This window comes from Delphinapterus leucas, chromosome 5, assembly GCF_059928025.1.
Source record: "Delphinapterus leucas isolate spDelLeu-1000000601 "Yukka" chromosome 5, BTC_Dleu_Yukka2, whole genome shotgun sequence".
Taxonomy (NCBI): Eukaryota; Metazoa; Chordata; class Mammalia; order Artiodactyla; family Monodontidae; genus Delphinapterus; species Delphinapterus leucas.
The window spans coordinates 118,990,025-119,134,203 of NC_143133.1; the positions used below are offsets into that span (position 1 = coordinate 118,990,025).

General features: G+C 37.6%; 1 protein-coding gene and 1 non-coding gene across 2 annotated transcripts; both read left to right on the top strand.

Moving 5' to 3' along the window:
• Positions 1-22,910: 22,910 nt before the first annotated feature.
• On the top strand, positions 22,911-119,401 carry EMCN (endomucin). Its single transcript, XM_022582429.2, has 12 exons — positions 22,911-23,119; positions 58,586-58,711; positions 60,281-60,358; positions 71,829-71,939; positions 84,293-84,331; positions 96,262-96,354; positions 96,786-96,839; positions 98,700-98,795; positions 102,286-102,310; positions 103,797-103,858; positions 109,415-109,488; positions 115,645-119,401. The coding sequence occupies exons 1-11, from the start codon at positions 23,050-23,052 to the stop codon at positions 109,447-109,449; spliced, it is 789 nt and encodes a 262-aa protein (XP_022438137.2). The 5' UTR covers positions 22,911-23,049; the 3' UTR covers positions 109,450-109,488; positions 115,645-119,401.
• On the top strand, positions 79,899-80,061 carry LOC115802556 (U1 spliceosomal RNA). Its single transcript, XR_004023023.1, has one exon. It is a non-coding gene; the product is annotated as a U1 spliceosomal RNA (small nuclear RNA).
• Positions 119,402-144,179: the final 24,778 nt, after the last annotated feature.

A 144,179-nucleotide genomic window follows, 5' to 3' on the forward strand; every position in this document is an offset into this window, starting at 1 on the left:
ATAATAATTCCAAGCATTTCAAATACCAAGAGATGCCAAGACTGATGCACTGTTTCCTATTTCATGAGCTCAGGACAGGATGCTCAGCTCATAAACACATTTAGGGAGCTTCATGGGACACAAAATCACTTACACAGCACTATGAGTCGCCATGTTTAATTCCCCTCCAAATTAATTTTTATGACTTCTCAGGAAGTCTTTTCAATTCCCTACACAGGTCATGAAATTTTGATTAAACATTTAATGAGATTCTTTGCATAGATCTGTCTTATTTCCCAAGCTTCTTCATTCTACCATATCTATTCAATTCAGTGGCCCATCCCTAAAATAAACTATTAAAAGAAACTCATTATCCCTTCATAGTTTTAGAGCATACAATTTTGCAGTCTCGGCCTCCACAGTTATAAGTTTTTTAAAAATATGTTTTTATCTAACGCTCGTTGGGAGCCTACTATGTGCTAGTCACTGTGCTGGAGGGTAAAAAAGACAGAGATAAATAAAAATGGTAATTTGTTTTCTCTCAAATAATTCACAATATATTTGGAGATGTCAAGAAAGGTATTTGCAGTGTGAAGGTGAGATGAACACAAATTGCTATGAAATATCTGGTGCACTGGTACTTTCTGGCACATCATTTTTTTTTTTCAGTATGGTGTGGATATAAATTCACTCAGAAATTAATCTAGATTTATCTGTTCAAGGCAAACAATAAAATTAGTCACTGCATCTTGACTCTTCTACCAATAAACATGCAGCATATCACATATACAAATATTTTAAAAAACCTTTATTTTATATTATTATTATGGTGATAGTTATTAATGTGTGTCTGGTGTCCAATATTTCAAGTGTATACTATAGATTTTGATGTTAAAATAAGGTAAAATAATGATAGAAGAAGAAATTAAAGCGTTGTTGATGTAAGAATAATAAGAACAGAGAGCAGAGAATAATGAGGAAGAAGCTACTAACTCTGCCTGAGGCTGAGGAATTAGGCAAGGCTTGATGAGGGAATCACATTTATATTGAGATTCAAAGAAGAGACATATAGATAGACACATAGCTAGCTCGTTAGCTAGACGACCAGATGGATAGATAGATCGATCGATCGATCGATAGATAAAGAGTTCGTGGTCAGGAAGAGATGGGAGAGAGAACACCTTAGTAAGAAAAGTAAATGTATGATTAAATTTGTTATTAAATATCTTACCATAAAGAAATTCAGATCCAGATGATTTAATTGGTATTTCATACCACACATTTAACGAAGAATTAAAGCAACGTTATCCAAACTCTTTTGGAAAATATAGAAGGGAACATATCCAAACTTGTTTAATGAGGCATGCTTAGCTCTATTACCAAAACTTGACAAATACACTAGAAAAACTAGAATCCATTAAACCTCCATGAACATAGACAAAAATCCTTAACAGTAGCAAAAAATATTCAGCAATATACAAAATAAATAATTCACTATTGAGGGATGCAAGTCAAAAGCAGTCAGTGTAATTCACCATGTTAAAGAGAATAAAGGGAAAAATACCTTAAAAAATGCAGAAAAAGCATTGGACACAATTTAAAACATACTCATCAAAGTTGGAATCAAAGAGAATCTCCTCAATCTGATATAGAGCATCTACAAAAAATACCTGTAACACATATTTAATAGTAAAAAAAAGGACGTTTCCCCATGAAGATTGAAAAAAAGAGAAAAGTGTCTGCTCTCATCGTTTCATTCAACTTTCTATCGGAGGTCCTAATCAATGCAATAAGTTAAGATAAAGAAATAATAGCCATAACGTTTAAAAGAAAGAGTTAAAACTCTCTTTAACAGGTACCAAAATTGTTACATACAAAATGTTTAAAACTTTAAAAAAATAAGATTATAGAACTCAGAAATAATTTTAACAAAGTCACAGGATATAAAGTCAATATACAAAATCAACTGTATTTTTTAAAGCTAGAGGCAATAAATTGGAAAGGAAATTTTAAAAACCCATTTACAGTAATGTAAAAAATATAAAATACTTAGGATTAAATTTAATGAAAGATGATAAACCACTGCACATTGAAAACTATCAAACGTTTATGAGGAAAAGTGGAGAGATGGAACAATGGTCAGGAGTTGAAAAACGGTTAAGAGAGTAATTCTCTCCATTGATCTACAGATGCAACTCAATCCCAATCCACATCCCAATAGACTCTTTTGTAGAAATTTAACAACTGATTTTAAATTTATGAAAACACAAAGGATCTGGGATAACCAAAATAATTTTTAATAAGAACCAAATCTGGCTTCAAACTTTCTATCAGGCCACTTTAATCATGCTAGCATGAAAACAAAGTGACCAGTGGAACAGAGTCATTTGTTTTTTTAAAAAGGTGCCCAGGTAATTCAATTGGGATAGAAAAAATCTTTTTAGCAAATTTTACTGAAACAGGTAGCTAATATATAGAAACACAAACTTAAACACTTGTCTCACACCACACACATACATGTAAATGCAATTCAGATGGATCTTAGACTTAAATGTAAAAGTTAAAACTACTAAGCTTCTTGAAAACAATAAAACGTTATGAACCTGGAGTACGCACAGTTTCTTTCAAGATGACAAAGAAAGCACTACTGGTAAAAGGAAAAAAAATAAATTGTACTACGTTAAAATTAAAACCTTCTGCTTCACCAAACAGCATTAAGAGAAAGAAAAGGGAAGTCCTAGATGGGGAAAAGATATTTTTAGTACATATATCTGATAAAGTCTTGTATCCTGAGTATATAAAAACTTCTATAAACCAACTTGTAAAACAAGTAATTCAATTTAAAAATGAGCAAAATACTTTGTTCCAGTTTTCTATCACTGAGTAATGAGCCACCCCAAGATTAATGACTTGAAACAAAAACTATCATTTATTTTGCTCACAAATCTGCAATTGGAGCAGGACTCAGAAGGGATAGTGTATAACTGCTTTATACGGTGAGAGCTCAAATGGCATGAAGACTGAGGGTAACTCAATGCCTGGCGGTTGGAATGAATTATCCGAAGGCTTACTTATTTGCATATCTGGAAGCTGTTTTTGGATGAAGATTGGTACCTCATCAGGGACTGTTGTGCGTAACACACTGCACATGTCCTGCCCATGTGGCTGCTTGGCTTGTTCGTAGTGGAGCAGTTGGGTTCCAAGGGTAAGCATCCCAAGAGAATGTGGAAGCTTCAGGCTATTAAGGTCTACACAGAAACTGGCACTGTTGAGTAAGTGGCATCTGTTGTCTATTATCAGGAGTAGAAGTCTGAACACTTCTGCCCATCGCATCTTGGTATTGAAGTTGCCAAGGAAAATACGAGACAGTCAAACACGTGTATAGAGAAGAGACAGAGCTTGCTTCAGTAGTGGGTGTCTGTCTCCCATAGCCTGTGGGTTCCGCCTTGCATCCTATGCAGGGCAGTGAGCCTGCACACACCCTTCCTGTGCTGCAGCAGAAGGATCCTATTCCCTTCTTACAGGTGACAGGTATTGCAGTGGGGCTGGTCAGGTGCTGTGTGCCATGTTTAAGCAGAACAGAGGAGCACACGTTGAGTGTCAAACAGGGAAAGATATTTTCACACAAGTTGAGAAGTCCAGCACTGGCTATGAGGAAGAAAGTGTTTGGTGAGGAAGTGTTTTGGTCGCAAGGCCCATTCTTATGTGACTAAGTGGGGGTTGGAAGACTGCAGGCAGAAGACTCTTTCCCAAATGTCACAATGCTTTTTCTGCCATATAAGATTAGTCAAACTGTCACAGAGCCTAGAACAATGAAAGGAGCTATAGAACCTAATGAAAGAAGTGTCAGTGAACCTTGGGACCATGTTTTAAAACTGCCACAGTCTACCTTCTAGCCACAAATTACTAGTATTCCTTTCACAATGGAAATACACTCACCCCCTTCAAAAAAACCCTTAAGTACATATCTCATCCATTACTTCATCGGGCTCAATTTTAAAGTCCAGGATTTTGTCATCTAAATGAGATATTGGTGAAGACAAGGTGAATTTGTTTTAACTTCTAAATGTGGTTCGTTTCAATATGAAGATCTGTGAACTAAAGAAACAAGTTATCCATCCTGTCCCCCGATTCCCCTGCCATCCAACATATACTGGTGAAAGAGGCAAAGAGTAACTGAATAACTGCTACAGACACATTCAAAAGGAGGGAAAATTGGAGACACATATCAGTTACCAGTCAGTAGCAAGTTAGAGATCCAGCCGGGCATACGTCATCACTTTCTTGATTAGGGTCAAGTACTGCTCCCTGACAATGATTTTCTGTAACTCATGGCTTCATACTTTTTTTTCTACTTAAAAGATTTTATGAAGCATCGCCTTAGATCTTCCTGAGCTCTTAACAATGGATCTTAAGGTATCCCCCTACATTGAATTTTTTTCTCTGAAATTTTTTCTTACTTTGAGAATTTTCTGCCATCTGGAAAGGCTGGGAATGAGGAACAGTTTTATTTTCAAATCCAGAAAGTACGGGCTTCTTTATATTTAACCAGTCATTCTTAAACTCATCTCTCTCCTCTTGCATTTTATCACAAACAAGAATACATAAGGTGGACCTTTCAATATTCTACCGGGATATCTCTTTAACTGTATGAGGGCAGACTGTGTCCTGCGATATGATGTCTATTTCTGTAAACAAAGTTTTACTATAACACAGATGTGCACATTCATTTATGTATTTTCTATGCTTGTTTTCACACAACAATGGCATAGTTCAGTAGTTCTGACAGAGATTGTACAGCCAGATAGCCTGAAATATTTACTTTCTGGCCCTTTAAGAAAAAGTTTGCTGACCCCTGATAAACTTATCATGGAGTTCGTTTGATAAATTTGGCAAATTTCCTATTTTCCATGTAACCTCAGATGCCAGTATCACCACATATCTCACCAATAAATTACGAGGGTCCCCTTTCCTCCTGCTTCCAGTATTTTCTTCACATAACTTTAAACCTTCACTGCAGCCTTCTCTTAAGCTTCTGCTTGATGTCTTTAGGATTTTACTAATATCCTTTGGTTTTCTCTCACCATTTAATCACAAAGCCATCGTCACATGTTTTAGTTGCTGTTATAAAGCAACCGAAGTATATTCTAACGTTGTATAGCAAACCATTCTATAGCTAAGTCTCAAAACAAAAACAGTCATTTGTTTTGCTCATCAATCTGCAATCTGAGTAAATCTCAGTGGAGACAGTTTGACTCTGTTCCACTTGGTATCAGCTAAGGCAATTCAAATGGGGCTAGAGGACCCACTTGCAAGATGGTGCACTCACATGATACAAGTTGGTGCTGGCTGTCTCTTCTTATCCACGGGGATCTCTCCACAAGGCGGCATGGGTTTTCAAACTGTGTGATGGCTGGGTTTCAAGAGAGAGCATCCCCAGAAAACCAGGTAAGGTAGGCACTGTCTCACTTGTTTTTAAGATGAAGTGACATACACCCCTAGTGGCAGGAATGTCAAGAAAGCATTGTATGAGAAACATACGTTATGGGCGATATTATTGTGGCTCTTTTTATTATCATTATTTTGGAAAATGTATCTGCAACAGATTTCAACAGATCCTTCACAAAAGAAGATAGATAGCTGAGGGGTGAGCACACACAAAAAGAAGTGCTCAACGTCACTTGTCAACAGGGAAATGCATTTCCAGGGTTTCCAGGGAAACCCCAACAAGGCACCATTTCACAGCTACAACCATTTCATGTGACTAAAATTGAAAAGACTGGTAACACCACACTAAACACTTGCAAAGATGTGGAGCGACTGGAACTTTCATATGTTGCTGGTGAGGACATAATATGGTACAACCACTTTGGAAAACTGGCAGTTCCTTAGAAAGTTAATAGCAATTCCACACCTACGTATTCACTCAATAGAAAGAAAACATTGTCCGCAAAAGCCTTGTATAAGCATTTTTATAGCTGCTTTATTTATAAAAGCCAGAATACAAGATACAACCCAACTGTCCATCAGTAGGAGAATGGATGAGTGAGTGTGGTATGTTTGTACAGGGATGAATAAATAAAAAGTAGTTAAGTATTGATATGTGCAACAAAGTGAGGTGACTCTCAAAAGCATTATGTTGAGGCAAAGTGTCTAGATACAAAAAAGTACATAATAATACTTAATATATACTATGTAATTAAGAACAAGTAAATCTATCTATGGTGATAGAAATTAGAGCAGTAGTTGCCTTTGGGGATGAAAATTAATTTGGTATGATGAATATGATCTATATCCTGGTTAGAGTAGTAATTGCCTGGGTGTATACATTTGTCAAAAGTTATCATGGGTTTTTTTGCATGTAAATACCTCATTAAAATAGTTTTAAAACTCATTGAGTTGTACACATGATTTGTGCATTTTTTCTTTTATGTTCTATTATAGTAAAAAAAACATTTGAAGAAAAATTGAGATAAATCTGTGTGAGTTTTTAGGAAAAATGTGTGAAAGGTATCTGTCCTGCCTGTGACCCTCATCACCTCTGCCCCCTCTTTAAGAGCTATATGGATGTCCCTGAGTTATTCTTGGCAGTTTTATATAATTTGAATTTGCTTTTGAATTCCCAGTCTCTGTGTGATTCCGAACTCTGGACTCTCACACTTTCAACATCAACTACATCTCTTGACATTGAAATCCCAGCTCTCACTAGTGTAGCACTTTTCGAACTTTACTGTGCCCAGGAATCTTGTCAAACTGCAGATTCTGACTCAGGAGGTCTGGAGTGGGATTTGAGAGTCTGTACTTCTAACAAGCTCCCAGGTGATGTTGCAGCTGCTGGTTCAGAGGCTGTCCTTAGAGTGACAAAGCTCTAGTGCACACTGGTGTGGCTTTCCTCTCTGACTCTCACTGCCCTGAGTGGGCTCAGGCAGGAATCCTCCCCAGTTTCTGGCACCATAAATACAAATTATGACACTACCCGCCAGACCACTTCCTAAGCCAGGCTAGCCCCAGGTCCAATACAAGGGAATTATTTAACCACTAACCACATGGAAAGTATGTTAAGTATCTCATTTATCTGGGGATAAATTTTTCCACTTCTGTTAATTTTCCAAATAACTGAAATTTACTCTAATCTACATTAATATTATTTTTGTGCATCTAACTCTTTGTAAGACTCATTACACTTCCCAGAAGTCATATTTGGAGAATACTAAAAATGATTGAATCTTTCATTAGTAACTCAGGGACATTACCAGTCTGAAATTCAGTGATACCGTCTGGAGCTATTGAGATCTGTTTATCCCTACTTGAAAAGGTCCTAGACTGCCATTCTTTCTGGGCTTTTATTTCCAAAAAACTTTTGGAAATAGTTTTTGTTTTCCTCATTCCCCAACCGACTCTCAGCTGTTAGTTCTTAGTATTAGACTTCAGCTTGCCTGCCTCTAGCAGGCATCTTTCTCTCTTCTAATTGCTGTTTTGATTCAATTATAAAAATTAAAATAAATGATCAAGCATTATTCATTTGTTTAAAATAAAATTTTAAAAAGCTCTTAATGAGGCCATAGAATTTCCTCCTGTTGGAAGACGCTGGAGCTTTAGTGTCTAACTTTCACCAATTTGGTAACTTAGAAGCTAATTTTGCCTTCTTTTTATTATGGACTATGTTCTACAACAGTGTTTGTTTATATTTGGTTTATAGACAATGTACAATAGGATCAGCTGTGGCACTGACATAAAATTAAGACTCTAGGGCCCAGCGTTAGAGGTGCTCACACTTAGATCCTGAGTTGGACCCAGGAGTCTGCGTTGAGCAAACACTTTGGAGGCTTCCTGTCTCAAGCAAATTTGAAACCCACCGTTCCTGTGCAAGTGTCACTACTCATCTGAGGATCATTGTGCCTTCTTTAAATTCTCTTTACAGTATCTCTTTTATCTCCCATCTTCTCGATTATAGCTGAGACACTCTTCATGCTGCATTAGAAGACTCGTTTGTCACAATTAGGAAGCTTCTTATCACTTAATGACTCAATCCTTTCCATTTCTTGGGGGTAGAAAATCAGAAGGGAATGTACTAACTTACATATCAGTCCTCCACACCTGATCTGTGACCCTTCAAACTTAAGCACTGACTGGGTAGAGCATCTAAGCTGCAAATTCACAGATCTGCCAACAAATACACGTTTTTCCTAGATGAAAAAAACGGATGTAGAACTTAAGGTTTAAACTGAAGCTCCTCTTGTGGATGTGGAAACAATTTCCTCTATTTTAAATACATATCATGTATCCAACAATTAATAACTCTTGTCTGAATTTTAAGAAGTCCTCCAAAAGTGACTCATCTTTCATTCTTTTCTGTCTAAAGTTGCATGAGACATAAAAGGAAATCCAAGATTTTGTCTAAGGTAGAAAACCAGAGAGAAAGGACATCTCTGAGACCAATTCTCGTGGAAGAAAAGCCCTCTCCTTCTCTGTCTCCCTGTGCCTGTCTCCCAGCAATTGACAGGTGTGGAAGGAAATCACATACTCATGGTCACCACTCTCAACTTTGTTCCTGTGTTACCTTAGCACGTTTTAATAAGCACCTGACTCTCCACTCTCTATAACAATTCATGTATTCCACAAATATTTATTGAGCATCTATGAGGCAGGAACTGTGCTAGTTGCTAGGGATACAGGAGCAAAAAAGGAGATTAAAAAGCTCTGCTTTCCTTGCTTTTACATCCTAGTGGGAAAGGTAGACAATAAACAAGACAAAAAATTAAGTGTGTAGTATGATAGGTAATTATAAGTGCTAAGGAGAAAATAATAAAAAAGGGATGGAGATAAGAAATGTTGGTAGGACAGTTGACATCTTAGTGTGGCCAGGAAAGTCTTCTCTGAGAGGCAAGTTTGGGGTAAATCCTGAAAGATGTGAAGAAACTAGCCACTTGGACATCCGGAGAAAGGGAATCCCAGGCTGAGGAAGTAGTGAGTGCAAAGGTCTTGCACTGAGATCATGGCTGGTGTTTTCATGGAAGGCTGAAGCTGAGTGAACAAGGGAGAGAGGAGGAGGGGAAGATCTCAGACAGGAGACTAGGAGGGACAGAGGCAAATGATATGATGCGCAACAGGTCTTAATTCTTGGCCCGGTTCTTCATCTGAACCAGACAAGTCATTGGTGGGCTTGAACAGAATGATATGATGTGAACTGAGTTTTAACAGGATCATGCTGCTGCTGCGTTGAGAACAGATTGGAGAGAGATGAAGATAGAAGCAGTATGAATGGACTAGAGGTTATTGCAATAACCTAGGCTAGAGATGAAATGATTTCTACTTTTCTATACTGTTATCAAGTTCCCAACATACCCTTTTCCTGCTCACTCTTAGATGATGGTGCCATCCACCGGGAAATGTGGAGCAATCCCACGAGAAGTCCCTCACCTTCCCACCGTGAACTTATTCATATCTGCAACTGTGGCGAACCTCTCTTCCTTTCTTCTAACCACAATGGAGGAAATTATCTTCTTCTAATAAAAGGTACGTAGTAAAATACACTGAGTGAATACTGGCTCTGGAAATAGATGCTTGAAATATAATTTTGTCTCCTCCACTTAAATTCTCTGTGACTTGGGAAAATTCCCTGTAGTTCTACGCCTCAGTTTCTTCATCTGCAATATGAGGACAATCGTGAAAATCACTTCAACACATTGCGTGAGAACTAGAAAACCAATAATAGTATATTCCTATCATTGAGAAGGGAGCCTGGCACATAATTAGAGCTCAGTAAAACTTGGTTTCACTTTGCATGCATGCTCTGGAGCCCCTCTTGCCTCTGTCCTTGAAAACGACACCCCAGTGATGAGTCTCCCTTTCTCCTGCATTTTCAACATTTTCTTGCCAACAAGATCCTTTTCTTCAGTGATTAAATATGCTCAGGTCTCCCCTATCTTTAAAAAAAAAAAAAAGGCTCCCTGGACTCTTTTATTAGCTCAGGTTTGCTATTAACTAGGAAGCCTGTTACAAAAACTGAAGCACGAATGCCATATTTGAAAGGAAAAGAAAAGTGAGGCAGGGAAGGCGTAAAGCAACATAAAATGAGGTGTTATCAAACAGCTACCCCTTCATTATTAGCTCTCAAGTATGCAGAGGGTTATTCAACAGATAGGACTGCTTGACTCTTGCACTTTCTCTGGAAAGGCTGCAAGAAGAAAATGTGCCCCTAGTAGTAGCGGGAGGAAGAAAGGTGAGGGAATCGATTTGCCTAACTCTTGTGTAGCTCTCGTTTTCCAGAGGGCAATGCATGGCCTTCGAGGAGTGAATTTCTCTGCCCTTTGGAGTTTGTGGTCTGAGTCTCTGGGATGCCAGAATCCACACTGGAATATGTCAGTCTGGCTGTGGTTGCGATTCATCCAAGTTTAGAAGTGACAGGAGAAGCCAGAAGATCCTGTGGTGCAACTGGTCAGCTTGGCCACCTAAAGGAGCCAAGAGAGAGCCTATTGCGCTTAGGGGCAAGTGACTGGTCAGGCCCAGACAAGGAACCTGTGTTGGTCAGAGCTGTTTAGCTGCCATTGAGGCTGAGCATCTGAGAGGCGGGTGGTGCCAAAGGAATATGAGTCACAAAGTACGTATGGCTGATGCAGCCTCATAGCAGCTCACATTTACTCCTGTTTCTTCAACTCTTTACCAATTTCTTGAAATAGCAGTCTATACACTCTGTCTCTTCTTTACACCCTATTAGCTCTGAAGTTGCTTTTCACACTAACCCTAACCGTGTATTCAAATGGCTCCCAGTATAGTCATCAGCGACCTCTATGAGCCTAAATCCAAATAACGTTTTTCAATCCTTATCTTATTTGACTTGTCAGCATCATTTCCTGCAAATTGATAATCTTCTTCTCTAGTCATTCTCTGCCCTTGCCTTCCAAGACAAGGACTTCTAGATTTCCTCCTATCTTTCGGCTTGCTGCTTTCCTTCTCCTCTACCGCGATTCCTTTAGGTGGTAGAGTTCCTCAGGGTTGCATTCCAGATTGTCTTCTCTCCTTTCTCTACTTGCTCTCCCTTGATATCGCATCCATTGCATGGCTTTAATTACCACATATAATCCAGAGCTGCCTCCTATGAAACTATACCTTTGACCAAATCTCTTCTGAGGCCCAACCCAACTTCTGTTTATTTTTATTTGGTGTTTTTATAGACACCTCAAACTTAATCCATACTCAAAATTTAATGCTCAACGTGGGAATCATCCTTGACTCCTCTGTCTGTCTGTCTCTCTCTCTGTGTACATATAATCACCATGTCTTGCATATTTTACTTTCAAAATCTTTCTTGAATTCATCTAGCTCAACCCATTTCTTTCCTAGGTCAAGCCGTCTTTTGCCTGTATGAAAACAATGACCTTATCTTTAGTTTCCTCTCATGGGCCACTCCAATCTATTTGCTACACTGCAGTATAAGTGATCTTTCAAAACTATTTCCTAGGCCCTGCACCCACCTCCCAGTAGTAACTTCCCTCTCCTCTCTTCTCAGCTGAGCAGAAAAATCTCTAATATGTACTTGCAATCTACATTTCCTGTTTCCCATCTCCTAATCATAATTGGCCCACTCCAAATGAGTTTCCACCTCCCAGTAATTCCCTCTCTTCTCCAATTCTTCCCAGTTAAACTAAAAAAAATTAAAATTGCTCATATAATTGCAGTCAACATTTTCTCAGGATAGTTCCCAATCTTCTAATCATGCATTAAACCATTCCAAGATGGCTTCCATCCACATTGCCTGCTGAGATGTTGCTAAATCCACAGGGGCATTTTAAAGTCCTCATTTAACCATAGCAGCATTCCAGAGTGTGGGTCTCTCCACTTTTCTTGAGATACTCTTCTTTTTTCTCTGTCAAGAGGTTTTAATCTTATATTTTAGAAGTTCCTTTTGTCTTCATAGACTCCTCATCTTTCATCCAACAATCACGTGTTAGAATTACCATAGACCCTTTCTTCCTTTTCAGTTTTATCCATTGCATTTATTGTAAATGACAGTGTATGTATAACATACACTAAATTCACATTTCTAGCTCATGCTTTTTCTCTTATCTTCAGATAGATATATGCATGTGGCTACTTATATCTCATCTTGAATAGCTCAAGAGAACCTAAAACTCAACATCTTCAAAACCAAACTTATGAGCTCACTCCCGAAACCTTGTGTATTTTTATTGTTCTTTGTCAGTGAACGGCACCACTAGTCTTTGAAGTTTGCAAGTCAGAATCTTAGCAACATTTTACTGTCCTCAATTGTTAATTCAGTCCTGCATCAGGTCAGCTCAATATAACCTTCTGCATATCTCCTTAAATAATATTTTCTTTCGCAAGGCATCAGCAACTCACTCCCCTGCCTAGAATAATTCCCTGAAAACTTTTGACCCTTATGATAAATTTCAATATCCTTATCACGGCAGGCTTTTGCATGACCTGGGTCCTGACGATCTTTCTGATCTCATATTGTATTACCCCCTTCTTGCTCATTTCTCTCTAACCACAATGACCTCTTTTCCTCTGCCTTGAATGCAATAAGGTTTTTCAGTTTCTGGGCTTTCACAATTTCCCAACGAGGTCTCTCTTTGCATATCTAAGACTCACTCATCTTCTAGGTCTTGAGTTAATGTCTAGTCCTCAGAGAATTCTAAACGACTAGAATAGAGTTTCTTTGTTATATATTTTCACTGCATAATTTACATTTCTTTTGTAACTCTCATTACATCTTTAATTAAATGATGATTTTAATAGTTAAATATTTATAATTATGTTTTTATATATTTTATTAAGTGCTATGGACTGAATCCCATTCCCCCCCCCCCCCCCCCCGCCCCGCTCCAATTCATTTGTTGAAGTCTTAAGCCCCAGTGTGATGGTATTTGGAGATAGGGCCTTTGGGAAATAATTAGGTTTAGATAAGGTCATGAGGTTGGGCCCTCATGATGAGATTCATGCCCTTAGAAAAGAGACACCAGAGAGCTGGCTCTTTCTCTCCCACCATGTGAGGACATAGTGAGAAGGAGACCCTCTGCAAGCCAGGAAGAGGGTTCTCACCAGAAACTGAATCAGCAGCATCTTGATTCAATCTCAAGAACTTCCAGCCCCCACAACTGTGAGAAATAAATTTCTATTGTTTAAGCCACCAGTCTGTGGTATTTTATTATGGCCGTTTGAGCAAACTAATACAATAAATCATTAAATATTATTAATTAAAAAATTTTAAAATAAGATTTGCATTCACATCTTAGATATCATGAGAGCAGGGACTATATCTGTCTTATTGTTTTATACCTGTTCCCTACACCAGTGATGAGCTCATAATAGGTACTCAATAGATATTTGCTGAACAAATGATGATTTAATCTTTATAAACTGCTGTATCTTATTTGCTTGATTCCAGTTATTCTGAGAATTCCAAAATTGTCCACAAGTCTTGAACTCTAACTAGTTTTTAAGCCCTGGGTTTATTTTTTATTTGTTATTTTTTTTTGTGGTACGCGGGCCTCTCACTGTTGTGGCCTCTCCCATTGCGGAGCACAGGCTCCGGACGCGCAGGCCCAGCGGCCATGGCTCATGTGCCCAGCCGCTCCGCGGCATGTGGGATCCTCCCGGACCAGGGCACGAACCCGCGTCTCCTGCATCGGCAGGCGGACTCTCAACCACTGCGCCACCAGGGAAGCCCCCTGGGTTTATTTTGTGATGCTGAACCTTAATCCATTGCTATTTTAGACCTACCGTCTCTTGCTGGAGTTCTGGACAGAGAATAGGAGTATAACCAGAAAAGCACTGGACCAAGAGCAGGGATGCTGGTTCAGAGCCTAACACTGACCTAGTTAGCTTCTGAGACTTTAGTATGAGTGTTATACCAAATGAGGACCTCGCAAGTTTATTAGCATAAACTCATCCAGCTAAATGTTTTTCCTTTACTTCAAAGACTTTGTACAAAAAAATAAAAATAAATCCAGTCAGTAGTTTTGTAGATTTAGTTATATATGATCTATTCATCTGATCAAGGAATATCTTCCTTCTGGTTTTCTCAGAGAGAACAGAGCCTTTCTTCCACACGATTTTGAGTTGTGTTCTTAGTTAGCATGTGCAGCATAAGTAATCAAGGACAACTGCTCAGAAACATAAGAGGAGTTTAAAGATTTTCTCTCAGGAACCCAGAGCAGGTAAACATTGTTTAGAGACATAAAGGCTTGAGAAGAGTGATCTTTCCAAGTAGATTTGGAGTCAATAGAGGGGAAGTATTATTTGGTCTTTTGGGGAAACAAGAAAACAAAGTTACTGTAGAATTCCCTCACTGAGGCTTAGTGATTATCTATGCAAATTACAATGTTGAATGTAGAGAATGTCTGTTCTGTTCTCTAAAGTATGAAAAGCCAAGACAGCCTCTGTGTGTGTGTGTGTGTGTGTGTGTGTGCGTGTGTGTGTGTGTGTGTTAGAGAGAAAGAGAGAGAGAGAGAATGAAAATGAAAAACAGAGAACTGCTACAGTTTCATGCTACCTGTACAGATTTAGAGACATTTTTCCAGAACCATATTATTTTTTAGTTGAATATTTTAGACATTTTAACGTCCTCCATTTAGCTCCTCCAGGCAGGACAAGAAAAAGATTTTGTGGGAACTGAAGCTTATAAAAAGTGATAGTTATTTTTAAGGAAAGGATATAAGGTATGAAGGCAATTATTCATTTAGAATGAGAGGGAAAAAGCACAACTGATGATGTATTTTAAAAGCCAACAAGTATCACAAAAGTCACAAAAAACACAGTTCTGTAATACTTATTTTCTACATATTTTGGCTTTGTAATATTTGATCACTTCCTCATATGACAAAAATTTTGTAAAATCATTTTCTACAGGGAGAAGAGAAAGATAATCATTCTTTCTCTAGCTGGGTTGAACAAAATTTGTTCTAGGTTACTTATAGTTTAGACGTCTAAACCTGTGACTGCACACATATATACTTGCTACTTCTGCTACTAATCTAAGAGATACTGGCAACGTGATAAATTCTATTTCTCATGATTCTTATCAAAAAAGAAAAAAATTACATTGCATTTTTATGTGAATATGTGGCATTTGTTGTTTTCCTGACAGAAGGGAACAAAAGGAACCACATGTTCAGCATGTAATTTGGTGCATCTCACGATTAGAATTATTCACAAACTACCATTTGACTCCATACATTTCAAATATTATTTTGCTTCCACAGTCCACAAAATTCCAGTTCCAAGAGCTATCAAATGCATTCATATCACAATCAGACACATGCCTATCCATGTACAGCGCAAGGCCTGTCAGTGCAGTGACCAGTGAAGACATTCCTGAAAGGCAGTAGTGCGTTGAAGCAACTAGCAACTTAATAATACATAGAAGTGACTGTAAACCACAAAAAATACCTGTCACCAAATCCTAACTAAATTCCCAACTCAATTTCCCCTAAGCCATAGCCTCATAATATCCATTCCAATGCTACCCAGCAGAAGAGGAAGGGAGACAAGGGAGAGAGAGACAATAATCCTAACTAATTTCAGCTAAAGCATCTTCCTTTTATAAAGTTTATAGCAAAAACATATAACTACATGAAAACTTTGCTAAGTCCCACCTAGATAACCTTGATATTAGTATATGCATGTGAAAGTCTCTGAAACATAAGTTTCATTAGCTTTGTGATAAATCTGCTTTTGCCCCCAGATCTGTCTCTGGTGGAAGTTTCATTCATCAATGTATGGTGTTTCATGCAGAATGAAGCCTGTGGAAAGGACAGTAGGTGGAGAGGAAGCCTGGCCTCCTGCAGAGTAGAGGTTCCACATGGCCTCTTAAAGGGCCATTAGTCCTGAGCCTCATATTTTGTCTTCTACATCTTTGTCTCTTGGAACATCAAAGGGGAAAATATGTTTAGTATAGCAGGAGCTTCCATTTTTCATTATTTTCATCATGAAGAAAATCAATCAAAGGAATAGACACTGCTTTTCCAGTGATGCCCAGGCAGGGCTGTCATAGAGGGAATACGTGGTCGGGCCACAATGGATCAGTATCTAGCGTTCAGTTTTGTAGCCCCAGAAACTCAAACTTGTTGAATCTGGAGAATTAAACCAAGCTAGTTACACTCAAAGAAGCTGGTTGGAGAAAAACACAAATGCTAATTTAGTAATTTAATAGAACATAATTACTGCTAAGGAGCTGAGACATTTGCCCTATGGGTCAATATGTTTTTTGGTTGTTTTTGGTTTTTGTTTTTTTTCCCAAGAAAACTTGGGTTGCAACTTGGGTTGCAAAGGTGTTATTAGAAGATTATTTGGGCAGCACGAAACAAAACATGGTATTATAAACTGATTAGATAGAATGCCCTTCTAATAGAATCACACCTTGGTCACCATGTCTCAAATTTGAGTGTTCACAAAAACACCTCGGCCAAATAGAAAGGAAAAAATCTAAAACCACTTTGAATATAACCATTACTTCACGAGTTGGCAGTATTTTATTCTTGTTCTATGAATCAGGATGCAAATATAATGAGATTTAAAAGGGGTTCATGAACAATTATTCAAGGCAGTTTGGAATGTTTGGGATTTAAGAGCTCAGAATCATAAAAACTAAATATGTCTTTCCACATGGCCACTTGAAAAGATCATGACAGGCTTAATTAGCTGTGAGGCTGACAATATAAATGGAATTAATGGAATTTATATTTTAATTTAAAGCAATAAAAATTCTGTAAAAGTGAGTTTCTGAGATATTGTTGCTGCTTTTTTATTTTTTATTTTTGCAGTATGCGGGCCTCTCACTGTTGTGGCTTCTCCCGTTACAGAGCACAGGCTCCCGACGCACAGGCTCAGCAACCATGGCTCACGGGCCCAGCCGCTCCGCGGCATGTGGGATCTTCCTGGACCGGGGCACGAACCCGTGTCCCCTGCATCGGCAGGCAGACTCTCAACCACTGCGCCACCAGGGAAGCCCGTCAGCCAGTTTTGACAAGAGTCAGGGTGGGGTGTATGGAACATCATAATCTGGGAGATCTCTCCACAGGTTAGTAAAATGTTGCTCTGGGATACAGCATCCAAGGGGAAACCAAACTGAAACATCAGTAGGTAGAGGCCATTATGAAGGGCATCGACTGGATCCTGGGAGGGAATGACCAAAGAGGATTGGGAACAAAATAGACAAAGAGAGCAAACAGCAGTTTCTTGAATCCCCGGGGGAGTAGCCCAGGAGGCATTAGTAAGGTAACTCTTTCACTGAGTTATGTGTAAAGAGTGGTCTATTAAGAGGAATGAACCAGTACAGACACTCCATTTCTAACTTTAAGTTTATATGTTTCTATGAATACCAGAAAGCTGTGCCTGCAGTTGGCTTTCTTTATTTGGAAAAACAGAGAAAAAACAACCCAGTTTCTAGAGAATTAACTTCAACTTCCATTTGTCTGGAAGTTTGGAAGGGAAAAGTAAATAAATCACCTCATCATGCTTTTAAATTGTTTCAGATCTAGTCCCGTGAAAGATTCCTTTGAGTATTACGAAATGGCCACAGAGATGGACAATGCAAAAAGGGATGTGGGAAACAGAATAAAAACTAAAATGGGTAGAAAAAAGGAGTAAAATCTGAATAGGTAAATTAGTTAAGCTGGATGGAGTATATATGAAGTGAAAGCACTTAGATGCCATTCGGTTATGTCACACTTTTGTATGAACATATCTGTAAAAAATCCCTGGCATATACTACTCATTCAATTTTTATTAGGTATCATTTGACATAAGAAAAGAATATTTCCCTAAGATACTATTTCTAGCACACCAAAAATAAGACATCGGAGCAGAAATCTTGGACATAGGGTATGTGGTAACAGCTGAGCTAAATGGAAAGTTGAGTAAATAATGAAGCACTTTATATTTGCTTATTTATCAATATTTCTGAGTTCATTTACATATTACAGAACTCCAAGGAAGTAATCATACCTGTGCTTCATTAGATATAATTAAATGAATTATATTCTATCTTATTCCCCAAAAGTGCTTATAAAAATCTCATATCCTTATTAATATGATTAATGGAAAAAACCCTTAAGCTCAGTTTTGTACACAAAAAAAACAATTTATGACAATGATTTCCAAAGCTTCTTAAGACAGATAAGGATGAGAAATGGTGATTGAACTTTTTAACAAGAAGCGTGGCCCAACAGGAGAACTGCCTTACAGAGTAATGAGCCCCAGTCATTTCTACTTTTGACATGCAAGCTCATTCACCATTTGTCAAGGGGATTCCTGACAAATGATAATGTTACTAAGAATTGTACTAAAGTAACTTTTTTGAATATCTTATCCATGAGCGACTGTGCTTTTACAATTTTCCCATATTTATGCCCTTATATATCGAGACTTAGAGACTGAACCCTATAAGGTTAGGGAGTTAGTGTGAGGTGAGAGAATTGTCTTTGTATATTGAGGTGTAAAATTATAATGGACCACTGCAGAATGTAAAAGACAAGCTCTTTGGAAACTTCAAAAATCAGCTTACCGTGTCTTCTTTTAACTTGAGCAATAATGAAATAGCACTGGCCCTTGGCCACTGGGAGTTGATTATTAGAAATACAGTAAGTGAGGAAGATATTTTACTGACATAAGTTTGGCCAAATGACTGGGCCCGCCCACTATTGATCCTCATATCCATTTTGGCTTTGCTGGAGGGGGACTTAATATCTCTAGGACCATGAGCCTGTTTGTCTTCAGCTCTGTTCCCAATACCTTCAGGAGATTCCCCAATTGCTGTTTCAGATAGACAAGTAACAAAAGGAATCTGTTAGGTTCTATCTCCACTGAAGAAAGGACCTGATATTTAAAGAAACTTAAAAGTGGAACATGGAATAAATTCCTAAAAATAAGATTTGGGAGTCTGTTTAATCTGCTGTCAACAATATTTTGGGACTCTCATCATTGGAATACTTCTTAGGAAACTGGTCAATCACTTTGGAATAATATGGTTTATTTAAAATCTGAACAACCTGAAAGCATACCATGGAACGAAGACAATCTATTTTAGCCTAAACTACAAGGTTAAGGTTTGTCTGTTTTAATATACAATTTTAGAAGACTTTCTGGAATCTCACTTAATTCTCTAAACACATTTGAAGTTTCCATGGTGATTATCCCCTTTTTTTCATGGGGAGACCAAGGCATAAAGAGGCCAAGTAATTCAGTTGAGCCATGAAGGACCAAAAGAAGGAGCCAGGATTGAACACAGAGCTCATGCTCTTTGCTAGTTCATGATCCCTTTTTTTTGTTTGTTTGTTTTTTTTTTTTTTGCGGTACGCGGGCCTCTCACTGTTGTGGCCTCTCCCGTTGCGGAGCACAGGCTTCGGACGCGCGCAGGCCCAGCGGCCCGCGCGCAGCATGTGGAATCGTCCCGGACCGGGGCACGAACCCGTGTCCCTCGCATCGGCAGGCGGACTCTCAACCACTGCGCCACCAGGGAAGCCCCATGATCACCTTTTGGCCTTCCTACCATTTTAGGTGATTTTATTCAGTGACACGCTAGGAGAGAGGAAGGAGGCAAGGATGGAGAGGAAGTTTAATTTGGGGCTCAGTAATGGTGCCGGCTGAATAATCTTCTCAGCACCACACAAGTTAAAGTATGCCCATCAGTGTTGGAGTCTTCACTATACAATTTCTTCAGTGTCAAAGATGTCAATTGCAAACCTTGAGATGTGCTGGTAAAGAATTCTGAGATTGCTCTTGCACGACCTCACAACAGCTTATCTCTCAGATTCAACAAGAATGCAGAGGACGAATTGTGAAAACAACAAAAGCAAACACATCTTTTCATTTCTCAGATTAGTCTGCAGTGGTTTAGTTCTCTTCACAGGTTTCCTTTTAGTAAAGTGCTCTTAAATCACACACTTCCAAATAATGAAAACATTCAAGTAGGTTAGAATACAGAATGTTTGTGTAAATATTCCCTCAAAATTTAAATTAAACAAAAAGTATCAGGTCCAACAAAAGCTTTGTTTTGTTTTGTTTTATGATAGAGATAATACGTTTTACTCTGAAAATGTTTCTAAGAAAAACAAAAAAATACAAGATAGAAACCATCCACAATTCGCTGCCAGAATATAAGCACTGTTAACATTTTCTATTTTAAATACATGTATGTATTCACACATATGTATATATGTATATGTACATACAAATGCATAGATACATGCAACAAAACATCATGAAGGTGTTTCCACATCCATAAAAAAATTTTTAATACTATTTTGTGGCAGAATATTCCATCTTATTCCCCAATAATTAATGTCCTTGACAAGTGTTTATAATAACATAAACTTTAATGAGCATCTTCCTTTTTAGAATAAGTTCCTAAACATATCATTGCAAGTTCAAAGAGTATGGTTCTTTAACATAGATGTGTATTGTTTTGGTGTATCAATAACCTTGATGTATATTGTCAGGTCACACCCCCCTGAAAGGTCATACCCCAAGAATAAGACAGTAACTTTCCTTGAACATTAATTAAAACTGGGTATTGTCAGAAAATATACCTAATTATATTGGAAAGGCAAAAAAAAAAATCTGTTATCTCAGTTCTTGAATATCCATGTGTTTAATTTCTACTGAGATAAATATACTTTTCCATTTTGTTGGCCTTCTCTTTCTTCTATGATGTTGTTATTTTCAGGTGCAAAGTCATTGTTTTATTATTGATTAGCAAAAGGTCTTTTCATATGAAGGATATCAAATCTGTATTATGTACTATTTTTTCATGAACTTTTACATTTGCCTTTTCATCTTGTGTGTTGGGCCAAAAATCTTTTAATTCCTATGAAAGAAAAAAGATCAAGTCTTTCTTTTATGTATTCTGCTTTTGGAGTTATGCATAAAATGTCCTCTCTACCCCAGTTATATGCAAATAGTCACCCATGTTCTCTTTTAGAATGTTATAATTTTGTTTTTTATGTTTAAATCTTTAACATATAAGAAATTAATTTTGGTATTTGAAGTAGATAGCTAACTTTAATTTTTTTAAGATGGTTAAAAACCTGTCAAAAATCACCTATTAAATAATACATTCTACTCATCACATTTGCTGTATATTAAATTCATCTATATCTAATCTCTCCACACACACATATGGGCAAATATACCTATGTATACATGTAGATAGCTATATATATTTCTGTGTCTGTACTTTCTATTTTATACCATTGATCTGTCTCTTCTTGCAGTCGCCACTGTTTCAATGAATTCTTTTACCTTAAAGATACCCCTGATCTATTAAGATAAAGCTGACCAAATGTATTACTCCTATTTTTCTTTTGCCTCACCATTTAAAAATGCATTTCTCAGATTTTGTTTTTATTTTCTTCATCTACAGGTCTTATCTTTTAAATGGACATAATATTCTATTATCAAGCATTCTTGGAATAGGCATCTAATGTTTTTCACGGAAATGCCTAGCGGTCAGGCATCAGAATCAAAGAAATCAAAATGCTATTGAATTCCTGCAACAATGATTGTGACCAACATCAGGACTGACCATGTGTGCTGAAAACTCCCTAGTTAAAGCAGAGCAAGGAGCAGGAAGTGAGGTAATGTGAGTGGCTCCACTGTGAGTTCATGGCCACACCCCAATTTATTTCTGGAAAGTACATGTGACATCTATTCACATACATTGCTATCTTTATACTCTCCAGGATATGACAAATAAAGTAACAGCTCCAAAGGCAGTCTGTTTTAGAAAATTACTTAGAAGAGAGGGTAAAATTAGGTTTTATACACAAAATAGACACTTAGAGGCTCTTCTGAGACTTGGTATAACTTAGGATAAAACAACCTAGTTTTTGGGGTGTTTTGATCAATCAACTTGCTCTATCCACTCTCGGAATAAGTCCTTCCTTGCACCGTGCAGCAGTGAAATGTATGTCCTCCTTATAAACAGATAAAGGTGTACTTTTGGAATAGTTTTCTTGGCGGAACAGATGAATTAATATTGACCCACTGACACTCTTTTGTCCAGGGACTTCATGCCTAAAGGTATATAAAGGACGATTGGCTGAGTTTAGACGTGTAGCCCGTGGCTGGGGAGAAGTGTAGAATTACTTGGCACACACACACAGGGATTTTAGTCAGGGCTGAGGCTGCATTAGCACCATGTTTTAATCAATTGCTATTAACATCAAAGAGATCCTTAATACACAGTGTATCTTGCCTGATTGGCATTCTGGTCCAAAGACTCCATCTCTCCCTACTTCATTGACTTGTTACAAGGGCATTCCATCCCAGTGCCATTCCCATCACATTTCCTAGAGAAGAGTATCCACAGGGTATTATAAGTATTTTTTCCTTTTCCTTCATTGAATTCCAACAATAAGACCAGGAATGAGCCATGAGCACTCACGTGTCTTTACTTAATTCTATTAGAAATATCCTGAAAAACCTCCCTGGCCATCAGATAAGAAGTCTTTTCACTTACTCAAGTCAGAGCATGATCTACTTAATAAAGTTTTGCACTTATCTCCAGAAGGTGGTCTTTACTAATCTGGCTTTCTAGTTGGAAAGAGAGAAGAAAAGTTGATTCTTTGTGGATTCTGCTCTCAAATTTAACCCTCAGGCAATTAAAGCCTCTTTATCCAAACCAAGTCGTTGTTTAATAAGGCCCCTTTATAAACACTCCAAAACATACTTTCAAAACAAAAGTTAGAAAGCCTGTAAGATCCATTCCCAAGAAAGATCTCTTTCTGTTCAAAACCCGTCCTGACCTTTTTGTTGAAGAAGAACAAAATAATGTAGTAACAAAAACACAAGTGGCTGCCAAAGGAAGAGAAAAAAAAAAGTTCCTGTAAGGGACTGAAACAATAAATCTCCTCTCTGCTGAACTCCCAAAGGGAGTGTGTGCATTTCCTCCTGTTCTTTATCAGAGCCCCCGAAATAAGTAGGCATGGGCAGTGGCTGTTCAAATCCAGCACACCTTTTCCATTTGCTAAGAAGGCCCTGCCAGGCTGGGAGGGAGTTGTCCCTGCCTGACTCTGGAGAGAAGAGCCACTGTGACGATCCACAGGCACCATGAAGCTGCTTCAAGGGGCCATACTTTGTCTTCTTCTGTCCAGTCTTTGTAGCGGTTTGGACGACGCAGGTACCCTTTTCTCTTATTGTTCTGACGGTGTGGATCAGAAATCACTAGTGGGCGGCTCTGAGCCTCAGTTTACCTTCAGGGAGCCTCCCCTGAGAAGTAGACGCAGCAGTGCATTTGCTGAGTTGAGTGTGTGTGCGTGGACGGGGGGATGCGTGGAGAAGGCTCCGCAGAGAGGATGTTTGTTTTCACGGAAGGAAAGTGCTTGCTGCTGCAGCGGCCTTGAAGTGTGTTCCATGGCATCGTAAAGGTACCGGGAATATACAATAGCCTTTTCAGAGAGTAACAATCTGGGGATCAAATGCTGGCTAAAAATGGACTATTTCTCAAAAACGTGCTCTTTTCAGACGTAAGTCTAGAAATAACAAGATTGTCAGGTACCGGTGAAAGGCTGTAATCAGAAACACTGCTCAGCAGACGCTGGCCTATATTTGTCCCAACTATCTTTTGGCTCTGATAAATTGAGAGGTTGGATAAAACTGCCTGGGCAAGTGAATCTTAATATCTTGAGGGGTGAGGGTGAGAATGGAGGAGAGTCACTTGATTAAAGTTTATGGATGCTTGCTCTAGAAATTAACACAGATCTACACACATACGTACAATACTTTGCATAACGTTTCAGGGAATTTATAGACATAAAAACCTTACCCATTGACTGCAGGTTCTGAAACTTAGATAAAGGATATATATGCACCTACATAAGCCCTGACTATATTAATGACCAGTTGCAAGAAATTATTACATTTGACTTTTAACCCTTCCGGAGGGATTTACTGTAAGCAATTAGATTTAATCAATATTTATTAGGCTCTCACCATGTATTCAGCAGTGCAAGGAATACAAAAATGAGTTAAGACTTGTCCTTGCCCACAGTGGCAAATGCACTATCGGGAGAAATAAGCATGTAAATCTAACATAAGACAGATTTAATAGGTGCGAAAACTAAAGTACAAACTATCATAAAAGAACACGGTTGGGACACATTGATTCTGGCTCTGAGGAGCCCTGGAAAAAACTCAATTCTAATTTTATTGTGCATGTGTTCTTTTCAAACTTCACTGCTTACAAAATTCCACTTGCAGTGATTAGGTAGGAAAAAATAAACACAGTCCTTCTTGAACAATATTTATCATTAATTTCTCAAAATATGTATATAAATTTAGTACAAATGCCCAAACACTGCAAAATCACATACGATTGATTACAATCCATCTGGGACTTTCCAGGGTTAAGCTGAAGTGGGTATAAGACCAGAAAATTTAACTTAGATGAGTTACAAAGTTCTGATTTTTTAAAAATAAAGAATGTTTATGAGATGACACAGAAATCAATGCACTAGCTTATAAGTAACTCTTCAGTTTGCATGGGAGAAATAGATAGGAATGGATTACATGTACTTCAGAAAGCAAAGTGGAATAGAATCAATAGAAGTAGCCTACAAAACCTGACCGTAAGGAAGCTGGAAAGGTGAAGGATAACCCAGAGATGACCTGGCAGATTTTTCTATTATGATCATTGTAGGAATAAAACCAGCGTCCTTTAGCTCATTGGTAATGAGCGCAACCTCTCTATTAATAGTGTCTTCTTTCTAATGAACTATTAACCAAAGTAAGATAATTTCTTTTCTTTTAATTTATTTTTTTATACAGCAGGTTCTTATTAGTTACCCATTTTATACATATTAGTGTATATATGTCAATAGTAAGATAATTTCTTATTTGAGCAGAGACAGCGGTTACATAATGACTATCTCCTTCAACCTCTGCCAGGGAGCCTTTGTTAATTTAAGGCAAGTGTCTGTAAAATCTACCCCATTTATCCTAGAAAAAGAAGTGCTGGCTCAGGAGCATAAATTGACCATCGGAGTGAGGCCTACAAGGAACTGGAAGAGATTTTCCCATCCACGTGTATGATTTTTTTTGCACCTGGTTCTGCCTGCTTTATGTTTTCCTTCCCAGATACGGTTCAGGAAATGAAGCATTTCCTAAGCTGATTTATTATGTTCTTTTCCTAACCCCCTGTACCGGAAACACATTGATTTCAAAGCTTTATATGTTCCCCAAGCTTAGAATGCTTATCATATCTCATCAGCAGAGTTGATTATAGGAGTACAGAAGGAGGCATTTCATCTGCCTTAACTTCACAAGTTGTCAAGAAGATCCATGCTTTTTTGCATAGTAATTTATTCCTAAATAATGATCTTTTAACTACTTTTCTTTCTCTTTCTGTCTTTTTTGTCAGTTTCAGATTTAAATAAATACAATATAGTTTTTTGTGCTCTTCGTGAAAACCAAGGAAATCTTTCTGCATGGCAGTGAGTGACTTTATTACTTGGTGAGCGGTACAATATTTTACAGTTTCCAATTTGGAAAGCTGTTCTATTGAAATACGTATGGGAGGTTCTTGAAAAGGAACTGTCATTCTTTCCCAAGGTTTTCTAAATTGTATTTAAAACTGAACAGACCCCTGCGTGGCTTTTAAGCTCCTTTGGCTTTTAAGTCTAGACTGATGAGCTTTAGACTGTCAGGACTGAGAAAAGTTAAACGAAGAAGGATTCCAAGAAAAAGGAGGCCCTGGAAGCAATTTACTTTTCAAGTGCCATTTGCTTTTTGAACTTTACATTAATTTAGGAAAGATTAAAATGTTTTAGCCATCTGCAAGCAGGAACACACGTCACTTTATTGGTGTCTGAAGAAGAATTTAATTGCTTGTTGAAATTCATTTGTTAGGGATTGAACATTCAGTGTCATGGAAAAAAAAATGGATTGAACACCCTCTAAGACAAACACTATGCTAGACGCTGTAGGTTTATAGTGATCACTGTGACTCAGCCCTTGTCCTAGAAGTGGTGGGGAGAGAGGAGCGCCAAATAATTACAAGTTTGATTCTATCGTAAGTCTTAAGTGGTAAATAAAGAATGCTGTGGAGAGTTCACAACTAGCTTAGTTTGGGGTGTAGGAACATCAGAAAAGCCTTCATATAAAAGTGGAAATTATGATAAACTTTGAAACTTGAGAAACAGGTTGGATGGATGGAATTTCTTGAATAGGAACTTTAAAACATCAGTATGTTCCAGTCTAGAAATGTAAGGAGGTCACAGATTGGACAGAGGTTAAGTGTTGGAAATACAGCCTCAGGATATGTTGAGTACCAGGATGAGTAATATTGACTCAGGTAGTTAATTATATTGGATTCTCTAAATGTGTTTGAGCATGGGAATTATCTGATTGGGACCATAAACTGAGAAGATTAATCTGTCAACAGGGTATACATTAGACTATTGCAGTCAGGAGAGAGAAAAGCTAAAGAAAATGGTTCAAATGTTATTCCAAGTCTGAAAGTCTGTCAATAAAATGAAAAGAAGGGTCTAGGGAAGAGCTTTAAAGAAATAGAAAGTTTGTGACGCCATATTACTGACTGGCTATGAGAGAGATAGTGACTGAGATATAGAGTGTTATTTGAATAATAGAAGTAGGGAAATGGATTGGGACCAGACGTATGGAAAGATAGGAGGAGATGGTTTCGGGAGAAAGTGATGAACTTGATTTTGGACATGGTGAGTTCGAAGTCTTAATAAGATATTCAAATAGAGATGTCCAATGGTAGGTTAAAATTGTCTGGTTGGTAGATGGAATGCCCCTGGAGGTGATGGTGGGGGATGAGTGTTCTTTACACTTCTCTGCCAAGAGATTTTAGTCCTGTCCTACTCACTGGAAGATTAATAACATAGCGAAGCAATTTATTTCTCTGCTGGACGCCCATATTTGTAACTCTCTTATGGCACTTATTTTCCAACTTTATCTTAGTTATTTGTGTGCATATCTTATCTCCTGTACCAGACTATAAGCACCATGAAAGTAAGGGTCATATTTATTATAGTCTGTATAGTAACAGTTCTAAACACATAATAAGGATATAATAAGCTGAATGAATGCATAAATGAATGATATAGTTGCCTATCCATTTTTAATTTCTTCCTCTGATAATCACTTTTTGTTTACTACCTTATCCTTGTGAAAGAGTTGTGGACAGGTATGAATCACAGAACATAACATGAAAACAAGTGGAGTTTTTTGATTCCTGGCTATGAAAGCGCGAGCCAAATATATGGAAAGGGGCTTCTTATCAAAGTAAGTCAATTCCCAAACTCCAGCAGAAGAGAAGATGTTAGGGGTAGGTGGACAACCTAGTACCAGGTGACAGTAATTTACAGCAAACCTGGACGAATAAACTACTCTGACTATAATCATTGGGAGGAAGAATATCTAAATACAATTGATTCTACTTCTCCTTTTTTGGGTATCAAATACTTTATGTAATATCTTCTATGGTTATAAATATTCAAGGAGAAACCTTATTACCAACCAATTTCTCAAAAATACAAAATGGCTTTTTTTCTAAAAGCAAAGTTCACATAAGAGAAGTTGGAAAAAAATTAAATAAATATCGTACATCATTAATTCATGTGTTATTTTAGGTAACATATGTGTTGCTTCAGAGCAGATTAACTTACTTGTTACTTCCTCTTAGCTTAGTCAGTATCAATAGACCTTACCTGAAGTGGGTGATCTACTATAGAAAGAGTGAATCAGTGTGGAAACAAATTCAGTGGGAAAAGTTTCCAAGCCTTTTATTTAGCATACTTTCCTTACTACTCTTTTTTTCTTCAATGATCTTTAAAAGTAGAAGTGATCATTCTAGAATTCTTATTTTTAAGAGATTCGTAACAGTTGTCACTGGCAAATTGGCAATTTTGTCTTGCTGATTGTAATTATTCAGATATTGAGAAAAAACGATGAACGTCTGAACGTTTCAAAAAGCTTCTAATTTACTGGATAGTTGCCCATCCTTTCCTTTTCATTGATGACGTTATATTTCAAGCTTCAGGTAAATATTTTAACTTGTGAATAATTATCTAGTCCAAGTTCCTTATATTCTCTTTTTCTTAGTCATCACTTTCCAACTTCCTCTTTACCTCTGAGAACAATTTGAGATGTGTTTTTCTCAACCTTGAATGTCAAAGCAGGAATTTACTCTAAACGACATTCCATTCAATTCCTGTGTGGTAAATGTCTCCATTCCTGTTACTGAATTCCTGTGGGTCGTTATAGCTCTGTCAGGTTAGGATAATAATGCCTGTTGAGTGTTCAAAGAAGCTCTTTTGGTTAACAAGTAAGATCCTTTTTCCTTTTCTGCTGTTGCACACAATATCAACAGTAGCATGGGAAACATTAGTGGTGTCAATCACATCTAGAAGGGCCACTATATGATTCCCAAATTTCGGCAACCATAAAAAAAATAGTTTTCTAAACTTGAATAGAGGTTTTGTGTCTTGTAGAATGACATATCAGTAGAGATAATCATAACTAGTCTCTAAATAGAAGCAGCCACCTACATCCTCTCTGGATGCCTTTAATCTAACCATCGCTATGGCAACCTCTCAGGTGTAGCTTGACAGTATCTTGTCTCACGTGAATGAGTATCTCTTGCTTTCCTGTCTCCTGTTGTTCTCACACTAGGGCACGCTTCACCTACAGAAACCCACCTGGCACTGTTGTGTATCTGAGCTGGAAGTGCAGGAGCCTTAGCCCTCTGTGAGACAGGCTTTGCCCAAAAGAAGAATGGGGCCAGTGAATAAATGCTTTCCTCTTCTATTGCTGCTCCATTTTCACTACTTTAGTTGTCTACTCCTTTTCTTGAGATCACTTTCCTTTACAAACTGCATACAAACCCTTGTCTCAGGCTCTGCTTTTTGGAGAAATTCAGGATGGATTATTTTCTGATGGGAACATCTTCGTTTGGATGATAATATATACATTATACCAGAGCTTCTCTGATATTCTAATTGATATTCACTACCTTTCTTCCTCTTCATTTCAAGAAAAAATTCGATAAAGCTTTTGTTGAATAAGTTAAACAATATTCTAAGCAGGTCCTTTCCTAAGGCAATCATTTGTCTGTATAGAGTCAATAAGGAACTATATTGTGAGGTTGGCAGTCAAAAATGTCAATGTCATTGATTTTTTTCTTAGTGTGCTGCTCATCTGAAATGTAAACTGATTTTTATTCTGTTTAATCAGTCATATTCTGGCCTAAACCTAAATTAGTTGTGTCAAAAAACAGAGAATGGAGACTTCCCTGGTGGTCCAGTGGTTAAGACTCCACACTTCCACTGCAGGGAGTGTGTGTTCCATCCCCAGCTGGGGAACTAAGATCCTGCAAGCTGCAGGGTGTGGCCAAAAAAAAAAAAAGAAAAGAAAAGAAAAGAAAAATGGAGATCACAACTAGGTCTGGTCCAAGTTAACCAAGATATGTATTGTTACAACATCTACTGACATCTACCATGTGTTGTACCTGGCACTTTACACACATTACTTCCATCACAACATTTCAAGGCCAGCTTTGTCATTCCCATTTTACTGATTGATTAGGACACCGAGGCTTGGAGATAGTGTAAAGTTATCCTAGAGTGATAGTGCTTAAAATCAAATCAGAGAATATTCTTCTTCAAAATCTTCCCTTCTAGCTTGCTATCTTCCAATGCAGTACAACTTCAATAAGTTGAGTTTTTCTGATCAAAAGAATAAGGGTAGAGACGTTCCACTTGAGTCGTTTGGAAGCACTGCTGCCTCTCATAGCCCCTTCAGCACCTCTAAACTGCAAACTAAGACCACAGTGCTATGAATGAATTTCTACTCAGTGCTAATTAGCCACTTAATATCCTGGATTCAATTAATTATTAGGGGATGGGTTAAAGGAGTTGTAGTCATTTCCCTACCTACTCACTGTTATGTTGGTTGGAAAAAAATAATGTTCTTGGCTCTGATACAAATGTCAGTGTAGCTAATATGGGACTTAGAAGAGAAGGAAAGAAGCAAAGAGGAAATAACTATTAGCGAAATAATTACTTAGTGTCACATCTATAATTCTCCTGGAGCCAGACTGTCTGGGTTCAAATTCTAGCTCTGCCACTTACTATCTGTGTGAACTCGGGCAAGTTACTTAACCTTCAGCTTTCTCAGCTATAAAATAGGGATGAGCACAGTCTTACCTCATAGGGATATTGGGAGGATCGTGTGAGGTAATACACAAAAACACTGAGAACAGTGTCCAGCATATAATGACTCTATTATGTTTTGCTGAGTTTGGGAACTCAGAATCCTACAGATTATAATACCCCATTCCTTAGACAAACTACTTTACTGCCAAGTTGATTCCAATCTAGAATCAGCAAATATTTAAATAATTACAATGTTCATTCTCACAAAGAGAAAAACCAGCACATAATTTTTCACAATAGAGTTGAAGTAGGAATGAAATACGATTGCCAGTTATGTTCTTAATCATAATATATACATTCACAATTTGACATATACAGACTGGTATATTATCTAAGATGCTTTTCAGATTTGTAAGTTATTTAACTCACCGTATAAACTAATCACTCAAATTAATAAGCAAAATTGTACTTGTGTTTAATGAAAATTCTAACTTTTTAGTCTGAGAATGGTCAACATCCTCAAATATTATTTCTCATCTTAAAGTATTGAGCATTGCTTACTCTTAGAGGTGGGATAGGTTAGTGGAAGGAACTTTGTTCTTAATGTGAGAACCAACCAACTTTGGATCCAGCTTCTTCGTATGCTGAAGCCGGCCAAGACACTAAATGCTTGTTACCCTCAGTTTCTTTATCTTAAAATGAGAAAAATGATAATTGTTGACACAATATTGGTGTTAAATGATCATTGGAAAACCTATTTTAGATGCTCTGTAAGTCATAAATCACTATTAAAATTTAGTTATTAATATGCAACCTAACATTTAACTCACGGAATCAATAGATGAAGAGGAATGTACTTCATAATTTGAGAATTTTTCTTTACTGTCTGGGCCTTTAACTGCCAATCCATCATTGCTCTTTTAGCCATATACCTTTACATATTTTTTTATGGCTGCTACACACTCAAATTGCCATGTGTTGAAATTATGCCCAAGTTAAAAAAAACACACACACAAAACACAGAAAATCATTTGTATCACACATTGAACTCATTTTTTTTCCCCACATCTTTATTGGAGTATAAGTGCTTTACAATGTTGTATTAGTTTCTGCTGTACAACAAAGTGAATCAGCTGTATGTATATATATATCCCCATATCCCCTCCCTCTTGAGCCTCCCTCCCACCCTCCCTATCCCACCCCCCTAGGTCTTCACAAAGCATCGAGTTGATCTCCTTGTGTTACGCAGCTGCTTCCCACTAGCTATCTATTTTACGTTTGGTAGTGTATATATGTCCATGCCACTCTCTCACTTCATCCCAGCTTCCCCTTCCCCCCCGAACTTATTTTTAACTGAAGTGGGAAAAGGAACGATTTGTGTGTGTGTGTGTGTGTGTGTGGTATGAACTGTGAAATCGTCCTCCTAGGGCATTCAGCAAGTATGAGGACATAAATTCTGAACTCTCACACACTTTCCCTAGGGAAGAGAGGCCACTCCTGCATTTGTCAGCTCAAGGCTATTCTGACAACTCCTCTGTCCAACAGTGAGACATCCCCCAGTTATCTCTCCCCTGCAAATCCAATTTTAAAAAGTGAGAATCACCTTTTTAAATGCACATAATTAACTAATTTAAAGGTTTATTAATGGTAATTGCATTATTGGGATTAAGATAATTAAATTATGTGAATCTATAAACTTTTTTTTTTCTTTTTCATTTTCTGAAGGCCTCATTTGTTGGGTGCAAGTTTTATATCAATTAATGTTTAAAACTCTATAGATTTGCAAAGTAGAAGAAAAATGACAATGTTGTCAATCATTTAAAAAACCCTTATTAGAGTCCATTACAACCTAACTAAACATAAATCTCTTGGAAGCAAGGACAATGTCTAATTGATCATTGTTTTCCCCATGACCTATCTTTGAACACATAGGTGATGCTTACCAACTGGCTCTTGCTTTAATTTGGAGAACTGTATTTCTTCAAAAGTCAGCAGAGTTGAAAATACCCCAAGGCATTCCTGGCTTTGTTTTCAGTGACTTGAGGACAATATTTATTTATTTATTTATTTTGCGGTGGTACACGGGCCTTTCACTGTTGTGGCCTCTCCCATTGCGGAGCACAGGCTCCGGACGCGCAGGCTCAGCGGCCATGGCTCACGGGCACAGCTGCTCTGCGGCATGTGGGATCTTCCCAGACCGGGGCACGAACCCGTGTCCCCTGCATCGGCAGGCGGACTCTCAACCACTGCGCCACCAGGGAAGCCCACAATATTTATTTTTATCCTTGGCCTGGGTTGTGGAGAAGCTGTGAGTGTCATTTTAGGATACTCTCTTCATTGGTTGAACTTATTTGATTTGCTTTATGAAGTTGAGCTGTCTTATATTTGTATGAATAGCAGAAACATTGTTTACATCAACTGTCCAAATCACACAAGAATGGCGTGATTATCTGAAGGCAAGTGTTGAATCATTCCTGTGTCTCGCTCACAAGAAAAAATTGGTATCCTTTTATTCTAGGCACCGAACGTTCATCAGGTAATCCTGAATCATTTAGCTCAGAATAATCCTTACCCCCACTAGAACAAAATGTAAAATGATGGAAATTCAAGACACGCTGATTACAGAAGTCACCTCTCTGTTTCTGAAGTCTTGGTTCAGAAGGTCGAATAAATAACTTTACCCTATCTAATCCTGTTCAGAAGTAAAGGTATCCAATAATTCAATTATTCCCAGGTTTTAAAATTGTCACTGATCAACAAATAATCAAAATGCCATCTGGGCAGTTGACATGGGACTAACAGCTTTTTCCTTTGTCAAATAAAAACACAAAAGTCCTACAACGCATGTACCATTTTACGATCGTATTACATAAAAGAAAACCTGCTGTAGCTCCTTCCATATATTTGGAATATAAGATGCTCTCTTCCCTTCTTTTCTCATTGAGCTCTGGCTGGTGTCACAGACCAACGCTGTGCACCTGTGCGGGGTGCGCCGTCCTCTGAGCCAAGACCCTTTGGCTTTCGTCACCAGCAGCCGCAAGCTTGCTGTGTGACTGAGCTAAGCAATTTTTTTTTTTAACCTCTCAAGACTTTCATTTCTCCATCTATAACATGATGTGGTTTGACTAATCGATACTGAAGTTTTCTCCTGGATCTACAATTGTATGATCTTCCTGTAGCGAGCAATTTCTGTACATTTCGCCTCAAGTTATCTTGCTTCATTTTCATTCTGTGATTCCTAAATATGTTCATTCTGGAGCAAGATGTTCAATTCTGTTCCCTAAGGTTTACCTCCTTTGGGAATTTTCAGATAGGGCTGTTAGAACGGATCTTCTTTGCATGTGAAAAAGCCAATTCTCTGCCGTGAGCAACATTTCTCAGAGTACGTACCAATGAAAGATATTTTTTCCATTTTTCTACATGGCATTATTTGTATTTGGCTTGGCTGAGGGAGGGGTAGAAAAAAGGACTGAGAGAGAGAGAAGGAAATTTTCTGACATCAGAAAAAGATTGAGAGGAAAAATGAGGTTAAAAGAGATGGAGAAAGTGATGGAGGCTGATAGAGAGACAGAGGCTCTCTGAAGGGGCTGGGATGGAGAAAGGTCAAGAATGAGAAGTGGAGGAAGGCTGATAGAGAGATGGGGAGACATTCTTTTTTTTTTTTAACATCTTTATTGGAGTATAACTGCTTTACAATGGTGTGTTATTTTCTGCTGTATAACAAAGTGAATGAGCTATACATATACATATGTTCCCATATCTCCTCCCTCTTGCGTCTCCCTCCCACCCTCCCTATCCCACCCCTCTAGGTGGTCTCAAAGCACCAAGCTGATCTCCCTGTGCTATGTGGCTGCTTCCCACTAGCTATCTATTTTACATTTGGTAGTGTATATATGTCCATGCCACTCTCTCACTTCATCCCAGCTTACCCTTCCCCCTCCTGTGTCCTCAAGTCCATTCTCTACTTCTGGGTCTTTATTACTGTCCTGCCCCTAGGTTCTTCAGAGCCTTTTTTTTTTTTTTTTTTAGATTCCATATATATGTGTTAGCATATGATATTTGTCTTTCTCTTTCTGACTTACTGCAGTCTGTATGACAGACTCTAGGTCCATCCACCTCACTACAAATAGATGGGGAGACATTCTAAATGCTCTAATGATTTGGGAGGAGCTTTCCCCATCGGCCCTCTAGCCACTTTTACAGATCCAATACCTTGTAGATTTCTTTCTTATCATTAAATCTCTTGCCAGTTCATTCCTCCATCCATTGCTTTGGCTGAATGCTGAATTTTTCAAAGCACTTTCACTGGTCAAATATCTCATTTAATCCTTGACATTAGCCAGGGGATTGGCCAAACTGGTGTTATCTGTGCTCATTATCAGAGGAGAAAAGCCCAAGGACTCGCACTTAGTGACTCAAAGCAGTAGCCCTCAGTGTTAAAATATCTATTAAAATATTTTTTCCCAGTGATCTCCAGGCCACTCCCTTTCAGTAAAACCCAGAAAACTATTTTTCCAGCAGTTACTGCAGATAATTTTTATACACTTGTACATTGAAATACCCTCTGAGAAATCCTAGACTAGACTCAAGTTTGTGACTAGTCATCTGAGCTCTTTTCAGTGTCCCATACCTGCAAGATAACCAGAGGTGTCTGGAGGTGTTTATCTTTCAGAAAAGTGCTAGGGTGTAGTGCCTTCAGGGAAAATTTTGGTATTAATTCAGTATAACCTAATTTCTTCTTTTCTTTTTTACTTATACTAGTTTAGGATAATAGGAAACTTGATTTGGCCAAGACAAATATTAGTGGAAACGTTGAAATCTTCCTAGTCACATAGGCTTAAATTCCAGCTTTTTTTGACCATCTCTTTATAAGGAGAGAGTCTTTACTCCCTATTCATTGTAAGATCTTATTGATTGCTTTCCATTCTGCTATTAATCTCCCTTCTGTTTTCATTAATACCAAAAGACCATGAGCCTCTGCTGTATAGGCTGCTCAAGAAAATTAGCCACCTTGAATAATGGATTGATTAGGGAAATAGCTATAGTAGTCCTGTCAAAGTTTCAAGTGGGGTCAGGATGTGTTTGATAATCCAAACACAAGTATTTCTGGTTCCCAGAGAACTGTTAAGAGCCAGAGGAATTTGAGAAGGTAGGGAGGATTAAATGATTAGCATTTGAGCATGAAGAGAAATGGAGAAGTGGTGAGGTTATGAATCTGGGCAATATATACAGGAAAACCTCCAGTATTAGAAAATGACAAACAAATCTGTAACCTGGTCATTACCCTGCTATTTCTTAATAAACCAGGATAAGATAAGTTTTAGAAAGAAGTCAACAGCCTCTCTTCCAGAGTTTTACAAACTAGAAACCTCTGATATCTAACTGGCAGAAGTGTGTTGTTTGGCCACACAATGTTTTATGACTACAAGCTACTATTTAAAAATCAGCAAGTTTCACAAAACAACAACAGCGACAGAGAAAGAAAGAGAAAATCTTATTTTCAGCTCTTTTGGCAACTCTGGGTTTCATATTTCCTCACAGCAGCACTCGCTTAAACCTGAGTAATAAGTGCCCCCTTTAAATTGGGGAATGCTCTCATTCCTACAAAAGTATGTGCACTTCCACCCAATCTGACTCTCTCATTTGCTGCTTTGCACATGTGGGCATAGGGTTAATCCCTTCACCTGTAGGATTTCATCTAAGCATTACGTGTGCAATTTGCAAAGCTATCACCATGTGCATGGTGGTTCAATAGATTTTTGAAAGGACAGGGTTCTGGGACAATTTTCTACAACTAACTAGGCTTGCCAGCTCAATCTCAGAATTTTACAGACATTCCAGTCACCATTTTCTTTTTTATTTTTCTTAAAAATTAATGTTTTTATTACAATATGCTATAAATAATTAACTTAGCCCTGATTAGTACTCTTGTTCCACAGTCTTGAGAAAGCATAAAATTTAGAAAATAATTTAAAGAATTTAGAAACAACAAATCATAGCATACAATTAAAATGTTACTTTATTTTTCTTTCCCATCACCTCTTTAGAATTTATTTGGTGAACATAAACTTCCTGCCCTTAATAAAAATATTGAAGCTCCATGACTTTTTTGCTTGCTCTTAAGAAATGGACAGTTCTGTGGACAAACAAAATTTGCAGAGGCTATCAATTTAAAATTAGAATATATGATACAAAATCGTAACTGAAAATTCTCTCCTGTAGCTCATGCCTGTGTCAGATGGAATTCTACAAGTGGCTTCTTTACAAGCTCTCTATTTTCTGGTTCCCTATTCCCTCTCCAGCCCCTTTCTGACCACTCCACATTGGGAGCAGGGTAAGAGAGGAATGAGACAGTTGAATGAAACTTATTACTTGACCTGGCACCATACGTAGTGCCCAGAGCCTGGAAGATGGTTAAAACCAATAACCAAATGGTGCATTTTCATGGGTTCCACAAAGGTGTGCTTTTGGACCTGTCTCCCCATGCAGCAGCTTGGTTCATGAGGATGGATCCTAGTCTGGGAGTTCAGTGGTTTTTCCTTCCAAAGCACTGGTAATCCTGTGTTACCTCAGAGCTTCTTGATGCTAAAGTGTCCGACTCTCCACACAGTCCCAAGGAACAGGACTCAAAACAGCCCACTCTTTCATTCTCGCTCTTCATTTGGTCCACAGGAAACAGTCTTATATCTCTTTCTCTAACACTTGCTCAGGTAGCCTTATTCTCAACATAGTAATAACCTTCCTGGTCCTACACCAAAGCAGCTAGGCAGCAATCCTTCATTCTCTTGATTTTCCTGGGGTAAATCAGATCCAAGGCCACTATGCCTTTCAGCTGTAGGGACCACATAGTAAGGTAGGTTTGAATTGCAGGGGGACAGACGAGCCTGGCTCCTTAGGGGTGAAGGAAGTTGGAATGGGATTCAAAAGAAGTATTCGGCAAAGATGACCTCTACTCAAATAATATCTATATATCTCTCCACACTTTTATTCTTTTTATGTTATACAGTGGGTAAAGAGATTCAAGGGTCCACAGACAGGTTTCGGATATTTTATTTGAACTTCTGCATACAATGATTTATCCCACCCCTTTGTAATTTTACCTATTTTGGTACCTGATTAAAACTTTAATGTTCACATATTGTGCCAGATGTCTTACACCAACATTTCCTTTGAAACAGCTAAAGACCTGGATGTGTATTTTCTCTGAGTTTATTGTAATCATGCTATAAACCAATATTATAATTAGAACAGTGAAATTTCTGTATGCTTAGAAATGAAGATATTCATTTATTAAAAACCTATGGATATAGAGAAAAGAATCATGATAGAAATTAGAACAATATTTTGAATATGAAGGGAAATAAAATATTTTATAAGAGTATATGTATGATACAGCTAAACCAGTAATTAGAAGAAACTTTATAGTCTTAAATGCACACATTAGAAAGAAAATAATTTTTAAAAGGCTAAAGTAAACCCACATAAAGTATAAGGGAGAAAATAATAATAAAAGCAAAGTTAATGAAATAGAAAAGAAATATATAATGCAAAGAATTCATGTGTATATTAATAAGATTGCTAAACCTCTGCCAATACTAATCAAGCAAAAGGAGAAAAGAAGCAAATCAATAAAAATGAAAAATACAGGATCATCTGAACACATGCAGGGAACACACTTTTAAGAATTCAACATTTCTTCTTGATAAAAACGTTTAGGAAACAAGACTATAGGGGATTTTCTTAATCTGATAGGGTACCTTCAAAAACTACAGCAATCATTATACATAATGGAGAAATGTTAGCTTTCGCTTGAGAATGAGAATGAAACAATCTTGCCCAGCAATGCTACTTTTATAAAACACTATACTAAATATGCTAGCTAGTTCAGTAAAACAAGAAAAATAGATAAAAAGTAATTAGAAAGGAAAAATAAAAGCTGCTTATATCTGAATCACTTTGCTGTATACCTGAAACTAATATAATATTGTAAATCAACTGTATTTCAATAAATAAATAAATAACTATCTTTTGTAAATCATCCTTTCAAGTAAAAATGGTATTCTGCAGAAAAAAACAGGAAGTTCACTGTGTAACTCAAGCTGCATAGGTGCTTTTCCTCGAGACACCATTGTACTTGTTATGCTGCAGAAGTGTTTTATGAATACTTCTTGTTTTGTCACAGATAACAATTAAAAAGTGCATTCAAATAATATTTAATAACTTTTACTGTCATTAAAGAGATCCTAAGAGAAAACCTTAAGAAATACCACGAAAAGTTATGGAGAGAAATGTCAGCAGCCTTCAGAAGAATTTTGTGACAAGAACAATCTTGTTTTAGCAAATCAATCTCTATTGTCATTAATCATACACTATTTGCAAGTTCCCCATTTCCCTCACATCTCTGGAACAAATCCCTTATGAATAGGGAAGATACTGTGTACTTTTTAAAGTTTTAATTTAGCTATTATTGATTTCCTCCCAGTCTCATTCTGTTATTCTCTTACTGCAGGTTGCCATTCACCTTTACTTACTTAGGGTCAGAAGCCTTTCACCTAAGACTTGCCTTTGCTCAGGTTTGTCCTCTTGCATTGAGGTAGCCTTTTGTAAGATGTTTCTACCTGGGATTATCTAGTAGTCAGAGGCATTCATCATATTTAATTTGAGTAGTTGATTTGTAAATCTGCCCCACTAGACTGCAGCCTGACCCTTATGTTAGTGTACCTCAAGATCTCTGGTCTCCACCAGGTCCTTACTGTGAGGCTAGGACCTGTCTTCTGAAGTCTAGATTGAAGCTTGCTTTGTATGCTTCTTGGTGTTTCAGATAGGCTGTCATGAGAAGGAGCAGTGTTTAATCCTCCTTAGGACTTTAATTTCATTCAGATTCGACTTTCTCCTATCTCCATCTAACTCAGGGTAAGAGAAGTACTTTAAAAATTTTTTACCATTTTTAAAAACTGTTAAAACATTTATTAAAAGTACTTATAAGCAAAGCCATGTGCTTTGTTTTCTATAAAATCGTTTCAACAAAGTGGCACATCTGACTTTATAATTTAACAATAATGCCATATTTGCTTATTAATTGAGATTTTACAAAGTACTTTTACATACATTATCTCTACAAAACCCTAAAATGCAGGCAAACTGGTATATGTTAACTATTTTCAATTTATAAATAGAGTTTTAAATACTTAAGGGAGTTTAATTAACCAAATATATAAATGGGATTAAATGTTAAAGAGACCCTAAGTGATTGCTAAACTTTCTATATTAATAAGTAGAATAATAACATTTGTAAATTGAACTTAAAAACTTGAGAGAAATAGACTTTTTATTATATGAATTAAAAAAACCCCTGAATATTAACTTCAAAACTAAATTAATCTCTACAAAACCTTTTCTGCACACAAAATATATACTTGGGGACATTAAAAAAAAAAGTAAAAACACACATTTAACAACTTGAAGAATATACTTGCAAAACATATATTAAATATCAGTATCATAAATATAAGATATGTAAGTGAATTATTTGGACTCGTAAGGGAAATAAGTAATTAATTGTATGCCATCACCTAGCACAGTCCTAGAACATAGTAGGCATTCAGTTATCATCTGTGTTAGATGAATGAAAAGGGACTCATTAAATGTTCAATTGTGTGATTTAAGAATTGCATATTTAGAAATTCTGAGGAGAGGATAGTCGCTGTAGATGCAACTAATAAATAAGGATTCATGCAGATACTACAGCTTCAGTTGAACTTTAAAGAAAAAAATTATCCATGTTCTATAAAAGTTTTATTAAATAAAGAAGAGGGAGGAACAACACGAACAAAGCTACAGAGTAGGAAATAAAAACGCCATGCTTAAGGGATAGAAAACCAGATTATCTATTGGGGAGCAATGGGAAATTTGAGTGGGTAGATTCAGATTTTAAACAAAACTTTGAAGTTTCTTCCAGAATACAAAAATTTATTTTTTAAAATGGAATAATCTTTGTACTTGAAAGTAATCTAACAAATTGTAAGTAATGTGGTAGCCAGTCTCCAAGATGGCCTCCAATGATCCTTTCCTCTTGGTATTTCAGCACTTGGGTGGGCCATTCTCACACTTACTTAGGACTGAATTGTGTGAGTCCTGGAAGTCAGTGGAAGTGATGTGTGATTTCCAAAGCTAGGCAGTAAAAGACACATGGCTTCTACCGAGGTCTCTCAGATTACTCTCTCTGAGGGAAGCCAGCCATCGTGTTATGTTGTGAGAACAGAGAGACCCAGTGGAAAATAACTGAGACCTTCCACTGACAGCCAGCACCAACTTGCCAGCAAGGGGAGTGAGCCACCTTGTAAATGGATTTTCCAGACCCATCAAGCCCTGAGCTGACTGCAGAAACTGTGAGAGACAATAAATGATTATTGTTTTAAGACACATGCTTAGGAATAATTTGTTGTGCAGCAATAGATAGCTAATGCAAGTGTCATCACATAAAATTTGAAATACATTTGAGTTTTTGACACTCAGATGAACAGAACGAACATCCTGTATCAAGAGAATTTTTCTAGATTGCAAGGTAAATTCTTTTCTCTTAAACTATATCCACAGTAAATATTCGATTAATATTGGCAACATCCTTGCCTATTAAATTCATAAAGTTGAGAGCCTTAATTTACCATTGAAGAACTGGTGTAGATAGAACTAGAATGATGCTTTATTACCTTTTTTGTGATACTATATTACTACTACCAACAGTAATAAATTTTATAAGCATATAGTTTTTTCTGTTCTTCCAACATAGATAATTAAAAAGTTACACATTCTAATTATGGAAGTTATCATATGGCAGATATATTTTACTAATTAATTTGGTTTATAGTTATCATTTGCATTTCATGATATGCTTACATGAGAATTAATTTGTTAGTGAACTGTATTTGTCCATTTATTTTCTCTGCACATTAGTAAAATAATTACCAAATTTTTTCATCTAATGAAACAAAAAGGTGAAATTTTAGGGTGAAATTTTTAACTTTCATTCACGTATTGGGAAATTAAGTTAAGGAGACAAATAATATTAAAGAAACAAATTTAGAAAGGATTAAATTAGTTTCAGATATTATTCCCTCAGATTAAAGAGTAAGTCATTCCAACTCCTTTTTCTTCTCCTCCTGGAATTCAGTTTACCTCTTTACTCACATAAGTTTCTGTTCTTTGACAATTTTGCTCCTATTTGTTTAAACTGCAGAGATGTAAATTGAATTCATGTTATAATAAAAATCTAACCACTACTGAGCAAAATAGCAATAGTTACTTCTTAGTTGTATAGCACGATCTCGTCACACAGTTCCATTTGCAAGTATAATTTTATAAAATATATTTTATAATATGGTAAGTATCATATTAATTATTCATTTCTTGCTTAGAGTTTCCTTTGCCTTTACACCTTTTTCTGATGTACTTATTTTTACCCTGTTTTACTAAATTTGCACATTTTTTGCATTTGCTCTTTTGTTGTTTACTTTATATTTATTCCTACTAAACTTCGTCCTGTAAATGAATAATAATTTAATTATTTTTATATTGCAAATTTCCTTACTATTATCCAAGATATTAAAAATGCAGCTCAACACACTCTCCTTTAAAAACCTGATTTAGATTCTAACTGGATTATTGTAGGTCATATGGCCCCTTTTTTTTATACAGTTGATCCTTGAACAACATGGGTTTGAACTGTGTGGGTCCACTTATATGTGGATTTTTTTAAATAGTAAATACTACAGTACTATGCAATTGGAGGTTGGTTGAATCCATGGATGCAAAACCTCAAATACAGAGGATAAGGAAGAATTGTGGAGAAGGAGGGCAGACTATAAATTATGTGTAGACTGCACAGAGGGTCAGCACCCCTAGCCCCCATGTTGTTCAAGGATCAACTGTATAACATTTTCTCCACATAGGTATTTGAGACATTAGATAATTATTGATCACCTATTCAGCCCTTAGTTTCTACCTGTATTATCAGTCCCTTAAACAATACTAAGCTTTGGGCTGCTTTGACCCTGATTGTTAAAGAAAGATGGGAATAACGCATAGTGGTATGAGATAAAAAGGGAAGGATAAAAACAGAGTTTGGGCTGACGTTCTGTCATATGGAGAAGCTAAAATTTAGGATATTACAAGGTACTTTAAAACTTACTGAGTGGGGACTTCCCTGGTGGTGTAGTGGTTAAGAATCCGCCGGCCAATGCAGGGGACACGGGTTCAAGCCCTGGTCCAGGAAGATCCCACATGCCACGGAGTAACTAAACCCATGTGCCACAACTACCTAGCCTGTGCCCTAGAGCCTGTGAGCCACAACTACTGAGCCCACAAGCCACAACAACTGAAGTCCATGCACCTAGAGCTCCATGAGAAGAGAAGCCACTGCAACAAGAAAAGCCACTGCAATGAGAAGCCCGCAGACTGCAATGAAGAGTAGCCCCTGCTCACCACAACTAGAGAAAGCCCATGCGCAGCAACGAAGACCCAACACAGCCAAAAATAAATAAATAAATAAAAAAAAGACTTACTGAGTGGCCTTAAAAGGCTCTCACCTAAAGCAGTATTTCCAGGGTGTGTAATGGGTACAACTGGTTGTACTTGAGATAATTTTAGGCATAAATGGAATTAAACAACATTGACTCAAATCTCTATGATACTTACAGTTATACAAGTGTATGTTTGGTGTTATGTCTTACTCTGCTGTAACACTCATTAATTTCACTTTTCAACATAGGGAGAGCAGGACTCAAGCATGGAACCATCATAGTCAATGATATCTTTATAGAATATGAATTTTGTCATAGTATTTATTTATTTATTTATTTGCGGTACGCGGGCCTCTCACTGTTGTGGCCTCTCTCGTTGCGGAGCACAGGCTCTCGACAGGCAGGCTCAGCAGCCATGGCTCACGGGCCCAGCCGCTCCGCGGCATGTGGGATCCTCCCGGACCGGGGCACGAACCCGTGTCCCCTGCATCGGCAGGCGGACTCTCAACCACTGCACCACCAGGGAAGCCCCCATAGTATTTATTTTTATAGTTAATTTTTTAAGTGAGTTGATTTTAAGAAAAAGAGTAAGGAACCAATAGCAGATAGAGTAGAGAATATGAATAAACTCATAAAACTTGTACAGGAGTGAATGAAATTTTGGACACACTTTACTAGAGATTAAACCTTAGGAGGCTGCTATAACCAAATATGGCGTTTCCTTTTGCCAGCTTTTCTTTGCTCACTAGGAAGTTGCTAAAATGCACAAGAGTTTTAAAGACACTTTTATAGTTGGTAAGTGACTCTTCTGAATTTTAACAAACATATTTCACTTCAACCTTTATCACCCAGGAGAATAGGAAGTGTAATGCTTTCAAATGTTACAGAAGTCTCACTAGAAATAAGAAAAATGCCCAAAACATAGAAAATTCCCCATAAATTCTTCCCAGATTTTAAAGTGACCCATATATCAGAAAAAAATCATAAATCCAAGTTTATGCAGCATTCAACACTGTTGAGTTCACAAAAAAAGCAGAGAAATGTTTACAAATAGTAATAAAGCATAAAGGAATAATGATTCAGCAACAAATTTAAACTCAGAAATTTTATTTCAGTATGAAGTTTCAATAGTAGATCATACGTTCAATATAAATTCAACCCAAGTTTGTATTTTCTATTTTTAGTTTAAAGTGATAGATTAATTAAAATAGTTTGAAGATTCTGGCTATTCTGGTAAAACTTATATTTAGCATATAATAAACAGTTAATAAACACCTATTATCAAGCACTAGTAATGGGAGATACACAGATAAATGTTAATGCTATTAGAATTGCTTGAAAATTGATTATTCTGGTATATTTTACATAATGATTCTAAACTAATAAAAATGTTTAGTTATCACTAATCAGTAGAGAAATGCAAACCAAAACTGCAATGAGTTATCACCTCACACCGGTCAGAATGGCCATCATAAAAAATCTACAAACAATAAATGCTGGAGAGGGTGTGGAGAAAAGGGAACCCTCTTGCACTGTTGGTAGGAATGTAAATTGATACAGCCACTATGGAGAACAGTATGGAGGTTCCTTAAAAAACTAAAAATAGGGGCTTCCCTGGTGGCGCAGTGGTTGAGAGTCCGCCTGCCGATGCAAGGGACACGGGTTTGTGCCCCGGTCTGGGAAGATCCCACATGCCGCGGAGCGGCTGGACCCCTGAGCCATGGCCGCTGAGCCTGCGCGTCCGGACCCTGTGTTCCGCAACGGGAGAGGCCACAACAGTGAGAGGCCCGCATACCGCAAACAACAACAACAACAACAACAAAAAACTAAAAATAGAACTACCATACGACCCAGAAATCCCACTATTGGGCATATACCCTGAGAAAACCATAATTCAAAAAGAGTCATGTACCACAATGATCATTGAAGCACTATTTACAATAGCCAGGACATGGAAGCAGCCTAAGTGTCCATCGACAGATGAATGGATAAAGAAGATGTGGCACATACATACAATGGAATATTACTCATCCATAAAAAGATGAAATTGAGTTATTTGTAGTGAGGTGGATGGACCTAGAGTCTGTCCTACAGAGTGAAGTAAGTCAGAAAGAGAAAAACAAATACCCTATGCTAACACATATATATGGAATCTAAAAAAAAAAAAAAAAGGTCCTCATGAACCTAGGGGCAGGAAAGGAATAAAGACCCAGACACAGAGAATGGACTTGAGGCCATGGAAAGGGGGAAGGGTAAGCTGGGATGAAATGAGAGAGTAGCATTGACATATATACACTACCAAATGTAAAATAGATAGCTAGTGGGAAGCAGCCGCATAGCACAGGGAGGTCAGCTCAGTGCTTTGTGACCACCTAGAGGGGTGGGATAGGGAGAGTGGGAGGGAGGGAGACGCAAGAGGGAGGAGATATGGGGATATATGTATATGTATAGCTCATTCACTTTGTTATAAAGCAGAAACTAACACACCATTGTAAAGCAATTATACTATAATAAAGACGTTAAAAAATGTTTAGTTATACAGAGCACCATGCTTCTTAGGCATACTGGATAAAAGAAACTAAGTATGTATCAATAATAATGCGAGATTACATCTATTGGTTTTCTCTCATTAATATTGCTGTTAGGAAAGTAAATTTAATTGTTCTGGCATGAATTCATCTTCAAAACCAGAAAAATCAGTTTACAGATAAATGTCAACTGCGATCTAATGGTAACCTTCACACTTAGAAAACACTTTATTACTTAATAATGGTGGTATCTCAGATTTAAGTAATTATCGCTGCTGCATTGAAGTGCTTGTCCTATAGCTCCGTAGTCTATTTGTTCTGATTACCCATCCTGCCATATTTGTGAAGCAAACAATTTATAGCCAACTCTGGAATAATTTGCTATAGAGCAAATTTACAATTATCTTCTGCAGCAAGCACGTAACTGTGACTCAGCCAATTTGATTCTGAGTCTGGTAAACAGCGTTTAATAAAATAAAAATAATTTTATATAATTCAGATAGCTCCTGGATATCTCCACCTTTAATGTAAAAACATGTTCAGATTATAGACTTACTTGCTGCTCTGGGAAAAAGCCCAATGCAGCCCATTTCTTCAAATCTTTCGTGGTGGAGGGAGGATTGAGTTCTCATGTTCACCTTTCTTTCCACCTTCTTGCATCCTTCAAATTCTGTACTCCACTTGGCTTCTTGTGACATTTTCTTTAACTTTGCACTGGCAACAACCAAAATGTAGTTCTCCTTTCTTTCCTGCATGCCCAGAAAGATCCACTTAACTAAAGTCTTGCTGGGTATTTGCGGACTGCATGTGGAATAGGTGACTTTACCGAAGGAAGGGAGGTTTTACAACAGAGTGGTGCAAAGTTAAGAATGTGTTTTAGGTATCTCCGTTCTTGAAAGTCTTTTGGATGCTTTACCTTCTTTCTTGGTCTATTCTCTCTCCTCCTCCCCCATATCTTCTGCTCTCTTACCCTCAAGGGTAAAAAATAACAGATCATTTCCATTTTCTTGGGCAGAACAATTCAGTTCTCTCGAGCTCTTTATCTTACATTTCTTATAGTTTTGGACATCCTTTTGAATTTCCAAAATCACTCTGACAAGTGTACACCTGACTGTTTGCTCTTAGATAAGAACAAATTTTCCATCCTAGTCGTCATCTTGGCATTTGGGAAGGGATTTTGGAATGGTTCTTTCTTCTAGTTAAATTTGAATGATATTATGCGAGAGGGCACTACTTTTAAATGATGAGGCAAATTTGAGTTGATTGAGAAATAAAAGTATACAGTCATCTTTCTCTTTAAATATGGATTTCCTGATTTCTTCCATTGTCAGCAGAGCTGAATGTATCAGAAAGATACTTTCCAACCAGGTTTGAAAACATATTCTGTAAACATGTCTGTTGCCTACTATTAAATAACAAAAATCTGTTGCAATGTTCAGTGTAAGCTCTTTCTTTTTCCAAAGGCTGCATCTGTCCCACAACACGCAGAGTTATTTTTAAATGTGTTAGATTTAATTAACCCATCACAAGTGACTCTTTGATGGCATCCTAAAGGTATGTTCAAAATATTTTTAATTTGGAAAATATACTATATAAAAGCTAGTCTCCAAAATCAGAAAGTAGACACCATGACTTCTTCTCTGTTCTTATTTAAATACATGATAGGCTTCTACTGGGCATGTGGTTCCATCTGAGCAAAACTGAGCAGTTTTTCCATCTCCAGTGTGGAGAAACCGATTCACAGAAAGAAAAAGTATGCTTTTATTCTAGCACTTAGAGCCGGCACATATTGGAAACAAAGAGCTATAAATCCCCTTCTCTGTAAGTCGCTGCTTGTTTGTTTCTAATTAAAAAGTATGAGTCATGGGTGTTTAAAGACTGACCCTAATTATTTGCAGGGAATGGATAAGACAAGATATCAAATTCCGGCTCAGTTTGTGATGCTATATAAAGTCATCAGTCAAATAAACAAAATTGTACTGTTATTGACATACTAAGATCCACAAAGGAGTGGTCCCCCAATGTTTTGAAGATAAGTACCTCATTTACATGGAAATTGTGAACCCCTTCCCAGTAAGATAATAATTGCACCCACTAATTGAGAAGACAATGCTGCTAAATATTTAGCAATTTTTAAACATTTGTATTTCATTAATCACAATAGAAACTATATAAATTTTAAAATGGTAGCATATATGTGTGAATCATTTTTTTTCAATATGCAGACAATATTTACTTTGAATATAGATTCAGCGATCCCTGGTTGAAACTCTGTAGATCCCAATAGTACTATGCCCACCACATGGTAGCAACCATGGACCTATGGAACAGCAACATGGAAAGCCTCTTTCTTCTACTACATGAAACTGACTTTCATGTTTTCTTTATTCTATCCTGGAATCTTTCTGTTCCATTATTATAATCACAGTTTCTTAAAAGAAATGGTATAAGGATATCAGAAAAAGATAATACTAAAAATAATTTATAAAATCTGGCAAAGTTGTTGTCCAAGTTAGGATGTAATTGGGAGAATCAGGTTATGATTTAGGGAGGAGCTTACGTTTTATTTAGAAAGACTTTACTAGCTTGAACTTACTGTGTTGGACATGGCACTGTAAATAGTTAATCAAGTATTTAGGGACAGTATAAGCAAGAAACATCAATTTGTCTGACCTATTGGTAGAGCTCTAAAATGTATCTCATGTCATTGACTTTTTTTTTTTTTTTTTTGGTACGCGGGACTCTCACTGTTGTGGCCTCTCCCGTTGCGGAGCACAGGCTCCGGACGCGCAGGCTCAGCGGCCATGGCTCACGGGCCCAGCCGCTCTGCGGCACGTGGGATCTTCCCGGACTGGGGCCCAAACCCATGTCCCCTGCATCGGCAGGCGGACTCTCAACCACTGCGCCACCAGGGAAGCCCGTCATCGACTTTTTAATCAGGATAAATTCAAGTGTAACCTAGATGTTAGCTGCATCTCTCAAGCTTTTATATATATTAATGTTTTGCTCTGCACAGAAACCCTATGTTTCTATAATTTTAAAAACAGAGGCTAAAGAGATTAAGTAATTTGCATAAGGTCACATAGCTGGTAAATTGTGGAGACCTGCGGTCACCTACTTCCTACACTACACTGCCCCTTGTTTTATTCTGTGCTAAGATATTTTTTTCATTTATTTAGTGTCTTTTCTTGCATTCACAGAAGACCCTGAATATATATGCTAAAAATAATTTGATGCAAATGAAATAAAGAAGGCAAAATAGTTATTTGATGGATCAATGTAAATTAATTGGTGATTTTGCTGTAAAAGTGAGACTGAACAATAATATATTCACTATATCACTGTTGCTTTACCCCAAAACAAGAAAGGAAAAAAAAATTTTTTTATCATTTCCCTAAATCCAGAACTAACAAATAAAGGACACTGAAAAAAATCATGTCTTAGAAAGCCCTTCATAAATTTTCTGAGTCATATGATATTACAATAAAAGTTGACTTTCTTACTTTAAAATTTTTTAATAAAGTTGTTTCACACTAATATTCTATTGATGAACAAGATAAGATATAACTCTGAGTGAAGAGATTTTCCTCTGTTTTATTTAATAATCCCTGATGGATGATGTGACTGGTCCACAAAAACAAAAAAGGTGGAGGTACTACTGATGACAAATGCTTTCTACTTTCAGTAATTTACCTTAATTAGTTTCATTTGTTTTCATAATTATTAGCAACAATATGAGAAAAACAGTTGTGCTCTAAAGTACTCTAAATAATACCGAATAGTAGCACAGAAATACTGCAACCACAAACGTGACATTGCAGTTCTAAGACTAGCCAATGTGGAGGAAAAGCACATGAAAGATGGGATTAGAACATCTGAGTGTAAACAAGGCTCTAACATCTTCCGCTGCTGCAGAAGGTAATTGTAACTGTGACTCTTGGCAAGTCACAATCAGACCTCAGTTTCTTCATCTATGAAATGAAGATAACAGTATTGTCTGTTCTACTGTTCTATGAAATTGTTAAAATCAAATGATGTCAGTGAAAGCAATTATTGTTACACATGTTTGCATTCTTGGAATGTCTGTCATTTATAAAGTTTTTTGTCACTTCAAAGAATTCTTTTTAGGGCAAGAAAAGATTGTCTTTGACTTTTCAGAAGATAGAAATAACATTTTGTCCTTTTATTTTACCCCTTAATAACTGAAATTACCATCTTTCAACAGATACAAATTAAAAAGCATTTAAAATCAGAGAGTTCTTCTTTACACTTAGGGAAGACAAAAATAGAGTAGATGAGGTGATAAATATGACATCTCAAAGTCAGCCAAATATCATTTTCTAGCTTCAAATGCAATACTGTAGACTTTTTTACAAACTCAGCTGTCACTCATTAAGTGTAGACATGAACACACACACACACACAGACCTACACATACACATTGCTGAGAAGGAGCTGTCTAGCTTATTGTATATGAGCTCTATTCATTCACGTAGATGCTAGTTTACCTATATAAAATATTTCATCATTTGTTCTGCTATGTAAAAGAAAAGTTTCAGGCCTCCCTGGTGGCGCAGTGGTTGAGAGTCCACCTGCCGATGCAAGGGACACGGGTTCGTGCCCCGGTCCAGGAGGATCCCACATGCCGCAGAGCGGCTGGGTCCGTGAGCCATGGCCGCTGAGCCTGCGCGTCCGGAGCCTGTGCTCCGCAGCGGGAGAGGCCACAACAGTGAGAGGCCCGCATACCACACACACACACAAAAAAGTTTCAACACAAAGTATTCCAAATACCTATTCCAAACTTTGTCTTTCACATTTTCTCTATTTCTCGGTAGACTAACACCCTAAAGGGAAATACATTTTGTCCAGGTAACATTATCAGATTGCAAATAAACATAATCATTTTCTCCCTTGTAATACAGAATGCCTTTTGGGGCTTAGATTTCTCCCAGGTGATGAGTTTATAACTCTATAAAGTCTTTGTATATATCTGCTAAAGTACAAGCCTCCTTCTTGGTATGTAGAAATGCAACTTATGCTCAATTATTTGCCATAATGGATATTTACATTGTAATTTAATCTTACAGGTAATATAATTTTACAGTTGAAGAGATTTTGTTCAACAGACACTTTTCATAGAGAGGAAACTGAGGCCCCAAGTGGTGAAGTGGCTCACACAGCTACATAATTAGTTGATGTCACAATTGCCAAGGCTGTGTGTCCTTCCACCTCCCGTGGTGTCATTTCGTGTGTGTCAATCACTCTTCTAATGTCACTGCTAGTGGAAAGTGTCTAGTGAGACCTTCCCTGTTCCTGAAGAAATGCCAGGAGAGCCTGTAGTGAAGACCCAGGATTTCAAGTGGCGACATTCTAAGCTCAGAGGAAAGCTGGGGGCGCCATTAGAGAGAGAAGAGGACCACCTTCTCCTCCGTTATCACTGCCCCTGTGTGGAGCCCAGACAAGGGACAGAGCAGTGCTGTTCCTCCCAGGACTGAGAGGGCCCTTGATTGATCCCCTTCCTGAGACAAGCCCAAGAGACTTGCTTGTAAGGTTTGCTGGTGCCGACAAGAACCTGCAAAGCCTAAGCATCTTGTTTCCTGGGAAGATGCTTTTTGAGCCACAGAATCACAGCTCCTCTCTGGGGTCAGAGCAGAGCATGGTAGGAGGGATCTGGGGATGGTTGATCTAAGAGCCCAGGAGTATGGCCAGGTCACTCCTTTCCCCTAATACTCCCACTCCTATAAATATTAAATATAACCTTTGCTTTTTTATACCTCAAAGAGCTGAAACTTTCCAAACCTGATACAGTATACAAAAAGTCCCCTTATAATAGAGTCCACAATCTCAAATATCTTGTTATTATGCAACCTGAGTTTTAAAGAATCACAATTATTTTGTGAAGGAAAAATACCTGCATTGCCCCATAATTCCAAACCTGACACGTGGGTGAGTGGAGGAAACTTGCCTTGGGAGGCTCCACCTGTGTGTCAGCCAGAACACCCTGGATTCTCAGGTCCATTTTGCAGATATTGCTTTCTGTTTAAGAAACTCGCCAATGTACTGCTGCCTTCCCGTTCTCCCCAGAGGGGCCAGGTGGCTGAGACACCTGTCCATGCTCGAGCCTGCCAGGCCTGGCACTCCTTCCCCACCTCACAGATGGCTGGCAACCCGAGGAGATTCGTCTTTAAGGCATAGCTCTCTCCCACTTACCTGCATATTTTCCTCTCTGTGAGAGATGAGATCTTCTTCTTTTTCTTTTTATTTTTTTAACATCTTTATTGGAGTATAATTGCTTTACAATGTTGCATTAGTTTCTGCTGTATAACAAAGTGAATCAGCTATACGTATACATATATCCCCATATCCCCTCCCTCTTGCGTCTCCCTCCCACCCTCCCTATCACACCCCTCTAGGTGGTCACAAAACACCAAGCTGATCTCCCTGTGCTATGCGGCTGCTTCCCACTAGCTATCTATTTTACATTTGGTAGTGTATATATATGTACATGCCACTCTCTCACTTCGTCCCAGCTTACCCTTCCCCCTCCCCGTGTCCTCAAGTCCATTCTCTACATCTTCGTCTTTATTCTAACTTATCCCCCAAATTCATTCCACCTAGGAAAGGTAAGCATTCTAAAACCTTTTGTGCTCACTACAGTATTTTGTCAGCCTTAATCAAAAAAGTAAACTTCAAATCCTTTTTTTTTTTTTGAGTTGCCACTAGCTCTGATGTTTTCATTGAAAATTAAATTTTTCTGTTTTCCTCTCCCCAAAGATTCTATTTTTAAGTGTCTAATATCCCCAAGGCCCCATTTCAGGCCTTATGTTATATAGCCTCTGTTTTATTTGGCACTATTGTCTTTGCCCTTCTCTTTGAATATCCTTTCTTCTTTTTCTACCATGAAGCATGATTTTTCTTTCCTTCTTGTGCTCATTTATCTGATTCCTTTTGAAATCTGTTCCACGGAGAAAATGATTCTCATTATCCTAGACACATAGACATCACCTTACTTTGATTTCATTTGTATAGAATGAGCTATGCATAGCATTAATTATACAGCACCATTTTTATATGGCACCTTAGCATAACCTTATAGGTGTTTCATGCATGTATAGCTTGAGTATCAAAATAAAGTCTAAGATCCTCTAGGAAAAACATATTTTTAATTTTTGCTTAGGTCTTATTGAAATAGATGCTTAGTAAATGTTTATTGAGGTATGTTACTCATTGGCTAGTAGTTTACTTATACATTTCATATAAGATATCATGAAATTTTTAGATCAATGCAAGTAGAAGTCATCAGGAATACATCATCACGTAATAATTGTTGTTTTATTTTAATTGAGGAAAAAAATTAACTTCATTTAATGTGGTTGGCAATGAACCAAAGTGACCTGTGCTGTATAAAAGAGCAAGGATCACCATTAATGGAAAAACGTGTTGCTATGACGCTGATAATCAAGAGGAGTTGGTGCCTTGTCTTTCACAAAGGCTCTCTTTTGATGGGAATATAGAAAGTGGTATCATATTTCATTTATTTATTTTTATTATATTACTATAGAAATATATTTTACTTATATATAAAATTTGTATATTATACTATGTAATTAACATTTTAATATATTTTTAATGGGTGAGGAAAAATTGAAATTTTCCACTTAAACTCTGCTAATTCTTTGCTACTTCTTTTCTGACAAAGAAGATATAGGGTATATGTTGAACAAAAATTATAATTCTAGCAACTACTGACAAAGTACTACGAAAAAGGACCTTCTCACTATTTATAATACCCCAATTTGTGCATTGCCATCACATACAAACGTTAAGAAGTGGATCTCTATTCACTATAAGCCATGATACATAGGGGAGAAGCAACCACAAATGACAACTGAAAATTGACAATTACTTTATTTCAAGATAAAATCTGTATAAAGCTCCTAAAAGCCTAAGGGGTGGCATATATGGGAGATGGCATTGCATGAAGACAATATGAAATAGTAGAAATAGTATGTTGTAAGCTATTGAAACATAAAATTAGCTACTTTACCATCAATTCCATAGAGCAGCTGATCTAGGTGATGAGATTATTACCTAATAATGGTACTTTGAAGGTTTATAAGACCATTTAGTAGTTAGCATTTTGAATTTACTGTAATTATATATTTCTAAAGAAACCGTTCTTCTGTTTCCTTAAAGAACTTAAAACCTTCTTCTGAAATTGTGTTTATGGTTAAAACTAGCAAAGTAAATATTTTCAAAGGGAAACTTCAGCACTGTCTCTGCCACAGTTGCATTCCATGTACCCAAATGGTAGAATTAGAAAAAAAATCAACTTTTTACTAATTGGTGCTATGATCTTTTGAAACTACCTTAAACTCATACATTTTCTAAGCTATAAAATGTAGGACTTCTATTACATTAAGATCTTTTTGAAAAGTTCTTTCCAGATCTCAAGTTCTAGAATTCTAAGTTACTGTCACACAGTGTTTGTGTTGATCTAGAAGAAGCAAGATCAATCTTCTTTAGTAGTGGATTTTCAGTGGACTTTAGAAACAGAATTGGTAGGGAAAAAGAAAGCTGGAGAAGCAATTGCTCCTTATGAGGATGGATGAAATTCTAACTCTTAGAGACTATTCATGAGTTACCTCTAAATGTAATTAAAAAGCATGTCTGAGAAGACTGGAGTCGATGACTTGATCATTTGAAAACAGGAGAAAGTATGAATCTTGGTTTCTAGCCATAAACTGAATTCTCAAAGTTCTTATGATTTTTATAATTAAAATAGTTATTTTATTAAAATCCCAATAATGCTTCATCCTTTCATAGCGTAGGAAACTGGTGCTATGGCATCCCTTGTGCTCTCTCAGTTGGAGTGTATGGATATAGGGTAGAGTCAGGATGAAATGCCATCTGTTTCTCCCAAAAGCAGCACTATCTGGTTTGGCACAAGCAAAGCTGGGAAGCACAGGTCTCCTTGTTAAATTATTATTTAATCACTTTGGAGATAAAGAGAGGGGAAATGCTACCTCACAGTGTCCTATGAAAACACTTCAGAATTAACCATTTTCCTCAATGGTTTATTATGACATCAAATCAGACCTAGAAGAGATTTACAGATAATACAGTAAAAGCATAATTGATGGTTACTTGAATCCTGGTCAATAAAACGTTCAACAGTGGTAGTTACAGGGAATAATTCTTTTCCACCGTATGAGGAGAGAAAGTTTCTATTTGCAGAATTTTTTTAAACTCACTAAATCTCTATTTTTATTTTTCAATTATAAATAGTTTTAAAAGATTGGAAATATTTTAAAGCTTTCAGTCTACTATGGAAACATTTTATATGTGTGTTTATGTATAGGTACACGACAGTATGAATGCTTGTTATTAAAAAAGAAAAAAAACAGTGAGGTGTTTTGTCTGTTTCCTCATCCTAGGCACGTAGAGGTAAAACATCGGTGCATCTAGTCACTTCCACATTTTTAATATCACACTCCGTCAAAGGCAGAAAGCAGGTGGGGCGGGGGTATGTGGCTTGGCATGGAGCCACCTTCCCATGGCCAGATGTGTGATGCTTCAGGGTATCTTCTCCGGAGTCAAAGGTGTCTGGATTCAAATTCCAACTGTATTACTTCCTATAATATGGACAAGTTGCTTACCATTTTTGATCCTCTTCTGTAAAATGGTGATCTAAGCGTATAAACATTGTAGGGTCTTAGAATTAAATGATATAATCCATGGAAACTATTCACATACTACCTGGCGCATAGTGACGCTCAGTATTCTTAGGGGTTGTTTGTCAGTCCTTGCCAAAAGAGGGAATACTCTCTGTTGAACAATCTGAAGAACTAGTAATGGAGACATTGATGAGTGCTAATGGATTAAGGTTTTACTCAGGGAAATCCGTGGCCAAATGTGTAGAAGGGCGGTAAGGAGGAGAAGCCTTACAGCACATTTCAACCTTACCACATAAGTAGCTAGAAATGTGTCTTGTTGTAGTTTGCCTCAAGTCATTGTATGGATGAGAACTCACTGATCTCACATGATGACATCAAGAGGGCCGACCACATTGGTAAACATAAAAATGGCGGCTTTCAATTCTGTTCCACTGGTATCTTCTCATTCTCTGCCCCACTTATTTCCCCATTGTGTTTCCTACGGTTGAATTTCCATTTGGTCACTTCATATGTCTCCCCACAGACTCGTAGATAAAGTCCCAAGTCTCTGGCTTGGTGTTCAAAGTCCTTTACAATCTGGTCTCCAGAATTTTACCAGACACATCCACCATGTCCTGTCGTAGTACACAGCAATACAGCCAAACAGAGCTCTTTGCAGTGCCCTCAAATATGTCTCACTCTCCCACTTCAGACCTTTACTCATGCTCTTTCCTCTTCCTGTGTCACCATATTACTCACTCTTCAAGCTCCAGCTCCTATGTCAACTCTCTCATGAAGTATTCCTTGCTCATGCCAGCAGGGTGGTCATTTTTTTTTTTTTTTTTTTAAATTTTGCGGTACGTGGGCCTCTCACTGTTGTGGCCTCTCCCACTGCGGAGCACAGGCTCCGGACGCGCAGGCTCAGCGGCCATGGCTCACGGGCCCAGCTGCTCCGCGACATGTGGGATCTTTCTGGACCGGGGCATGAACCCATGTCCCCTGCATCGGCAGGCGGACTCTCAACCACTGTGCCACCAGGGAAGCCCAGGGTGATCATTTTTTATCTTATAAATTCTTGCCCCAACTTTTTCTTGTCCCACAGTTTTCACATTTTTAGCTGGAATCACAGTAAGAGATACATTTTGCATTAACACACATTTCATTCTCAAACACACACACACACAATGCTAAACAAAAGCTTCATGAAACAATACTTACCCTCATTATTTGCAGTATTAATCTAATATTGCCTCTTTTCTCTTTCATTTGGAAAAAAAAAGCTCTGGCTGCAATGTATTAAATAGACTTAAATTACTCTTTAATTGTATCATAATCTGAAGTTTGAAAAACACTGGTCTACACAACTCATACAGAATATTCTTTATTATTTATTGTGTATAGGCATTATGTTCCCTACCAGATTAAAAGCTACTCAAGGGTGATACTATGTGGTGCAACATAGAGTCTTTTGCAGTATCTAATCATGCTTTTCATATTAGTTCCCCAATAAGTATGTGTGGAAGCAAAAAAGGAAAGAAAAAAGTAAGGGAGGGAGGAAAGAAATATGAAAAATATCTCTGGAGTTGTTGATTATACTCAGAAATTAAGGTTGTTGCTATTTAGCAAGTCAACAGAGAGAGATCATTCAAGTTATTTACTGATGAAATTTCCAGTCCATGGGGGTATATGCCTCTTCAAATAACTTCTTCTTCAATCTCAGTTTAAACTTAGAAATTAATGTTACCTCATGGACTCTAGGACAGAAAGAAAAATAGTGAGAACAAAATGACTAATAGAGAAAAGGTAACCTCATACACGCTGTGTTCCTTTTCTCTGCTGAGTATTGAGGGGAAGGAGAGGATGGGAGTAAGACCAAGGGTGTGAAGTGTTTCTCCAGAGGTGAAAAAAGCTTTTGACTTGATTTCGGTAAAGCCCTTGAAAAAGCAGTTCTGTCATTCCTGTATGTGCGGAACACATCGGTATGTGCTGCATACATCAAGCAATTTCTGTGAGCTGTCTGTAAACAAAGTCAGCGCTAAGCACAAACACTCCCAAGGCCCTCAAGTCTATCAAATAAAACAGGAAGTACACTCTATCTCATGACATCTCAAATATTGCTTTTCAATGACTTGAAAGATTTTTGGTTTTTTTTCCTCAGATTCAAAGAGGAAAATTTTGGATGAAATTTAAATTTGAGAAGTCATACAAATGACATACAATTACTGTAATGACATACTCAGTTTGACTGGGATTTGAACATGAGTCTTTGTTATTCAAAGTCCATCCTCTCAACTACCTGCTGTACTGACTCTGTATACAACTGACCCTTAAATAGCATGAGTTTGTACTGCGTGGGTCCACTTATACACAGATTTTTTTCAATAGTAAATACTACAGTGCTAAAATCTGAAGTTGTTTGAATCTTTGGATGCAGAGAAACCTCGGATAGGAAGGGCCACATATAAGTTATACTTGGATTTTCTATCGCATGGAAGGTAGACGCCCCTAACCCCCAAGTTGTTAAAGGGTCAACTGTTCTGTATACAAAGTAACAACATAAAAATAGTGCCTTCCATGAACAGGAATATTTTTTCCACATCCTTTGTAAACATCTGTTTGCTGTTTTTTGATCTGCAACATAACAGTAAGTATACAGAGACAAGTCCAACAAATGCAGGATTAAAAAAGTATATAAATGCCAATAAGTTACAATAATATTATATGAAACAAATCTTTCCATAGATCACTGAGAATTAAATCCTACATACTTTACTTTTAAAAAATAACATTGCAATGGAAGTTTTAAGAATTATTGTAAGATATTGGCTTTCTATTGCCAAAAAATAATTATTAAAAATAAATATAGGGCTTCCCAGGTGGCGCAGTGGTTGAGAGCCCGCCTGCCGATGCAGGGGACACGGGTTTGTACCCCGGTCCGGGAAGATCCCACATGCCGCAGAGCGGCTGGGCCCGTGAGCCATGGCCGCTGAGCCTGCGCGTCCGGAGCCTGTGCTCCGCAACGGGAGACGCCACAACAGTGAGAGGCCCGCGTACTGAAAAAAAAAAAAAATATATATATATATATATACATATATATATATATATACACATATATATATATGTATATAAAATATACATAACAACGTATTGTCTTCACTTCTGTGCCTTTGAGAGAAATAAGTCATTTGAAAAGGCAGATTTATGGTGGCTCTATTCCCAAGAATGTAGGCTTGTTGCAATTGTTGAATTTCTTTAAAATTTATTGTCTCTTTAGAATATATATGTAGTATATGGAGAGAGAGAGAGAAATGCTATGTACCAAAAAAGAGATGCACTAATACTGAGATTTTAGTATTTAGTAACTTTAACATGCTCTAAAACATTCAGTAAAATATCACTGCCCAGAGAATGCCTATTTAATGATTTCATCGGACAATGTTAGTTTAGTTGGATTAAAAATATTGTTCAGCTTCAAACTCATACATTTATTCCTCACTAGTTTTGTCAGATATTATTTTGTTTCAGAACCACAGACTGATTCTGCCAACCATCTTAAAAATTCACGCCATTGGTGAGAAGCAGATGGAGTTAGTGAATGAATACAGAAATCAAGGCTGAATTCATTACAATTAGAAAATTAATTCCAAAACCATACCCGATGCAGTAGTATACATACAGTTTACTTTGTTTAAATATACTAGGCTGTTGATTGGCAAAATAAATGTAAATTTTAATGCAACTGTTTTAACACAATTTACTTTTTTCAGAAGTCAAAGATACAGCCACTCCTGTATTATCATCAACTTCTGCAACAAAAACGTCTGTGCCAACATCAAACACAACGTCATCACCAAATGTTGCAGAGAAATCAACAGTTGAAATATCTGCTAAAGGTAGGATTAACTCTTCATGACACTTACTTTAACAAATTAAATTAGTAGCACCCATATAAATTAATCATAGGAAAATAATTTGGGAATCTCATATCTGTGTTATGAAGGTCTAGGTTATTTCACTATTTTGAAACTCATGTGTTATTTTGGGTTGAATACAGAACCGTGAGATCACAGTGGGCTTCTTCGATGATATCGCTTTGGGTCACTTCCTGTTTGGGAATGATCCTATTGTGATGGTTACATATACAAAGTTTATTTTTAGAGAAGAAAAATTGTCATTTCTCAGTCATAAAAATATCTTTCTAAATATTCCGGTTCCCTACTTAAGCAGCACAGCTCACAAGGTGAAACTGTATTAATAACAGAGCTGCTTGTATATTTTGGAGATTAATCCTTTGTCAGTTGCTTCCTTTGTCAGTTGCTTTGCTTGCATAGCACAGGGAGATCAGCTGGATGCTTTGTGACAATTTAGAGGGGTGGGATAGCGAGGGTGGGAGGGAGGCTCACGAGGGAGAGGATATGGGGATGTCTGTATACATATAGCTGATTCACTTTGTTGTACAGCAGAAACTAAACACAACATTGTAAATCAATTATACTCCAATAAAGATATAAAAAAATAAAGTACTAGGTAAACTGTGCAGAGCCAAATATCTCCTCCCTCAAACACAGCATGTGTATATATAAGAACCAAGATGTTATGAATGTCACATAGTAAAAATAGAACCCTTGCCCTAATCACAAAAGGACATTCTAACATGTTTTAAGAGAAAAGGGAATGCTACCATGAGTAGCAAATCAGTAAGTTGTGTTCACTACTTAAAGCAGATCTTTATCCTTTTGTTGGTCCCCCTGTCCTGTATGAGTGCCATCTTATCTGAAACAACATTTACTACATGCTCACTCTATGCCAGGAATTATTCTTCATACGACGAAGATTAAAAAGATGACTAAGGGCCAGTCGGAGCATGCGGCAACTGCGGGGAGCGGGGGGAGGGGCATGGGAAAAAAGAGGTGACTAAGGGTTAGGTACCTCAGACGCCTAGGAGAGGGCTTTGTACAGAGTGGGAAATCAATGAATTGTTTCATAAATGAAAAAAATTAATTAATTACAGGAGTTTGCAAGTTCCTTTATTATTTATGTTTATTGGAAGTTTCAAAGCCACAACTAAATCAACAAAATGAAATCTTATTTTGGGAAAAAAAGGCACATTACTCCTAGGTCCTATTGACCAGGTAATTTTTCCCACTGGGAAAAATAAAATGATTTTAAATAATTCACTTTTAAAGAGACCTAAGTAACAATCTGCAGTAGAAATTTGCTTTTGGGACCTCTCATACAAAAGTGTGTGTGTGTGTGTGTGTGTTTATCGGGCCACCCAAGCATTCAGTACTTACATTCCTCACCTTGGACAAAAGAAGCTGGAAAATGGAAAAATAAAGATAGACAAAGGTTTACCCAGTACCTATAGAAGGCTTTTAATTCACCTTCAGATTTGACTTACTTTTCTTTACTCCATGACAGGTGAGATGAAATTGTAATTAATAATAATGTCATCTCTCTAGGAGCTACCAGCAAGGAACCCTTAGAAACATCTCTGCTGTCAACACTGTCTTCAGTAACCACAGCAGTTAATGGTGAAGGTGAGTAATGTATCTGCTTTGTCACCATTTTTCTTTTATGTATATCATCACATACCATACCATAATAGTCACCCTTTTAAAGTATTCAATTAAGTGGGTTTTAGCATATTCACAAGCTTCTGCACACATCTGGGACATCTTCATCACCCCCAAAAGAAACCCTACATCTATTACCAATCACTCCCCCACCCTTCCTCTAACCCCTGGCAACCACTACTTTCTGTTTCTATAAATTTACCTATTCTAGAAATTTCATATAAATGGAATCATATGATATATGATCTTTTGTGTCTGGCTTCTTTCACTTAGCATAATGTTCTTAGATTCATCCATGCTATAACATGTATCTGTAGTTTATTTTTTTCTATTACTGAATGATATTTCATTGTGTAGCTAGACCACGTTTTGTTTATCTGTTTATTAGTTGATGGACATTTGGGTTGTTTCTACTTTTTGCCTATTGTAAATAATGATGCTAAGAACAATTATGTACATGTGTTTGTGTGGCCATGTGTTTTCATTTCTCTTGGGTATTCTCAAAAATTAATGAACAGAAACCTCAGTATTTTAAATAGAGTTGATGGGCCAGAAGAGGGAGCTCTCACACCCTGAGACAATAGCAGAGCCCGACAGGAAGCAGAGACTCTCTTCTTTCCTGGCAAGGACTCAATCAATGAAAAGTCAGGGACTCTTTGTTTACTATCGCCCTCCCCTATCGCCCTCCCCACTTCCTTTTCCCCTCTATAAAAATTTCTTCTTCCCTTGCCATGTGGGAACTTACACATGACTTGCCATGGTTGCAGACCCTGAATTGCAATTCTCTTCTGATCTCAAGTAAGTGCATCTTGGCTGGAGAAATATCTGTCAGTCCATTGGCTTCAGGTCAACAGTGAATAGGAATTGTGGAGTCACATGGTAACTCTATGTTTAACTTTTTGAGGAACTGATTTCCAAAGCAGCTTCACTATATTACATTCCCACCAGAAAGGTATAAGGGTACCTTCTCTGCACTGATGAGTCTGTCTCCAGTAAAAGGAAAATTTATATCCTGCCTTTAGGCAGAAAAGGGAGGTATTTTTATGCATTTGCTACTTCTTAATTGCATTCAGTTTAAAATAATTTTATATCAAAGATGCATATTTTGGGGTGACATATTCTGGTTTCCTTTAGTAGTTTATGCAGTGGATCAAATCAGAGAAATACTTGTTCAACTCAAGATCACAAAGATTTAGACCAACGTTTTCTTCTAAGAAGTTGATACTTTCAGCTTTTAAAGTCTTTGATATAGTGTGAGTTAGATGTCCAGCTTCATTCTTTTGCATGTAGTCATCCAGTTGTCCTAACACCATTTGTTGAAAAGACTATTCTTTTCCCACTTGAATTATGGTAGAACCCTTGATAAAAGTCAGTTGGCCATAAAGGTATGTTTTTACTCCTGGACTTTCAATTCTAATCCATTTATCTATATATCTATTCTTATGCCAGAATCATACAGTCTTGGTTATCATAGTTTTGCATTAAGTTTTGAAATTGGGAAATGTGAATCCTCCAACTTTTTCTTCTTCTTCTAGATTGTTTTGACTATTCTGGGTCACTTGAATTTCCATATGAATTTTAGGATAAACTTGTCCTAACTTTCTGCAAAAAGTCAGCTGGGATTGTGATAGGGATTGCATTGAATCTATAGATCAATTTGGGAAGTACTGCCATCTTCACAGCTGTAAGTCTTCCAAATCATGAATACAGGATGCCTTTATTTAGGTCTTCTTTAATATCCTTTGATAATGTTTATAGTTTTCAGTGCAGAAGACATTCACTTCTTTTGTTCAATTTATTCCTAATATTTTATTCATTTTATTGCTACTGTAAATTGAATCATTTTCCTCAATTTTGTTTTTGGATTGTTCATTGCTACTGTGTAGAAATACAATTTATTTTCATATACTGATATTATATCCTTCCACCTTGCTGAACTCATTTCTTGGTTCAAGTTGTGTGTGTGTGTGGCGTGTGTATTCCTTAGTATTTTCTATATATAAGATTTATCTGCAAGTGGAGATAGTTTTACTTTCTCCTTTCTAATATGGATGTCTTTTATTTTCTTGCCTATTTGCCCTGACTAGAACTTCCAGTTCAATACTGAATAGAAGTGGTGAGAGAGGGCTCCTTTTCTTGTTCCCAATCTTAGGGGAATGCTTTCAGTATGTCACCATTAAGTATGATATTATAGTAGGTTTTTCAGAGATGCCCTTAATCAGGTTGAGGAAGTCGTCTTACATTACTAGTTTGCTGAGTGTTTTCATCATGCAAAAGTGTTAGATTTTGTTAAATGCCGTTCTTAGTGTATTAAGATTATTATGTGGTTTTTAATCCCTTATTTTATTAATATGGTATATGACATTGATTTTCATATGTGGGACCAATCTTGCATTCCTGTGGTAAATCCCACCTGGTGATGGTATATCATGCCTTTTATATGTTGCTAGATTTGTTATCAATTATTTTGTTAAGAATTTTCATGTCTGTATTCATAAGAGATATAAGTTTGTAGTTTTCTTCTGTTGTCTTTGTCTGATTTTGGTATCGGGTTAATAATAGCCCCATAGGATACACTGTGAAGTGTTTTCGTCTCTACTAATTTTTGGAAAAATTTGTAAACAGTTGATGGTAAATATTCTTTAAATGTTTGGTAGAAGGTACCAGTGAAAATCTGGGATTTTCTTTGTGGAAAGCTTTTGATTACTAATTCAATCTCTTTACTTGGTATAGGCCTTTTCAGATTTTCTATTTCTTCTTGACTCAGTTTTGGTAGTTGATGCAACTGGGGTGTTAAAGTCTTCTATTATTATTGTGTTATTGTCAATTCTCCCTTTATTTTTGTTAATATTTGCCTTATATATGTAGGTGCTGCTATGTTGGATGCATGTATATTTACAATTATTTGATCTTGTGGGTTGATCCCTTGATCATTATATAATGTCTTTCTTCATCTCTTGTTGCGGTCTTATTTTAAAGTCTATTTTGAGTAACTCAAAGTGGAGTAAATACTGCCAGAAGTTTACATTCAAGAGTTCAGAATGCTACTCCCACTGGAAGGGCTGTGTCCTGGCAAGCAGCCCTCTGCCTGACTTCCTAGAATGCCCTGGACGGTGCATTTTTCTGACCAACAGTCAGAATTAATTACTTTTTCAATTGCTAAAATGTGGGGGCCAGAGTTGTGTAGACTTAGATGAAAGGGAGGAAAATATTTCGATTTTGCAACTCCAGCCTGAATGGGCAATATTGCACATTGTTCAGCTTGATTTGTTTGTTAATTCAATTAAGCTCAACAGCCCACCTACAGGGGTTTGGTTAAATAAATTATAATACATGGATTTAAAAAGAAGTAAGTAGCTCTAAAATATACCATCATAAAAATGTGTCTAAGGTATGAAGCGTTTAATGCACTTTGAGCAATCATACCCCAGTAAAGTGGTTTTTTAAAAATAAATTTAAAAAAAAAGTCTAAATTGTCTGTTATGAGTACTGCTACCCCAGCTTTCTTTTCATTTTCATTTGCATGGAATACCTTTTTCCATCCTCTCACATTCAGTCTATGTGTGTCTTTATATCTGAAGTGAGTCTTCTGTAGGCAGTGTATATATGGGTCTTGTTTTTCGTTTTGTTTTGTTTTTTTAATCCGTTCAGCCACTCTATGTCTTTTGACTGGAACAGTTAATTCACTTACATTTAAGGTAGTTATTGATAGGTATGTATTTACTTTCATTTTGTTAATTGTTTTCTGGTTGTTTTGTACTTCTTTTCTGTTCCTTTCTTCTTTTGCTCTATTCCCTTATGATTTGATGACAATCTTTAGTGTTATGTTTGGACTTCTTTCTCTTTTTTGTGTGTCTCTATTATAGATTTTTGGTTTGTGATTATCATGAGATTTATATATAATTCTCTCTCCCTTTCTCTCTCTCTCTCTATATGTTTAATGTTTTTGACATCAACTTTTACATCTTTTTGTTTTAGGTATCCCTTAAATACTTATTGTTGATCTAGATGATTTTACTGCCTTGTCTTTTAACCTTCCTACTAGCTTTATGTGGTTGATCTACTACATTTACTGTATGTTTGCTTTTACCAATGAGATTTCTACTTCCATAATTTTCATATTTCTAGTTGTGGTCTTTTCTACTTCACTTAGGGAAATCCCTTTAACATTTCTTGTAGAGCTGGTTTAGTGGTGCTGAACTCTTTTAGCCTTTGCTTGCCTGTAAAACTCTTTATCTCTTCTTCAAATCTGAATGATATGTTTTCCAGTTAGATTATTCTTGGTTGTAGGTTTTTTCCTTTCATTACCTTGAATATATCATGCCACTCCCTTCCGGCTTACAAAGATTCTGCTGAAAAGTCAGCTTATGGTCTTATGGGAGTTCTCTTGTACGTCACTAGTTGCTTTTCTCTTGGTGCTTTTAAGATTCTCTTCTTATCTTTAATATTTGTCATCTTAATTGTGTTTCTTGCTGTAAACCACTTTAGGTTCATCTTGTCTGGAACTCTCTGGACCTTCCAGAAATAGATGCATGTTTCCTTTCCCAGCTTAGGGGAGTTTTCAGCTATTATTTCTTCAAATATGTTCTCTGCTTCTTTCTCTCTTTCTTCTCCTTCTGGGACCCCTCATAATGTGAATGTTAGTATGCTTGATCTTATCCCAGAGTTCTCTTACACTGTCCCCATCTTTTAAAATTCTTTTTTTCTTTTTTGTTCAGCTTGGGTGATTTTTCACTACTCAGTCTCCAGTTCACTGATCGTTCCTCTGTATCATCTAATCTCCTTGATTCCTTCTACTGTATTTTTTATTTCAGTTATTGTATTCTTCAGCTCCGTTTGATTCTTTTTTATATTTTCTAACTCTTTATTAACTTCTCAACGTGATCGTTCTTTCTTCTCCCAAGTTCACTGAGCATTTTCATGATCATTACCTTGACCTCTTTATCATGTAGATTACTTATCTCCACTTCACTTAGTTCTTCTTCTTGGGTTTTGTCTTGTTCCTTCATCTGGAACATATTATTTTGTCTCTTCATTTTGCCTATCTCTATACATTTATTTCTATGTATTATGTAGGTTGGTTATGTTTTCCAATCTTTGAGAAGTGGCCTTATGTAGGAGACATCCTACGGAGCTCAGCAGCCCACATCCTTCTGGTCACCAGAGCTGTATGCTCTAGGGGTGCCCCCTGTGTTGACTGTGTGGGCCCTTCTGTTGTGGTGGAACCAACTACTGTGGGCACACTGGTAGGCAGAGCTGGCCCCAGGCCAGTTGGCTGCCAAGCTGTAACTCATATGGTGACTGCCAGCCCACTGGTAGGTAGGGCCAGGATCTGGTATGGCTGGCTGTGTGACCCAGCAGGTCCCGGAGCTGGTGCCTTCCTGCTGGTAGATAGGACCAGGTCCCAGTGTGGCTGCTGTGCAACCTGGGGAGTCCTAGGGCTGGTGACAGCGTGTTGGCAGGTGGGGCTGGGACCCAGAGCAGCTGGTGGCAGAGCCCCAGATCTCTAGGGACTGGTGCCTGCCTGCTGGTGGGTGGGTAAGCCCCTGGCACTTCAAGGCTGGAGGGAGGTTTCCAAAATTGTGCTTGTCATCGCCAGCATCCTCATGGTAGAACAAGCTCCCCAGAATGTTTGCTGCCAGCATCTATGTTCCCAAGGGGAATCCACGTTGCTTCCTCTCTCTCTGTGAGGCTCTCCAAGATCAGCAAATGAATCTGACGCAGGCTCCTTTCAAATTACTGCCTCTGTACTGGAACTCGGAGCATGTGAAACTTTGCGTGAGCCCTTTAAGAGTGGGGTCTCTGTTTCCTATAGCCCTCTGGCTCTCCCGTTACACAAGCCCTGCAGGCCTTCAAAGCCAGGTGTTCTGGGCACTCATTTTCCTGGGAGTGTAGGACATGCAGGTAGCGGGTCCCAATGTAGAATTCAGACCCCTCGCTCCTTGGGGAGAACCTCTGGAATTGTGATAATCCTCCCGTTTGTGTGTCACCTATCTGTGGGTGTGGGTCTTGACTATACTACATCTCTACCCCTCCTACCTGTCCTGTTGTGGTTCCTTCTTTGTATCTTTAGTTGTGGAAAATCTTTTCTGCTAGTCTTCAGGTGACTTTCATAGACAGTTTTCCTGTAAATAGTTGTAATTTTGCTGTACCTGTGGGCAGAGTTAGCTCAGCGTCTTCCTACCCCATCATCTTGCCCACACCTCAGGATATATATTATCATTTTTTAAAGATTATTTTAAAATTGTTTAAAAACCGAAAAACTGAGTTTCAGAGAGCTTAAATGACTTAACAAAAAAGCACAAAATTCATAATAACAATTTGGAATTTGAAAGCTGGCTCTTTAATTTAAAATTTTTCTCTCTATTGAACTAATTCATAATCAACTATTACTTAATGAGTATTACTATTTTAATCTCAACTATTTAGACTTCACCATTTAATAGTGAGCCCCTCAGGTTTTAACAGTGCTTATATAGCACTTTTCCTTCCTACACAAAATAGTCACAGAATTCTATAACTTTTTGCCTTTCTTTTCCCTTTTTGGTGCATGTTCTGGTTCTTTCCCTGCTTTTAGGCTATATTTTGGGTGAGATTGCCAGACTGCTATGAATGGTTATTTCTTTCAGGTTGCTCCTTTAAGTGGAAAACACATACACACATACATAAACACACACAACCAACTTGTTAGCATTGTGTTTTAAAAAGAGTAAATAAGTCCAAGTGAAAGGTGATATTCTTGAGCATAGTATAGAAACATTATTAGCACATGAATTTCACAATAACACAAGATCTTGTTATTTCTGCCTACTCTGTTGTTCATCTTACTTTCAGTGTGGTCAGACAATGTCTGATTTTAGGACCCTCATAATTAATGCAATTAGTTGTTGTCTAAAATTGTTTGTAATTAGCAGAAACGTTTCTCATAAAATCTTTTGCGAAAGTCCAAAATGTGAATATATCAGATAAATAGAAGTTGAACCTCCCAGTTTGAAGCAGTGTGGTGGTATGTGCAGGGTGGACTGCTAGCCATTTCTCTCTCTTACCACCAAGCCTGTGAGGCTTCCCTACTGAACCCTCAGGACTTTAGCAGTACAGTTAAAATTTACTGAAATAAGTCATTATTCTGTTTAGTTAAATTCTATTCATAGTAAAATAAGTAATGAATGTGTTCTACAACTGGAAAACAAACAAAGCAATTCTTTTGCACCCTCCATCTAAGCTGGGAATAACCTCATCTGTAATTGTTAATTACAGTTTTTCCAAAGGGGCAGCTCAAATGTTTGAGAAGCTTTTAATGTCCCCATAAGCACTGTTGCTGATTTTTCCTATGTAAGAATTTATAGGGTAAATAGGATCAATTGATATGAGAAAATAAAGAAGAAGCTCCTACCAATATTTGCTCTGGCTCCAAGAAACACTGTTAAAATAGATTTAAAGGAAATAGAAAGTCAACATCTATTTGTTAGTGACGTCTCTAAGAAAGAACGAAGGGATTAAAAAATTACTACATTGCTCCGAGGGCACCAAATACCTCAACCCACTTGATTTGGGGGATATATAATGCAAAAAGCCACTCTAAGTACAGATATAAGTTTATTCATGACCTAGGATCAGTCCCAAGTTCCTATATGAGCTTACCTTGGTAAATTGGGTTAGAGAATTGATAAATCTGGAGACACCTAAACACCTTATTAGGCCAGGCCTAAACAGCAGGGAGCTCTCAGCAGTCTGCTGGGGCCTACTTTCCTGGGGTCATACTACACGGTACTTGATGGTTTTGCAAGAGGTAGGACATTGCTAAACACCCAATTCCAAGGGACCCTTAATGCCTACCTTAATCTACCCTCTAAATAATATGGAAAAGAAAAAGGAAATTTAAATCTATATAGAAATAAAACTTTCCCCTCTTCTTGTCTCCCACTGAAAGCTATAGTCCTACTTTACGTACATTCCTTCACCAGCACCATTTTGTGCTTCTCCAGAGTCTCTGGGGACACCGGGATAGTCTGGTTGCATGATCTGAGCTCCTCTTCCTCAGGAGTGAGTACTGGAGAGAACGACGTCTTACGTTCTCTTTGAATTGTTCAGGTATTTGGCCAACATTCCTTCACATCTTTTTCCCTTGGGTTTAGCATTTTAACTTATTTACATTCTGAGGTATTGCTTTTCACTCCAATGGAGGCGTTCAGAAGAATCTGAGCAAAACCTCAAGCAGCTTCTTTTCCATTCTTTGCCACTGCTTTGACACATCTTCCTAGGATCATTGGTATAAACATTTAGGCCCTTCACAGTCTTTCTATGGGCTCTTTAATATTACCTCAGAAGTCACTTAAATGAATCAGGATATTAAATAATTTTACCCCAGACTACCCTCATTGCTATGGGTACATAATTTCTATGAAGCACTAGCCCATAAAATGATGCCTGAAAATGGAGCTACTTGGGCAATTGTTTTAGAAAATACTACCCTCAGAGGGTTTTACAATGCACAATAACATCTGTAAAAATTCTCAGTAATCCTAACACAAAGACATTCATTTGATGTTTTTTCAGAAACTATGCAGCTACAAATAATTTGACTATAAAAGTGTTTTTTAACATAAACAAAGTAACATACCAAAGTACTGGTATTCTATAGCATATGTTTTAGTAAATGTTGATTTCGTCAAAAAGTCACTTATCCCATATTCTATTTCTGAAGACAAAGTGACCACACAAGAAGCTTTTGTTACGCATATCGGACAAAACAAATACTGTAAGTCAAATTATGTAATTTCAAAGGAATAAAGCTGCTTAATCCCCTTTGCTTCACAATTTAACTCCATAAATCCCCCCTTTCAAGTCAGTCCGTTGTAAACACGCCTTAAATTCCTAATATAATTAAAGTTCACATTTGTTGCTTACTCCCAAAAATTTAACCTCCCAAAACATACAACATGAATCTCACATTGATAATACCAAGACAAATGATAAAACAGCCCATATTCCTCATTCTGCTTAGTTCTAGCCAATGGTTCTAATTTAGGGCTCTGGTTGGAGTCAAAGTCTCTTCTCTGCATTTACACTCTGGTATCGATGAGACTTTCTCAAGCATCTCTTGTGTTTGATTCTTTATTTCAAGTTCAATATGGTTTAAAAATTCCTCATGTTTTGTCTTTCATACATTCCACCTTCTTCTAAGACTTAAAAGAACATAAATTTCAAAAACACAAGTCCTAAAGGTAAAGCCACTATTATCTTGATGCTGTGATTTAAATTAGTATTGCTCAAGCAAAATAATGTTTGTCAAATCTAATACATATATTATTACCGAGACTTAACAGTGTGAGTCACACCTGTAGACCACTGCTGGTATATAGTGTTTTCTGGGGGAAAATGGCCAGACAGAAAAACTGAAAGAGAGCAAACCGTATAAGTTTAAAGAACAGCTTTGAGATTGGTTTCCTTTGGCTCTGAGGTGTCAATCACTTCTTGGCAGAAGTCCAGAATCTACTACCTGTGAACCTGCAGTGCAATTGGGAACATTTTCCCAAGAAGATGTTAATATAAGACTATGATTCTCATATTTTAATAAATGTAGGTTTTACCCATTTTCTTTTCTTCTGAGATTAGGATTTGAAATATTTAGCACACCAGTAAAGTTTGAAAGTTTATGCCTGTGGCAGCATTAGTCTCCACATTTTTCATCCTTTTCACTTTTCATTCAATACATCTTTCATTCTATTCTATTTTCATAGTCCACCATGAATATTTCTAAATATTCGGATCACTTTCAAAACATTCCTGTCTCCTTCCATGGCCTAATTGACATGTGTAATTGACAACCTGTCCTGAATTGAGTGTGGGCTCTAATTCTATTCTCATTTGTGAAGTATATTCCACATTAATAATAAGCAATTCTCTAAATAAAATTTTGGGGGTTGTGCCCCCAGCTACTCCATTATTCTCCTTTTCTCTTTGTATTTTCGTAAACTGGCAGCTCCTCGCATCTTCCTTAGCTATACATTCTATTTTTTCCCATCACCGAGACTGTTGAGTCTGCTTTATACAAGGGAATTCTTTAGCCCATCAGGATAGCTTTTTCATGCTTTCCAATTTTAGCTCAGCAGAAGAATTCTTCTCTGAAGATTTCTGAAGAAGAACTCCTGTTCTGATGTTTTCAAAGCATATGTTCTTGGAGTTCCAGTGAGAAGCAAGATCTTTATCCCCACGTTCCTTCATCCTCAAGTGTTGAGTTTCTGTAACTTTCCCACTTCCATACTATTACAAAGATCAATTTCTGCTTTCCTTACATAATAAGACATTTCTTTTCTTCCTCAAGTATTTCCCTCTCAATTTAATCAAGATTCCTCTGAAGTTGGTGACCATTTTCACTCATTCTTTCTCATATGCAGTGTCAATCCTGTAGCCTCTATTCAAATTTATTCACTTTCTTTAGCATATCAATTTCTAAAGGCTTTTTGCCTGAAGACATATTTACCCACTGTCTATGAGGTCTTCCTGCAAACTATAAACTTCTCCAGCATGAATCTCTCAAGTGCACTAAGAATTTGCATTGCACTATAGATGCTTATTGCCATAGAATGAAAGCTCATTGGCACTTCTGGAAGGCACCAGCAGTTCAGGCTTCCAGACCTCTTTGTGGTAGGAGTCTATTAAACTGTCTTCCCCCCATCTCCAGCCAACATCGTATCTAGCTAACACTAAGCGTGCACTAACCAGCATGCCTATCTTTTCTTTACTAACTCAATGTTCCCCATGCTAGACTTTGAAAAGACTGAAGGTCATCAATCATTTTGTTTTATAATATTTCTGCAAATATAGATTATTTAAAGTAATCTTATTCCAATGCTATTTTTGAAAACTCAGCTTATTTTTTCTTTGTTGCTGAATTTCCTTTTTGCCCCCCCAAAATGAACTAAATACAATTAAAAGTTTATTCTGTTTACTTCTTGTTATCTCTCTCCTCCCTGCTATTCCACCTACCTGAAAATTCTCTCCTAGACAGCATGGGAATCATACTACCACTTTCAACTACTACCACTGCCTTACCACCCCCTTTCTAGGGTAGCTGCTATGTTTTACATCAGAAAGGTTTGGCTCTCTGTGACTGTGGGAAAATTATATAACTTTTCAGAATCATACGTAAAATTATGATAATTACTACTTAATTCATAGAATTACTGTTATGATCAAGTGAAATAACCTATATCAGACATGTAGGAGAGTCTAATGTCCCTCCACTTTTAAAAATGTAGTTAAATGACTCACCAAAAGACAGACATCAAAACACTGGATTTCTGTATCTTGATCAGAGGACTTTAAGTACCTAACCTTCAAGTTGTAACTGGATGTTTATATTAATATTAATGATATGATCTAGTGATTGTTTACACCCCTGATGGCTACTCATTCTTTTTTACATAATTAGGATCTACAGCCAAAGGTGTCACGAAGACTGAGTTCATCACTACAAGAACAACAGTGATAAATCTTCCACTTCCAAATGCTATCTCAACATTACAAAGTCCCCAATCCAAGAGTAAGTACAAGAATTTGTGCTGAAATGTTAAACTAGTATATTGGATAGAACTAAACTCAGAATGTTTTCCAGCCCACAGCTACCAAAGAACAATGCCTTACTTATATTCTCTCCTAGTCTCTACCAAATGGGACAACCATTTAGCGACATTGCTTTGTACAGTGATACTCTATCCCTCCATAGCCACAAATGAGTGGATGCCAAGGAGGATCAGTCCAAGCCTGAGCAATAATCCATGATATCACCTGGCACAAAAAGGTGAGCTTGGCCAAAAGATTAGACAACTTTGATGAAATGGAAAAATTCTTAGAAACAAATTGCTAAAACTGCCTCAAGAAGATAGGAAGACTGAAAAGACCTAAAGCAATTTAAGATTCTGCATTAGAAATTTAAAATGGGCCCATGGAGAAAACTCCAAGCAGGATGGCATCAAGTGTGGATTCTATCAAAATATTCACAAAAGAAGTAATACTAATTCTTCTCAAACTCTTTCATTATGTAGAGGAAACATCGCACAGATAATTATGTGAGACCAGTATTACCCTAACACCAAAGATAGAAAAGAATGAAAAGAAAACACAAATAAAGAAAGCTACAGACCAATATCCATCATGAACACAGATACAAATATCCTTAATAAAATATTACCAAAAAATCTGTAACATATGAAAAGTGATATAAAGAATGAACAAATGGAATTTATCCAGGAATGCAAGGTTGGTTTAACATATGAAAATCAAGTAATGTAATACACCATATTAGTAGACTCAGTAAATGCAGAAAAAGTATTTGACAAAATATAACACCCACTCATAATTAAAACTCAATTAAATATAAATAAAATGGAACTTCTTCAAACTGGTAAAGGATATCTATGAAAAATATACAGCAAACATCATACTTAACAGTGAAAGACTTAATACTTTACTCTTAAGATCTGGAACAAAACAAAGATTCCACTCTCCCCAATTCTATTCAAAATTATAACTAGAGGTTCTAGATAGTACAATAAGCTGATAGATAGATAGGTAGATAGATAGAAAGGGACAGATAGAATCATTCATCCAGATTGGAAAGGAGGAAATAAATGTGTTTCTCTCAGTAGACTGCATCATTATCTATGTAGAAAACCCAAAGATCTCACAGTAAAGCTACTAGAACTAATAAAGAGTATTCTATACCAGAGGATACAAGATATGCACAAATAAATCATATTTCTTTATGTTAGCAATGGCAATCCAAAAAATAAGGAAACAATTCCATTCATAATAGCATCAGAAAGAATAAAGTATTTAAGAGTAAATTTAACAACAGAAATGCAAGATTTGTACACTGAACTATAAAACACTTCTGTGAGAAATTAAATATATAAATGGAAATTTCTGAGTTGGTGAACATGTGAAGATTTGAGGAGAGTGGTGCACTAGGAGAGGACATGGAAGCTCCACGTCCTTTCTCCATACCTTGTCCTGTGCATCTCTTCCATCTGGCTGCCCCTGAGTTATATCCTTTTATCATAAGCCAGTGATCTAATGAGGCAACGGAGTGAATTATCAAGAAAGATTTGTCCCCATCAGTAGGGCTAGTGAGTACCAGAATTAACACCTGGGCATATCTGATTCCTTGCCCTGTGTTCTCTTCTTTATTGCATGCTGCCACCTCCCTGAGTTTTTTGTCTTAAGGCAGACAGTCATATGAGTATAACTGAACTAAGTAAGACTAGTCAGTGATACCTGGCACATCACCTGGAGGGGCTCTAGTGGGTGTCTGGGACCCTAAAAAGGACACATCATGGGGTCAGTTTCCAGGCAAGAGGAGCAAAAGAACTAAGGGACCCCCAAAGCCAAAGCAGAGCTGAGCCTATTCTGATCACATGCTCTGGACATTCACAATGTGGAGCCTGGTATCAGAGCACATCTGGGAGATGTGGCAGGTGTGAGCCAACAGGCCAGACACAGCAGAGCAGGGAGCGAAAGGCAATATATGCATTTTTAATGTAATGCACACACAATTTAAATAATACATTTATTTTAGTATTATGTGAAAAGACCACTTGTTAGTTTTAGTGATTCAGACAAGCCCACTAAGGATCAAAAATGAAAATTTTTCATTAGTACAATTACCTCTGGTACTTGAGCAAAGAAATCAGACTTTAAAACATTACTGCCGGTGGGAAAGTGCTAGTGAGATGCAAAAATGACATCATTTTGATTCTGACTTTAGCCACATGAAGCCATTTCAAGGGTTCACAAGAAAGATGGAATCACGGGGGAAAGAAAAGTAGAATATGAGTGTGTTGCTTCTGTATGTTTAAACAATTTTAAAAGCCAATGATGAATGTTTTGAACATTTGCTTCCTTAGGTTTTATACTGTAATAATCTACCACCAGTTTTCATAACAAATATATTTGTTTCTAAGTATATAACCATCAACAAAGACAGAAATAGAAAAAGTTAAATGCAAACAGAAACACTTTACCTAACCATATATAAAATTGTTAAAAAAGCACACAAAAAGAATCCAAGTACTTTAAACAACATAGTCTTAACTGCATACCCTCCTCAGTAGAACAGATAAAAAGGGGGAGAGAAAAGGAAAACACTGCAGAGAAATCCTGAAATTCACTTGATGAGTTTGTTTTATTGAAATGAATATAGCGAATCTAAATACTTGGTACTACAAGATTGAAAAAACATATAGATGTGTTCTCAATGTGAAAAGGGGAGATACAAATACAGAATGGGGGAAGGAAAAAAACACTGCATTATCATATTGAAACCAAAGGCATCAGCATAACCTCACGATTAAAATTCAAATACGTATTTAACATTGCAAAGAATAAATAAATAAATAGACAAACATTACATGTTTATGGATTGGAAGACTTGATATTTTAAGACGGCGGTTGCTTCCAAGTTGATCAATAATTGATAAAATAGTCAGTGCAATCCCTATTAGAATACCAGCAGGTTTTTTGCATAGAAATTGATAAACCAATCCTAAAATATATATGGAAATGAAAAGGACCTTGAATAGTCAAAACACTTTTGAAAAAGAACAACAAGATTGGAAGACTCGAACACAGCCAATTTCAAAACTTACTCTAAAGCTATAGTAATCAAAACAGGGTGTGGTTAATGTGTTAAGAATAGAATGATTCATAATAGTCAAACACTGAAAATAATCCAAATGTCCATTAACTGGCGAAATAGAATATCTCATTTGATTTTCCATTTGGAATTCATCTGTAATATTCCAAAACATGGGATATCTGTATAATAGAATACTATTCAGCAATTTAAAGGAACAAAATACTGATACATTCTGTAATAGCATGAATCTGAAAAACATCATACAGTGAAAGAAGTCTTTCTCAAAATACAACGTATATGATTCCATTTCTGTGAAATATCCAGAAAGGATATTTTTATAGGGACAGAAAGCAGATAAGTGGCTGCCTACACCTGGAGATGGGCCTGGGGATTGACTGCAGAAAGACCCAAGGAAGTTTTTTGTGTTGAAGAAAAGGTTCTAAAATTGTAGTATAGTGATGGCCACACAACCCTATACATTTACTAAATATTATTGGGTTGTGTACTTAAAATGAGTGCATTAAGTGGTGAGTTTCCAAATAAAGATTTGTTTAAAAACAAAAAGAAAGAGAATGTTGATCTAGGCCAATAAATTCCCTTCTGGGTAATCTGAACTAGAAAACCCAAAGAAACCAAGGTAGCAAGGTTTTAGTAGAGTGAGTCTGAGACAGCCACGGTGATTGGTGTGTATACCTGCGGCATAAGGAAGCAGGTATTATGAGTAAGCAGAGTTGGTAGAAGAAGAATGGAGAGAGACTATGTGCGGAAATAGAGAGACCCCGCGAGCAAGATGAAGTTGTTCAGGCGAGACAGAGAGAGTAGCAGTTCTGAGAGGTCCCCTGATTCCTGACAGATTTCCAGTTCCAGTCCACATGTATCTTCACAACAAGGACTTTCCTTACTCTGGCCTCTGTGACTGGAAGTAATCAGTACTTTTAGTCAAACTATCCTGAGTAGAAAAGCTAGCAATCTTCTGTAAGAGCCTTATCAGATCCCGTTCACTATAAATACAGGATGTACTGTTGGCATACCCACAGTCCTTAAGAAAAAGCAGCTGCAGGTGACTCACAGTCTCCGAGTCTCTTCTTGGGAGACCTCTAGGGTAGAATGACACAGCAAGTGGGGACTGTGGACGCCCAAGGCCCACTGTTGTCTAGAAACACATCGAGAACCTCCATTTCCCCCCTTTTTTATTGTAATCATCTTAGGCACGACATAAAAAAGGTTATCTAGAAAAAGTTGAATTTCACACCATAATTGTAAACTAATCATTTTATTTAATTAGTCACCACATAAAGGAACTTAAAGAAGAGGGTAATTTTTCCTTCATAAGAAGAACATTTTTTTGTGGTAGTGTTTTGGGCTCTGATGAGTAGAACCTATTTTGTAGGCAATATATGTCTGAAAAGTACCTTTGGCAAACCAAAACCTCATCCATCTCATAATATGACTGCACCCAAGACAAACAAGAATAAAAGTGAGTACGCATCTGCAAAATGTGTAGTAGTTGAGGATTAAAGTCAAATAATTTGTACTTTGCCCTGACACCCACCCAGGCAGTGCCTGATGTGGAAAATGTCATTCAAGAACCATGGTTTATTAAAATTAGCACTTAGAAGTCTGTGGTCAATCCCATGGGTCACTTGAGGTTCCTAATTCTGCCTTGATTCATGCAATAAAATGCCCTCTGCATCTCAGTTCTGGAGACTCCTGTATTTATTTATCTTCTAAACACAGTCTGAAGTGGCTTTCTTCCAAGTAGTTTAAAAAATACACCCACAAAATCATTTCTTGAAAAATGAAACACCCTGGAAAGCAAGGTAATGAAAGAAGGGTACTTACTGCTTCCCTTTGCATTTGCCATTTGATTAACCAGTTCTACGCTAAGTCCTTTAGAAATTTTATTATAAAACTCATTCTTTGGGCAGCCATCCTCCCTAGATCTCTCTCATTCCTCAAGGTGCTTCCTGCTAAGCATGGACTCCACTTGATATAATGAGTTTGCACACATTTCCATCGGTGCCTGATGAGGCCAGGAGTCTGCCCAGATTCCTGGTTAGCAGGGCAATGCTCCCTTTCCATCTCCACCCCTCACACACACAAGCATTCAAAATTAGTGGAACCAAGACAGAGAAACAGAAGGAGAACAAAACAATCTATAGGCAGGGGAAGGTTGAACACCTCTTAAACATATGGGCAATGGGTCCTCGCAGAGTGACTCTCAGATAAAGGCACTGTGGGTACATTATCTCAAATGCAGGCTTGTTTTAGAGTAGAGCTATTGAGGTCTGTTGCTTTACCCCCTAGAAAGGTGGAATGTAGATCAAAAAAGCATGTTCTCCAAACATTTCTAATTGTTTCCCATTCTCTTAAAGTTGTGTGTATTTCTCCTGTTTTATTCTTTTATTCTGCCTGTAGAAGACAAATTTCTACAATACTAGGATTTTTAAGATAGAAATCCTCATTAATTCAGTGATCTGACTTTATAAAGAAACGTGGGCCCTTTGGATTAATTAGTAAATTAATTTATTCACTAAAAATCTTTTGGAGAGCATCGGTGACCTGACATGCCCCCTAGCTTCTGGAAATTGCCAGTAATTCTCTGCATTCCTTGGCTTAGAGATACATCACTCTAATCTCTGCCTCTGTCTTCACATTGTCTCTTTCCCTGTGTGTCTACATACGGCCTTCCCTTCTGTGTCTCCTCTTCTGTCTGTGTCTTCTTTTTTTATAGAGACAATTTCTTGGGATTTGGGGCCCACCCCAATCTGGAATGATTTCATCTCAAGATCCATAATTACACTGGCAAAGATCCTTTTTCTAATAAGGCTGTATTCACCAGTTCTAGGTACACATATCTTTCCAAGGAAGTCAGGGGGAGGGGGATGTCACCATTTAACCCACCCCAGACCATGTCATGTCCTGAATTTACCCTTGTTACGCCTAGATTTCAACATCCATGCATTTGTCACTGTCCATTGGTAGGGCTACCTCACTGGGCACTGAGGAGTGATTCAAAGAAATGTCAATCACAGGAGTCCCCATCCTCCAGTATCTAAACTGTGGGAAAATTGGACGTAAAACTCTGTTGTAAAATTACAAATCTTCTCTTTCTGAGTTCCCTGTTTCTGCCAGTGGCTTAAAAATGTGGCATCCTCTCTGACTCTTTTCATTTCCTTTGCATACCTGATGGTTTCTGAAGAGAGAATAGAGAAGTAAAAGGAAGATGGAAGGGAGAAAGCAAAATAGATGCTTTTCTTGCTGGAAACTTAGTCATTCAGATATCTATAACCAGATTTGAAAGCAGGTATAGTTCACACTGTAAGAGATTGACAGGGAAGGAGAGACCCTTTGGTGGATTTTATCTTAGCTGAGGAGAGAATGTGGAATAAGGTTATAGGTAGAACACAAATTGAGATGGGCAAATGCCAGGACATAACTCTACTAAGGCAAGTGCGTGGATAAAAATACTTCTCAGGTTTTTGCCACTTAGAGCTTCTGCTACCACAGCATATACAATATTACAGACTGGAAATCTGAAGGGAAAACTCTGACTTTTGTTAAGTAAAAACGAGTAACATTTATAAGTAATCAGTAGGTTATTTAGTCAGAGTTCATAACATTTATATGTAACAAATAGTTTATCGTATATGTTTCCTTTTTGCATAATTTATCCTAGTTTAGTATGGAGTTTGTTTAACACAAAAATCATATATAATTGTAGTAATCAAGTAGCCACTTCAGATATACTACTGGTTGAACATGAGGATGGCCTCTGCCCAAGCCTGTGCTTTTCAAGACACCACAACCTTCCTAAAATAAAAAAAAAAAGGGACCTACAATCATGCCAAGAGGAAGTTAGCTTATTGGTTACAAACAATGATTCTGAAATCAGATAGCTTAGGTTCAAATAATAGCACAACCATTTATTTGGACTGGGACCTTTGGTAAGCTCCTTAACTTCTCAGTTTCCTCATCTGTAACGTGGTTGTAATAAGACGACACCCTTACAGGATTCATGTGACGATTAAAAGAGGTAAAAATATATAAAGCTTAAAACAGTGTCTGGAAAGTAAATAACACATTTTAGCTATTCTTTTATTAATGACAGTCCTTATAAAAGCCAGGCAAAGTTGGTATTTATGATACCAGTTTCACAAATAAGGAAACAGGTTCAGAAAGACTAAGTGACTTGGCCAAGGTTAAATTAAAAGATGAAATTCAGACCCTGTTTTTCTCGCCTCAAATCCCATAAAAGTCACTATACCACACTTGTTCTCATTACAACTGTTTTACATAAGGTATCTGAAGGAATTAGACAACAACTAGCTTTTAATTGGGTGCATCATATGCTTGACGAGTAGGAGTTCAATCAATATGAGAGACTGACGGACTGACAGGCTGGTTGAATATAAACCTGTGATTCTCACCAGGGTGGTTCTCTTGCTGTTACCAGATTTATTCCTGACTGCAGTATTTGTTCATGCTGCCCTCCTCATCTGTATGGTCCTTCTTTCAACCCCTTGTCCTTCCTCCACTTACTTATTCAAATTCTACACAACTATCAAGAGCCTCTGCAAGATGCTACCTCAGTATTTCCCACAACTTAATGAGTGTTGCCAGATACGCGCACCATCTGCACTATTATTTATTTAGTACTTTCTTTCAATTGATGCACTTTTTATTCTTAAATTTGTTTGAAAAGTAAACCATCATAAATGAAAAACCAGTTTGACTTGGCATAAACAGAAGCTAGAAAGTCACTATGATGTAAGCAAAATAAAACAAAATTCTAGTTAGATTTTGTTGCTTGCCAAAGGCTCTGAGTTTGAGGCTTGCTTGTCCTTGTTTAAGAAAATAAATCAAATACTTACCTGGAAGGGGAGATACCAGGATCATGAAGGTGGTTTTCCCCCGTCGAGGCTTATCCATAGCACTCTGGATGTGCTGTGCTGACCCCTGTGATTTTCCCAAATGTGGAAAACTCCACTGAATAATTTGTGATTGTTGGGGACTGCATTCTTCCCGCTGTGGGATGAAAAAAAAATGATAAGCACATGCTACGTATTAATGACATATTTGCATCAAATTGAAATTTTGAAACTTCGTCATTGAAACAAACAAAAAAGCTGAAAAGAAAATAACTTTCTCATTTAGTGTTTCAATCTTATTTAATGCCACTTTCCAGTACTGCCTCATAGAATCTCTCTTACAATGCTATGCATCTTATACTTTGGGAAACACTAATTTATCTGATCACCTATCCTCATTAGTTCTCTTGTGAATGTCACCATTTATCTATGACATTTATTTGGGAACTTAATTACAATGTTTCTTACATGATATTTAATTAGTTTGTATCATTTCATGTGGGCTGATAAAGGAGGAATACTCAGGATAACAAGGTCTTAGTCACAAGTCACAGTTTAGCCAAACCAGAACTCATCTCATGTACAGTGGCTCAGTCAATGCTTTGTTTGGAAGGGGGTGGGGGGTGGAAATAAGAAGGAAAATCTGAATTGGTCCTAGTAAATTATTTTTAAGCAAATCAGAAAAGAATTATATATGGGAATGGCTGTATATATTTTTTCTCCTGGGCCTGTTAATGATAAATCATGTTCTGTGTGTAATTACATACAGCTATATATAGCTGTAAATATAATGGCCTTCATAAGATAAGAATATTTAGCAAAGTTACTTGTTGTATTATTGCTTATTATTTCTGTTTTAAAAGCTGACAGTTTAAGCAAAGTTTAGCTTTGGATTAAACTGTGGATTAAAGTTTAGCATTTCAAAATTCATTTGCATTTCATAAGACTTCAGTTTCATATTAGAGACAAACTCAACCAAGAAATTTTAAGTTGCCAGCCACCCTGATTAAGGATTTTGTTTTTACTAAACATCTAAGTTTGAGACTAGGTTACACACTTATTTGCTATTTGACTTCACCTACTTCCTTTTCTTGAAAACACATTTGCATTATGAAATTTATAAATAAAAAAAAAACAAGAATAATACTTTAGCCATATTCCATAGCATTCCTCTCTATTAAGATTTTATATCCACAGAACTGATTCCAAATTTGAAAATAGTATGCCATATGAAAACACTTTATTATCTTCAGAATAATACATCCTTGATTTTAGGATAAAAAGGTATATGTATTCCAGTATTGATTAAATATTTAAGATTTACAGAATTTTGTCCTCAGAATAATAATATATTCATTCATATATAAAAGTCTGGACCTCTTAAGATTCAATAAAAGGATTTTGAATTTTTTTTAATAAATTTATTTATTTTTTCTTTGGCCACGTTTGGGTCTTTGTTGCTGCGCGCGGGCTTTTCTCTGTTTGCAGCGAGCAGGGGCTACTCTTCGTTGCTGGGAGTGGGCTTCTCTTGTTGCGGAGCACCGGCTCTAGGTGTGTGGGCTTCAGTAGTTGTGGCACACAGGCTCAGTAGTTGTGGCTCGCAGGCTCTAGAGCGCAGGCTCAGTAGTTGTGGTGCACCGGCTTAGTTACTCTGCAGCATGTGGGATCTTCCTGGACCAGGGTTTGAACCCGTGTCCCCTGCATTGGCAGGCAGATTCTTAACCACTGCGCCACCAGGGAAGGCCGGATTTTGAATTGTTATATGTTATTTTTTTAATATTCAGCTACATCTTTAAGGCACAGTTATTTTTCTTTTGCGTGATATGTCCCTCTAAAATCATTATGCATTTTTAAAAACATCTTTCTTGGAGTATAACTGCTTTACAACGGTGAGTTAGTTTCTGCTGTATAAAAAGTGAATCAGCTATACGTATACATACATCCCCATATCCCCTCCCTCTTGCGTCTCCCTCCCAGCCTCCCTATCCCACCCCTCTAGGTGGTCACAAAGCACCGAGCTGATCTCCCTGTGCTATGCGGTTGCTTCCCACTAGCTATCTATTTTACAACTGGTACTGTATATATGTCCATGCCACTCTCTCACTTGGTCCCAGCTTACCATTCCCCCTCCCTGTGTCCCCAAGTCCATTCTCTCATTATGCATTTTTGAAGGATGAAAAAAATGCAAAAAAGGCTAGTCAGAAGGTTTTGTCTGATATGAGTTTAAAAATTTTTCATTCTCTGTAAAGTCTATCAGCAAGAAGGTTATGACCTGATATTAAAAGCAGGAGGAACAAAAGGTTTGGATTTCATTTGTATTCTAATCCTCTGGCAGCTGATAAATATTTTAACTGCAACTTTCAAATACAACATTATGCCGTGTCCAAAAGTATTTTAACTAGTTATCAAAAGTAGGAATTAATTACATAAGCTTTCCACTCAGAACAGTTTAGTGGAAGGAAAAGCTGTCTCTTTGAGTAAAAGAGAATGGACCTTAGAACCAACAGACCTGAATTATAATCACGGTCCTCCCTTTGAGAAAGCAGTTTCACTGCTTTCAACTAATATTTGCAGATCTGCAAAATGGAAATAATAATGTCTTTCTCGTAGACATCAGCAATTAATATATGGAACTGATCATAAGAGTTGCTTGAAAAATAGTAGCTGTAATTATCCAAGCAGGAATATTAAGTAAGGCATTCATTTTCTCTTAAAAATTGAATTCAAAGAGGTAGAATTAGGTTTATTATTATTACTTTCTACTGTTATTCGTTCATTCCTTATATTTTTACCAGAGACCTGGTAGTAGGCTCTGCGATTACAGCTCTGAGTAAAACAAGAAATCTTTGTCCTCCTGGAGTTACATTCTAACTAACAACAAGCATATTTTTAAAGAATCAATGTCCCTGGAGTGATAAAAGTACTGTTGAGCAGATGAGGCAGAGTGGTGGACTAGAGTGGAGGGAAATGAGGCTTGTGCACCTGGGAGACAATTGTACCATGCTTTGATCTAAGATGGTGAGGGCGGAGGTGGGTTTGAGGATGCTAGTCAAGAGTTATGAATGGGTAAAGAAGATGTGGTATATAGATACAATGGAATATTACTCAGCCATAAAAAAGAATGAAATAATGCCATTTGCAGCAACATGGATGGACCCAGAGATTATCATGCTAAGTGAAGTAAGTGAGACAGGGAAAGTCTAATATTATACTATTGCTTATATGTGGAATCTAAAACAAAAAGATACAGATGAACTTATTTACAGGAATAGACCCACAGGAATAGACCCACAGACATAGAGAACAAACTTGTGGCTACCAAAGATAAATTAGGAGTTTGGGATTAACATATACATATTACTGTATGTAAAATAGACAACCAACAGGGACTTACTATATAGCACAGGGAATTATACTCAATATTTTGTAATAACATATAAGGGGAAAAAATCTGAAAAAGAATAAAAAGAATATATATAAAATATATATATATATAAACTGAATTACTATCACTGTGCTGTACACCTGATATTAACACAACATTATAAATCAACTATACTTCAATAAAAAAGAGTTCTGTTTCAGGCATGTTAAATTTGAGATGCTGGTGAGACAGTCAAGTGAAAATACACAGGAAGCAAGTGAATATTTTTAAACTATCATTATTGGGCTTCTATTTGTTTCAATTTTTTTCTATACTTTTTCATTTGGCAAATCTTGGTTCATGTTGCAAACACTCCAAGTTGTTGAAGTGATCTTTGATTATAATTCTCTCAGGTGATTTTATATGTAGAAGCTCTTCTGAGCTATATTTACTTTAGAGGAATTCCCTAAGTTTCAGAGGAATCTGTATGAACAATTCTGAATCTTCCTCAGGTCAGGAGATGCACAATATCTTAGTAGGAATATGACACATGGCAGTGCCACTCATGAAGTACCTACCAAAGTTTCGTAGTTGTCTGTGTTATCTAGGCGTATTCAAGATGTGGGGTTGTACTAGGTGCTCCAAAAGAGGATTCAGCAAAATACAGCTCACAGGCCAATCCAGACCCACACCTGTTTTTGTAAATAAAGTTTAATGGGAATACAGCCATACATATTCTTTAGGTATTACGTATAGCTGCATTCACACTACAATGGCAAAGCTGAATAGTCACTAGAGACTTATGACCCACAAAGCTTAAAATACTATTTGGCCCTTTAAGAAAAAGTTGGCTGACCCCTGCTCTGAAGTTTCTTCTAATCAGGAAGCCTCTTGATTTTATGATTTGATGAAAGTAAATCAGAAATGAGCTAAGATCTATATCTATTTACCACCTGAAATAATTGTGAGAGTCCATTTGATATTCAACATTTAATTTTAGCAATTTTCTTTTCTTTCCTCTAAAGCTGAGATTCAGAGTTCAATCAAAGCCACAGAAACACCAGGTAAGTTAATTTTCTTTCTCTGAAAATATTCCCGGGTAAAATCCCAAGAAAGAGACAAAGTAGATCAATCGGTCTGAGGACAGAGTGAAATAGCACAAAGGAAAACATTACATGGCAACTAAAATATTTAGGAAATCTTGTGTTAAAAAAATGCAGTCCCGGAGAATATACAATGATGTGCCTCAGTGCTCTGGGGCTGGGATGAGTGGAACCAGTTCTGGTAAATGCATAAAGCCTGCGGAATTTTCCTCTGCTCAGAACCTACTGTTCCTGGTCTGTTCTGTTTCTGTGGTCAGCTTGCCCTCTCTCAGAAGTATAGAGTGTGTGTTTGCTGTCTTCTCTACTTTCTAACAAAGCCTGGTCCTGGCATCCAAAGAGATGATGTTATAAACCACAGTTAACAGCCTAAAATGTTATCACTTAAAGAAGTGCTCATGCTTTGCCATCCTTAGTTTTAAACTGAATAAATTTTGGATGATGGAGCAACAGAAATTGAAAAAGATTATTGGGCAGAGGAAAATGATAATGTTGAATCTTCCTATTGTTTTGAAATTATAATTGTTTGGGGGATTTTTACCTTCCTACATCCTACCTGGTACTTATATACATGACAAATCTCTTAGGTTCTCAATAATAACCACCTTTGGTATATATAAAATGAGAAATACATGAAGTAAACTTGTAAGATCATGTAACTTTTTAAAAAATTGGAAAAATAAAGCCTTGAAAATTATGAGTGACTCTGATAACATTTTCACAGCAAATGTCCTGAATAATCATCATAGTTTACCTTCAAAGAATTAGAAATGAAAATTATTATGCTTTTAACTTTTCATCATTTATCTTCTACATAATAGATCAAATGAATAAAGAAGTTATTTTTATATTGTTAACTCTATTTCACCTTATCGCCATATTTTTTATTCTTATTTCCATCTACATAGTCTAGAAATGCAACAGAAAAAACATTGGGAAAAACAAAGCAAAACAAAGCATAAATATAGTACATCCAGGCAAAGAGGGTAGCTTTACATTGGCTGGTGCTTTGCACTGTTCTGGAGAAGTCCCGTCCCCCCGCTTCATGGATTGGTTATCAAGGAGAAGTTACAGATGAAAGACAATTGGGAAGCTGACAAAGTGTCAGCTCATTTTAAGGGGAGACTGAAGCATCTTTTATTTTGTTTAAAATAATGGTATTAACATAATGCCAACTTTAGCTATAATTGATTTTTAAATGTAATAAAAAGCCCATTTAGACTTTAATTTTGAATTATAGAAACTAATGCTCCTAAAACAAATAATAGGCAAACCACTGATTTGAATAGCAGACTAGAAGGAAATGAGGTTGATTCTATCAGCTGTAGAAAAGTCAGTCTCAAACTTCAGATGTATGTTTTGGCTGAAGACTAAATCCAGATACACTCAAAAAAATTCACAAATATTCACCCATATGATCAAGGAGAGGCATCTTCCTTAAAATAATTAGCATTTTTCTTTTAGGTAAAGTTGAGGTAGACTTCTTGACCACAGAATTATTAGTATTGCTTCCTTCCATAAATATGAGTTAAATATACATTTAATTTTTGACTAGAACATACTGAGTTCTCATGTTTGATACCTTCTTTCAGATTATGCATCTGACTTCAATTTTCTTGAAAAATTATGTTTTTACCACTCTCTTCAAAAACTATTTTTAAGGATCTAGAAATTGTTGATTGTTTTATGTAGGATCTTTTTTTGGAATTCAGGATAAGTAAGGCAACTATATATAAAATGTGAATTATAAGCAACTATACATAGATATGACATTCAATTTTATGTAATAAAGATAAAAGAAAGATAGTCATAGTTAGATGGAAATGATCAGTCAAAGTCAGAAGACATGTCCATTCATCCCATTCAACAGAGCAAAGGTAGTATGAATGGACAACTGAGTTTAACAATGCTAAGCATGAGGAATTCATGGTCAATATCTAAAGCATGTGGGAAAGTCTAACTTCACCTGACCACTGTAACATACCTGGTGAGACTCCAAATTTTGTATAATCCCCTGCCAAATATACAGAATGGTATATTCAACCAATCACCACTAACTGAGGCATTCAATAAATATTTGTTCTGTTCCATCACACATAGCATTAGCTAAGAGTTTGAGTGTTACATGGAGCCTGCCATTAGGGGTTACTAAAGACTAGTCAATATTATAAATAACTATAATCACTCCAGCAGTCATGTAGGTATAAAGTGATGTGTCATAGATGAGCCTCAGATAACCTTATGCTAAGATCAGAGGAGGAAGAGAGTTTTTTCCCTTTAGCTGCTGTTGTGGTATACATTGGGTGGGAAAAAGCAGGTTAAGAAAGATGAGGAAGGGGTTCATGAAAAAAGCGACCTTCTAGCTGCCAGATTTTTCTACCTACTCATTTTTTTAGCTCTGAATTCAGAGCTAATGAGGAGATAGAAAGACCCACTAAAAAGTGATGAAAAACTGTTTATTCCCCAGAGATATATGCAGCCATCATGCGGCCATTACAACAATTTAAAGCAATGACAGAATTCACTTTTCTTTAGCCTTATCATTTTCTCACAGACAGGCAGAGCTAATAATTTGTCCTTGAAAATGAACCTCTTGATTTCTTTGATAAGAGACCTCAGCTCCAGAGAAAAATGGAACAATATGTCTCAGAGTATTGGGAAAGGAATAAACCATCTGCCCTTAACTTTCTGAAAAGACAACTATATTTGTCAGGGTTTTCCAGAGAAACAGAACAAAAAGAATATATATATATATATAGTATATATATATACTATATATATATATATATATATATATAGTATATATATATATAGTATATATAGTATATACTATATATATATACTATATATATACTATATATATATATAGTATTTGTATATATGCATATATATGTATATATGCATGGGAATCTCTAAAGAGATTGATTATGAAGAATTGGCTCATGCATTACAGAGTCTGAGAAGTCCTAAGATCTCAGTTGGCAAACTAGAGGCCTGGAAAGGTAGGAGAATGGATGGTATAGTTCTAGTCCGTCCAAAGGGCTGAGGGCCAGGAGAGCAAATGGTGTAAGTTCCAGTCTGAAAGCTGGCAAGCTCAAGACCCAAGAAGAGTCGATATCTCAGTTCAAAGGCAAAGGAAACACTGATATCCCAGCTCAAGGCAATCTGGCAGAAAGAGTTCTTCTTACTCCAGGGAGCCTTTCTGTTCTATACAGACCTTCAACTGATTGGATAAGAGCCATCCTAATGGAGGGTAATCTATTTCACTCAGTCTACTGATCTGAATGTTAATCTCATCCAAAAACACATTCACAGGCACACCCAGAATAATGCTTGACCAAATATCTGAGAACCCCATGGCCACGTCTAGTTGACACAAAAAATATCTCACCACAACAACATTCTCATAGTCACCAGCACAGCTTGTGAAAGTTCTCATTGTACCCATCTTCTTGACTTTCTCAACTGTGTTTCAGGACCTCAATTGTATTGTAGACATTAATTTTGATGGAAAATCAGAAGCCAGTACAGACAAAAGTCCCATCAAAACTGACTCCTGGCCTTTGGAAAGGAGGATGCTCTGTCTTGGTTCATTCATTATGCTTGACATCTTACATAATGCCTGGGATTGGTTACTCATCTCTCAGAATCCATATAATGTGAAGCATGAATTATTTTTATACAGAGGATTACTTACCTGAATGTTTGAACTTTGAATGACAGAATCTTTGTTCAGGTAGAACTTTGTTCGGGTAGAACTATTGACAGATACGATTGTTCAGGTAGAACGTACTCAAACTAGAAATATACCCATAGCGAAGTGATATCCAGAGTTGTTTTTATTATCTTGGAAATTTTATGCTGTTTGAAAATTAGTTGAGAATAAAATAACTCAGTTATGGAATGAAAAATATATCAATATTTATGTGATAGGGTCTGGCATAAACTTCCACTTAGGAAATTGTATGAATGTATAAATCTAGGTATGGCTATGTGGGTTCTTCTCTAGTTCAGGGATCTGATAACTCTCTAAGAAGTGCTCGGCCCTGTTCTTGTGGCTCTCTAGTCTACACTGAAAGGTCATAAAAACTCACAGTCTCAACTGATTAGCTAGCCAACACTCACTTTAAGAACCAACACATTTCAATGATATTGCTAAGGGTGTGAGCTCTTCCAATGAGCTCTACAATGTGCTTTATTTAATACACTAGGAATAATTCTGTCTGCTTGTATGTATATGCAGAGTCTGGTTTGGCCTATTGAAGGAAGGAGGTGTTTAGTTTACCTTGGTAGGAAGAATACCTTCTCAATTGGAGCCGAAATTGAAATAGATAATATTTCGTGTAACAAAAATAAGAGGCATGCACTTATAACTCATTCCGACTGAGGAGCAGAGGCTTAGGCAGCACAGAATTGTGGTTGACAGAACAGAGTCTAGAGTTTGCATTCGAACCCCAGCTCTGTGTGACTTTGAGCAAATTATTTATACTCTCTGGGCTTCAGTTTCCACTTTATGAAATGAAAATATTATTAATACAATAGTGAGTGTAAAACACTTAGAACGATGCCTGGCACACAGTGTCCCATAACTTGAAAATAAAGTCCTTTTTAACATTTTCATGTCCGTGTTTTGGATCGCTTACGCTCACATTCTCAGAAAGCATACGGCACAGGAAGAGTTACACGTTGAAAAGCTTCTCAGTGTTTTCAGGTCGTACTATCCAAATTGTGAATTTCAGGTAAGATGATGTATATATTTTGGGAGAGAGATGAGAACATTCTAAAACTTTCAGAATGCTGAGAAAAAAATTTCACTGGTCTCATTGATAATGATACCATTAACAAGTAAGATGAACTCAACTCACTTGAAACCTGTTGGTTGCACGGCATAATGGAAAGGAAACAGATAGGGTTTTGAGTCATACTTGGCTTATGTCTTAGCCCTTCTACTTATTGCCAGACATGTTACCTTATCTCTCTGAGCCACAGTATCTCTCATCTTTAAAGCACATAATAAAAATGTTTAAGAATAAGGTGAGTTAGCACATATGGAAGTAATTAGCAGTGCCCCATTCATTCTTTGTGCATTGTATATAATTTTCTGGAAATTAATAACTATTTATATTAAGTCACAAAAGAAAAATATGCCCTCCTTCTTCAACGTATATTTCTACAGAGTTACCTAAAGTAAACAAATCTCTAGTCACAGTTATTACTGGGTTAGAGGATGCTATTACTTCTGGTTAGTTATGCTGATGGCCCAAAGCAAAGTGAAAGAACTTTGAGATAAAAATTGTTTTTGCATAGCTTGAAGTGTACAATTAGGTCAGAAAGTTCAGGTCTGATGAGAGCAGAAATTAATTTTTATCATGTGAAGGCAGAAAAGTTTCCTTTTGTCATTTTGCTCATTAAGTAGATGAGGGGATCCCGTTAAAAGTGAAAATGCAGACTAGCTATAACAAAATCTGAATTGAAAGGAACCCTGACAAGAATCTAAATCTTAAAGCTAGAAGAGACCTCAGGGATCATACCAGCATATTCCCCTCCCAAAACAGAGAATGGGACCAACCATACTCATAGCATTTATTGACTGGGCCACTGATGTGCCACTTACTTATATAATAGATCATTTTCCACTCTGATAATGAAAGCCTAGAGTAAACCATGCTCCCTTTCCCTGAGTGTCAGGATGCTCAGAACCAATTCTTATGGCCAACACTAGCAACCGTATTGATGCTTGGTATTAACTCTTAGAAGGAGCTTATTTGTTTCTTCCAGTTTCCTTTGTTCTGATTTCTCATTTTTATTTTATTCATCTTATGGCCTATATCATTGCTTAAGCACCTCTAATTCTTTCTGTTAAGAATTAATTTATAAGTAAAATTCAATTAACAATAACATGGTATCTCTTATTTTAATCCTTGACGTACTGTTTGTTTTTTTCACATCAATCAACTTTGTGCTGTTCACCTTCCCTGTGAGAGCTCCTTAAATGAAATAACTATCTCATGTACTCTGTTGTATTTCCTTCAGCATCTACTGTTGGACCCAGAGTAGGTGTCTATTTTTTTCTATTACTTCAGAATGAATGAAAAAAATTAATGAGAATGATTTTAAATAAGTACCCATCCTAATATTAAGGCAAAAAAGGAAAACACATGAATTCACTTCCTCCTCAACAATAGTTGCGTCTGCTGCCAAAAAATTTGTTTGTCCATTCAGCAAAACTTATGGTCGCTACTTGTACACACTCTCTAGCGTTTGGGAAATATCAGTGAGCAAAATAAAGATTCTTGCCCTTGAGGATCTTATATTCTAGTATAAGTATAGACAAACTATAATCAATACACATATTAATTAACCAAATTATAAAGCAAGGTGGGAGGTGATAAGTGCTATGAGAAAGAGAAGATGTAGAACAGTGTAGAAGGGAGGGATTATGAGTGCCAGAGAGGTGGGGACCATTTTCAGTATTGAAAAAGTGGTCAAGATAAGTCATAAAAAAGGTTTGAGAAAATACAAGAAGGAAGTGAGCCACCTAATATGTGGGGGAAGAGCATCTAAACAGAGCTACAACTTGAGGAGAGGACTGGTGTGTTAAATAAACAGGGCAGGGAGAAAGGCAGGGGATATACCAGGCAGATTACCTAAGATTTGGTGGGTTATTTCAAGGACTGTGATTTTTTTCTGTAAATGGAATGGAAAAACACTGAGGATTTTAAACAGAGGGGTGACATGATCTGACTCATGTTTTATAAGTATAACTCTGATTGCTGAGGAGAGACTGTCAAATGAAGCAAGACTATCTTTTGCAAATTTTCGAGGAGAGAAATGATGGTAGCTTGGACCAGTGTGGTCATAGGGTCATAGGGTGGCATGCAATCTCCAAATTCCAAATATATTTTGGGGGTGGAGCCTATACATATTCTTGATGATTGCATTTGGAATAGTATAGAAAGAGATGAATCAAAAATAACTCTGAGGCTTTTGGCAACTGGAAGGAATATCTGCCATCAGCTAAGATAGAAAGGCTGCAGATAGAGCAGAAATTCAAGTTTCGACATGTTGAGTTTCAGATTTCTATTATTTGCCATGATTATGAATCTGAAATTTAGGAAAGAGGTCTAGGCTGGAAGTATAAATTAGGAGATTATTTGCACTGATATTCTATTTAAACCTTGAAATTGACTGAAATCACCAATGAAATTAGTGTAGTTAGACATGAGGACAAAGGACTGCATTCTGGGGCCCTCCAAGACTGTGTCAGAAAGAAGAGACGAAACCAGCCAAGGAGACTGAGAAGAATAAGACATAAGGTAGGAGAAAAACCAGCAGTGTGTACTCTACTGGAGCCACATGAAGAAAATGTGTTAAGGAGGAGTGAATGAGTTATTGTGACAAGTGCTGGAAAGTTCTTTTTAAAAGTGAGACATGAATCCATCAAATTGCAGTTAGAGACCAGTTCCAATTATTTATAAATAATGAGAAAAATGAATAAGCATTCCGTTCAATTGAATTTAGTCCCTCAAACACATATCAAATGCGTACATATCAAAAAGAAGAATAGGAAACATGGTGAAATGAAAATAGAACACACAGTTTTATTTTCTTTCTCACACTAGAATATTTTATCCTCTACGGCCTCTCACACTTTTTCTCCTGTTAATATCTGTGTATGGTATGCCTTCCTTTAAGGAAGGTTTGAGAAGGCCATCAGGGACTCCTCCAGCTCAAGTCCCTCCTCAGGGAAACCCACGGTTCCCAGGAGCAGACCTGCTTTCATATACTTGCCAGGCTCAATCACTGGCTGGGAGCAGCCCGCAGAAGGTATGGCATCAGCACAAACACAGTGATGGAATTCAGAGAGCTGGTGGGGAACCTCGGTCAATTACACTGTAGTTCGCCTTCCATGAGGTGCATTCTCATAACCACCAGAGGTACCCTGGGACATCAATAAGGTCTTCTGTCTTTAAAACTTCCAATGATTTACCTAGTAATTGGTTTACAGCAAGAGCCAAATGTGTTCCACTGTCAGATGGCAATAGGGTAAATTTGTTTTTTTTTTAACTTTTTACTTTATATTGGAGTATAGCCAATTAACAATGTTGTGATAGTTTCAGGTGCACAGCAAAGGGACTCAGCCATACATATACATGTATCCATTCTCTCCCAAACTCCCCTCCCATCCAGGCTGCCACATAACATTGAGCAGAGTTCCCTGTGCCATACAGTAGGCCCTTGCTGGTTATCCATTTTAAATATAGCAGTGTGTACATGTCAATCCCAAACTCACCGACTATCCCTTTCCCCCATTTTCCCCCCGGTAACCATAAGTTCGTTCTCTAAGTCTGTGAGTCTGTTTCTGTTTTGTAAATAAGTTCATTTGTATCATTTCTTTTTAGATTCCGCATATAAGGGATATCACGATATTTCTCTTTCTCTGTCTGACTTACTTCACTCAGTATGAGAATCTCTAGGTCCCTCCATGTTGCTGTGAATGGCGTTGTTTTCATTCTTTTTAATGGCTGAGTAATATTCTTTTGTGTGTGTGTGTGTGTGTGTGTGTGTGTGTGTGTGTGTGTGTATATATATATACCACATCTTCTTTATGTATTCCTCTGTCGAGGGGGATTTAGGTTGCTTCCATGTCTTGGCTATTGTAAACAGTGCTGCAATGAACATTGGGGTGCATGTATCCTTTTGGACCATGTTTTTCCCCAGATATATGCCCAAGAGTGGGATTGCATGGTCACATAGTAGCTCTATTTTTAGCTTTTTAAGAAACCTCCATACTGTTCTCCATAGTGGCTGTACCAATTTACATTCCCACCATCAGTGTAGGAGGGTTCCCTTCTCTCCACACCCTCTCCAGCATTTACTGTTTGTGGATTTTTTGATGATAGTCATTCCAACTGGTGTGAAGTGATACCTCATTGTAGTTTTGATTTGCATTTCTCTAATAATTAGTGGTGTTGACCATCTTTTCATGTGCCTTTTGGCCATCTGTATGTCTTCTTTGGAGAATTGTCTGTTTAGGTCTTTCCACTTTTTGATTGGGTTGTTTGTTTTGAGGATATTAAGCCTCATGAGCTGTTTGTAAATTTTGGAGACTAATCCATCAGGTAAATTTGGGTATACATTATTACAATAGACTTGGTTCTTCAAGTCTCTTTATTACAACAGACTTTATTCTGAGGTCTCTGCCTCAAACAGCCTACTCCAATTTCTGGCCTGAAGTTTGCAAACTAAATTTAAGTCATAACATACCATATCTGCAATTCAATAATCATTACAATCACCAAAAGTCAAGGTCTAAGAGCAAACTGATGTCATCTAAGAACACCATATACTCCAGTTTCTCCAGTTCCTGACTAGATCAAGGAAGCTTCTGAAAACATGTAAGTGTCTGAAGAGTCATATAGCTTTACACTTAGAATACCTGAGAAAATTAGATAAACTGACTTTGGTGAAAGACACAACTCTGTAGGTGCCTAATCACAATATAACAATAGGATATTATTATAAAATAATATATTAATATAATATAAATTAACATAATTTTATAGTAATTATATATATTATATCCATATCAGTATCAACACTTCTAAGCAATTTAAATTTATTTTTACTCATTTAATTTTCACAACGCTATGATGTAGAAAAATTATAATCACCATTTGTAGATGTGGAAACTCAGACACAAAGAGTTTAAGTGCCTTGCCTAAGATTCCACAGCAAATAAGCGCTAGAGTCAGATTTGAGCCTGCGTACTCAGTCTTCAGAATCATGCTCTCAACCATCCACTGCACCTCTCCTGTACCTCCTCTGCCGATGCCGCTTTAGTAGAACGTGGCATAATACAGTCTCAGTGAAATCCACAGAAATCATAAGCTCTGAACACACCCTGGCTCCATCTTAATTGCAGGAAGAAGTACATTAAACTCACAATTTATGAATTCAGCCAAGACCTTTAATTTCATCAATATGATCATGCTAATGGACAGGGTTTCTCAAACTGTAAGTTAATTCCCATTAGTGGGTCATGACTAGTATTTTTTAAAATGAAGTAAAAGAGACTAGAAAACACCAGAAATCATTCAATGTAATAGAGGTGAAGTGTGTGTATGTGTGTGTGTGTGTGCTGGTTTCAGAAATGATTTATTAACTAAAGTTTGCGGTTAAAAGAAAAAGAAATAAGTCTTTGTTCAAGGAGCCAACAAATCCTCTTTTAAGAAGGGTTAATTCTATTGCCTCCCTGTGGATCATTAGCAATAATGGCACTGGACAGTCAACACGTTTTAACCTTTTAAGGAGGAAAGCTTGGAGTTTCATCTGAACCAGATAGATTATACTCAGAACTGTAGCCGCCACTTAGCCTGTCTATGAGAAGGTAATAAGGTAGAATGTGGAGTCTTGAAAATTAACCCTTGGGAAATCCCAGGGGAATTAATGCCATTGGTTATTTAATCAGCCATCTCATTCTCTACCAACACAACCAAAAGACCATTCATCCTCACTAGAACACTTGACACTGGAAAAAGCAACTAAGTACCGAGGTTTGAGCTAGTTCCCACTCTTGTATTTAAGATTCCTTTTTCTGCCTGCTCAGTGCACGAGCCTGACATTTTTCTTTGTTCTTACGGGCATATATCTAGCTTCCTCCCACAGATCTCTTGCCTGGCAAGAACAGAGTCTTAACATTATTCTCCCCCCACAAATGTCAAAAATGCATAAGCATGCAGTGCGTGCTGGGCTGTGGGTGACAAAGAGAGAAAGATACAAGGCAGTCATAGGCAATATCAATTTCTTTCATGCAATTATGCATGGCCTTCACACTCCTAAGGGGGCCATAATTGTAAGAGGTGCCTCTTAGTTTATCCAAGCAGTCAGCTACATCTTACTGCATACCCACTGTGGTCAGAGCTTCGTGTGGTGGATGGTGGGAATTACAGCCCTCACACTCCAGGAGCTTGCAATTCAGTGTAGAGACAAGGCAAACAGGTGTGATTAAAAGATATTACTTCATATTTCAAGAAAAAGAGAATTATTTTTCCAAAAATGTTCAAAATACAAATTACATTTTATTACAGATTCACAAGAATAAACGTTGTACACTTAGAAAACATATAATTATCTATGTTTCCTTGAAATTTATTGAGATTTATGAGTTTTGAATAAATTTTTATTTATTATTTTTTTGTTTTAGTCCTTCTGACTAAAGATGGCAAATGTTGACTTATGCAAACAAATAATAATAATCAATTTAAAATTAACGTTTGCCATGGTAAAAAGAGCATGGACAGTGGTCGAAATGCATCCAAGCAGCAGTTACTCTAGAAAAGGCATACAACTGTAAACCACTGCTGAGATAAAAATGAAGGGATCTTCTATTATTGTTTTCCCCAGTTCTTCCAACCAAAGTCTCGATTGCAATCTTTCTCTTTGACCACTAAGAAACGTTATAAAATCTGAAGTCCTGGGTATTTATGTCCATTTTAAGTATTTATAGTGAAAAGAATCGCTATCACTCAAAGTTGTAATATCTAAACTGTGATTAGTGCTTCTGCATGGGTTTGCATTCTTATGGGAGGCAGAACTTCATGCAGTAGGTGATACAGTCTGTAGCCTAAGATGAGAAACTTGCTCACGTTTCTTTGGCCGGTTTTTGAAGGTATACTACTAACACCCAAGTTTTCTCATTCCAAATTTAATCATCTCTACAGGAGGAGATAGAGTGAACTCATGATTTAATGTATAATTGTATGTATCCCATTATTCAACAATAAGCAGTTTTTTACAGATCATCAGAAATGCAAATTGTTTGAATCTGCAAAGAAATCCAGTAAGAAGAGCAAATACTATAATCTGACGCTACATTTATCATTTTCCTACAGTTAACACTCTCCAACCAGATGCGTCACCTTCCAGAATCCCTACATTATCCTCAATATCAGTAACAATTCTGGAAAACATCTCCCAGTCTCAAGGTATGACTTCTGTGTGTATGAGTGGAAGCTTGCTTCGCCTGACCCCTCCTCACCAAGAAAACCTCACCCATTTAAAAAACAGCTTATTGAGGTATAATTTATACACAACAAAACTACACATCCTCAAACAAGGGAGGGGACACGAGGAAACTTTTGGAGGTGATGACTCTGTCTAGTGCCTTGATTGTGGGGATGGTTTCATGGGTATATGCATGTGTCCAAACTCATCAGATTGTATACATTAACTCCCTACCAATCTTGAGTCATGAAACAGAACTCTTTCAGAGTGAGATAAAATGTTTTCACTCCAAGACTCATACCTATAAATCACAGAGGCTTACCCAAACGGGGAGTGGGGGAGGTGGGGGGAGGAGTGTGAGAATTGGCACACATTAACCAAAGGTGACTTTTTTTCTTTCTTAAAATAATAGGCACTGAGAACGCAAAAAATGCAAGCTCTTCTTCAACCAGCCCCTCTTATTCCAGTGAGTAATATGTGCGTCTTCATTCAAGGCAGTAGAACTGCAAAAAGTTTGAATGTTACCAATAAGGGAAGGGATTCAACTACAGACAGCCTTTTCTCAACTTTACTGAACCTGCAATCCCATTATAATCCTATATAATTGCCACCTACTTTGAAAGTTCCCTCCCATTGAGTCTGGTTTTAATAAATACACTTTGGGGAGTTTTTTTTTTCTTACCTTAGTGCTAAGCAGCTACCACCGGGGTCAAGGTGAATTGATGGGACTAATCTCTGATAAGCCAAAGTGCATGGGCAGAGATTCCATAAAAATGAATTTTCACCTTTACAAAACTTTATCTTAATGTTAAAAATGGCCTTTTAAGCAAAGTTCCATTTTAGCAAAAACATATATATGTCAGCCACTGTTTATGCTAGGACTGAATAGAGAATATTCATTAATTGCCCTGAAAATTAAGAATAAGATGAATATATATGAAGCTGTGATAATAAAAGATTATCTTAGGTTTAGGTAAAGTCATTCCATTCAATAAGTCAGTATTGCATTTACTGAGCTGCTGATTCATGCCATCTTCATTTTGGGAGGCACTAATGATCTCATGTAAGGTCTAATACGAACCCAGCAGAACTTACTTAAAACAAATATTTAACCATAACAGTGAAGTGTAACCCACCCTACAAATGAATCTCCTAGCTGTTCTCAATCCCCCGGTAAATATAAGGAGTACGTATGCCCACAGATGAGAACACCTAACTAAATAGTAACTATAACATCTATATCTCCACTTATATCCCTATGACAGCTTTTTCCTTTCTTCACTCTTGTTTTAACCTGGGAAATGACTGTCAGAAAAGAAGGCAGATGCTAAAACACACAAACAAACAGCAAAACCCTTCTTTTGATGAGAACAGCAAAAACTCACCCTAGTTTACTGTAGCAACGCCACTCCCCCAAGCAGACATTCACAAATACACACATGCTTATCTTTCTTGGACCACATTGTTCCACCATGATATCCATCTATATCCACTTATGTTATTGTATGCCTTTTTAGTCCTAAGATATTTTTACAGAAAGATATTAGTGATTTTTTTTTTAAGAAGCCAGCTTTATGACTAGAGCATTTCCACTAGAACCAGTAGAGGATATATATTTCTTTTTCTTCCAGTTTTATTGAGATATAATTGACATACAGCACTGCATAAGTTTTAGGTGTACAGCATAATGATTTGACTTACATACATCATGAAACTTATCACAATAAGTTAGTGAACATCCATCACCTCATATGGATACAAAATTAAAGAAATAGAAAAATGTTTTTTCTTGTGATGAGAACTCTGGGGACTTGCTCTCTTAACAACTTTCATATGTAACATACAACAGAGTTAATTCTATTTATCATGTTATACATTAAAACCCTAGTTTTATTTATCTTATAATTGGAAGTTTGTGCCTTCTGAATGCCTTCATCCAAGCTATGTATTAGTAACTTCACTATAAACTAGTAAAGAATATAAAGTGTGAATATGGTTCTGACCATAGGGGACAGCTTCTTCCCGGCCGGTCTCCCACCTCCTCATTCCTTCAGTCACCAGGAAAGTGGGAACTGTCTTCCTTAGGTTTGGAGTTTTATTTCAGAAAGGCTACAAGACTGACATCAAGTGGATACATCAGAAATGACAACTAGGGCAAAACCCAGGAATCAGATAATTATCTTCTTTGCTTAAAAAAAAAATCTTCTTTTAAATAAAATGATGTTTAAAGAAGAAAGGAAGCATACATGCTTTTCCTCAGTTCATGAATGATTTGTTGTGAAATTCAATAGCCACTCTAACTGACAATGTCTCCAATACTTTTTAGGTATCATTTTGCCTGTGGTTATTGCTTTGATTGCAATAACACTTTCAGTCTTTGCTTTGGTGGGTTTGTATCGAATGTGCTGGAAGACAGACCCAGGTAGGTAACAGTGTTTTGTTTCATTTTGTTTTCCTAAAAGGAGAATAAACATGCTCAGTCTAAACTTGAATTTAAACTCTTAAGAGGAGAGAGGCATTATACACAGAAACGAACTGCTGTATTGCTTGATCACAGAGGTAGAGGGAAAGGGGCAGAGAAATCCATTGAATGCCGGTGAAGGTAAGGAGTAGAAATTAGCTACTAATGGCAGATAATATCAAATATGGACACATTTTTTTAAAATGAAAAAGTCCTGGTTTTGTGGGTGGTCAGGGGAATACGGTAGTAAAGAAGGCATAAAGTGACATGCGTTAACTATAGCGAAGATTTGTTCCATTTCCGTGTAACAGAGAATAAAGGGAAGTATCGCTAAGAATTTCCCTTTGGGACCCATAATTTCAAGAAGAGTGTTTTGTGACTTACTTCCCTCCTGGGAGGCACAGCTTCCTTCCTATGAAGGTGTCTTCCACAACTGTGTGTTCTGCTAATTGAATCAGTTCCTCAGGATTGAACGCTATTGCAATTTTTAGAGGGATTCTAGCCCAACAATTCTTTATTATCCTCCTTAATCTCTCCATTGGCTTTGGAAAGTCTTTCTTCTTTCATTTAAAATGACACTGCCTTGTTTTACAACCTCACTCTTTTTCTTCTTTTTGCTGCTTCATCTTCTTCCCCCTGCCTCTTGAATATTTATGATTCCCATAATGGCATTACATTTTAAAGTCTTTTTTTAAATAAACTTTTAAACCTTAGGATAGATTTAGATTTACAGAAAAGTTGTGAAGATAGGTAGAGAGTTCCCATCTACCCTTATGATTAATATCTTACGTTAGTATGGTATATTTGTCACAATTAATTGACCAAAATTGATACATTATTAACTAAAGTCCCGATTTTATTGAGATTTCTTTTGGTCTTTATTCAGTCTTTTTTCTGTTCCAGGAACTTGAGGTCTCTTTTTATTTCATGCTTCCTCTGAATCTCCCTCCAGTTCCTGGGAACTCGCCTATGTTATCTTAAACTTCAATCTATCTTTCCATTTCAGACACCTTCCTGGTTGTATAATGTAGTGCCATGTATTCTGCTTCATCCATGTTATTCCTTCCCTTGGAATGTTCAGCCCACTGCTTAACTTTTATAACACACCTTAACTTTTATAACACACCTAATCTCCATCTTATCCATTAGGATCTAGCTTAAAAACAAACAATCCATATTTTTTTGACACCCCATCTCTTTAAGCAGAGTGGAGTGTTCTATTACTTCTAATTCCACAGAATTTAATGATAGTATTCATCACACTATAATATAGTTACTTCTCTATAAGCCTGCTTCCCCTGAAAGTCAAACATCTTATTCTGTCTAGGCTGCTGTAACAAAAATGCCATAGATTGGGTGGCTTAAACAACAAACATTTATTTCTCACAGTTCCCGAGGCTGACAAGTTCAACCAACACACCATCAGATTTGACGTCTGAGGAGCGCACTCTTCCTGGTTTTCAGATCTGCCTGTGTCTTCTTGTGGCAGAGGGGACAAGAGAATTCTCTGGGGTCTCTTTTATAAGGGCACTAAGCCATTCCTAAGGACTCTGCCCTCATGACCTAATCACTTTCCAAAGGCCCAGCATCCTAATACCATCACATTGGGCATTAAGATTTAACATATGAATTTTGAGGGAACACAAACATTCAGTCCATAACTTCAGGCAACCCCTCCAAGTCACAAACTACGTATGACTCACATGGCATTGTGCATAATAAATAGCAGAGAGAGCCTTATGATACGCTTGTTGAGTTAAATTTTGTAATTTTCGGTAAAATAGAACCTTTCCTTTCCTCACTTTAATTCTAAACAGTTCACTAACAGAACTCTACCTAAGTCTCATATACTGTTAAAAAATAAAAATGAATCATTTTTATGAGCCACGCTCTTCTTTGTTTACCCCATGGACAATGTGCCCCCAGGACACTAATGGATGCTGTTCCTGAGGCCAATCCCTGACTGTGCAGGGCACGGACAGTTTGGCGCCTGAGCAAGACAGTGCAAGGGAAAGTAATGATATGAAAACAGCAGTGTTCATTTTAGCTCTTGCTGTAAAATAAGAAGAAAACAAATCAACGTCTTTCCCTCTGGGAGTTAGTGAATAAACTTCTTAATAAAGTCTGAAATATGTTTCCTCACTCAGTTTCCAGAGGGGAAATAGCATTTTTATAAATCAGTTTAATTTCTCTAAGTTTCTAAACCACCAATCCTATCTTTTATGGGAACTCAACCAATCTAGTTGAAGCCAGTGGGTGTTGAGTATACAGGATAGGGAAAAAAACTGTGGGCTAAATCCATCAGTAAAAATACCCTGTAGTGAAAAACTGCTTTGCATAGGAAGATTTGCAAATAAGTTATTTGAAAAGTTGACACTTTCTATTAAAGGGGACTTTATAGGTGAACTGGATTGTTGTTAAAACCCTACTGATGGTAGGGAAGATGAAGTTAGATCTAGTTGGTGAACAGCATACCGTGCCATGAATTAAATTCTAGGGATTAAGATTCATGTTGGAGTAACTTAGCCAAGGTGACAGAAATAGCAGTAGCCAAAATTTTCGTGGAAATCAACGTCTTTATAAAACAATGATGGTCAAAGTCAAGAGAATGATATTCAAAAGGCATATCCTGATACGAGCTACCTTAGAGATGAAAAGAAATCCAAGAGATGGGAGCCGAGCCATGGAATAAAATCACAGCAAAATCCGGAATAAAGCAAGGCCCTTAAGTGATTACATTAAATATTTTGCCTAACAGGCCACAGGTCAGTGCATGGTTTGACCAGCATGATCTGCTCCCGAGAGGCCATGCTCTTGTGCAGAATGAATCACTCTGTGTTCTCACGAGCCGGCTTGCTTTCTACCGACCCTTGTGGAACAGCCTGGCAAAGCGGACAGAAGATTAGTTACAGTTAGTAGGCTCAGTGACATTTTGTAGGGCACTTCTGAGAAGCTGAAGCCGTGGACTTCAGATGCAATTAGAAGCAATATCAGCATCGTGGCTCACCACAGATACAGAGATTTAGGTCCCCAGAGAGAGCAACATATAAAGAAAAGCCAAAAATTCAATTCTTTGTTTTAAGAAGGTAATTCAATACTCTGAGAAGAATTTGTTTCCAGAGATACTGAAACCTTTTTTGGTGTCTGTGGGATGTACAATAATGGATAATAGTTCCACACAGTGATACGAAACTATAAGATTAAAATTAGTCCAGAGCTAAGTTCAGTGGAGTTGGCCTAGTTGAGACTATACCATGAATGTATTAGCTGTGACTGAGGAATGAGTAGTCACCACGTCTGAGGAAATGGTCAGTGGGGCGGGGAATGGGGCGAGAGACTGAAAAGTTAAAAATTGGCTTTAGAGACATCTTTGAGCAGAAAGTGGCAGGGGTCTCAGGTTTTTTGCAGCTAAGCTCCTCACAGCTCTAATAACAATTCCCTCCTCTCCTAGGCACACCTGAAAATGGAAATGACCAGTAAGTAATGCTGCATCATTGTTTTCTTCTAGAAGCTCTGACCCTGTCATTTATATAGAGGAAAGTATTGATCCTCTACTCATACTTCTTCGGGTTTTTCAAGCATTTTGCAGAAGGCATAGTATATGGGGTTTGGCTACCTATTTGTCAGAGAGCTCTCAAGTATGAGAAATTCAACTGAGAAATTCCAACAACTGGCTCTTAAGCTTGGGTAAAGTGGTAAAATCAGAAATCAAAAGTTGCCAAAAAAATCATAGAAAAACATAGCTAGAGTTTTAAAATAGTTTTCCCATTGAAATTTTCAATATGCTTCTCACAATTAGGGAAAAATCATGCCTGCACCTTGAGACAGCTCTGAGTGGCTTTACTTTAACAACAGATGGTTATTTTGCTTCAACTTTACTAAAACAAACAAAGCAGTTGTTAGCAATCCTACCAACTGTTACAATCAAGGTGCTGCAAAGAGACAAACTTTTTTAATGTCAAAACCAAATTCTGTGGTTAAGTTTTCTGTGTTGACCTTACTTTGTAGCCTGCCTTTTTGTGGGTGTTTTTGTATATTCATTGGGATGTGAACTTTAAGAATAATGTCCCAGGCTTCCCTGGTGGCCCAGCGGTTGAGAGTCCACCTGCCGATGGGGACACGGGTTCGTGCCCTGGTCCGGGAAGATCCCACATGCCGCGGAGTGGCTGGGCCCATGAGCCACGGCCGCTGAGCCTGCGCGTCCGGAGCCTGTGCTCCGCAACGGGAGAGGCCACAACAGTGAGAGGCCCGCGTACTGAAAAAAAAAAAAAAAAAAAAAAAAAAAAGAATAATATCCCTACACCACCTACCATTCTTAATTAAAAGTAGAGGTTCTTGAGATGTCCAAGGAGAGGAATTGGGGTTTGAAACTATTTTGAGTCTGAGAAGGGATAGGTGGGAACTCTTGTTGAAATAGTTCAGACACTATACTGCAGTATCCACGACCTCATGAAAAGGAATCACCCAGAACTCAGATCAGTCCAAAAGGTTTGGAAACATTTCTATGTCTTCCCCTCACAATTAAGAAGTGGAAGCATGTGCAACATGGACCTCATGACTGGTGGGTTTTGTTTTTTTTTTTTTTCGGCTGTGCCGCTCGGCATGAGGGATGTTAGTTCTCCCACCAGGGATCGAACCCTTGCCCCCTGCATTGGGAGCGCGTAGTCTTAACCACTGGACTGCCAGGGAAGTCCCTACGTGACCCATCTTGATGTTTAATTTAGCTGATGATCATCACCATAACAGAATAACAGAGATTTATTGGCTTGATTCCAGAAATGAAAGTGCTATAAAAGTATATGTGTCTGTACATGAAGAAACACAAGTTTTGCCATAGAAACACTTAAAAATATATATGCACGTGTATCTTCTTCTTTCTGTTTGTATCATGTTTACTTTCCTTCACAGATATGTAATGCTAATTACTGTGGCGCTAACTTCATGTTTTCTGTTCCCAAATAGACCTCAGTCCGATAAAGAGAGTGTGAAGCTTCTCACTGTTAAGACAATTTCTCATGAGTCTGGTAAGCTCCCAGATTGTCGATTAGATGAAAAATGGTTATTTCAAAATCTAACTTGGATTTTGTTCATGTGAACATAACCAAAAAGCATAACTTCTCTAGAAAAACTCAATCTAACTCCCAAGAAATACAAAATTCTCCTATGAAGGAAAGATGAGCCCTAGAAATATCATTTTTGGTAAGATTATTAGACCATCTGGCTTTTGGAGGTTGCATGCAGATGTGTTCTAAAGAATGGGTGGTGACTAGAGGCATTTTCTATTCTGCAGTAGTGGCAGAAAAAACACTAAGTATGCCGCAGGGTTTTTTTTAAAGTATTGCTGTTGTTTTGTTTCATTTTTGGTAATGGCTGTGTACAGTCAACTGGAACTAGGATTCATCAGTTAAAATGTATATCATATTTTATATCACTTCAAATACTTTAATTGAGCTTCTCAGTAAGGACAAAACACAATTTCCTACTGATAAGATTTACATTTCTTTTTTCTAGTTTCTTAGGTTTTGATTTTGTTTGGTTTGCAATCTAAAAAGATTTTCAAAATACAGATATGATTTGTATGAATTATATTTGTATCGAAAGCAATGAAAAATGAGATGCTAGTTTTTAAAAATTAAAAAAACACAGATTACGTTTTTGTTTTGAGTAAACAAAATATTTAAAACATCAATATGACAAAAAAATAAAAAGTAAATAAATAAAAAGTAATTATGAGTTTTATGAAACAATCTATGTGGCTCTAATTTAAATATCAAGTTACATCAAGACATTTACTATATTCAGTCCCCCCAATTTTACCTATACAAAATACTCCCACAATACATATGTTATGTGAAGTGAGAGCTATCAGATGATATACATTATAAATATGTTGCAAAAACCGATTTTGTAAAACAAAAGGCTATAAATATAGTCCCAATTGAAGAGCAAGATATCAAAGGCTGAATAAGGTCCCCATTTCAGGTAGGAGATTCTAACTAGAACAAACTACAACAGATAAACAAAAGAGGTTGAAAAGCAAGGGCACCCAAAATCTGCAGCGACATGGCCAGATCCCTCATGGGAGCCATTTTCTTTTAAGAGAGACTTTCATTCTTGTATCTCTTACACATTTCTTTATTCCCACACTGTTCTATTGAAGGTAACCATATGAATGAATGAAAGAGTAAAATTCCTCCACAGGATAATTGGAAACCACTCACCAGTTTCTCCTGGCTGTTTACCAGCCTTGACTAAGTAGCTGAGCCTATTCTACTTGGTCAAGGAAAACCTCCAGGCAAGGAGACTAAACGTGAACCAGTCCTGAGTAAGGTTATGAAGGACCCGGAGTGCGACTACACCATTTATCAAGAAAAGTTCTCAGAATCTGCCTGTGACTTGTGAGCAGCATGACAAGCTGTAATTTCATGCACACTCCTTTATCCCCTCGGGATTTAAACCGAACACTCGGCAGCTTCTAGGGGTCTCCAAGCTGTGGACCAGAAGCCTCCGTATAGGAGCCCTTGGCTCTCCTGGTAAGGAGGGGCCTGAGATCAGGATCACCTGCTCTGCTACCTGTTTCTACCAGGGAAATGACAATTGACACCAGAATCGCGGCTTTCAGGAGGGGAAATCCACAGAGAAACCTTGTGTTTCTTGGTTGCAAATTTGCTTTCTGATTCTTCTTCAAGGCCCAAGGATAATTCTGTGTAAGCTACTATCTCCCACCCTCATACTAACTGCAATAATAAGTGGGTAGATCACGGTGGGATAGTTAAGAAGACCCTTAACTACCCAAAGTTCCTTTTCTTCATAAGTAGCTTTTCAGGTCATAGGTCTAAGGAGGAAATATTACTATGGAAATAATAAGATCTAGTCTCTGGTACTTTTATTTCTGCCAACCTCAAGTTAGGAAGCACACTTCTTTTAATAAAATAATCTCTCAAAAGTCAACCTAGCTGATTATAGAAAATATTTGGTAATAGGGGAAAACTAAAATGGGTGACTCTGAGTTGATTTCAATAGCCTAGAACTGATAATCTAAAACAATGCCCTCCAAATTCTCTTTGTACTACCACAGTTTTTATTAAAGTCTGTCCACCATTAACAGGATTTGATGGTTCCTGAAACACCTGCAAACAAATCTCTTTCTACCTTCTTTCAAAACTTATTCAAATATGCTTTCGTTATAAAATTATGCTCACCACACTCAATAGAAATTACATTATTATAATTATTTTCACTTAAATATCTCTTCCCTAATAGTGACATCATTCTAAAATATAACTAGAATAGTCTGAAATGATTAGGTTTTATATAAGTTCACAGGTTTAGCCTAAATTTCCACTATCTCCTATATAAAAATTTTTAAATAGTTAAAAAATACAGAAAAAGAATTTGATAGAATATGTGACTCTTCACCACTCGGAACTGATGATTGTTACATATTTCATATTATGTGCTACATGGCCTAAGGGACATAGCATTAATTAATGCACCAGTGTGGGTAACAACATGAAATTTGAGATTCAATGGTCTTAAGAATTCATTGGATTGGTCAGTATGTCAATTTATAAACTCTGGTCTTATATCTCAAAATCAATTTTGCCATTTTAGAGGTCAATATATCATGTTTCCAAGGAAACAGAGCTCTGCAGCAACTCACCTTCAGGGGAATGCCAGTGGATGCTAAATTTTCTGGGTTTCTACAAGCCTCTATGTGTAATGGCTATTGTTCTGAGTATTTTCTCTGGATAAGACAGTTCCTTGCCTCAAGTCCTCCTCCTCTAATTGGCCATGGTGTTCATCCATCCACACTTCTTGCTTCTTCTAAATACGTTCTTTCTCAAGCAGGGTTCTTCCGTTGAAAATGTGGCCCATAACATTTAAAATTTGATTATTTCAATTGGGAGCTTTCTTTAATGTAAAAGAGAAAGCCTACTAGGGCATACACAAGAACGTGCTTTTGGAAAAAAATGAGCACCAAACATAGCAGATCACGGAGTCCTTTATGGGAACATATAAGATGCCACTCAGGTTTAGTAAGAAGTCTTCCAAGTTAAACATCCTCATGATTTACTACAAAATATACATGTGACATGATGCATTTTAAAGATGATTCCCACTTACACCACTCCTCAGAAAGTTAATGTACATTATCTCATTTTTAACATGTAAGGCTATACAAATATGAAGAAAATTGCCTAAATTAAGGAAAACATGATTCCACAAAAGAAAGAAAATACTGTATCACTGAATTTAATTTCAAAGCATCACTTGGTTTTGAACTATTTGGAGGAAGAAAAAGCAGATCTGAATCCATTTATAATTTTCCTTTGCTTAGAAAACTCTGATAAGTTTTAATTACTTAAGATTAAGTTCCAACACTTTAGCACGTCTACAAGGCCTTTCATGATGTGCCAGATTTCACTTGCTCAAATTTTGAACCACTTAATAACATGTACTTCCCAGATGTCACTCATCTCCTATCCTCTGTGTTCCTCACTGAGCTCAAGCTCTTTTGAAGGAGGAGACAGCACCTCGGTCTCCTTTGTCACTCCCACCTCCCCTCCTACGCATTGTGGTAATTACATATTATTCATATATTATTAGTATACTAACACTAATTAGTATGTTATGGTAATTACTCATTAAATGTACAGTTACTTTTCTGTTTATTTATGTTTTACAAACGTTCATTAACAACTGGAAATGAACAACTGTAAAGATGAGGGAAAGATTCATAGATGTATAAAACCATACAGAGATTCGGCATCTGTCTTCACAGCCCTTCAATAGTTGTTGCGTCAATCTCTGCATTTACACCAAGACTTCCTTGACTGTCCCAGCTGTACGTGGTCCTTCTCTCCTCTAACTGTTGATTGGCAAGCATGCACTACTGCCTTGAATATCTCTTCGTGGCTTAAACTGCCATTTTAATATTTGACCACGTTATGCATAATGGAGAATGGGGGAAAATGGAGAATAGAAAAGAATTAAAAATTACTTATGAGAGAAAACCTTGATATGATCAGTATTGGCATTTGGTGTATTTCTTTCCAGTTGTTTTTTTCTAGGTGTATATGTACTTTGTTTGCTTTTACCGTATATATCATTATTGTAACTGTTATTTGAATCATATGGTTATTGAATCTTTCCACACTTTCTATTCCCAGTTAGACAGACTTTGGGAGGTATTAAGAATTGAAGTTTTTCATATGATTTGTTTTACATGACTCTGGCAGACAGTAGGGGTTCAATAAATGTTTCTTTTGTTTACTTCTTATTCCTGTACTTTATAGCCATGGATTCCAGGACATGCCGTGCTTTTTGTTAAATAAACAGTAGTGAGCAAAAGGTTGTAGTGGGGCAGGGGCTGTGAGGGCTGTTGCTCTGAGCCTGACATTTTTTGAAGGAGAAGACTTGAGGAACTCTTGAAGAGGAGCCCCAGGTTTGTTCTTCTTAGGTCTCTGGTACTATTTACTATCGCCATGACAGTGCAGGTAACGGGTGACATCAATGGAGTCCCCAGAAGACTGGTTTCCTAGCTGGCAGATAAAAGCCGGAGCAAAACAATGACATTTGTTCTCAAAGGTGGACACTTGGACCCATACTGCTTTTATATAATGTGACTGCTGTTGTTACTTGAATCTACATGAAAGACACAGGTAATGTGAAATGCTTTGAACACAAATCCAAGAGCAAGTAAAAATGCTTGGGGGCTTCCCTGCTGGCGCAGTGGTTAAGAATCCACCTGCCAATGCAGGGGACACGGGTTCGAGCCCTGGGCCGGGAAGATCCCACATGCCACGGAGCAACTAAGCCCATGTGCCACAACTCCTGAGCCCGCGTGCCTAGAGCTCGTGCTCTGCAACAAGAGAAGCCACCGCAATGAGAAGCCTGAGTGAGCACCTCAATGAAGAGCAGCCCCTGCTCGCCGCAACTAAAGAAAGCCCCCGTGCAGCAACGACGACCCAATGCAGCCAAAATTAAATAAATAAATAAATTTTTTTAAAAAGTGCTTGGGGCCTCTCAGCTCCCCATCATCCTAAGTTAATATTTATCTTTATATTGATGATGGAATAACATGGTTATTTTGAGCAATGTTCCCTGTGCTGCTTTGTACGTCACCACAGTATTCATGTTGGCCTATAAATTCATTGTCACAAAACTCTCACTGAATTATCTAAACAAAGGACCCTAGAACGTTTTCCTGATAAAATGGCATTTTAAATATATGATGTAGTTTTGCTCAGGCAGAGCCAGCTTATGGAACAAGCAAAATTCAATAACTTATTCCCTAGGGCGCCTCTCTTGCTATCACCTCCCAACTCACACCCCCTATCTGCAGGGAGTGAGTTAGCATTGCTCCTCTAGGGTAAAAATAAACAATGGCCGAATAAAGCTCATAAATCTTGGTGAACAATTTCCAGGCAATACCAAGAGGTAAGTTGTGGCTCTAATGACGTTCTTGAAGGGAAATTGGACTTTCCTTGAAAAACAGAAAACAAGCCAAGAAACTTTTATTTTCATCGTTATTCACTCTCTGAGCTTATAGATCAAAGCATATCTTCTGCTTTTAGGTGAGCACTCTGCACAAGGAAAAACCAAGAACTGACAGCTTGATGAATCCTCTCCACACCTGGGCAATAAATATGTAAGTTCCCTAATTCCACTCACTGAGATACTCATTAATATCTGCTTTGTTAGCCTGAGGCAGCTCAGATTATTTTTAAAGACTTTTATAACCTGAAAAGTTAATAGCTTGTGTCAGTTAAACCATCATTTTCTATTTGTCTAAAAACAAACTCTAAGAACACTTGCCAGAGAAATAAATGTCTTGGGGGCTGTAGAAGATTCTTCCAGTTGCCCTGCCTACCTCAGGAATGATACACTTCCTCCTTTCTGCCTGTTGGTAATGCTTCCTCATAGATGCAGTTTGCCTCTGCCTGGGTCAGCATATATATACTTAACAGTGGCAGTTAGACAGCGTTCTATTGCTAAGGAAGATTTGCAGGACCCAAAATGACAGTAAAAAAAATATATAGTATATGACATAGGAGCTGCATTAAGGTAAGAATGCGCATCACAGCCAAAGGCTGGCTCAGGGAGAGGGGTCCAGAGATTCCAGGTGGGAGGTCCAATTGTCCTCTCTCAGTAAGAACCGTACCCAGATGTACTTTCTCTCTGGAGCCAGGAACCATGGATGTGTGCACAAAGTACCTCAAACAAGGTGATCCAAAATGCACTCTCAGCTGGGGTTTCTTATACAGTAAGTCCCCTACATATGAACCTTCAAGTTGCGAACTTTCAAAGATGCGAACATGCGTTCCATCAACGTCAGGCATGAGTGAAACTGCACTCTGTCTCCTATTGCTGACGATCCTTCAGCTCTACCATCTCCCACCTCCTCTCCCTCCTCCAGTCAGTAACTCCTCTTGCCTGTTCACTCGATGCCAGCCCCTGTAGGCCAGCTGTGGTACTGGACTACTGTACTTTTCAAGGTACTGTAAGAGTAAAAATGTTTCCTTCATTTTTTGTTTTTTTTAATGTATTATTTGTGTGAAAAGTATTATAAACCTATGACAGTACAGTACTATACAGCTGATTGTGTTAGTTGGGTACCTAGGCTAACTTTGTTGGACTTACGAACAAACTGGACTTACGAACACACTCTTGGAACAGAACTCATTAGTATATAGGGAACTTACAGTACCCAGATGGTCATGTAGGCACATTCTTGCTGTATAACTAGATGAGCGACAGAGCCCTCCAGGTGTCTCAATGAGACCAGATGCAAGGTGATCAATCTCATTACATTAATTGTTAATCAATGAATAATTGAAGCCTCTCAAAACTATGATTACAAGCAACTGCTATTCTGTGTGTTCCATTCTTTGACCAGGAGTCAGTGCAATGCAGGTACATGTCTTATTTCAGTAAAACAACTCAGCCCGATTTCAGGCCTGCTGGAATTAACCTTTCCAGCTTAGCATGGGACCGTCTCTTGCTTTTCTAGAATTGGGTAAGAAAAGTTTCTTTTGACTTATTTTTCACAAGCAGCATTGATTAAGTGCCCTCACAATTAGGGTTTGATAATTTTTAGAACCTGCAGAGAAATTTACCCTTTAGCAACTAATAGTAAAAAAGCAAAAGAACAGATAAATAGGTGTATGCCCAGAATTGGCCTACACACGATGGTAGTCACTCTGGGTAGCGTCCGGGGGGAATATCATTGTTATGCCCACTACCTGTGTCTACTTCCCAGCACAAAGACAGTGCTGTTATGGATACTCAGCCAGTGTTTATTGAATAAATGATGCCAGCCATGCTTCTCCGGCCAGGAGCAGGAGACGTAAACAAAGGAGTGTCATCCAGACATGCATCAGTGTCAGAATTTCATCCTTGTCTAGCCAGCAAGGGGTGGGTTAGGATGAGAGGAATCTGGGCCTTTGCCTATCCTTTTGCAATGCACTCTTTCAGATGCAAGATTCAAGAACCTGAGAAGTGTGAGAAATTTGTGGAGACGTGGTCCAGCCCTCTCTAGTATATGGCAAGCTTCCTTCCGTACAAGCTATGGTTTCTTTGCAATCCTGTGGCTAGTAAAAGGATGCTTTCCAGATTGTTAAAATGCTCAAATCTTAGTGACTAATTGTCCAGTTTGGAGGAAGAAGAAGTCTTCTGTTCAGTTGGAAAGAGAAAGAAAGAAAAGTCTCTATGCGGGAGACAGTCTCTATACAGAAGAAAAGGAAGAGTACTGACCCAAACAAGCTCAGCAAAATGAATTATTATCCAACTCCCATTCCTTTCAATTTTTGTACTTGAAAAAATATTCCTAGCCTCTAATCTCATGTCTTTTGATTTGCAGAGGTAAATAGCTTCTGTTGCCTTTCTGAGTAATTGTGGAATTACATAACAATGTTCTGAAGAGTAAAGATGAAAGTAATGGGAAGAAACATATTTGAAATTGGTCAGTTCTATTGTCTATTTGTCTTACTCTTTTTCAATATATTTCTATTAGCAACCATTGTACTTTAAATGTAGTAACCGCTGAGTACTTGCTTTCTCCTAGAAATCAGATATCACCTAGAAATAAGATATCAACTCAGAAATTCAGGATAAATAGGAATGCATTTATCAGAACTAGAAGTTGAGAAAGGAAGTTGAGAAGTCTTTGGATTAGTATGCAACCGCAAACACTGATACGGAAACATTCACTCATGTTAAAATTTTTCACCTCAGGATACATTTCTAGATGTATTTAATGCTGCTGCTTCGTATAATGATCATCTATTTTGTGCTGAATGTTATATTTAATGGAATTCCAAAATACCTTTAATCTATGACCCTTGCCCTCTCTGCAAAGCTTTGTCTAGTGAGAACATGAAATCGCACATAAGAAATAAGAAAATAGAGAAAACAATTAAAAAGCTATATGGGCATGATTGATACAATTGATCAATTCAGTTCTAAAATCTCTTAAGACTTTTATGTCAACAAGAGGAAGGTTGATAGGAGTTTCAAAAACTATTATCTTTCACTGCAGATTTATTGCTATATTTAGGGACCATAATTTATTTAGAATAAGCAAATGATTATTTTAGTTTAAACTTTCCCTGTATAATTCATTTTCCTCCCAGCTATTAGCTGATCCCTCCCTCAAAATGGCTATTAGTACAAAAGTAACTTGTGGTAAGTTTTGAAGGCCGCTGGAATCAAAGATTAGAGATACATTAGCTGTATGTACTTCTATACATATTTGTGCTCACTTGTAATGCAAATATGCTCTGTGATCTTCTTCTGAGATTAATTCTTTTATGACAAGAGATTAATTATTTTATGACAAAGTGACAAGGAATTGATTTGCTGTTACATAGGACTTCTGCTAAGGCCAGAATTTTTATGCCAAAATGTAGAGCAGGAAAGCACATCCTTTTCTTACTGATGCCAACAAATGGTCTGAACAAATTGGTTAATAACGAGTGTGAAGGGACATTAGCTAATAATATCTATATGGGGAAAATATATTAAAAAACTAAATGTAAAAAAAAGTAGAAGAAAAATTTGTTAGGTTGTGTTATGTGTCTGATTAAGAATTTTCAGACCAGGAAACAATATAACACAATGGAAATAATAGGAATTCTACTACATCATGACTTAAAATTTCCAAACATAAAAATTATCATAAAGAAAACTATAAATTATAAATCGGGAATATGTTTGTCATAAATATGAGACCAATTCATTAGTATTTTAAATATACAAAGACAGTTATACACATCAGAAATTTTTTAAATGAGCAAAGGCCAGGAACAGGCAATTCACAGAGGAGGAAATAAAAATGGTAATATAAAATTATAGAAGAGTTCCTGTACTATTACTAATCAAAAATGGAATTAAGACCAAAAAAATTATAACCTTCAATTACTTGAGTTTTTCTTCTTCTAATTTTTAAAAATCATACTGGTGAAGCAAATAGTATATGCTACATTTGACAGTATAAATTGGATTAACTGGATTAATCTTTCCAAAGAGCAGTTTGGTAATATTCACTAAGAGACTTAAAATATTCACATTTGTCACCTAGTAACTTCACTTTTAGGAAATTTTCAAAAGGAAATTATTTGAAATGTGATTAAAGATTAATATACAAAGAATGGTAGCAAACATTTAGAAACAGCATGGCCAGTGGTATGGAAATTTCAGATAAATTAGGTATGATCCAATCAATGACATTATACAACTAGTAAAAGTGACTATCAAGACAATTTTTAAATTGCATGTAGACATGTCCAAGATATATCTTAAATGAGGGGAAAAACCATTTTAGAACTGAAAAGAAAGTCTTTTGATTGTTCTGAGAGCAATCCTGTGCTTTAGAAGAGTGGAGACCTACTGCCACCTGGCCGCTCCCTCTCCAGTAGGTCTCCTGTCCGTTCTGTTCCAAGCCACCTGCCAGTTTAAGAAGTGAGGGGAGTTTCAGATCAACGAAGAACCAAGGGGCAGCAAGACCAATAACTTGTATGAAAGTCTCATCCCACAGATCCTCAACAAAGTGGAATGTTACCCATTTCTATTTTTCTTGCAGATACAATTCACTGTACTTCTGTACTTTTCTAAATGATACCCTTGATAATCTAAAAGCATCTTTGTGAACTTCCAGAAAAGCTTAAGATGTTCTTCAATTATTTTTCTTACATTTTAAAATGAAGAATGAGGGCTAAAAGGAAAACATCACAAGTAAAGCAAGATTTATTTTCTGATCCTAGTCTATGGCCTTCAACAAATTTCTTTATAATGCTTTGCAGTAGGTTCCACATCTATAAAACCAGGATAGAATGACCTTTTCTCCTAGAACCATTGTGCTTCTTTGCTTATAAAGTGTTGTCAATATGATTAAAGAATCTATCATGGGGGCTTCCCTGGTGGCGCAGTGGTTGAGAGCCAGCCTGCCGATGCAGGGGACACGGGTTCGTGCCCCGGTCCGGGAGGATCCCATATGCCGCGGAGCGGCTGGGCCCGTGAGCCATGGCCGCTGAGCCTGCGCGTCCGGAGGCTGTGCTCCACAACGGGAGAGGCCACAACAGTGAGAGGCCCGCGTACCGCAAAAAAAAAAAAAAAAAAAAGAAAGAAAGAAAAAAGAAATGCCCTGCTTTACAGTCCTTTCCACAGACTAAGGCTTGACCTGGATCCTGTGTCCACTCTCTGTTCTTCCAACTGTCCCGCAAGACACAGTAACCAGTGTCCGGCTCCCGCACTGCAAGGCAGCAACACAACCATCCCTAGCAAAGGTCCTGCCTCACCGACCATGCCATGAGGGAGCAAGATGCAGGTCTCCACGCTGGTCCACTGCCCACCCTCACTCCCACCATATCATCCTCCTCCCAGACTCCAGCAAACCACCAGCACTGCCATCAGCAGCACGACAGCACCTACCCCGCCATGCCGGGCATGTGCCCCTTTCCCAGTTAAAGCACAGAAGCTTCCATCTCCTGCTGTTTTGGGGCGCCAATACAGAAAGTTCTTTCTGTACCGCAAACAAGAAAACCCAAAGTAATAAACCAAAGCCCTGACTCTCCTTTCTGTGAAGGAGAAGTGCAGAGTTGCCTGTTCACTCTTCTCCCTGATAAGTACACGGAAGCAGAGCATGAAAGTTGCCAATCAATTTCTTAATTACTCACATTGTTACCCCAAGCAACAGACCTTGAACGATGTCGGGTTAGTGATAGGGTGCGGTGAAGTGCTTTAATCAGAAGAGGAATACGATGAGATTTGTGCTTGAGACACATCACTGAGTGTTCAGTGTGGAAGATTAATTCAACAGGAGTAAGACTGGAAGCGGAGAGGTCAGAGGGCTATTTCAGTATTCCCCGGGAAAAGAACAAGGGCTTCACCAGGTCTGCAGATACAGTAGGGATACAGAGGAAGAGGCAGAATAGAATAAAGAACTGTCTGGAAGGTGACATTCTCCAGAGGTAGGGATTGTGTGAATGTAGGCATTGGGGAAGGAGAACTATTAGGGGTATAGATTATGCCCACACATCTAGCATGAGTGCCTGGATGGATCATGAAGGTAAGAGCAAAGATTGGAATTACGGAGCGAGAGGGAATAGGTTTGGGAGGCAGTCTAGTGGGTTTCCTTTCAGACTTGTTGAGGTTGAAGTGCTTATGAGACATTCCAGTGACTCTACTGGGTGGAAAAATTCAGCTGGTCGCTAACATTTCTTACCAAGAGATGGTGTCCCCAGCATCTCTACGTTCTTCACTTTCTTGGAATCTGACCTTTTTTGTTTCCCCCTTTCCCACCCCACAGGCTTACTCTTCAGCTTCTGTGCTCCACGGTTAGAAAGGGAGAAAGCCCTGTGGATTCAATCCTGACCTCCAATCCTGCTCGCCAGTGTGCACCTGTCCCAATAAAGTGATGTCCAGATGACACGCAATAATCTAAGAGAATTGGAAACCGTCCTGGGCCTCTCCTGTCCTTTAAGATGTGAAAAAACACATTACCACATTTTGTAGGAACATTCCTAGGGGAGGGAGTTTTAGGAGGGGCATCTGTGAGCAGGTAACCTGACAGCCCAGGCAGGTGCCTTCACTGATGAAATGACTGTCCCTTGAGTTTAAAGTTTTCACAACTAACATTTCTTATCCACGGAGACTTTCCTACTTTCTCAGTGTTCTTTTATTACCTAACGTTTGTATTTATTGTTTTCTACTATGTTAATGCAGGGAAACTTTGCAAGTGTATTATTAAATATTGGGTCAAAATCCTGCCATGCCACTTTGTACATAAAGATATTTTATTCATACTTACATGTGTTACTTTTCATGAATAATAGCTGTGCTCAACACACTAAAATATGATAATATGACTGTGAAAATGGCAATGATATTGTCTTCCCATAATTATGAGTATTTTTGGATTACTAGACTATGAGAGCTCACTAATGAAAGGCATCTAATAAGTGAGAAAGGGACAAAGGATTCACGTATCAGACCCTGTTCAAGGGAAGTCAATTTACCATTTCTTTGGTCTTTCTCTTTGTAATTCACACTATGTGACAAGGATGTAAGGGCATTTATGACACTGTACTGCATTCATTATGAAGATAACAGGACTGTGATTTTTCATAATCGATTTGATTGACACTATCTCTGTGCATTTTTATTTTCTTTTAGAAATGTATTGATTTGTTCTAGCAATCATTCTTAAATCTCCAGTTTGTAGAAACCAACATTTCATAAATACATAATTGTGATATTATTTTTCAGTGTATCACTTTCCTAAAAATACCATATGATTATAGCTGCCGCTCCATCAGGGTCAAATTCTTCTGTTGAAGGCTGAATGATAAACCTTGACCACTCCTTGGACACAAGGGATCAAGACATCATGATGGCTGAAGTTCTGTGGAAAGTTTTGGAACGAAAACGCTGCCTGGGGCAGCTCTTTAACTTTTATGATTGCCTAAGCTGATTTCAGTACTAAATTATCCTAGTGATACGAGGACAATGTAGTAGAGACAGAGGGTACATTTAAAACTACCTTTTACAATTTATTTTGTTGCAGTGTATTTTAAAATGTTCAGCGTTGAGGATTATGTGAATAATCACTTTGGTTTTTGCTCCCTGATGTCTGCACGACTTCTAATCAAGGACACCAAACAAGCATACTTATATTTTTTTTACTGGTGCCTCTTTATGTTTCTTTGAGAAGAAAAATGGGGAATAAAAAAGAAAAAGAACAACAATAGGGTATAGAAAAAGGCTAGGATCTCCAGTACCTACACTTTCCCTTGAGAGATGCTTTGCCCATGCTTAACTCTAACCTAGAAGTCTTTAAATGGGTGCAGCAGTGGCTAGAGCATGCCAACCATGGAGCATTTGTCTTCGAAAGAAAAATATTCCAACACCCCCAGAATGCTTTACAGAGCAAAAGCATTGTTACACAGAATGTAGTAAAGATACAAACTCTTCTGCAATTTAAATTACTACAAGTGATATGCTATTTTGACTTCTAGAAAAACCATTTTCTTGACCTTTAATAAATATTGTTCGAAGGGAGTTTATAAGGATCAGGAAGAAGGAAAGCTTTTTAAACATAATGAAAGAATGAAATTCACTCTAGTTCAAGAATTATACATAAGGAATATGCTTTATACTTACAACTATAGCATTAAATCTTTAAAAAGTCAAAGTGATAAGAGGATTGAGATATTTGCAGAGATATTCATGGCATTTTGTAAAGTCAATCTCAAAGGTAATGTCTGCATTTTTATAAGTCAACTTGAATGTCTGTTGAAATAAGGCACTTGGTTTTCAAGCCAAAATTATCATTAATCAGATTTTTTTAAATTATCTGATTTAGATGATTTACTTTTTTTTTGCAGCCCCCCCCACCCCACCCCCGCCCCTACTATTTTTATGCCTGATTTCTTATAAGTTTTTTATTCTGATATACAGTTCAAATGTCACTGCAGCCAAGGAAAAAATGTATTTAGATCAAAGGCAAACCTTTCTGTGTGTTTGTTCTGCATGACAATATGAATATAATTTAAGTCTATCAATAGTCAAAACATAAACAAGAGCTAATTAACTGTTGTCATCTAAGAATAAGCGGATGTTGTTGTCTGACACACTGGCTGTGATGAGTCAGCAGAGAAAGACTTCTAAATTCCCCTTGCTGAGCTGAAATATTCCCTTTACATATCTGACAAATCTGTATCTTATTTCTTGTCTACCTGCCAAACTTAAGTTCTTGAGGATCAACTTAGGACACCGACAAACCTTCAACAATGAGCAGGCTAGCTCTTCCGCCTGATTTTTCTCCATCGAGAATTTATGGGGTTCTAAAAAGTCCTTTAAAAGCTGTTTTTTGAGTGGTAGTCTCAAGACTGTGAATTTGTTAATGATTGCCTAATATTGAAGATATCCGTCATTGTGATTAATTAACTAATAAGTACCTTGAACTGAGAATATGTCATGGATTATCTACAGAACTTCTGGTCAAAATTTCCCCACAAACGCAAACAAGACTTCTCATGTTCCTTTAAATGAGTATACTTTGTCTTTTCTTCAAGGGGATTTATCCTATGGGCCTGAACACCTTTTTCTTGTTCTGGATACTTTTTAAAGGAAAAACAGTTTTGATAATTAATGAAAAAACCTCTATCTTGTTCATCAATATTACATTCCTGAACTTAAAGTCAGAATTCTACCAAAGTGATTACGGATAATATCATTGGTTAGTGACACTGTGTCTGAGGCACTGTTTCCAGGCACTGTGCTAAAACCTTCACATCTGTCATCTCAGTTAATAAGAAAACAATGATAAGATACAACTTCTAATATTACATTATATTTGTTTTATTATTTTTCTCAGCAGCAGCATATTCATTTTAGATATATGGAAACCAAGACAGAAAATTAAATAACTTACCCAAGGTGGTACAACTAGTAAGCAGTAAAAATTTGGATTCCAACCTAAACCCCAAATCCCTGCTCTTCATCACTTTATTACTTAGTCCTTCTAATCTCAGTTTACCTATATATAAAAATGGGTTAACAATTATGCTCCTGGCTATAGTTAGTGGTAAAAGGACCACTTTACCATCCCATTATAAACAAAGGTGACAAAGTCATGCATTAATCCTATGAAATCTCCAAAAAACCTACCAAAATTAATAAATTAATTTGTAATAGTTGAAGAATATAAGATCAATATACAGAATCAACTGATTTCTTTTATTTAGTAACCAAAAAATGAAAATTAAAAATATATATATACCATTTACAATTATGCCAGTATATATAAAATTCTGAGGGATAAATTTTACAAGGTATGTTCACTCCCTGTACACTTAAAAACTGTCAAACTTCTAAGAGAAATTAAAGAATACTAAATCATGCATTAAAAGACTCAGTATTATTAAGATGTCAGTTCTATTCGAATTGATCTACAGATTTATTACAGTTTCAGGCCAAATTTAATTTTCTTCTTTGTAGAAATTGTTAAGATGATTCCAATGTTTATATGGAAATAAAATGGACTTAGAATAGCTAAAACATTTTCTTAAAAGCCTAAATTTGGAGGACTCACAATACTGGATTTAAAAACTTACTTTAGGGGGGACCTTGAAGATGGCGGAAGAGTAAGACGCGGAGATCGCCTTCCTCCCCACGGATACACCAGAAGTACATCTACACGTGGAACAACTCCTACAGAACACCTACTGAAGGCTGGCAGAAGACCTCAGACCTCCCAAAAGGCAAGAAACTCCCCACGTACCTGGGTAGGGCAAAAGAAAAAAAGAAAAAACAGAGACAAAAGAATAAGGACGGCACCTGCGCCAGTGGGAGGGAGCTGTGAAGGAGGAAAAGTTTCCACACACTAGGAAGCCCCTCCGCGGGCGGAGACTGCGGGAGGCGGAGGGGGGGGCTTCGGGACCGAGGAGTAGTGCACAGCGACGGGTGCGGAGGGCAAAGCGGGGAGATTCCCGCACAGAGGATCGGTGCCGACCGGCACTCACCAGCCCGAGAGGCTTGTCTGCTCACCCGCCCGGGCGGGCGGGGCTGCGAGCTGAAGCTCGGGTTTCGGTTTTGGACGGAGCGCAGGGAGAGGACTGGGGTTGGCGGCTTGAACATAGCCTGAAGGGGTTAGTGCACCACGACTAGCCGGGAGGGAGTTCGGGGAAAAGCCTGCACCTGCCGAAGAGGCAAGAGACTTTTTCTTCCCTCTTTGTTTCCTGGTGCGCGAGGAGAGGGGTTTAAGAGCGCTGCTTAAAGGAACTCCAGAGACGGGCGCGAGCCGCGGCTAAAAGCGCGAACCCCAGAGACGGGCGCGAGCCGCGGTTAAAAGCGCGAATCCCAGAGACGGGCGCGAGCCGCGGCTAAAAGCGCGGACCCCAGAGACGGGCGGGAGACGCTAAGGCTGCTGCTGCCGCCACCAAGGGGCCTGTGTGCGAGCACAGGTCACTCTCCACACCCCTCTTCCGCGGAGCCTGTGCAGCCCGCCACTGCCAGGTTCCCGGGAACCAGGGACAACTTCCCCGGGAGAACGCACGGCGGGCCTCAGGCTGGTGCAACGTCACGCCGGCCTCTGCCGCAACGTCACGCCGCCTCTGACGCCGCAGGCCCGCCCCGCACGCAGTGCCCCTCCTTCCCCCCCCTCACCCCCGGCCTCAGTGAGCCTGAGCCCCCGAATCAGCGGCCCCTTTAACCCTTTCCTGTCTGAGCAAAAAACAGACGCCCTCCAGCGACCTACACGCAGAGGCAGGGCCAAATCCAAAGCTGAGCTCCTGTGAGCTGTGAGAACAAAGAAGAGAAAGGGAAATCTTTCCCAGCAGCCTCAGAAGCAGCGGATTAAAGCTCCACAATCAATTTGATATACCCTGCATCTGTGGAATACCTGAATAGACAAGGAATGATCCCAAATTGAAGAGGTGGAATTTAGGAGCGAGATCTATGATTTTTTTTCCCTTTTCCTCTTTTTGTGAATGTGTACGTGTATGCTTATGTGTGAGATCTTGTCTGTATACTCTTGCTTCCACCATTTGTCCTAGGGCTCTATCCGTCCATGGTTTTTAAAAAAAAATTTTTTTACTCAATAATTAATTTTAATTGTAATAACTTTATTATACTTTACCGTCGTTCCTTCTTTCTTTCTTTCTTTCTTTCCGTCCTTCCCTCCTTTAGACAACGAATCACCCCAAATTGAGGAGGTGGTCTCTGAGAGCAAGATTTATGATTTTTCCCCCTTTACCTCTTTTTGTGAAGGTGTATGTGTATGCTTCTGTGTAAGATTTTCTCTGTATAGCTTTGCTTCCAACATTTGTCCTAAGGTTCTATCCGTCCCTCTTTTTTTTTTTCTAAATATTTTTTAATTCAATAACTATATTATACTTTATTTTATTTTTACTGTATCTTCTTTCTTTCTGTCTTTTTTCCTTCTTTCCCTCCTTCCTTCCTTCCTTCCTCCCTCCCTCCTTTCTTTCCTTCTTTGCTTCTTTCTTCCTTCCTTCCTTTCCTCCTTTCCTTCTTTCTTTCCTCATACTTCTACTAATTCTCTCTACTTTTTCTCCCTTTTATTCTGAGCCGTGTGGATGAAAGGCTCTTGGTGCTCCAGCCAGGAGTCAGGGCTCTGCCTCTGAAGTAGGAGAGCCAACTTCAGGACACTGGTCAACAAGAGACCTCCCAGCTCCACATAATATTAAACGGTGGAAATCTCCCAGTGACCTCCATCTTAACACCAGCACCCAGCTTCACTCAACGACCAGCAAGCCACAGTGCTAGACAACCTATGCCAAACAACTAGCAAAACAGGAACACAACCCCACCCATTAGCAGAGAGGCTGCCTAAAATCATAATAAGGCCACAGACACCCCAAAACACACCACCAGACGTGAACCTGCCCACTAGAGAGACAAGATCCAGCCTCATCCACCACAACACAGGCACTAGTCCCCTCCACCAGGAAGCCTACACAACCCACTGAAACAACCTTAGCCACTGGAGACAGACATCAAAAACAACGGGAACTACGAACGTGCAGCCTGCAAAAAGGAGACCCCCAAACACAGTAAGATAAGCAAAATGAGAAGGCAGAAAAACACACAGCAGATGAAGGAGCAAGATAAAAATGCACCAGACCTAACAAATGAAGAGGAAATAGGCAGTCTACCTGAAAAAGAATTCAGAATAATGATAGTAAGGATGATCCGAAATCTTGGAAGTAGAATGGACAAAATGCAAGAAGCAGTTAACAAGGACCTAGAAGAAATAAAGATGAAACAAGCAATGATGAACAACGCAATAAATGAAATTAAAAGTACTCTAGATGGGATCAATAACAGAATAACTGAGGCAGAAGAACGGATAAGTGACCTGGAAGATAAAATAGTGGAAATAACTACTGCAGAGCAAAATAAAGAAAAAAGAATGAAAAGAACTGAGGACAGTCTCAGAGACCTCTGGGACAACATTAAACGCACCAACATTCGAATTATAGGGGTTCCAGAAGAAGAAGAGAAAAAGAAAGGGACTGAGAAAATATTTGAAGAGATTATAGTTGAAAACTTCCCTAATATGGGAAAGGAAATAGTTAATCAAGTCCAGGAAGCACAGAGAGTCCCATACAGGATAAATACAAGGAGAAATACGCCAAGACACATATTAATCAAACTGTCAAAAATTAAATACAAAGAAAGCATATTAAAGGCAGCAAGGGAAAAACAGCAAATAACACACAAGGGAATCCCCATAAGGTTAACAGCTGACCTCTCAGCAGAAACCCTACAAGCCAGAAGGGAGTGGCAGGACATACTGAAAGTGATGAAGGAGAAAAACCTGCAACCAAGGCTACTCTACCCAGCAAGGATCTCATTCAGATTTGATGGAGAAATTAAAACCTTTACAGACAAGCAAAAGCTGAGAGAGTTTAGCACCACCAAACCAGCTTTACACCAAATGCTAAAGGAACTTCTCTAGACAAGGAACACAAGAGAAGGAAAACACCTATAATAACGAACCCAAAACAATATAGAAAATGGGAATAGGAACATACATATCGATAATTACCTTAAATGTAAATGGACTAAATGCTCCCACCAAAAGACACAGATTGGCTGAATGGATACAAAAACAAGACCCTTATATATGCTGTCTACAAGAGACCCACTTCAGACCTAGAGACACATACAGACTGAAAATAAGGGGATGGAAAAAGATATTCCATGCAAATGGAAACCAAAAGAAAGCTGGAGTAGCAATTCTCATATCAGACAAAATAGACTTTAAAATAAGGACTATTACAAGAGACAAAGAAGGACACTACATAATGATCAAGGGATCAATCCAAGAAGAAGATATAACAATTGTAAATATTTATGCACCCAACATAGGAGCACCTCAATACATAAGGCAAATACTAACAGCCATAAAACAGGAGATTGACAGTAACACATTCATAGTAGGGGACTTTAACACCCCACTTTCACCCATGGACAGATCATCCAAAATGAAAATAAATAAGGAAACACAAGCTTTAAATGATACATTAAACAAGATGGACTTAATTGATATTTATAGGACACTCCATCCAAAAACAACAGAATACACATTTTTCTCAAGTGCTCATGGAACATTCTCCAGGATAGATCATATCTTGGGTCACAAATCAAGCCTTGGTAAATTTAAGAAAATTGAAATTGTATCAAGTATCTTTTCTGACCACAACGCCATGAGACTAGATATCAATTACAGGAAAAGATCTGTAAAAAATACAAACACATGGAAGCTAAACAATACACTACTTAATAATGAAGTGATCACTGAAGAAATCAAAGAGGAAATAAAAAAATACCTAGAAACAAATGACAATGGAGACACAACGACCCAAAACCTATGGGATGCAGCAAAAGCAGTTCTAAGGGGGAAGTTTATAGCAATACAAGCCCACCTTAAGAAGCAGGAAACATCTCGAATAAACAACCTAACCTTGCACCTCAAGCAATTAGAGAAAGAAGAACAAAAAAACCCCAAAGCTAGCAGAAGGAAAGAAATCATAAAAATCAGATCAGAAATAAATGAAAAAGAAATGAAGGAAACGATAGCAAAGATCAATAAAACTAAAAGCTGGTTCTTTGAGAAGATAAACAAAATAGATAAACCACTAGCCAGACTCATCAAGAAAAAAAGGGAGAAGACTCAAATCAATAGAATTAGAAATGAAAAAGGAGAAGTAACAACTGACACTGCAGAAATAAAAAAAATCATAAGAGATTACTACAAGCAACTCTATGCCAATAAAATGGACAATCTGGAAGAAATGGACAAATTCTTAGAAATGCACAACCTGCCAAGACTGAATCAGGAAGAAATAGAAAATATGAACAGACCAATCACAAGCACTGAAATTGAAACTGTGATTAAAAATCTTCCAACAAACAAAAGCCCAGGACCAGATGGCTTCACAGGTGAATTCTATCAAACGTTTAGAGAAGAGCTAACACCTATCCTTCTCAAACTCTTCCAAAATATAGCAGAGGGAGGAACACTCCCAAATTCCTTCTACGAGGCCACCATCACCTTGATACCAAAACCAGACAAGGATGTCACAAAGAAAGAAAACTACAGGCCAATATCACTGATGAACATAGATGCAAAAATCCTCAACAAAATACTAGCAAACAGAATCCAACAGCACATTAAAAGGATCATACACCATGATCAAGTGGGGTTTATACCAGGAATGCAAGGATTCTTCAATATACGCAAATCTATCAATGTGATAAACCATATTAACAAATTGAAGGAGAAAAACCATATGATTATCTCAATAGATGCAGAGAAAGCTTTCGACAAAATTCAACACCCATTTATGCTAAAAACCCTGCAGAAAATAGGCCTAGAGGGAACTTTCCTCAACATAATAAAGGCCATATATGACAAGCCCACAGCAAACATCATCCTCAATGGTGAAAAACTGAAAGCATTTCCACTAAGATCAGGAACAAGACAAGGTTGCCCACTCTCACCACTCTTATTCAACATAGTTTTGGAAGTTTTAGCCACAGCAATCAGAGAAGAAAAGGAAATAAAAGGAATCCAAATCGGAAAAGAAGAAGTAAAGCTGTCACTGTTTGCAGATGACATGATACTATACATAGAGAATCCTAAAGATGCTACCAGAAAACTACTAGAGCTAATCAATGAATTTGGTAAAGTAGCAGGATACAAAGTTAATGCACAGAAATCTCTGGCATTCCTATATACTAATGATGAAAAATCTGAAAGTGAAATCAAGAAAACACTCCCATTTACCATTGCAACAAAAAGAATAAAATATCTAGGAATAAACCTACCTAAGGAGACGAAAGACCTGTATGCAGAAAATTATAAGACACTGATGAAAGAAATTAAAGATGATACAAATAGATGGAGAGATATACCATGTTCTTGGATGGGAAGAATCAACATTGTGAAAATGACTCTACTACCCAAAGCAATCTACAGATTCAATGCAATCCCTATCAAACTACCACTGGCATTTTTCACAGAACTAGAACAAAAACTTTCACAATTTGTATGGAAACACAAAAGACCCCGAATAGCCAAAGCAATCTTGAGAACGAAAAAAGGAGCTGGAGGAATCAGGCTCCCTGACTTCAGACTATACTACAAAGCTACAGTAATCAAGACAGTATGGTACTGGCACAAAAACAGAAAGATAGATCAATGGAACAGGATAGAAAGCCCAGCGATAAACCCACGCACATATGGACACCTTATCTTTGATAAAGGTGGCAGGAATGTACAGTGGAGAAAGGACAGCCTCTTCAATAAATGGTGCTGGGAAAACTGGACAGGTACATGTAAAAGTATGAGATTAGATCACTCCCTAACACCATACACAAAAATAAGCTCAAAATGGATTAAAGAGCTAAATGTAAGGCCAGAAACTATCAAACTCTTAGAGGAAAACATAGGCAGAACACTCTATGACATAAATCACAGCAAGATCCTTTCTGACCCACCTCCTAGAGTAATGGAAATAAAAACAAAAATAAACAAATGGGACCTAATGAAACTTCAAAGCTTTTGCACAGCAAAGGAAACCATAATCAAGACCAAAAGACAACCCTCAGAATGGGAGAAAATATTTGCAAATGAAGCAACTGACAAAGGATTAATCTCCAAAATTTACAAGCAGCTCATGCAGCTCAATAACAAAAAAACAAACAACCCAATCCAAAAATGGGCAGAAGACCTAAATAGACATTTCTCCAAAGAAGATATACAGAATGCCAACAAACACATGAAAGAATGCTCAACATCATTAATCATTAGAGAAATGCAAATCAAAACTACAATGAGATATCATCTCACACCAGTCAGAATGGCCATCATCAAAAAATCTAGAAACAATAAATGCTGGAGAGGGTGTGGAGAAAAGGGAACACTCTTGCACTGCTGGTGGGAATGTGAATTGGTTCAGCCACTATGGAGAACAGTATGGAGGTTCCTTAAAAAACTACAAATAGAATTACCATATGACCCAGCAATCCCACTACTGGGCATATACCCTGAGAAAACCAAAATTCAAAAAGAGTCATGTACCAAAATGTTCATTGCAGCTCTATTTACAATTGCCCGGAGATGGAAACAACCTAAGCGCCCATCATCGGATGAATGGATAAAGAAGATGTGGCACATATATACAATGGAATATTACTCAGCCTTAAAAAGAAATGAAATTGAGCTATTTGTAATGAGATGGATAGACCTAGAGTCTGTCATACAGAGTGAAGTAAGTCAGAAAGAAAAAGACAAATACCGTATGCTAACGCATATATATGGAATTTAAGGGGAAAAAAAATGTCATGAAGAACCTAGGGGTAAGACAGGAATAAAGACGCAGACCTACTGGAGAACGGACTTGAGGATATGGGGAGGGGGAAGGGTGAGCTTTGACAGGGCGAGAGAGAGTCATGGACATATACACACTAACAAACGTAGTAAGGTAGATAGCTAGGGGGAAGCAGCCGCAAGGCACAGGGATATTAGCTCGGTGCTTTGTGACAGCCTGGAGGGGTGGGATAGGGAGAGTGGGAGGGGGGGAGACGCAAGAGGGAAGACATATGGGAACATATGTATATGTATAACTGATTCACTTTGTTATAAAGCAGAAACTAACACACAATTGTAAAGCAATTATACCCCAATAAAGATGTTTAAAAAAAAAAAAAAAAAAAAAAAAAAAATAAAAACTTACTTTAAATCAAGACAGTTCAGAACTGACCTAAGAATAGAAGTTAATCAATGAAATAAAATAGAGATTACAGAAAGAATCAAATGTATGCTTTTCTCCTATATACACATGAATATATGGTCAACTGATTTTTGACAAGGGTGCCACAATAATTCAATGGGGAAAGGACAGTCCTCTCAACAAACTGTTCTGGAACTCACGTGATGAAAAAGCAAAGCTCAACACTTACCTCATGCCACACACAAAACTGACTCTAAAGTATCATAACCTTAAATGTTAAATCCAGATCTATAATATTTGCCTTCTTTAACGTCAGTAAAGATTTCCTAGATAAGGCCCAAAAGGCCAAAATTAAAGACAACATCAGTCGAACTTTAAACTAAAAATTCTGCTCTCCAAATGAGCGTTAATAAACTGAAAATGCAAAGCCAAAGGATAGGAGAAAATATTTACATTATATATATCTGACATGGCTTAGATCTAGGACATATAAGGAGCTCAAAAAGCTTAAAAATAAGAAGTCAACCCACTGAAAAACAGAAAAAAATTAGAAAAGACAATTCACTAAAGGGGATATATGATTTTCTGATAAGCACATGAAAAGACACTCAATATCAGTTATTCATCAGGAAAATGCAAATTTAAAACTACAGTGAGATACCACTACATATCCACAGGAGTGGCTAAAATTATAAAGGCCAACAATGTCAAGTGTTGATGGAAATATGGAGAAACTAGAACTCTCATACATCGCTAGTGGGAACGTAAAATCATTCAACAATTTGAAAAACAATTTAGCAGATTCTTCCTGGGATAAAATTTAAAAAGGTAAATATATACTTCTTATATGACACACCATCTCCACTCATATGTATTTACCCAAGACAAATGAAAACACATGTCATGGCTATACAAAGACCTGTAACCAAAGGTTCATATTAGCTTTATTCATAATAGCCAAATGTTACTAAACAAATTGTGGTATAGTCACACAATGGAATACCACTCAGAAATAAAATAGAAAAAACTACTAATACACCCAACAAAATGAATCTAAAAAACATTATGCTGCAAAAAAGAAGCCAGACATAGTGGAATGCATATTTTATGACTTCATTTATATGAAGCACTAGGAAAGAAATCAGCCCAGTGGCTGTCTTGAGCCAGGATATAAGGGGAATGCCAAGGGAGAGGGAATTTTTTGAGTTGATAGAAATTTCTGTAGTTTGATTATGGCATTGATTACAGAGGTGTACATATTTGCCAAAACTCATGCTGTAGACTTAAAATGGGTATATCTTTATATGTAAAATATACCTTAATAAAATTGACTTTAAAGGTATTTTTAATAATTAGTGATGTTGAGCATCTTTTCATGTGCTTTTTGGCCATGTGTATGTCTTCTTTGTAGAAATGTCTGTTTAGATCTTCTGCCCATTTATAGATTGGGTTGTTTTTGTTTTTTTTGATATTGAGCTGCATGACCTGTTTGTATATTTTAGAGATTAGCCCATTGTCAGTTGCATCGTTTGCAAATATTTTCTCCCATTCTGTGGGTTGTTTATGATTTCCTTTGCTGTGCAAAAGCTTTTACATTTGATTAGATTTTGAGCACCCTTCTCTAGTATCAGGTGTTTGTGATATCTGTGTACGCCGTTGCTCACAAACATAAACCAAGCCTCTGTGTGTGTGTGTGTGTGTGTGTGTGTGTGTGTGTGTGTGTTAAACTCTGATAAAGGACAGAGTGTCTTTGGCATGCTGGCAATATATTATTAGAGAGCTTCTCCTGCTGCTGTTACAGTACAGTATAATAATGCTGTGTGCATTTAAATTATAAATGTAAGTACAGTACATTATTTATAGCATTTTGCTTGGAACTAAAACTAAAGCAAATGAAAGCATTTAAAACAAAAACTGTCAGCCACTACATTGCTGTTCCCATTGGATTGCCATTTAATGATCTCAAAGAGCTTAGATGAGTTGATAGATTGGAGGAGGCACAGATGAGGTTTTCGCGGGATTTGCAGTGAAACCCACTTATTTGCTGAGTGCGGTACCACTGTTTGTGATATGTGTGCTACAAGAGGCAGGTTTTAACTAATTAGTTTTAATAATTAGTTCTATTAGTTAAGAACCATGATTCAGAAAAGTATTGAACTTCACTTTGACATCCGCGACAGATGAGCCCAGTCTCAACTCCGTCTTGTTGTTGGGATATGGCCACTCCCTGGGATTGCCATGAATTTTTATTTCAAAAGAAGACCAGTTCCTCTAAAATCCTGCTAGCTGAGCTTCCCACTCTGTGGAGGTTCAGAATGTGGAGTATAGAAATGAAGTTGAACTGTCTGGATAGAGAAATGTGGGAAGTTTTCAAAGGTTGAAGTTTTTAAAAATGTGTGTGGGAAGGGAATAGAAATTGAAATCATCTATTAATACCACATTCTAATAGTTATCAACATCATCATCCTCAATAAAGTTTTATTACCTCTTACTAGCCCAGGGTATTGTTTTAGACACAGCAGTAACCAAAAGACACCGTAAGTGCTAATTCCCTCTAGGAGCTTATTATATAGAAGATAATACATATAGTTTAAGAGGAGGGCTCTTTGTGACTTACTGCTAACATGGGCAAGTGAGGTGAAGTGATTAAATGGAAAACTAAATGTTATAGGGCATTGCTTGTTCTCCAAGCTGTGTGCACTGGGCACAGAGCACAGGCATGGAATAAACGATGAGCTCTGAGTTAGAGATGAGCTGGGTTCCATCAGTTTTCCTCTCAATTCTGAGACGGTGATATTAAGGTTTTGAGAAGATTAAGTAAAATAATGCATGCAAATCATTTAGCACAATGACTAGCATATAAACCAAGCATGAAAAACAATGACTTCAAAACAAAACAAAATTAAATGTAGCAGAGGGCTGATACAGACAAATAGTTAAGTATACAAGTTTCGAGCATAAATAGAAGCCACATACTGGAAAAGTTTTGCCTCTCTTTCTATAGGTGCTGAAGAAACTCTACACGTATTTCAGCCAAGTAGAATCTTATGGAGGCAAGAAATAGTTAAAGGATGATGCCGCAGCAGATCTTTTTTGTTTTGCTTTTAAATTAATCTTAATGCAGAAAGGAAGGAAAAGGGCAGAGTCAAAAATATTTCCAAAAGAATATGTGTGATTTTGATGCTGAGAATAGCTCCTTTGAGTGGCACAATGTAATGCCACGGGATTATACTTCCTTCTCTCGGTCTATTTTAGGGGATAGTTTGGGCCAAAGATCAAGAAAGAATCCCTTCTCCTTGCTGAACCCAATTAATTAATAAGGTACTTTACTAAAGCAGTGAAAGGGTCACACCCTTAAGATACAAACATTCATCTAAAGATTTCCAGAAAAGATCCCTTTATTTGCTGCTCAACTCAGTATTAATTAATAATCAACAATTACCCACACTGGATTTTCAAACTTCAGCCACATGAGTCTCTCTCCTGAATTGTTTCAAAGGCCTGAGATTTTCTGTGACTCACCCCACTCTATCCCCATCTTAAAAGGCATGGATTTTTAAAACTTGATTCATCCAGGATCAAGGTCAACAGATCACTGGATCTGTCCTTTGAGGTAACCTGCCAGCTTCTTTTATCCCAAGATGATGAACAGCAATAATAACCAATTACAATTTATACTGTCCAATTATGGGCATTGGGAAGCAGGTTTCCATTATTCTGTAAAAGACATTGCAAAGTTTCATGTAGGCAAAAATCCTCATGAAAGTGCAAGCTATGACAACTTAAGCACATCTTGTACTGTGTCATCTTATACATAAACTTGCCATAATAACCTTGTGGGTGGGTTGGGTTGCTATTATCAATTTTCCCCTTTTTATATATACGGAAACATATGGTTGGCTCCCAGCAAAACAATTTATTACTGACGAATATGCAGACTGTTTATAAGTGGCCAAGAAAGCTTTGGCTATAATCCAGGTCTTCTGACTTCTAGTTCAAAGCCATTTCCATCAGAGAAGCTGAAATTTATCTTTCCCTAGACTTGAAAGATCAGTTAGCCTACTGACCTTGCCCAGAATGTAATCATGACTGCTAGATTACCAAAACTGTCATTATTGTCAACAAGAAGTTATTCAGCCAAAGACTTAAAGAGAAAATTCTCTTAACACCTTAGCCTCATGAAGAGAAAAAAAGAATTTAATAGGTACTTATTTGGAGACACTTGTTATCAGAATGTTTTGGGCTAACAGAATGATTAAAGCTTACATATTCACTGATATCTCAGCGAATCATACCGCTAGGCTTACAATCCTATGGCAACTTTTCTATAGTCTAAAGCAGTGCTATTCCCTCGAAACGTAATGGGAGCCACATATGTAATTTAAAATTTCCTAGTAGTCACATCAAAAAATAGAAACAGATGAAATTAATTATTTCAATATATATATACACACATTAACTAGGAAAGAAATACGTTCTTTTTTCAAAACTAAGTCTTTGAAATCAGTTGTGCATTTTACACTTACAGCCCATCTCAATTCAGACTTGCCCACATTTCAAATGTTCAATAGCTACCATGTTTCAAGACTACCATATTGGACAGCACATGTCCACGGAGTCTAGGACCCCCCCCCAATCCTGATATCTAGTAACTCTAATACCCAAAACTAAAAAGAGGGAGCAGGGAGACAGAAAAATACTTTAAAATATCAAATAGTTCAGAACCAGTGCTTAATGATAGAAGCAAATACTTGTCAAGCTATACAATTAATTCTTCAAAATAAAGTGTTGTCTATATGATTTTTATAAAGGAAAACTGTGTTAAATTATAAATCAGTTGCCCTACTAGATACTCCCATTCTCCAGTTTTCTTCTCAAAAAAGACTACAACTAGGTTTTTAAATCTAATATATTGCACGTGGACCCAGCAGATATTTCGGCTTGGTATCAATAGTGAGATAACTATTAAGAATATAGTTAGAGATAAGGTAAGATCATTTTCAATTTTATCAACCACTCAGCATGTTGCAAATTGGTAAAGAGGAACCACCTGTGAACCAACAGGGGGCTTATCATTCTCTATCTCTTACACTATAATGTTTCCTTGAGGCATTCACTCATCTGCGTATTCTGTATTCGATTAGTTGTATCTACCTTGAATCTGTGACTCTTTTGTCAGGACATAAACACGATTAGGCAAAGCAAAAAATCTTCCCCAGTCATTATCACTTTGGTTTATGGTCCACCACCCTTCTGAATCTAGTACCATCCATGAATTCTAGGTTAAAGTTATCCTCAGTGATCCATGGGTAACTGCATTTTCAAAACCCTTCCAGTTATTTTCCACCCTCTTATTTCGATCACAATTAACTACACGCAAGTCCCTGACTATTCCAGACCCTAGGTATTACTACCTTCCCCAGAAATGCTCTTCCTCTTAGACCGCCATCCTCCATAACTCTTAGACTTTATAGCTTTCTCTAAAGACCCACAACAGAATTCAAATGTCACTCCTTCTGTGTCTCATTGTACATTTTATATAACTCTATTATATCTCACAATTGATTGCAATGATTTTAATATAAAAATATATTTGTATATTTAACCTGTGCTCTTTGTATTTACATAGCCACTTCCAAATCCTCATTCCCATGGGGCTGGAAAGAACTCTACCACGGCATAGAGCCAACCTTAATAGGCACTCAATGCATGCATGTGGAATGAACGAGTGACCTTAATACAATTTCTGGCATATCAAAGTTTCCAAATCAAGTCATTAGCCTATGTTATAGCTATAGCCACATTACTAGGTGGGAAGGAAATAAAATTGGCCCTGAAATTTTAACAAAACCTACCTTAATAGGAAAGCCTAGTTTAAAATTTCTTCTGGCTAACTGTCCTTGATACATTTTTTCCTAATACCCTAGTAATATAACAATGGTGACATACATCAATTTATTAGATGAATTATTTATTGGGAACCTAGGTTGTTCCAAACACTGTCACTATGTCAGAAGTAAAATGGCAAGACAGACATAGCTATTGCCCACTTAGAGGTCAGAGAAAAAGATGAAAACTCATACATTTGCCTAAAACTAAAATTAAAATGATGAAATGCAACTGGAAAAGGCCCCACAAATACTTTGCTCCTGAAAAAAGAGCAAACCTGTTTCTCTGAAAAGCAAGATAATGGAAAGGAACATGTCTTTTTATTTCCTCACTGTTTGCCCACTCAAAAAGAGGATATGACCTAACTAAAACATTGAGCATGAATCCTGCGGCTGCGTGGATTCTATTTTTTGAGGCGAGCAAGATGATATTCTCATGCTTCTTCGTCCCCAAGACACCCTACCTCTCTTTCTATAATACCTCTCTATTCTCCATGTAGAGACTGCAACACTCAGAAAACAACAGGCTAGAAAGTAGGAACAGGTCTTAAGCACAGGCACAGAAAGAGTCCTAGGAATAGAATATTCGGAGTATTCTTCTTTTTCATCTAGCGTGCTGATTCGAATTGTTACAGAAGGAAGTCGGGGACGGGGAGCTGAAGGAGGGGTGTCACATGATTGAACCTCAACAGGGTTTATCAGGTGAAAGGCTGCCAAACTCCAGAAATGGAAATGGAAACTGTGTAGCAATTTGTTCTCTTGTCATGCATATGATATTGAACAAACACTCAAGTGGATGGTAAGTGAGATCAAGGCAATCTATATATTGTATGTGTTTATAAACACCAGGTCTAGATCCATTTCCTTCAAGGAAGAGTAAACAAGCTAGTAACATACAGCCTATGAAGAAAAGCTGCAGTACAGGAGAATAGAACAAGATAAGGAAGACTCAGAAGGAGAGCATAGGTCTGAAACCTATTTATCATAAGAATCGTCACATAAGCTTGGAAAAGAGCATGACCCCTATGACACAAAGAAACCAACATTAAGAGCACAGGTTAAGAGGCAATGGCAGCATGTGAGCACAAGCGTTTTGAAGATTCCAAGGGAACCAGATACAGTAGAATTAAAATTCTCTTTTGAAACTAAAAATAGAACTACCATACGACCCAGCAATCCCACTACCGGGCATATACCCTGAGAAAACCAGAATTCAAAAAGAGTCATGTACCACAATGTTCATTGCAGCTCTATTTACAATAGCCAGGACATGGAAGCAACTTAAGTGTCCGTCAACAGATGAATGGATAAAGAAGATGTGGCACATATATACAATGGAATATTACTCAGCCATAAAAAGAAACAAAATTGAGTTATTTGTAGTGAGATGGATGGACCTAGAGTCTGTCATACAGAGTGAAGTAAGTCAGAAAGAGAAAAAAAAAATACCCTATGCTAACACATATATATGGAATCTAAAAAAAAGAAACGAAAATGTTCTGAAGAACCTAGGGGCAAGACAGGAATAAAGATGCAGACGTACAGAATGGACTTGAAGACACAGGGAGGGGGAATGGTAAGCTGAGACGAAGTGAGAGAGTGGTGTGGACATATACACACTACCAAATGTAAAATAGCTAGCTAGTGGGAAGCAGCTGCATAGCACAGGGAGATCAGCTCAGTGTTTTGTGACCACCTCAAGGGGTGGGATAGGGAGGGTGGGAGGGAGGGAGACGCAAGAGGGAAGAGATATGGGGATATATGTATATGTATAGCTGATTCACTTTGTTACACGGCAGAAACTAACACACCATTGTAAAGCAATTACACTCCAATAACGATGTTTAAAAAAAAAATTCTCTTGAGGCAATAAAGAGTAGGGAAGAAAAAGGAGGGAAAAGACAAACAAGGAATGAGAAAAGGTCTGTAATAAATATAGAAAATGTATTTTTTATTAGAAAAGAAAAATCTGTACAATTTTGTACTAATACGTTTAAAAATTTTAATGAAATTGATGACTTTATGGGGAAATAGAAATAGCACAGATTTACTCAACAATAAATTTAAAAAGCTGAAACTGCCGAGAATGGCATTTTCTTCTCTTCTGTGTACATTCCTCCTGCATAACCAACTGGAGGCTAAAACTGGTGTGAAGTCAGGGTACGGAGAGAAGGCCACCTTCTGTTCCCCAGCCCAGCAAACCAGAGTTCTCTCATGGAATTCGACACCTACCCTTCTCACCACAAATTGCGGCAGTCTTGCCTTTGATCCATGTCTTCCATATTTTCCTTGAGTGCCTTGGGAAGAAGAGTGCTGTGATATGATGGAAGATTTAGTTTCTCCTGGGACTCCTTGGACAACACTCTCTAATAGCCCAATCTTGCTGTAAGTTATTAAAACATTCGTGTGCACTCCTCCCTCATTTGTAATAATCTTTCTGAATCCCCTCTTCTCTTCCCTCATTAAGATGTTGTATTAGTTTGCTAGGGCCGTCATAACAAAATACCATACACAGGAAGGTTTAAACAACAGGAGTTTCTTTTCTCACAGTTCTGGAGGCTAGACGTCTAAGATGAAGTTGTCAGCAGGGTTAGTTTCCTCTGAAGCTTCTCTACTTGGCTTGTAGATGGTTGCCTTCTTGCTGCATCCCTGGTGTCTCTTTCTGTATGTCTTAACCTCTGCCTTATAAAGACACCACACTGCTGTTTTTTAAATAGATAACCAACACGGACCTACTGTAAAATAATAATAATAAATAAATTTAAAAAGGCACCCATCAGATTAAACTAGGGTCCACCTAACAGCCTCATTTTAACCATAATTACCTCTTTAAAGACCCTATCTCCAAATACAGTTACATTCTGAGGTACTAGGTGTTAGGACTTCAACATATGAATTTTGAAGGAACACAACTTAGCCCATAACAGATGCTTTCAAACAATGTAAGTATTATGAGTTTAGGCTTCCCAGGCACTTAGCCTATGACCTTTCACTGGAGCATCTACTCAATTTTCTCTGATCTATATTTGTCCACATGTAAGTATGAACAATTTTCCCCTTACCCCTATGGATATCAGATTTCCTCTTCTATAAAATAAAGGGATTTGACTAGATACAATTTATGGTGTCCTCAAACCTTAACAAAATCAGGATCCTAAGTCACTGTGTATAAGTTCAGTCAGAGAATGAGAAGGCAAGAGGCTGGTGGGAAAAGGACCAAAGTTCAAAAGAAAGATATAGCCAAGTTTCCTCCTTGTGAGTGAAAGCTCCAGCCCTCTCCTCCCTCCAGCCCTACAGAGGCAGGAAGCAGGAAAAAGACGAGGGAGCAACTCTCCTGCCTTGACCTCTAAACCTCTCAAGGAGGCCTGTCTATACCCAATCAGATGTGGCCTCCTCATTTTTTACAGACATATTGAGCACAAAATGTCATTGCAACCTACCAACCTACATATATACGTGCATAGAACTTCTTACATATATTTGTAGACTTTACAGTATTTATTTGGCAAATGCCATGTTTGTTGTTTCACTTTTTTTCACTTTCAACAACTCCAGAAATAGGATGCATCTTAAAATCACTTTGGCCTAGCAGCAGTCATGATGGAGGTGTCATTGCCTGGACATGTGTATATAAATTCTTGAGGTATGGGTGTGAAATTTACAAGAAATTCTCAGAGACAATAGTTGATCATCTTTTTAAGATGTGCCATCACCAATGTGCTTGATGGCACAGAGGATATATTGAGGGTGGGGGGATGGGGCAGAGGAAAAAAAAACACCTAAACTAAGTGTTAAAAAGTAAATCTCACAACAATGGGAATGTACTTAATGCCACTGAACTGTGCACTTTAAATGGTTAAGATGTTAAATTTTATGTGATGTATAGTTAACCACAATAAAAAATAAAATGATCAGAAGAGTCAGCTTCCGAATATGAAGATATTTAGGACATGCACTTACAAATTTATTCCACTTTTTCCTTTCATATAAGTACGAGTGATAAGTGATAAAAATCTATACCCACACAAGACTAAACAATGTCTTCTATTAAATACAGAATAAAAATGCTAAATGGTGGGACTTCCCTGGTGGTCCAGCGGTTAAGACTTCACCTTCCAATACAGGGAGTGCAGGTTGGATCCCTGGTCGGGAAGCTAAGATCCCACATGCCTCGCGGCCAAAAAACCAAAAAACAGAAGCAACATTTTAACAAATTCAATAAAGACTTTAAAAATGGTTCACATCAAAAACAAATCTTTAAAAAAATGCTAAATGGTAAAAAAAGTATGATGTCATAGTTTAATTGGAAGTTTTTTTCTTCCTATAGGTAGATGAAATACTGGTGTGTCTTACAATCAATGCATCTTAGATTCAACCAAAGATAGTATTTAATGAGGTCCTACTATGTGTCAGGCACTGTGGTAAGAATGGAGAATATGGAATGAACGCAGGCCCTGCCCTTCAGGAGTTTACATGGTCTTAGTACATATAGTCACTAAAATATGAAGTAAGAAAAATAATTAAGGGAGATGGGTGCTATAACACTGGAAAATAGTGCTCTTGGAGCGTACATCAGAGAGGTTTAATCTTGCCTGGGGGATCATGGAAACCCCCTTGGAAAAATGATAGCTAAACTAGGACAGAAAAATGAGAAGGAGTTAGGCAGGAGTGTGGACATAATGTTCTTCACAGAAAGGAGTAGAAGGTGCAAAGCCCTGAAAGCGAGCACAAGCACAGCTAACTATGGAACTAAGAAAAGTCGAACGTCAATGAAGGAGAGAAAGGGGGAGGAGACATAGATAGAGCTGGAGAGGTAGGCAGGAGCTGTATCACACACAGGCCCAGGTCTTCCCGGGTTACACAGGCTGAAGCTCTACGTGTTCATAGGGGCAGCTTGAGGGGAGTTATGTTCTGCACCTGCTGCTTTGCTCATAGGTTGTAAGAATTTCCTCTGGGTCTTTTTTAGTAAACCACCTGTGACATTTCACAAATTCCCCTCACAGGCAAAGGTGCTTTGTCTGGCAAGAACTCTGCCTTAATTTCGCAGTTTTAAAAGTCTGCTGTCCAATCGATGCCTTAAAATTCCAACACTTAAGGAAGGTCCTAATTATTTTTATACAGTGGTCAGTTTTGAGTCTACCGTCTTTTAAATCAACCCATTATTCTTAAGTTGTCTGATGCCTGAACAAGATGTTTCTCTATAAGAAGAAATGTCCTTAAAATGTAGTTGAAATTATTTTGTCAGCCAAGCAGATTAATCTTTGAGTAACGTGTGTGTGCTCCTACGAAATTTAAAGTATTATGCACGTCACCCACATTAGCCATTTATACTTGTCTATATTTCAATGTCGACATGGTTGATCATTCTGCATAGATTTCAGCTCCACAAAAGAAGATAATACAATAACAATAAAAATAACCATATTAGCTTGGATGGTTAATTGTATGCAGCAACTTGACTGGGCCACTGGGTGCCCAGATATCTGGTTAAACATCGTCTTCGTCCGTTTGGGCTGTTATAACAAAATAGCATAAACTGAGTGGCTTATGGACAACAGAAATGTACTTCTCACAGTTCTGGAGGCTGGAGTCCAAGATAAAGACACCAGTAGATTCAGTGTCTGTTGGGGGTCCACAGCTGTCTTTTCCCTGTTACCTCACATGGTCAAAGGAGGAAGGGATCTTTCTAGGGTCTCCCTTATAAAGGGCACTAAACCATAAGGGCTCTACCCTCACGACCCTATCACATTTCAAAGACTCCCACCTCCTAATACTATTTCCTTGAGGTTTGGGATTTCAATGTATAAATTTTAGAGGGACATAAACATTCAGTCCATTACAAACATTATTTCTGAGTGTGTCTGGGAGGGTGTTTCTGAATGAGATTAACACTTGAACTGGTAGCCTGAATAAAACAGATCAGCCTTCGCGATGTGGATAGGGTTCATTGAAGACCTGAATAGCATAAAAGGCTGATAAAGAACAAATACTTTCTGCTTGACTGTCTTTGAGCTGGGACCTTGATCTTCTGCCTTTAGACTCAGATTCAGATTGAGGTTCACACCATTGTCTCCCCTGGGTATCCAGGTGGCTGACTGCAGATCATGGACTTACTTCTCAGCCTCCACAGCTGTATAAGGCAACTCCTTATAGTTTAAAATATATTATATTATATTATATATTTATATAATTTGTTCTGTTTCTCTAGAGAACTCAGACTAGTTCAATAGCTAACAAAAATAGAGCCCTTAATAGTCCCAGATACTGTAATGAGGTACTTAACGTTAAGTCCAATTAGGCTTGTAAATAACTGTAAGGTAGAAACCATTATTATCTCCATTTTGCAGATAAATAGAAATTGAGGCTTAGAGAGGTCAGGTAGATCTCCTAATGTCAGCTAACTTATTCAAATTCTCAGAACCAGTGTGGTATCATTATTTATTTTACAAACACTAATAATAGTAAGTATGCTGAACGTGGTTCTAAGTATTATCCAAATACTACTCAGTTAATCCTCCTAACAGCCTTGCGGGGCAGACACAGAGGTTGAGTAAATTATTATGAACCAGTAGAACCAGGATTCAAACCCAGATCATCTGACTTCAAAGTTCTGAGCCTAACCATTTTCTCAGTCGTTAGAGGCCAGACTAGCCAAAAATGTCCACTTTATGAATTATCAGCTTTATGCCCTTGGTAGAATCGTTTAGTCAGAATTAAACTCTGAGCCTAGATTTTCTAATCTTTAAAATGCCAACTACACGAGATGATGTATACATCGAATGAGATGATACACATTTCATTATGATTTTAGTAGTCATTGTGATCCTGCTTAGTCTATCACTTTATAACTATTATTATTGTCACTAATGATTTATATTAATTATATGTTATCATTAATTAAACGATTAATCCTCACAACTATGGGTGCTTCATTACAAGTATTGCAGACTGTTACCATTATTTTATTTTATTTTTTTTTGCTGTACGCGGGCCTCTCACTGTTGTGGCCTTTCCCGTTGCAGAGCACAGGCTCCGGACGCGCAGGCCCAGCGGCCATGGCTCACGGGCCCAGCCGCTCCGCGGCATGTGGGATCTTCCCAGACCGGGGCACGAACCCGTGTCCCCTGCATCGGCAGGTGGACTGTCAACCACTGCGCCACCAGGGAAGACCCAGACTGTTACCATTTTTAAGAGGCTCTGTGTAAATGAAGTTTTATCGTCTATTACTTATTGCTGGCTGGGCTCTGTCTCAGTCCTCAACAAGAACAAAGAGGGAGGGAAAGACAACGGGATCAGGGTGAAGTGCCAAGAGACAAAAGGATATGGCTTGGAAATCCATTCTGAGTCACGGATCTCTCTCAAGAGGGAGAGTCAATGTTTATATTGCCACCATCCCAGTTCTTTTTCCAAGTATTGAGGCCATTTTCTGCCATTCTGTCTTGAAGTTTGGAACAAGTGCCAAAGACAATCCAAATGGTTCCAGTGCCCTTTGCTAAATCCTTTCTTCGAGAATAGTAAATTCCAAGTATAATATCTGAGCAAGGATATGAATAAAGTGACTTCAAGCATACAAAATATGAATCACAAAATACCAAAATTCACCACCAATGAAGCATAATCAGGGAAGTAAAACCTTCCCATCTCACTTGCAGCTGCAGAATACCTGGCCACTTGATTGACTCACCTCCTACCTGGCTTTGTTTTCAGCCATGGGACCTTCCTCAGCTCTACTTCCTTTTTCCCAATCCCTACACATCCGGGGAGACTTCAAGGTATTTTTTCTAGCTAAAGTCAAAACCTCAGTTGGCTGCATGCAACATTTTCTTTTCCTCATCAGCTCCCACTCCAAAATGCCTTAATCCAAAAACATTTGTGTTGCCATGGTGACTCCTATTGTAGCTGCTAGAAGCTTTTGTAAGGCGCAGTCAGTGTCTTGTTATATTTCAGTTTTAAAATTTCCAGCAACAAGAAAAACGAAGTTTCCTTTGTTAGAATAGGAAGTGGAGTGTTTAGCAAGTTTATAAGCAAATGACAGAGATCTGGGAGCACATAAGACACCGGATCCCCAGGAAAGAGGGCCTTGAATGCTGACTACAGGCTGAGGTATCTCTAAGGGAGAAGATACCAATGCAAAACACAGAGCCTCCTGTTCTTTTTAGCTTTAAATGGTCTTCTCAGTTTCTAGGGGCCTAAATAAGTGATTGAATAATTCAGCCAAAGGAAATTTCCAATATGAACTTGAAAGACCAGGGGTCCACAAACTATGGCCCACAGGCCAAACACGCCCTACCACCTGTTTTGTTTTTAAATAAAGTTTTACTGGAACACAGCCATGTCCACTCTTTTATGTGTTGCCTCTGGGTACTTTTACTCTACAATAGCAGAGTTTTGTAGTTGCAGCAGACACCGTGTCACCCATAAGCATAAAACATTTACTATCTTGCCCTTTACCAAAATGTTGACCAACCCCTGCTATGGGCTGGGAAGAAGCAAAACAGTTAAAGGAGAGAGAGGGTGACCAAGCACAGTTTGGAATTTCATTAGAATATCTGCATTTTGTCCCTTAGTTTTTCCCTAATACATTGTTCACATCAAATTTAGAGCTCTAAAGTGTGGGAGAAAATCTCTTTCCCTTTTGTTTCAGCTCAGGTCCTCTGAGGAGCAGTTGCCGACACAGTATCAGTCCTGCAAGAGATTCATTGGAACAAGTATGTGAGTCCTGCCCTCACAGGAGCAGCCCTGCCCAAAGCAAGGCCCGTACAAACACAAGGGAGGACTTGGAAGGCATCATTGGGACCACCCATCAATTACGTTCCCCACGTTAGATCCAAGTGGAGCATTTTCATGGCCCTCACCCTGCCCCATCCTATTATTTCAAATTTATCATATTTCCAACCTGCCCACGATTGTTGAGAGGCCGATGTGCATACAGAGCACTACATTAAGTATTGTGATGGGGAAGAAGAATACAAAGGATAAAAAAATTCACTAAGCTCTGAGCAGCGGAAAGATCACTTCAGAACTGCTGGACAAGGCAATGATCTCTGACTTTCCCTGGCAGTTGTTTGTTAGGTTCTCAGAGCATCTGAAAAACTCTCTTCCTGACTTTGTTCCGAGCCCTCTGACACTCTGGACCACAGAACAAAGGGTCTGTATTATGCTGATTCTCTGATGGCTGTGCTCTGGGCTTCTCTTCTCTGTTGTCTAGATAGAGTGCATGCTGGTGGAGGAGAGATATTAGACACATGAAGTGGAACAGATGTCAAACTGCTTTCAAGTTCCCGATTATTATTCCTGCTTTACAATGGAAACAAGCAGAGATGAGAAAGGGATTTCAAAAAGATGAATCCCTATAATGTTATTTCACAAGGCAAATTCTTGGCAGTCTTCATGTCTTTTCTTGCTTTCTCTGCCTAACCTCCTTTTGTCAAAATCTGACTGAAGAGTCGCTATGACCACCAGTTGAACACTGAAAATGATGCAGTCCAGAATCACTCCAAGAGTGCCAAGTTATTGTTAAATAAATATATTAGTGGACTGGGATTGATATTTACAGTGTATTATTGCTCTCTCTTCAAGCAACTTAAAAGGATGACCTGGAGTCTCAAGAACTTGTTAACTATTGTTTTAAAAAGCAGAATCCTTCTAGAATGCACTTTAGTTTCAGAGTTAAATGACACCTTTCTTCCACGAAGGAAAGTCGGCAAGTCAGCCTTCTTTCATTGTTTTCTTACCGATACCTTGGAAATCAAGCCAACAGACCCAGGTATTTGTTCATCTCAAACCTTTGTCACCCTTCTCACTGTCATTTCACAGAGCCCTGTCACCTTTCATCCTTCTCCCTCCAATTCTAATTGGGATTAGGAAGAAAACAGAGAAAACGACAAAGAGCTTTCTGTTCCCTGAAAGTTAAAAGCCTGGTAGCTTTCAAAGGCTCCTATCTCTGCTATATGATTTTCTTGCCTTGACAACAACTTTCCTAATAATAAGTTGCTGGTAGAAATTCATGCTAATTCTATAATAGAAAGAAAGACACCTAAGTGTCCAGACTCTAGTTTATCAACCATTATACAAAAAGTAGTAAGAACTACTTTAATGAGATTCATATTAGCAGATATATTTTTAAGGTCAATCACTCATACCTTAAGACCCAGAACTTACTGATGAGAGTAATTTGGTAAAAAGGCATTCTAAATTTGGGTCTCGCACAGTCTTATCACCCACATCACCCACCCCGAGCAAAGTAAGGGTGTGGAATTCAAATTTACTGAAGATAATAAAACATGAATAATTTTAGAAGATCATAATTAAAATTAATAATGGTTACAGCTGTCAATATATAGAGAACTCTCTCCTTAATTAATAGGTTTGATGTTCTTTCTTCTGTCCTATTTTAGAACAATATACATATCTGTGCCCATATATACATATAGATGCTGCTATTAATAAGTTATTGATTAAAGGGAAATCAACAGATACTTCTCCTGTGCTGAATTCTATCTCATTTGAGGTCAATGGTTGCCAGAATTTTGAGTTGCCACAGGCCCTTGGAATTATTTTTCTTCTATGTGTTCCATGTTTTGAAACAGTCTACTGATCAAATGGCCAGACTTAATTAAATAGAAATTCATTTTTTCCATTTCTATTCACCAAGGAATATGTAAGTATTCATCAGAGCTTGCGCAGAGCTTGCGATAGTTCGCTTATCACCATGAGTTGATATAATTTTAGCCCATAGAGGAGAGACAAGGTTTTATCCAGCAGCTGAAGCAGCTTTACGTTTACAGTTTCCACAAGGTTGTTTTAAAAAATAATGAACACTGCCTGCAGGTCTCCGTTACTAACTTCGTAAATCCCCAAAGAGCTTGGGACACTGTCGTTAAGCATTGTCCCAAGACAGAAGAGCTTCTTCTCAACCTTTGTCCCACTCCAATATCCAGAAGCCACAGCCCACTCTTACAAGTAACTATTGATCACAGTGACAGATTACAGCCATGCTGCCCAGGGGTAGGGATTCCCTAGAATCTCAGGGAGAAATGGAGTCTGTCGAGAGGAGAGAATATATGAGTTGAAAAAGTGTCACAAGTGACTCTGATACAACCTTCACGTTCCCTCCTTAGCTGAAAACGACTTCTAGAAGTGATGTAATTCCTCAATAGAAAGGGCATTTGTATATTCAGTTATGAAAATTA

What these genes read in the sequence shown, in the direction of transcription:
- EMCN (XM_022582429.2), top strand. Translation starts at nt 23,050, where the DNA reads ATGAAGCTGCTTCAAGGGGCCATACTTTGTCTTCTTCTGTCCAGTCTT. An exon ending in AGTTGAAATATCTGCTAAAG is followed by an intron (nt 58,712 to 60,280) that starts GTAGGATTAACT and finishes TCATCTCTCTAG; the next exon opens with GAGCTACCAGCAAGGAACCC. An exon ending in CACAGCAGTTAATGGTGAAG is followed by an intron (nt 60,359 to 71,828) that starts GTGAGTAATGTA and finishes TTACATAATTAG; the next exon opens with GATCTACAGCCAAAGGTGTC.